Genomic DNA, 113,137 nt, shown 5'->3' with positions numbered 1-113,137 from the left:
ATGGCCACCTCTGCTCTGTGACATTTCAATAGCTTTTGGGTCCTACCCTCCAGGTGACCCCCGCCTCTCTCAGTTCCACAAGGGGCACCCACCTCTCTCCCTACCTCCCACCCCTGACTGTCCCTCTCCTTAAGAGTCTTGCCCAAAGCTAGGGTTCCAGGTCCACGTAGGGGCCTGTGTGGAGGGAGAGGTGCTGGAAGGGGTCTTCAGGCTTCCCTACATCTCGGGCTTCTGCACTGCATGCTACGGTTATCCCAGGCTCATGGGCAAATGGTCACAAGCTGACCATATACAGAGACCATGTGCTTTGTCCCCAGATATTCTGCAGAGGGAGAGAGAAAGTAAGAGGGAGGGAGGATGGAGGTCTGCAGGGCAATGACGTGACGTAGTTATTCCACCGGCCCCTTGACAACAACTCCAGGCCGACCCCCTTTACCCCTGCACCACCCCTGCCCCTCCAGCACCGGCAGCTGTGTCTGCCCAGGCCATGGAACAGCAGAGTGGGGAGAGGCCTTTGGAAATGTGTGACTGGCAGATGAGGCAGCAGAAGCCAAGAAGGGTGGGGATGGGGGCTAATTTAAAGAATCGAGTCTGTCTGGGGACCATTTCCCTGACCCCGGCACCCAAAGCATTTGGTCCAGCGGTGCCGGGGCACACTCGCCAGGTGACAGCCCTCTGAGCGACGGTTGGGCTCCCCAAAGGCTGAGAGCCTGCAGGGTGGGGCTGCAGTGGTTCCCCAGCATCGTGACTTGGCTGGGACTCAGGGAGCCAGTCTGGGCGCTGGGTGAATGCATGGCTATGTGGATCATGGTGTGGTCGTGGTGTAGGGGGAAGAAAGTGGAGGTTGGCTTTCCAGAGCCTCTCAGAAAACTCCCAGGGGCAATGGGCAAAGCCCCCAGGGAAAACCCTGACTCTTTCCAACCTCAAGGAGGGGAGACTGCTTCACCTCAACCACCCTGGCCGGGCCTCAGTTCCAGAAATGGCCTCTGACTTGACTCAACCGAGCCAACAGGCAGCAGCAGGGCTGCTGGATTCTGGGGCCAAGCTGCTCCTTGGATCAGACGGAGCACAGCAGCCCCATACACGGGCAGGCACTCCCCAACCCAGGACCTGGCGTGGAGGCGAGCCTGGCCACTTTCCATGGGAGTGGGCGTGGGGCTACCCGCTCCTAATAGCCACCTTCTCTGGGTGAGTTACCTGCCTGCAATTAATTATGCAATTATCTAGGCTGGGCTGAGAAGAGCAACCATCAAGTTGTCAAGCTAGGCCGTGGGGTAAGAGCATTTCCCTCCGCAGAGCGGAAAACATTCCTTTCTGATTTCTGAGTCCCACAAGGCCGGCTGCACTTAAAGCAACACCCAGCACTTTGGGGTTAGCCCAGCTTACACATGTATTTATCATTTTTAAAACCTAAACTGTAGCTACGGAGGTATCGGTCATGCAAGCACTGCTGTGCTGCTCCGCCCAGAGCTGGCAGTATTCACACGATATGGCAGCGTGGAATCTGAAGGGGACGTGGTGGTCCTTGGGTCAGGTTGGAGTTCGGAGATCAGGAAGCGGGGCAGGTGGAGGAAGCTGCCATGGTTCCTGGTCTTTTCCAACCCTGCCTGCTGAACAGACTTTACCTGGAGAGGACAACCGTTAAGGGCACAAGGATCCTGGGGAGGGGAGACCAGTGCTTCAGGCCTGGTTTGGGGCAGATTTGAGGTTGAGTCTTGGGCCTTTTCAATGGACTCTTTTCTGGAAAGGCTAAAGTTCTATTTGGGGAGAGAAGAGGAGGATGAGGAGGGGTGGATTTAGATTAGATCTCAGAAAGAACTTCTCATGCCATGAGACCCTATTATACCTGAATTCTGGAGAAATGGAGAAGGCCCCTAGAACCCTTTGCCCTTCTTCAGCTCCCTTCACTGCCACCTGCTCACATGGGCTCCACACTGATATTACCAGTCATCAAATGGCTTGATGGTCCTGTGTCAGTGAGCATTACATCCATTCCTGTCTGTTTGCCACATTCGTCAGCTTGGGCCACCGTCACAAAATACCAAAGACTCGGGGGCTTAAATAACAGACATCTATTTCTCACAGTTCTGGAGTCTGGTCAGTCCAAGGTCAAGATGCAGGAAAATTCAGGTCATGGGGAGGGCCCTCTTCCTGGCTTGTGAACAGCTACCTTCTCTCTGTGTCCTCACATGTTGGAGAGAGACAAACCTTTGGGGTCTCTTCCTATTCCTACAAGGATGCTGACCCTATTGGATCAGGGCCCCACCCGTATGACCTCCTTTAACCTTAATTACTTCTGTAAATGACCCGTCTCCAAATACAGTCACATTGGAGGTTAAGGCTTCAACATATGAATCTGGGGGGAATACAATTCAGTCCAGAACACAGTGTTTTTATATTTTCCACCTAATAAACATTTCCTGAGAGCCTATTCTGTGACCTGCCCTCTAAGTGCTCCACATCTGGCAGGGGACAGACACATAAATGGACACCCCTTCCCATTTAAAGTACAGTTCAGGGACTTCCCTGGAGGTCCACAGGGGGTTAGGTCCGCAGTGGTTACGACTCCGCACTTCCACTGCAGGGGGGCACGAGTTTCATCCCTGGTCAGGGAACTAAGATCCTGCAAGCTGCGTGGTGCAGCCAAAATATTAAAAATAAAAAAATAAATAAAGTACAGTTCAGCAAGCAAGTACCATAGAAAGATTCTGAAAGTACAGCAGAGAAGGGAAGAACTGATCATAGCTGGGAAATTAAAGATGTCTCAGAGCAATTGGCATTTCTTTTTTAGAGTTAAAAAAAATATGGTAAAATATTCATAGCATAATATTTATCATTTTAACCATTGGTAAGTGTACAATTCAGTGACACTAAACATACTCACAGTGTGTTGTATCTATACTATCTTTACCCAAAATTTTTCATCCTCTCCAGCAAAAACCCTGTGCCCATTAAACACTGACTCTCCTCCCCCAGCCCCTGGAAACCTCTATTTTACTTTCTGTCTCTATGAATTTGCCTATTCTAGGTACCTCTTATAAGTAGAATCATATAATATTTGTCCCATGTCTGGCTTATTTCATTAAGCATACTGTTTATGAGGTCCATCCATGTTGTAGCATATATCAAAATTTCACTCTTTGTCATGGATAAATAATATTCCACTGTATGGATAGAACACATTTTGTTTACCCATTCAGCTGTTAATAGACACTTGGGTTGTTTCCACCTTTTGGCGACTATGAGCAATGCTGCTCTGAACATGTGTGTACAAGTATCTGTTTGTGTCCCTGCTTTCGATTCTTCTGGATACATACCTAGGGCAGCTGGCATCTTATGCTGGGTCATGTAGGGTCAGGAGAAATTCACCAGGCAGAGAAGGTGGAAGCTGTATCATTCCAGGATCCCTGTGTGCAAAGGCTCAGAGGCCTGCATGTCCAAGGCTAATGAGTTCTGCATGTCTGAACCCTGTGTAGAGTGGATGGTGGAAGTGATGGGCAGTAAGGTTCTGGCCCAAACGTGGAGGGTCCTGTAGCCACACCATCTGTTTGGTGTGGAGGTCCCGAAGGATCTGAAACCAGGAGGAGCTCCATCCAATCTGTGTTTTGGAAAGATGACTTGGCAGCTGTGGGGAGGCTTGAATATAGACGGGAGTAGACTCAGGTGAAATAATTCACCAGTGGGACGGGGTGAAAGGAGGTAATGGAATGAATGAATAAGTAAACTAAAGAGAGTAGATGCAAGGAATGGGACCAGATGATCCAGGGTCTTGCAAAGGAGGTGGAGGAGTTGGGGCCAAGTGTGTCTTATTCTAAAGGAGCAAATTACCAGGAAGAAGCAGGACCTGGAGGTCAGGAAAGTTGGAGTGAGAGCAGTTAGGATGGCCCGTGACCAGCTCCAACTAGGAAGAGACCTGTGTTCATTTCATGTGGCACCAAATACACCACCCAGAAGGCAGCTCATAGAATCGTAGCACTGGACTCCTGAGTGTCTGCAGAAAATCAACAGGGAACAAGCCAGAGTGACATTTATCTGCAGGGAGACCAAGTCCAGGAGGTTTTAAGGATTCAAAGTAATTACTCCAGTCTGACTTGTACCGTTGACTGCTTCCCTTGCATAATTTCATGCGTAACTACATAATACCATTGCTTAGTTACATGACACTGATTCATGCAGGAGCTGCCACAAATATTAATAAACCAGCTGTGTTAAAGATGGATCACTCATCACTGTGTGCCAAAGCCTCTGAAAGCCCCATAATGTTAGTAATTGAAAGGTGACACCTCGAACTTGCAGTGGACACAATTCACAGTGAATCACAGTTGAATTGTCCAAATGGAACGCAGCTGCACTTCAGTCTTCTGCGCCACTTGCTGTCTCTTAGGATGCTTGATTTCACCGGACCAGTCGTGTCGAGGTGGGTGACTCCCTGTGCTCTGTGTCTCCCTCCTGGCAGCAATTCCCAGGGAAGCAGGTGCCCTGGACGGAACTGCTCTGCTCAAGACTGAGACCAAGGGGACACATAAGGCACACGCATCCACACTCAAGCGGGCCGTATTTTTGAAAAACTTGAGAAAAGCTGTACACCTGAAACTAATACAGCATTGTAAATAAACTGTACTCCAATAAAATTTTTTTTAAAAAGTGAGAAAATAACAGCATTCATTCACTATCTATGCTCTCCAAGAAATCGATAAACCAAGAGATATATTATTGAGTGGGAATTTAAAAAATATATATACATATATGTATACACACACACACGATATCAGTTTCCTAGGGCTGCTGTAACAAATTACCATAAACAGTGGCTAAAAACAACAAATATCTATCGTCTCACAGCCTGGAGGCCAACGGTCAGAAATCAAGGTGTGGGCAGGGCTGGGTTCTTCTGGAGGCTGAGGGACACTTCTTCCCCGGCTTTGGTGGTCGTCGACAGTTTCTGGTCTGGGGACCCCTAGCTCCAATCTCCTCCCCCGTTTGCACATGGCCTTCCCCTGTGGGTCTCACTTTCCTTTCCTTATAACATCACCAGTTGTTGGATTTAAAGCCCTCCCCAAATGCAAGATGATCTTATCCCAAGAGCCTCAACTTGATCACACCTGCAAAGACTCTATTTCCAAATAAGTTCACATTCACAGGGACCTGGGGTTAGGACTTGGACATATCTCTGTGGGGGACACTATTCAATTGCCTACCCGTAGATAAATGGTACCTTCTAACTTGAAATTTCATTCACCAGAGGCGGGGTGGAGGCGGGGAGTTGTCCTTCCTACCAGCTCGCATTTGCTCAGCCTCCTCACTGCCCCACTACAACCAGCCTTGGGGCTGGTGCACAGGGCCTCCCGCTCATGCCATTTCCCTTCCCTCGTCCTGCCTGGCCTCTCATTCCCAGCTCTGACCACCTGGCCTAGGAGTGGCCTAGAGCCCTGCCTGGGACTGGCTCACCACACCCGCAGCCCCAGGTCAGGCGGCCCTGGGATCATTTAGGGTGTGCACTTGAAACACCTGTTGTAGGAGAGAGGTCCGCGCCCTGGGCGGTAGGCGTCCAGGAGAAGCCTCAACTCTGGGAGGCATGTTAGGGCTGAGACTTGAAGGATGAAGACGGACAAGTCCATTCTGGATAAGCCATGAACACAACCTGGAGGCCGGTCTTGTAAAACAGTCCCAAGGTGAACCCTTTGGTAAGGAAAAGTTTCTTTTGTTAGGGGAATCACTGCCTTCTATTTTGCCCCCCATCCCAGGGAGCAGGGACTGCTTCTTCTTTATCTTTGTATCTCTCCTGGGATCCTTATACCCATCTTACTAAATGCTTGTTGAGCTGGATTGGAAATATAAGCCACTTATTAGAAAATATGAAGGAACCATTGTTAATATGGTTAGGTGTAACAGGTGTGGTGGTTGTGTTTTAAGACACCTTTATCATTAGAAATGCATATTTAAAAAGTATTTAAGGTTTTGAAATAGGAAGTGACAAGATGTCTGGGATTTGCTTTAAAATATTCCTGCCCTCTGCCCTCAAGATTCTGGAGAGTAACTGCTTAAGGATGGGCTGGCACAGTGACTTCCTCCCAGAGAGTCCAGAATTGATGGAGGTGAGGTGCTGGGGCAGGGAGAGTGACCTTACAGTGGGGAAGTGCGACAAACGCAGGTCAGCCAGGTGACCAAGGTCAATACCACAGTGATCAGTCACGTTGACGGCACATGCTCTGGTGTGATGGGATGAGGGCACTTCACCTCTGTGGTCTCCCTCCTCAAACCCATAACCCCAGTCCAATCACGAGAAAAACATCATGCAAAACCTAATAGAGGGGCATCCGACAAAACACCTTCCCACTCCCCCTCAAAACTGCCAAGGTCATCAGAAACAAGGAAAGTCAGAAACCATCACAGCCCAGAGGAGCTGGGATCCTGGGTGGGGTCCCGGGACAGCAAAAGGGCGTTAGGTACAAACTAAGGAAACCATAATAATGTATGTATTTTAGTTAATAATAATGCATCAGTATAGGTTCATTAATTGTAACAAATGTACCAGACTAATGTAAAATATTAAAATGGAGAAACTGGTGGCTGGGTGTACAGTAACTCTGTACTATCTTCACAGTTTTTTCTGTCAATCTAAAACTGCTCTAAAAAATAAAGTTTATTTAAAAAAAAATACTCCTGCAAAATAAAAGGAGTTGGCGGGGGGATGGGCGGCGGAGATGAAAAAAGATGGGCAGAGAGTTGATAATTGTTGAGGCTGAGTAACGGAGATGAGAGGTTTTATATACTCTTTTCTATACTCTAATGCATTTTTAAAAATTATATAATGACAAGTTTTTTAAAAACTGAAAGTCACAGATCTAGTATGTTGAGGGAAGAACGCTTTTCATGCAGAGTTGTGGATACATGCTGTGGATATAGAAGGATCACAGGACAGGAGATCACACTGTAAGTTCTGCAGGGATGGGAGCAGAGGGCCAGCCCAGGGGGTAAGACAGGCAGGAGGCCTCTTGGGAGAAGATGGCCCTGAGCTGGCCCGGCAGAGGGGCTGAGAGTGAAGTGTGTGTGTGTGTGTGTGTGTGTGTGTGTGTGCGCGTGCGCGTGTATTGGGGAACCATTACAGAGGTGTTCCTGGTCCATAATGGATCTTCAACAAAGTGTAATGTGATTATTAGGAGTCACAATGACTGTAGCCATACTTCCCTAGGCCATATTATAAAAGTTCTGCAGTGGCTCTATTTCTCCCTGGAGACTTCAAAAATCATCCAAGAGTCAGTTTCCAGGGCTTCCCTGGTGGCGCAGTGGTTGAGAGTCCGCCTGCCGATGCAGGGGACACGGGTTCGGGCCCCGGTCCGGGAGGATCCCACATGCTGCGGAGCGGCTGGGCCCGTGAGCCATGGCTGCTGAGCCTGCGCGTCTGGAGCCTGTGCTCCGCAATGGGAGAGGCCACAACAGGGAGAGGCCCGCGTACGGCAAAAAAAAAAAAAAAAAAAAAAAAGAGTCAGTTTCCATCTCGTTCCACTTCCAGGATGAAGAGGATCAACCTTAACCCTGGTCACTCCAGGATGCCAGGTGACCCAGGCCCTCCCGCCACAATGCTACGGCGCTGCTCTGAACATTAGAGTAGGTTCCCTTCATTTAAAGCAGACATGGCTTTCTGGTAGAATATTACAGCACAAGACCTTCTGGAACCTAATGCAGCTGACACTGAGCACTGACAGTAATTACTTTGCAAAAATAATGGGATATGCACTGTCTATCAGGTGCCCAACCCGGAGTGTGACGTGAAATATGAAAAATGAGGCTCGTGTGTAATATACACGACTGTCTGTCCCGAATCTCTCACAGATGATTAAGAAAAGGAAATGCAGAATTAAAAAGATGCCTGACTTCCGGAGGACATTCGTGTGGCTTGACAGTGGCAACCGTTATCATCGTCACCATTGTTACCTTTAACAATGAATAATGATAAGATCTCAGGCAAGTACGCAGTACTTTACAGCTGCAAAGCCTTTTGCTCTCATCACCTCCAGGGCTGCTCACTGCCATCGGGAAGCAAGGCAGCTGGGCAGGGATTCCTTGCTCCATTTTGCAGATGCAGAAACTGAGGCTTGGCGGATGGCAGTGACTCACGTGGCTAGCTCCTGCCAAAGTGAGGTTCGGACCCGGCCCCTCTGGCTCTCTGAATCAGGCAGGAACAGGCCTCCATTCCCTTTTCCTCTCTGCTTTTCTACCCCGCAGCTCCCTGACCTCACCACCTCCCCTCTGCCCTCTCCCATGTCCCGCCACCCTTCGTCAGGAAGGTCTGATTGGCCAGCTTGGGTCATGTGCTCATCTGTGAGCCAATCAATGGCGGGAGGCTTGGCCCTGTCCACCAATGGCACCTCTCACCTTAACTTGTTAAGAGTGTGGGGAAGGCCGTTTCCCAGGAGGAACCAGCGCCTATGTCTTCCCACCCGACTCCACCCAGGACTCAGGAAGGAAGAGGCTCCCAGAAACCTTCCTCTCCAAGGGCCTGCGCTCAAAACTGCCTGGCTTCTGCAGACTTGCCCCACAGGCTGCAGGTGGAAAACCAGAACCCTATGTGGCCTCCGCACTTCCTGCCCCTATACTGAGGCTTCAATTTCTGTGATCAGACCTCAGGCACCCTCCCCTTCCCGGCCAAGACCCCAATTCACTGGCGCTGAGAGCTGCTCAGATGTCCCCTGCACTCGCCTCATCCCTGGACCTGACTCTCAGGACAGTCCAGGCCCACATTGACTCTTACCCTCCCCACCAGCTCCAGATGTGACAGGCTGGCCCAGGTCTGGCTTTGATGGACAAGTACCCCAAATGAGTGACCTCAGAAATGCTGGGCGTTCCCAAAGGTTCTACAGAGTTGGAGCAGGACAGGCTTGAATGACCAGAACACCGGCCAGGCTGAAATCCCATGTGTGGGGCTGAGAGCTCAGCTAGTGCCAGGGACCAGGCTGCTGAGATGAGCTGGGCACGAATGGGATGCCTAAAAAGATGGGATAAACCCAGGGCAGGATTCGGAGAGCACACGTGTGTGGAAACGAAGGGTGTGGACACTGAATTCCTGCGGGTCCCAGCGGGCCTCTGGGCGTAGGCTGCTCCTGGCTCCACCATCCATGCTGAAGGTGGTGTCAGGATACCCCATAAATCCAGTCTGTCCACGTCTCTTCTGACCTAGGGTTTTAGAGGAATGGAGTTTGGAGTCTGATAGACTGAATTTGAATCCCTTCTTTGTTTCTAAAAAGTTGTGTGACTTTGGGCAGTTGAGTTCCTCTCTCTGAGCCCAGTTTGCGTGTCTCTAAATAGGGCAAGACCACAACCCCCGGCTGGGTTCCCAGGAGGAATAAACAAAGCACCAGCTTCAGAATGCATGGGGCGTCAGTGCATCTGGTGGTCTCTCCCTCCCAATGAAGAGAATCCTTATGTCTCCCCAGCAACTTCTAGAGGGAATCAGAATGCCCACGAGGGACACCATCAGCAGAGCTCCGTGACGTGCCCGCTGGGCTGAGCGTGGGGCGTGGGGTGTGGAGCATGGGGGGTGCTTGAGCCCCGCTTCCTAGGGGGCGGGCAAGCTGTCAGAAATGATGTGAGTTGGAAGCTTTTCCAACACACGTGCTGGACCCCACCCCAGAACCTTGGGAGGCAGGAGGGTTTTGAGAAGGCCTGGGGGACTATTTGCAGGCTCTTTGCTAGTCAGGATCCCCCCTCTTGAAAGACTCCCCCGCACAGGCCATCAGGAGGATCACAAAGCTGTTTATTTTCCCACCTATGATGGATGCAGGGTGCAGAAAACTCAGAGGTTCCTTTGGTGAACATACTGGAGCCACACACAAACCTAACTGGCTCTGTCTTTACTGAGGGATTTTTCTGTTTCCACAGAACTGTAATTCACCTTAGAAGTGCTCCCCAAGGCATTGTGGCATGCTGCTTCTGGACAGAATTTATCATACCTGCTATTCTTTGGCAGCTGCGTCCTTAGAATTGGACATACAAAATCTGATTGGCAAAAAAAGTACCAAATGTCAAATTTCATAAAATCAGGGCAAGAACTGGTCTTCTCTTAGCATTTGGACTAGCTGCCCCCTGAAAAATGTCTTGTTTTCCCTTGGCCCTTAGCAACGCCCAGCCCAGAGGCAGAAAAAGGGAGCAAAATCTAACTTTCACATTAAAACATAAGCAAGGTTTTCAACCAAACAGTTAGGTAATTGGACTCATTATTCAAACACCAAAATATAACAGATGGACTTATTCATCTGGCCCAGCTTAATACATGTCGGCCTAACACTACAAACAAATACATAAAATCAAGATATGTCTGGGTGGCACAAACAGGGACAGGGCATTGTCATTGTCAGCAATGACTTGGCCTGGAGGCACAGGCTTGGCTGTGCTGTGAGCGGGCCCTCAGAACCAGTACTCAGAGACGAAGATGTGGACATTGACGACATTTCGGTGGGACACCACGCCCCCGACCACGTAGTTCATCTCTAGCTTCAGGACAGCATGAAATGGGCCCACAATGGGCCGCACCTGACGCACAACACCTGGGGAGAGAGCAGAAGATGTTCTGGGAGTTAGCAGGGACTGAAGGAACATGGAGATTTGGGAAATGACTTCCCTCCAGGAATTTCATAGCTAGAGGAGGTCTTAGGCCTCATCAAGTCCCACCTGAACCAGATGCTTAGCATCTCCCTCCAAGCGGTCACTCTTGGGGTCTGCTGCCACCTCTAGGGATGAGTGACAGTGAGCTCGCCACAACCTTTCCACTGTGTGCGGCTCAGAGTGTGAGGGAATCTGTGCGTGTGGGCTTTGGAGTCAGATGCCTTAGGGTCAACACCAGCTCCTGTTCTCTCTGAGCCCAGGTTCCCTCCTCTACCACCATCTATGTGACTGAGGATTTAAGAGTCTAAATAAAGGGCCTGGTATGGAGTAGATGTCGAGTAGACACCTGTCCCACTCCCTTCTACCCACTGTGCCCAGTTGTGACCCTTGGAAGAAATAAAGCAGGTATGATCCTCTTCCCTCAGTCCCTCCCATTGAGGACTGTAGTGGGGTCCCAGAAATGCTTTATTTGAGCAGAGAAGTCCCGATTCCCCATGGGACATACTCCTGGCTCCCTCGCTCTCCACACTTCTTTTCTGGAGGGTGACACCTAAGTTCATTGTTCCGTGTTCATGGTAACAGGTAAGCAAGAGGCGGCTCAGGTCCAGCCCAAGCAGGGCAAGCAGAAATGGGACAGGTGGCAGAGTGGAGACAGGTGTCCATTCCGGGGAAGCAGAAACCTGTGTGAAGCTGCTGGAGGTGGCAAGGAGTTCTGCCTGGACCAGATAGGGACCAGGCAAAAGTCATGATCCGAGGCCTCCCCTGCCAAGGCTCAGAGTACACGGCAGACAAGCTCAGCTCAGTCACAGTGGAAGAAGGAACAACCCCAGGCGTTCTGCAGACTTGCAGGGGAGCGGGGTTGGGTGGTAAGAGTGGATTCCATAAGTCTCCCCAGACCTGTGCCTGGAAGCTCCATGTCTCCAGGCCGGACCCTGCTGCCACTGCCTGTCCATGCAGGGCAACCCCAAGGCTCATGGAGAGAATGCTCCTGCGCTCTGGGACCAGACAGATGGGACTAAGGTGAGTGTTATCCACCTGCATGGACTTGGAGAGACCACCGTTCTCTCTGGGCCTCAGATTCCTGTGAGCATATGATGCCACCTGACCCTGTGCTTCTGCACGGTGTGATCCAGACACCCCAGCACAGCGTCTGCCAAGGTGTGAACTCCAGGTGTGCAGGGCTACCTCCCCACAAGACCAGCGGGCTCAGTGCTTCATTTCCACTTGAATTCATGCATTTCTTCAACTGGTACCAGACACTGTTCTCGGTGACACCGAGAAAACGAATAGAATCCTGGCTTCAAAGCTGGTGGCAGATGTAGATGAGTGCCGTGCTCTGATAGAAGTCAGCACGTTGTCCAGCAGGGGCAAGGATGGAGGTGAGGAAGGCTAGGGGATCAGGAAAGGCTTCCTGGAGAAGGTGGCCCTCCCTGCAGATCCTCAGTGCCTGGCACAGAGTAGGTGCCACCCATAGCTGTTGACATTTAGGAAAGGTCACTCCTCCATCATACCCGCTCTGATATTAGGACTTCCCCAAAGTCATGTGGTGCAGGGGTGTGCCAGAGCGGCCGGCTCTCTGCTTGTGCCACATGACAATCTCCATGGCTGATCTCAAGCTACCAACATGACGTCACAGAAGGCAGGGTGGGAAAGAGCGCTCAGTGCCCGTACACCACTGCAGGGATGCCTGCAAAGAACACTCTGGAGCCTGCAGCTCCTCAACCACGTACTGAGAAAGAGTCACTGATTGTTTGCTGCATCCAACCGCTGATTCCAAGCTGGTCTCTACAAACAGCCCTGCCACAGACTTGGGAAATGTGCACACGGGGCAGAGCAGTCAGGCCCCTGACACCCGTCCCGCGAGGAGCGAAGGCTCCAGGGAGACCGAAGGGTCCCGAAGGCCTTTTGCACCAGCGGTCAGTTCCCAGTCAGGACCACCAAGTTCATGCTCAGAAGGGGAATTTGGGCACGCCATCCCCCGTTTCACTCCCTGAGCTTGAGTTTCAAAAGTGAAATGCCCAGCAGCAGGGCGGAATTCCAGGCTATTCTAAGCAAACAAGGGCTTTAGCTCTGATGGAGAGATAAGCACAGGCTTCTGCGGGCTGTCAGCACCCTTTCTCTGCCCCTGCTTGGCGATGACATGGCAGCTCTGTCCTGTTTGAACGCCCACGAACATCTTCAGCTCCCGGCTAGAGATGCGGGCTTGTCACCACCCTCAGTATGACCGGGCCACTCCCACTTGCCCCTCCCTGGGCACTGTCTGGGCCCGGGTCAGCGTGGCCCCTGTGGAGGGCACGGCCCCAAGCTCTCCTGCCTCCTCAGTACCCCCATCAGCATCACCTTCTTCTCTCCCCAGGCCTGAGACCACCACGGGCGCCCACCAGCCTCAGTGGCCTGGGTTACCTGCCAACGGCACCCATCCCAGGGGCGGTGCTCAGAGGGGCTCGGGGGGGCTTGAAGGAGAGGGGTGAGAGGCTACGCGAGCCTGACAACTATTTTAGGACAGAGAGCAATGGAGGTGGAGGGAACGCTTCTGCAAGCTACGATCAAATATGTATTTATTTCTATATATTATTATTACATTAAATATCATATAATTAATATGATATAGAAATATAGTTTGATTATTATAAATACAAAATATATATTATAACCATATATAAAAATATAAGTGAGGTTATTTAAAATAGATCAAAATCTAATTTATATATAAATACTATTACAATGTATAGTATTTATTTTATATTTATATAAACTTTTGCACATATCCATACATTTTATATAGATGTTTATATAATTTATATTACTATTATATAAAATACAATTTATATATTAATATATAAATATGTATATAAAATGTAAATATTACAAAATAATGATATCACACACATGCACATTTAAATGAAGATTCCTGGCTGCATGTGGGAGCTTTGGTAGCATCAACAGTTCAGACCCACAGAAGTTTCTGGGCCCACCTGTGTGTGCCAGGCACCGGGCTAAGGAACTAGTGTAGAGAAAATGAGGGGCTGTCCTTGGTGGGCTCAGCCTGGGGACAGAGAGGAAAGAGAAGGTGCTGATGCAGGGAGCTGGGCTCGAGGACAGGGTCATTCTAGCTGGACTATGAGACTGCAGTTCTTCAGGACAAAGGGTTGGAGTCCAACCGACCTCGGTCAGTAGCATGACCCCAGGTTAGTTATCCAACCTTTCTGAGTCCTCATTTCCTCTTCTGTGAAACAAGGATTAAACACAGCAACCTTCAGGGACTTCCCCGGCAGTCCAGTGGTTAGGACTCCAGCTTCCACTGCCAAGGGCGCGGGTTTGATCCCTGGTTGGGGAACTAAGATCCCGCGTGCCGCACAGCACGGCCAAAAAATGAAAAAGAATAGCAAACTTCAGAATCAGAAACAAAACCATCCCAAGGCCATCCTGCCCCTTCTCCCTCAGAAGTGACTGCTGGATGTCACAGAGCTTCCCAATGTTCAAATGTGATCTGATTTTCAGTTAAAATAGAGCTGAACTCTTACGTGACTGAACAATACGGCAAGAGTTGAATATTTTTATTGGATTGACTTAAAACTTAATGAGAAAGGAAAGCTCTGAACGTGTAGAAAATGTACCTAACTATGTCGTGTTAGGGCGCTTCACGAGGTTTAGTTTTTACGATGGCCGAAGCCCAGAACTGCATGCTGTTGGCTGACTGTTCCGACTGTAAACAGCTAAGAGACAAATCAAACACTGAAGGAAGCAAAAGGCTGCTTTAATGAAAAGGGTGTTGAGAAGGGGCTGAATTTCAGATACAGGTCACATTCAGGGCCTGGATTTTCTCAGGATCTTTGCATTTAACAAAAAAAGTGATTAAGGTGGAAGAAATAGGTGTTCCGCAAGGGTTAAAGAAATCATCGTAGGAGTGTACACAGCAGGTGCTGAGGAATGTGCCTCCCTTCCCAGCCCTCCAGAATCAGCTTCTCTGTCCCTCTCCTCTGACCTGAGGTCCACATTGAATCTCCAACTCTATCTATAACCCTAGTCAGCCCAGGGTTCCTTTCCCAGGCTACCCACGCCCACTCAGTAGACCTGACCACTTCTTCAGCCTAGCCACACTTCCTGGGGGCTCTGATTGGGTGAACATGCTCCCTTCATTCCCAGGTTACTTCAAGCCTGAGTTCCACCTCCTGGTCCTCACCTTCACTGAACCTAGACTTTCTCCTAATATCACTTCTTTCTTCACAGCTTTCCTACCCATCCATCCATCCGCCCATCCATCCATCCATCCATCCACCCATCCATCTATCCATCCATCCATCCATCCATCCACGCATCCATTCAATAGGGGCCATTCTGCACAGGGGAGGTTTAAGGAAGATTCTACAGAGGAGCTGACTTCAAATCAGATTTTGAAGAGTAAGTAGGAGCTAAGGAGGCAAGTGTGACATGTGCAAAGGCCAAAAGTATGAAGGTTCGGATCAGCTCTGGGAACAGTGTTAATCTTGGGGAAGATAGATGGATGAGGCTGAGAAGGTGGTAAAGGGCTTCTCCAGGGACTGCACACCTCGTCAGGCTCACAGAACCCGGAACCCAAGTCAGCAGTTTCCTGGCTTCCTCCCCAACGCCGATTCTAGACCAGTGTTCTTTCAGAACTACCGACAACATTCCCAGTGCAGGGAAACAAGAGAGGGAAGAAGAGAAACACTTGCTGCCCATATGTGGCATCACAAATATTAGAAACTGGACCTCCACCAGGGGTCCGATTCCATCATCCACTTGATTCTACAGAGGTATAGTTGGCATCTGCTATGTGCCAGGCACTGGGGACCAGCTAGACTGCCTGTGTCCTCTTTCATGAAGCCTCCGCAGCCCCACTCTGTGTCTCTCTTGGCTGTACCACTGCATCTGCCCAGTGCAGGGAATATTTACAGTTGGCTCCCCCTTCACGGGCAGGGTCTGCATCATGCTCATCTCTGTCTCACTGTCCCCAGCCCAGGGCCTGGGGCAGGACACAGCAGAAGCACCATTAAGATTATTGAGTGAGATGAAGGCAGGGAAGAAAGAAGGAGAGAGAAAAGAGAAGGAGAGAGGAAAGAAGGGACACCAGTCGTTGAGGGCCCCTCAAAACTCTGTCCTGAAGGAAAGGGGGCCACTGAAGGCTCCGAGTGAGAGCGGCTTTATGTGGAATGACCATTCCAGCAGCAAAATGCAGGACAAAGGGAGAGGTGCATTTCCATCACGCCTGCCTTGTCCATCTTACCTGCTGGAGTATTTACCTCCCTACCTTTCAAGAGCCCCAGGAAAAAAAAAAAGGCCATGATGCTGAGTTCAACTGTGTTAATCTTCCAAATCCTCATCCTTGGCATTTCTGCTTCGGGTCTCAGACACTGCTGGTATTCCTCGGCGTGTCTGTGCCTCTTAAAGATATAATTAAGCCTTTTTTTCCCTTTGAAAAATGTAGGTCCCCTCAGGCACTTCATCTTCATGTCTCGTCTCTGCTTTGTAAATTGCAGCTGATGTGCCGGGGATGCAGAAGCCTGAACACGGAGCACAAGAGTCCAATGGGAGACCTCCGTCACCTCTTGGGGACTGTGGTCTGGATTCCAGGCCCCTGAAGCCACCTCCAAGCTTCTGCTGCTTGACCGAGGTTGCAACTGATTGTCTCCCGGTAGTTTATAAGGAGGAAGACCAGCCACGGGGCCGACTGCATGAGACAGTGATCTATAAAGAGACCTGGAGTCACAGTTTAGGTTCCTATGCTGGTTCCTTAGAGACCAGTCGTGTGACCTTGTATGAGTCACCGGCTTTCTGAAGTCCAGCCTCCAACTCACAAGTCCTGTGATTCCAACCGACCAAGTGAAATGGCGTGAACAGAGTTGTTAAGAGTATCTTAACAAAAATGATGATCAATCTAGAGACTGCATGATATCTCATGCCAGTGGAAATTGTGCTTTTCAAAAGACAGAGATTCAAGTTAGAAAAGGAAGAGGTAAGAAAGCCACATGTCGGGACTTCCCTGGTGACGCAGTGGTTAAGAATCCACCTGCCAAGGCAGGGGACACGGGTTGGAGCCCTGGTCCGGGAAGATCCCACATGCCTCGAAGCAACTAAGCCTGTGTGCCACAAGTACTGAGCCTGCACTCTAGAGCCCGTGAGCCACAGCTACTGGAGCCCGCGTGCCACGACTACTGAAGCCCCCGTGCCTACAGCCCGTGCTCCGCAACAAGAGAAGCCACCACAATGAGAAGCCCGCGCATCGCAACAAAGAGTAGCCCCTGCTCACCACAACTAGAGAAAGCCCGCGTGCAGCAACGAAGACCCAAAGCAGCCAATAAATAAATAAATTTATTAAAAAGAAAAAAAAGAAAGCCACATGTCCACATCATAAAAGAATAAGAAGTGGTCACTACCTGAAATCAGGTTATAGAGTCATTTGTCTCCCCACTGCAATGTGAGGCCAGAGGCCAATGGCACTGTCTTTCCTGGTCACTCTTGTATCTCTCGTTCTTGAACATAGTAGGTCCTTGGTCCTACTATGGACCGGACACACAGGAGGCACTCAGTACATGAATTGCTAAATGAATGAATGAACTAAAGATCAAAGTGCTAAGCACAATTTATAAAGTTGAAAGTTACTACCCAGAAATGAAAGTGTCGGGAAGGAATGAACAATCGCCAAAAGTCACTGGCTTTTCAGGCATTGACCGCATGGCAGGAGAAAGGCGACGCATGAGAGCCAGGTCTCACTGTCTGGCCCCGGTGGCCATCACACAGAGCCACGAGCAGGGGGAAGGTGACGAGTGGGCCTGTGTGACAAGCTGCTGGAACCCAGGAGCTCGGGAGGCCCACGTGGTCTCGCCAAACACAAGCACAATGGGCGACTGGAAAGGAGCAAACCATCACCCAGATCTCGGGAAATCTGCCTTGATAGGAATAACGATCTCTGCAGGCTAGCATTAACAGCACAGACCAAAGGCAAAGAGGAAACATCAGGAACACAAAGAAATGCGGTCCATACTTCTAAAGCAAACAACTTGGAGTACTGATGGGCTTGGAAAGAGGTCCACAGCAGGGGAGGGAAATAGAAATGGAGGGGCCCCACGTGTCCACTGCTCCATCCTGTTCTCCCCACACTGCTGGGGGGGAAGGATCATCGCCTTCCTTCCACTGGGGACGAGAATGAGGTTCCGGGGGCTGTATGTCCCGGATCGCACAGCCCTCAGGGCACGGCGTCCATCCAGCCAGGACTGACCCCCGAGCCCAGCTCTCTCCACCCCACGGCATCTGCACTCTCCTCACGGTGTGACGTGGAGTGGAGGAAACTTTACTGCTCTTGGCTGAGTCATCGCTATAGGGCAAAAATGGCAGAAAGAAACTAGAGGGTAATCATATCATTCATTGGCAGGGAAGGAATGGAGCTCCTGACACCCTGTCTTCTCTTCTTTCCCTGAAAAACGCCCAGGTGGGAGCTTAGAAGGAGGGGGACAGGTGTCTGGGCCACATATCCAAATACCAAATGGCACCCAACGTGCCTCAGCAGAACTTATCCTCCCGATTTCTTGATTATTACAAATGCGCTTTCTCCATGGGTCTCCTGTGAGCTAAACGGGACAGTTTGGACAGCTGCAAGCAACTAAGAGTCAACCCCCAGGGTCCACCTTTCCCTAGGGGAGAAATAGCAGAAGAAATGTCAGCTCTGCACTAAACTTTTCAGACTCCTTCCAGGACGCGGGTCCAAACATTTCCAGGGCGCGTGGTCGGTATGGTCCCCACCCCCATCCACTATCTCCTCCCCCTCATCTCAGCCACACTCGCTGGGGCCTCATGGTCCGAGGTTCCAGCAACAGCAAAGCAGGTCCCAAACCCAGACCCCTGCCTGCTGCCCTTTCCGCCAAGCCACATGCCCTCACCAGAGGAAGAGAAGGCCTGGGCAGTTTTCCAGAAGGGATTTACCGTCTGATGCACCTGCTTTTACCAACTTGGCCAAAACTGTGACTGTGATGGGAAGGCTGAGAAACCCTTTCCTCTTCCTCTGTGTGTCCTCCCGCCTGGATCAGCCTCTACCCACGTGCCCGCTGGAGTCCCTCCCTGGCCCAGACCCAAGCTCATCAGCTCACTCACATCTCTCCAGATGCCCCCAGATGGGCAACTGGAACTCCCCCACCTCCCCCAAACCCGATGCCCTTCCCCCAGGCCCCTGGGCCGGGCACTTGGAGTCCACAGGCTTCTTGCTCCAAGGCCAGAACTCTTCTCGACCTGCCGCCCAGCCCCCGGCCCACAGCAGCTGAAGGCGCCCCTTGATTAGGCCCCGCCTCCCTGTCCAGCCTGATTTCTCAGCACTGGCCGTACTCCGGCCACGCCAGACCCCTCACAGACCCCCAAGATGAGCAAAAGCCACGAGAGGGCAGGATGAGCAGGGGTCTGGCCAGCTCGGCCTGACTTAGACTCAAAGACGGGAAACTGCAGAGAGACGGGTCCTCCCTCTGCTTTGCAGGCATTGAGGCTGTGCTACCTCCTTCTCCAGAGGCGATTAGGCCCCGAGGGATTAAGAGGCCCGCCTGGCTGGTGAGTGCAGCCTGGGCGCCCCGAGCCCCCCCTGCTGCTGAGCTGCGCGGGCGCTGGGGTTACAGACAGTGAGAACAGCGCTGGTCTGCGTCCTCACGGAGCTCTGGGCCCCCAGGGAGGCAGACACAGATGATGGGGCGTAGAGGCCGGTAAAGGTCAGCACAGGTGCTTTGGTAGCGCTAAAGGGAGCACTCCGCCGGGACCCGGTACGGCGCCCATGCACACATCACCAAGGACTTGACCTGGAGCTGGATTCTCACGGACAGGGTGGCCTGGCCAGAAACAGGCCTCGGGGAGGGGCTCAGGTGGAGAATTTCTGCTCTCAGTTTCCCAAGTGGGTGAGAATTAGGGGGGAGGGGCGAGCAAGGAGGCCAGCAGGTGGGCAGCGGCTTGATGGCCCCAAGGAGCTGAGACCCTTTCCTGGGGTGATGGCATCACTGCCAGATCTCAGAAGGAGGGGACATGCTGAGGTTTGGTGAGAACCATCACTTTTTCTCCTTTCCTTCCCAAGAGGCACTAAGAATGAGCCCATTCAGGACAGAGAGGGCTTCCTGCTGGCAGGGCAGCAGCCTGAAACACCCAAGCCTTCAATTCCCTTTATCCCTGGCCAAGGCTCCACAGAGGCTCTTCCGGCACTGGATCCTCAGAAAGAGAATCATTTGACTGGCCAGTGACTGAACATTTGTTATGCACCGACTCTAGGTACTGTGTTCATGGCTACCAGGGAGGCAGAGAAGTTTCAGGACTGGAGTAGAAACTCAAAGAGGAGGACTCTGCCTGCTGGTTCAAGGTCACAGAAGATGGTCATGGCAGCAGGAACCCCATACCGAGTCCCAACATGCTGTGTGCATGCCTCAGTCAGGCCCCCTGAGCCTGGAACTCCCTCCGTGCCTCAGTTTCCTCACCTGGAGAATGGGACCATCACCCACAGGCTTAAGTGACACAATACGTGTGTACAACATGCTGGAAGAGTGCCTGGCGCACAGTAGGGGCCCAGGAGGGCTCGCTGTTAAGACAAAACTGTGATAATTGGGACCCAATACTTGGGGTTCTCAAGCCGCAGGCACGGATTGGACGTTCCATCTGGAAACACCCAACTCCGAGGCCACAGGAAGCGCTCTCCATGACAGTGGTTGACGGTGGGTGTCTGGGTCCTCCGTGTATATACGGTTGTCAGGTGAGGCCGTCGGAAGATTCATATCATCGTCAGGCTCTTTTTTTCTAACTTTGCACAACATGCCTCTACTGCTGTTTGGCTAAAAACACTTCATTTTCTTAAAAAAAAGAATAATTTATGAATGTGCCGGTGATATCAAAGGCTTTTCAAAAGTGCATAACAGCAGCAGTAAGAGGGTCACAAATCATTCTGGACACAGCCGATCCCAGGAGAACCTTGGGAAACGCGAAGAGGCTGCTCTGGACTCACTTCAACCCCTTGGTTACTCTGGAAGTGAGCAGGCGAGTGTGACCCTGCAGCCTGCTGGGCGCCGGGCCCGGGTTACCTCCTAGTGGGTGTGTTGTGTGTGTGTATGTATGTGTGTGCAAGAAAGAAAGACAAACGGTGACGGGGGTATGGCACAAATGATCCCCTCGTAGGCTCTTGCCTCTAGGAATTCACAATCGGTGGAAGAGAAGAGTCAAGCAGAAACTCACAATGTCGTGCCCACCACACCCTTCCCGCTGGCATCAGCGTTTCTCTGCTCCCACGCACAGCAGATCTTCTAGAAGGAGTCCCCAGCACCACCTTCAGCACTCCCACTCCGGTGTGTCTCCCCTTGACCCCGCTGCACTGAGGTAGCCTTGTCAAGGTCACCATCAGCTGGGGCAATACTGAATCCGATGGTGAATCCTTGGTCCTCATCTGACCAGACTCACCATCGTTGACACGGCTCCTGGAAAGGCCTCCTCCTCCAGGCTGGCCTCCTCTCCTGATCTCCCCGGCCTCTGAGCACAGGAGGCTGCAGCGTCTGGTCTCTGGCCTCCTCTCTCCTCTGTCTACACTCAATTCCTTGGCAAGCTTGTCTGGCCTCGGGGCTCCAACTACCATCCACCCGCTAACGCCTCCCAGACTCACTTATTCTACCCCGCATGGCCACGGGTGTCCAATAAGCCCCTCAGTCTTAATGTCAAAGGGAACTTCTGGCCTCCCCAAAGCTGCCGTGTCACAGCTTCCCTGGCTCACCTGATGACAACCCTCGTCTCCTTGTTCTTTAGGTGAAATCCATGGAGTCATCCCTGCCTCGGCACCTAATCTGTCTGCAAAACCTGGCACCACCTCCCAACACATCTGGTATCTGTCTACTGTTCACCCCTCCTGCCGGGGCCACATGGTCAAAACTACCGTCATCTCCAGCCTGGATCACTGAGCTAGCTGCAGTGTCTTCCTGAGCCCAGCCTCACCCCGGAGCCCAGAGGGAGCCTTTATAATATTAGGTCATCTCCCTCCTCATCCCAAAACCCTCATGTGGCTCCCATCTCTCTCAGCAGAAAAGCCAGAGCCGTTACGACAGCCTCAAGACCATGCCTCTGCTCTAGCTGCAGCCTCCTTGCCGTGATTCAAACACGCCAGGCTCGCCGCTGCCTCAGGGACTTTGCACCTGCTGTTCCTGCTGACTGGAGCTCTTCCTCCAGATCTCCGCATGGTTCGTTTCCTCAGCTCCTCGAGACTTAGGCGAATGTCTCCACCACCAGAGGTACAGTTGCTCCTCCCCACACCCTGCCCCCCCACCCGCCCTCTGCATAACACTCGCCACCGCCTGACAGTGTGGATACTATATTTGTTTCTTGTCTGCTGCTACCCTCTGGAATAAAACATGTATGAGGTAAGGATTCATGTCTGTCTGTCTGTCTCGGTCGTTGCTACATCCCCTAGAGCAGGGTCTGCGCCCGTTGGACACACACGTTATTTGCTAGAAGAATGAGTATGACAGGAGTCCTATAAGAAGCTCATCCAGGGTGCCCTGGGAGCACAAAGGAAGGAGCTGCACACTCTGCCTGTGGGGGGCATGGAGGGCATGTGAGAGGAGGTGATGGCTGACTTGGGCTTTGAGGGATGAATAGGAGCTTACCAAGAGGAGAAGCAGGTGAATGCTATGGCTAAAGTTCAGGAGAAGAGAGAGGCCATAAAATGTCCGGGGTCTGGGGCGCAGGCTGGGGTGGCTGGAGCAGAGTGGAGGGGAGAGGAAGGGATGAGAGTGCTGGACGCTGGGGAGGAGAAAAGCAGGCTGAGGCTGAGGACGTCTCTCCAGCCGGGCAGCAGGTTTGGACGTGAAAGCTGGGGTTTAAAACCTGACAGAACCAGCAGCTACTGGCTGTGGGGGGTGGGAGGAGGAGAGCAGAGGGTCCCCGGCTTCCAGCTTCAGGAACCGAGTAGCTGCAGCACCTTTCACCGTGACACGGAAGTGCACTGCTAAGAGAGGAGGATGCTCTGGCCAGGCTCGTGGGGCCTCACAGCCAGGTGAAGACATCGGAGGCAGGTGTGAGAAGCAGCCCACGTGACGCATGGGTCCAGGAGCAGGAGCACGGAGGTGTCCAGCAAGGATCCCTGTGGCCCCTGTGCGCCCCCTCGGGGTGGGGGGCTCAAAAGCAGGGCTGTGCTCCAGTGGACCCCTCTGAGCCCTGAGAGTCCTGCCCGGGCCAGGGGGCTGCCTGGGGGGTGGCCTCTGAGAGTTTCTGCACCTGTGAAACTGGGTGTCGGGAGCCCTCCTCACAGGGCTTTGCAGAGGGAATAGCTGCATTTCTACGAGTCAGGACGGCGCTGGGCCTGACGCCTACGAGCCCATCTCTGCTCCGTGGGGTCCCAGCGCAGGAAGCACAAAAAGTGTCAAAGTTTGTCCCCCTCTCGCGCCCCATCTCACCCCTCTGAGAGACCCCCGCCTGCCCTCCCCGCACGGCCAGCCTCCAGGTGAAGTCGGGCCGAGGCCGTTCCTGCGCGTCACCTGGGAAACGACTTGGCTGTTGGCCAGGGTGTGGCCCCCCGGTGACGGGGCTGTGCCTCCCAGAGAAGAGAAAGCGCCTAATCCCTGGGATTTGCCGTGAAAGCCGGGACAGGGCGGATCACTCATCACTGGCAGGGATGGCTGCGCTGTTGTTTTTAGGTGGAATTTCTGCATCTCATTCGTAATGTGTACTGATCCCGGGCCAAGCTTTCCAAATCAGGCTGCCGGATGGGGTCAGCAGCGCGTGTTTAACCCCTTAGGAGGTAATGATTTTGCAGAGGCGACCTGGGCCCTGGTAGCTGGGACCACTGAGGGTGACTTGAAGCCAGATGGCCGGGCGAGCAAGCTCTTTGCTTTGCATGAGGCCTCGCCTGGCCAGGGGCAGAGGCACGGCTGGGTTGGTATCTTCACTCACAAGCTCTTGTACCGGGGCTGCTGTGTACAGCTGACTAGGTTGTGCACTGCACATACGTAGAAGCAGCTGCGAATGGTACCCCCTAGGGTTTCACAGTCACAACACATTCAACTGTACATGGCAGCCCTGCCACACACCACTTGTCTCTCCCACTGAGACATTCACAGGCACAGAACCTATTGCTGAAAAACAAGCACTTTCCTCTATAGGAATTCAGATGGCAGGATGCTAGGGAAGCCAGGAGGCAGCTTCTTGAAAGCAGGACCTGTGGCTTGGGTGTAAACTTGTTCCTCAGCACCCAGCCCAGGGCTCGGCATGGAGCAGAAACCCAGGATGCTCCTGTTGAATGAGTGAGATAATTCAAGGATGACAGAACGTGGGAGGCACAGCCTCCACCATTCTGCTTCAGGGTGGGCCCGACTGGTCAGCTGAGGCCACCAGATGTGCCTGTTACATAGCTCCCAGGTAGCTGGAGCCACTTTGGGACGAACAGTCCTGGCACCGTCCCACGTGCCTCCCTCTGGCCTGCTGTCCTGTCCTCTCAGGGAGCTCCGAGCTCTCACCAGCTCACCCGCTCCAGACGGCTTCCTCACAGTGGCTCGTTTATCACCCTAACAACCTACCCAGTTATGTTAAAATACACACAACTCCTTCCAGTCCTCATAACCCGGCAAGACAAATATTATTATGGCAAGCTTGCTGAGAAGAAAACTGAGGCTCAGAGAGGTTATGAGACCTGCCTGAGGTCACACAGCTAGAAACAGAGAATCAAGCAAGAATTATGCCCAGAACATCTCACCCCAAGTTCAGTGCTCCCTCTGTGGCAGCAGAGACTCCACTGTGTTTTGCCTGAAAAGGGCCACCCCAGCCACTGATATTTTCAAACTTAACTTGAAATAGGGTAATAATCCTTATATGCTCACAGAGGAAACTTAGAGCGCTATTTCAAAATGCAAAAGTTTTTGGTTCCCTTTAGGAGCGGGAGTGAAGATATTGTTACGAGGGTGGTACATAGCGGGCAAACTTAGAGGCCCCACATCTTGCTTCAGTACAGACAGCATCGGCATTGGGAAAAGGTTTGGATTCCATTAATATTGATTTCCTGCACACCTACTGTGTGCCGGGCACTGCTAGGATCTGTCACGTAATCATTTCATCTAATGACAATAATGGTGTCTGTGATTAGGGAATATCACTCCTCAACCTAATACAGGTAAGCATCTCTGAGGTGAGCCAGTCAATCTCCATTCATTCAGACTTTACTGGGAGCAGGATTGGCTGCCAGGGTGCCTCGCCAGGAGCTGAGGACAGGAGCGCTTCTGTTTCTCAGGGGACCCAGCGGAGGAAGAGGAGCTCAGGGAACAACCCAGAACAGACACAACATGCAGCACACCTGCTTGTCAGCTGCAGCCCGTGGGACCCCGGGCCAGCACATCAGTCTTTTCTTTTAGAAACAGTGATGCCAGCCAAGGATCAGGAGGGCTGTTCACAAAATCAACCAGTGGGTCTAAAAAGCAGCTTCTGCTGAGTGCTGTCTAGTTCCTATTGGCTTTGGGGAGGTTTTAGCAGAAATTTTGGCCAAGGTGACCCTCAATATAGACAGACCTTTTCTTCCCCTCCTTAGAAAAATAGTTAAAAAGAAGTAGTGAGGAGGGAGGGGTTGGGGAAGGCAGAGGCTCAGACACCAGCTGCCACCCAGAGGCCTGGGGAGTCCAGGGGTGGCCCCCAGTTGCTGGCGGCTGATGCCACACTGCCTGCGCCCATCTCGCCAGGGTCCCCATGAGTCACCTCTCAGGAGCTATTACCTGAAAGACCCCTTCTGGAGCAGCTCCCTATTACAGCCAGTACTCTGCTGAGCGAAGAATGAAACCGGGGCTGGATAAGGAAGGCTTTGTAGTGGCCCGAGAATACCTCAGGCATTAATAGAGCATTTTCGCACAGGTCGAAAATGCATTCTTCATTTTTCATTGACAGCTGGTGAAAGAGGAATGCAACAGGGTGGCTGCAAGGGGCTTTACAGAGACAGCAGCTCAGCTCTGCTTCAGAGCCACCTTTATCCCTGCGAAGAACTGGTTTTTAAAGGATACATTAGGGGAAAGTCTGGCCTTTTTTGGTTCTTAATCGACTTGGGGTACTTTCTTCTTCTTCTGTTATTTGGGGGAGGAATGAACTCAACGGCGGCTTGTACGCTGGGTAATTTTCTGGGACACGAACTCTCGGTAACTTTGCCCAAGTCAACAGCAGCTGTCCACAGGCTCCAGCTCTGGGTGTCTGGGGAAGACTGGGCTCTAGGCCTGCTCTGCCCCCAGCACCAGGGGGCCTCGGACAAGCCTCCTGCCCTTTCTGGCCATCGCTCCCTCATCTGTTAACAAGTCTGCAAACAACCCGGGCCCCGTGGTTTTTCCATCGCTCAGTCTCAGGCAGTCATTTACTCTGCTCCCTCCTTTGCCCAAGGGAGATGATCACATCCCCCGAGGCATCTGTAAGGACCGAGCAGGGATGCGGGGGTGAGCGTGCCCAGCGGTGGTTCCCAGGGCTGCTCAGACTGGTCTCAAGTCCATCGCAGGTGGACAGGCCTGTGTCCAGGGCCAGCGTGTGCCAGGGTGGCTATCCCCAGAGCCCAGAAGCTCCCGGGGGGCACAGAAGCTATTTGGTGCATTAGAGGAGCAGGAAGGAGGTGGGGATAAGGAAGCCCAGGGAAGAGACCCCAAGCAGAGAAACAAGGCAGCAACCGGTGGGTATAGAGACCAGAGCCCAGCACAGCCTGGGTCCCACCTCAGTGAGACCCTGTCCCCTCTGGTTTTGGTCCTCCACCTGGGAGAGGGCATCGGTAGACTCCAGGGGCCCAACCGGACGGGACATCCTGCAAATGTCCTGAGAAGTTGAAGAGGCCGGGCCTACCCAGGAGGCCGGACCACAGGCAGGATGAATTCCCAAGGGCCAGCCTGGGCACCCCCCCAACACACACCCAGCACCAGAATCCAAACACCGGGGCCCATGTGATGAAGCTCAGTGAGGAGAGGCTGCTCTGTCTCTGCGGCCTGGGCCTCGCCTCTCACACGAGGGGTCTGTCCTGTTCCCCACCCTACCCCGAGTCACCCTGGGAAGACCAGCCAGCCCCCTCGCTGCTCTGGTGTCCCCCTCTGCAAAAGAAGAAGTTGGAAGAGGTGGCCTCCAGGAGCCTCCAGGCTCTGAGATGCCAGGATTTTCTGCCCCAGCAGATGGGAAGCCAAGAAATCGAGACTCCCAGGTTGGTTCTGTTTGGAGTATAGATGCAGCTAGAAAAATGTGCTGCTGAGCACCGGCTCCGGGCCCGGCCACTGCCCAGCCCCTGGCTTGGGTCACTCCAGGAAGGCTTTAGCTGGGAACTGAAGGCACAGACACGGTACAGAGCCCGCCCCCAGAGAGGCCTCAGCCGGAGAGGCTTGTCACTGTCTCTCCACCACCACGTTCTGATGATCTGTTTATGCGCCGCACACCTCCTCCCACCCCGGTGGAATGCAAAGCCCTTAGGGGCAGGGGCTGCGTGGTATTGACCCATCTCTGTACCCACAAGGCCGGGCCCAGGGCCTGGTACAGGGCAGGCTTGGGAAGAATGCAGAAATGCAAAGAATGAATGAGTGCGTCGGAAGGTTCTGATTCCAACTCCTGTGGTTCCAAGAGCTGTGAACTGCCCAGGGGTGGGCTGCCCCAGGGTGGGCTGTGTTGCAGCCACACCTGCAGGCCCAGCGTCAAGCACAGGGCTGGCCCAAGGTGGGCTTCTGTGGGCAAGTTGACCCTACTTCCTGCTGTCTGCCCTCATCCCCAGGCGCCTGAAGGTCCCTTAAGTGTCTCTTCACCTAACGATGGGGGAAACTGAGGCCCAGGGTGGGCAGTGACTGAAGCGCAAGCGGCAAGTTTTAAGCCTGCTGACAACCAAACTGCACGCCCTCCCCTCGGAATCCCAGTGAGCTAATGTACCATTAATTGTAATTAACTAATTATTCCTGCTGCCAACTAGTGGAGGAGGAGCCAGGGGTGGGGGCCCCCCAGATGACTCAGTCATGTTTACAACATGCAAACCCATTTAAGAGCTTGTAAAGTCGCTATAGATGGTTCTTTGGCAACAGGGGAATGACCATTCCCTATCTTCAGCTACAGCTCGACAACGGTCGTGGCTGGGAGCCTAGGGGACCGGGGTTCTGAGATCCAACAGCGCCACCTACAGACCATGTTCCAAAATGCTCGGCTCCGGGACCAGCCGAGTGGGCGCTCAAGACCTCACAAAATCCAGGGCCTAAGAGACCACGAGGCCCACTCCTGCCCACCCCATTCACGACGAGGAAACGGAGGCCTAGGCGAGGATAGGCCTGGCCCTCAGTTGCTCAGTTGCTTTGAAAATGCGAGTCTAAATTTAAGTCCAAAGTGGCAGATGTGATGGTTTTCATTCTCCATGAATTTGAAGTCTTTAAAGCGTGACAGTTCAGGAGAGGCACCGTGAACAGCTTCCCAGACGCACCCGCTTCTGCTTCGTCCCCTCCCGGCCAGCCCTCCTTCAGCGCTGAATCTCAGGGTGTGTGTATGTGGGGGGGGCTGTACGTGCGCCTTGATGTGACCTCGGTCCTCCTACCCAATGACACGCAGGAGGGCACAAGACTGGATACCCTGCAAGGCGAGCCCGGCCCTGACGCCCGTTAGCTATTCCTCTGTTGCACCATAAGAATAAAGATCATATCAGCTCCCACGATGGGGCAGCTGTGCCGAGCCCCCGGACTAGCACTTTACCTGTGTCACCTTGTCTGAAATCCACGTTTGTGAGACGCAGAGACCTAGTTAATCCACCCTTTGTAGGTCGGGAGACAGCCCCCAGGGGTCTCCCCGAGAGCTGGTGGCTCCACCACCCTGGATGCTCCTCACACTGTGATTGGCTGGGGGGGGGTGTGTTCCAGCTGGGCCCTGAAGGACCAGGGGACTCAGATGGGAGCCGGGCTGGTTCCCAACAGGCCTCGGCTAAGCCACTGGCTGGGAGGACGAGGGGGCGTCTAGGTGGACCTGCCGTCTCCGGCCACTCACCCACGGTCATGCCGTCCATGTAGCGCTTGATGATATCGAAGGAGTCGCGGAGGTTCCCGTCTGTTATGTCGAAGATGATGTCAGCGTGGTTGGCAGGATACGCGGGTGTGATGGCCCGGAGGAAGATGATCTCTGCAGAGAGAAGCACGGCATGGAGAGCGTGCAGCGCTGGGCCCCGTGACCCCAGAAATGCCCCCCCCAGGCAATGAGGACCCAACATGAGGGACCCCCTGCATGGAGAAGGTGGAGGGCCCCTCAGGGGCCCTAGATCATAGCCTGTCCCCCCTTCTCATCAACAGGGAAGCTGAGGCCTGGAGAGCCTGCGAGTCTTCCCTGAAGTCATGGAGCTGATGAGCAGTAGGGCCGGTGCTAGGAAGGAACTGGTGATGATTCAGGAGTCCCCCTGACGCTGGGAAGACGGGGAAGTGGGGTGGATGACGGGATATGGGCGAGAGGTCAGAAAGGGCAAGGGAGCAGGCTGGTGCCCTGCCCCACAGTGATGTGGGTCAGAAGCCACTTCTCAGGCCGGGCCGGGCAGTTTGGTGGCTGTATCTGTCTCCCGGGCCACCTGACATGAAGCCGGCAGCCTGCCCTGGGCGGAGAGCGCGAGGCCGCGATTTACCCCCACTCTGTGTTATCTCGGGTCGGGGGGCGGGAATGTCCTCTCTCTCTGGGCCTCAGTTTCCTCATCTGTAAAGTGAATGAGGCAGCCCTCCAGGGCCTATCAAGGGTCCTCTCAACGCTAACGGTCAAGGTCTGGACTGCCTGGGCCCAAGACGCTGACAGGTATCTCTAACCACACCCAGCTCCCGCTAGAACAAAATTATGGATCAGCACTGGCCAGGAGGCCACAAAACCGGCCATTAGGGATTTGGGAAGGATTTGTGGTTTGGTGGAACCCGTCATTCTGCACAAGGCAAACAGCAGTCAGTGATTTTCTCCGACCCAAGTCTGCGCACCCTGCGAAGATTCTGTGCCTCCCCTTTTCTAGAGGGATGAGTGGGCAGGTGGGGCAACGGCCACCGGCTCCCGCAGGCAAGCACGTCCCTGGGTTGCCTCTGGTGCCCTCCCACCCCCGTGGCCAGGCTCTACGCTCCGGCATGTGCACCTGCATTACCCCCCAGGACCCCACTGCCGTGTGTAAACACAAGGCAAACTGTCCGTCATCCCTGAGATGGTCAGAGGGCTCTTTCTCATCACTGTGTCCCAGAGCCTGGCCCGAGCCTGACACATAGGACGCTCAGTCGACGTTTACGGAGTGAATCCTCATGGCGAGCTCCTCTGAAGGCCTCCACAGAGGGAGGCGGTGTCTGGAGACCACACCAGCCCTGGCACGTGGGCTGCACACCCCGAAGCAAGGCATACGGAGCAGCACCCCGTCCACAGCCCTCTGCCAGGTGCAAGGAGCCCGCTGCCTTGGGCCTACCTGTGTGAGAAGGGGGCTGTGATGGCAGGTCTACACTGCAGGCCAGGAGCTGCCTGGGGGCAGGGCACACTGACTGCTTTACTGCTGGGCTCCCTGGAGCTGGTCTGGCCGCACCAGCCCATCTGCCCCTCGGTCTCCAGGATGATGCTTCTGTACGCAAACAGCATCAGTCCCAACCCTCTACTGGCTCCCAAAGCCTAGGAGTTGAAGCCCCAACTCCAAGTGCAGCCTCCTGCTCTCACCCTTTCAGCCCCTCTCTTGCTAAGCCGTCCACCACTCCAGCCAGAAAAACTTGGCTTTGTTCCTCAAAGGTCTACACTCCTCACTCACCTCCAGACGTTTCCAGAGGTCCTGCTCTGCCCTCCTCTCTCCGTGTTCCCCACTTTCACTAAGTTGCCTCCTACTGACCCCTCAGGACCCAGAGTGGAGTCACTGCCTCCTGGAGGCCCCCACAGCCCAGCGCTTGGCACAGAATCAACACTTGATAGCTATTTGTTGAACAACTGTAACCCCTAAGAAGAGGCCCCCGAACTGAGAGCTGGGAATGGGCTGGAACGGTACTGCCATGTAGTCTGGGGACACGGAGGAGATGCAGAGGCAGGGAGGGGTCTGCATTCCAAACCCCAAACCCACATCCCACCAAGGAGTGGCTCCTGCAGGCCAGGCTCTCAACTCCAGCAAGGGGGCTGCCTGGCAAGGAAGCTCCTCCAGACGATGGCCTCCCCCGGGACCCCTACGCCGGTTCCAAGCCGTGGGAGCGCCCGGCCACTCACCTTCGGGGCGGGTGAACTCGCGGAAGGTGGGCAGCGACACGACAGTGTGGGAGACGGTGTGCACTGGGTCCAGCACGCAGGTGACGTCATTGGGGCGGCAGGACTTGATGCAGCGGACGGTGTCTGTCTTCTCTTGGCGGAGCCTGAGGGGAACCACAGCACAAGAAGCGATGGGAAAGGTGGAACCAGCACTCCCACAGAGACCGGGGTCCGGGGAGGAGAAGCAGGTGGCCGGGCGGGACCACCTGTCCCAGAGATGGCTCCGCCGGAGACCCGCACTGGCCTCCGCAGCCCGGCTGCTCCGAGGGGATGCTTCTCTGCCCTTGCTGCAAACTGGACCAGAACCCAAACCCCCCGAGTCACGCCCCAGTTTCCATCTGTCCCGGCTGGGATAAGCAAAGCTTTGCTATTTGCCAACTATACGAACTGAGCTTCGGTTTCTACAACTGCAAATCACATTCATTCATTCACTTGCTCAACAAGTGTGTTTTGAGCATCTGCTGGGTGTCAGGCACCAGGGACACCAAAGCAAACAAGGGAGACAGGGTCCGGCTTTCCCGGGGCCCCGGGTCGGGGGGTTGCAGGGGTAATAAATGAGGGAGCATAGGTAAAGCACCCAGCTTGGTGCCCAGCACAAAGCGGTCAAATCTCCAGTGTCACACGATGGACGGAGAGGAAGGAAAAGGGGCCCAAGTTTGTTACAGGTCTAACCATATTTTTAAAACCTCTTTATCATAAAATAAAACACAAATGCAAGAGCTACACAAAACAAAGGCACCATTGAATGAGTATTATAAGGCAAACCACTTTATAATCAGCACCCATATCAAGAAAGAGAGCTTCACCTGCCACCTGAGGCGCCTTCGTGGGCCCCAGACCCATCTCAACCCCCTCGTGTGTCCCCAAAGTAACTCCTGTCCTGACTATCCTAGCAATCACTTACCTGGGTTCCTTTACATCTGTGTCATATAAGTGTGCATCTCAAGACACTATCATTTAAACTTGTCCATTAAAAAATTTTTGTTATATCTTTCTTTTTTTATTTATTTGGCTGCGCCGGGTCTTAGTTGCAGCACATGGGATCTTTGTTGCAGCATGCGGGCTCTTAGTCATGGCATGAGGGACCTAGTTCCCTGACCAGGGGTCGAACCCAGGCCCCCTGCATTGGGAGCGTGGAGCCTTACCCACTGGACCACCAGGGAAGTCCCTGTTATATTTTTCTAAAGTCCTTTTTAACCTTCAGGTTTCCTCTCCATTCCTTCACTCTCCATACAGTTTACCTGTTAGGAAAGCAAAGCATCTGAGCTATGGAGTTTCCATAGCTTCTGGACTTGCTGACTGCATCCTCACGGTGCAGCCCAGCGTGTTCCCCTGTCCTCTGCATTCCCTGCCCATTGGCAGCCGGATCCAGACGCCTGATCAGATGCAGACCCAGGTCCTTTAGCGAAATGACAGGTGGTGGTGTGTCTTCCATCGGAGGCATGTGGTGTCTGGTCATCTCCTTTCTGTGACGTTAGCAGCTGCTGATGCTCAGGGTCCAGATCCACTGATTCATCGGGGATGGCACAATGCTGTGGTCCGAGTCTATAATTTCTTTTTCACTTGTTAGTTTGAATACTTCTGTAAAGAGATGCTTCCCCTCATACACTATCTTGTTACCAGGGGGTATAGTTCATGGAGGAAAAGCAAGATTAATGCTTGATTCTTTCTTCGTGTTGACCTGTTTTCAGGATAATGAACTAGCAATCATCATCCAGAGGTTATCAGTTGATTTTTAAAAAATATCAGTATGAACTCATAGATATAAACTATTTGATGGATTTCAACCTATTGCAATTATTATCCTTACTGGAGCTCAAGTTTTCCCATCTTTGGCCAGGGGGTAAATCGGGTTGGCTCCCAAGTCCTTTTGACCTGGCCCCAGGAATCTCTGATGGTTCTCTTGCTGTCTGGCTTGACAAGGCAGTCCAGCCTCATCTTACACTTTTACTGCCCCAGCTATTTCTCCAAGAAGTGTTGGGTTTGTTTTTGTTTTGTTTTGTTTTTTAGTAGAAAATGGTATTTCAAGACCACAATCTGGATACCAGGAATGGTCAGTCCTACTGAGTTGGCCATTGTTTCTAGGCTTCTTCAGTGGACATTTTTAAAGATAAACTACATCATGAGTTCATACTGATATTTACAATTCAAACAAGAACCACATAGTTTTTTACTTAATCTCTTCTATGTACCAAAGGAATCTCCTTTTTTCCATATCAAAATCCTCGTTCTTAAGAACACAGAAGATGATAGAATATTCCATACTTATTTATTTAGTATATTTCATATTTAACCCAGTACTCTCAGAATAACAATACTAAAATTACTACCACTAACATAATTAATTAGAATAATTTTTTTGGACATGTTCTCCCTATTCTACCTACAATTTTTAAATAGATGTGCTATTTCTACATTGTCTGAGCCATTTCTTTCCTTTTTTTTTTCTTTTTTTGCCACACTGCGTGGCATGCCAGATCTTAGTTCCCTGACCAAGGATCGAACCCACGCCACCTGCGGTGGAAGCGCGGAGTCTTAACTAGACCACCAGGGAAGTCCCCATACTTCCCTTTTTTCTTACTGCACTCATTTAGTTGTAGTTCTATGAGTAACTATGTTTAGTGCTTGCATGTCGACAATTTCGCATGTTGATAATAGTTTGTGCCCTTTGTACAGGAAAGTCCGTTTTGTTGGGTATAAAATCCTTGGCTTACATTTTCTTGAATATCCTAAGTATTCATTTCCTTCTGGCATAAGTGTTGCTGTGAAGAAATCTGATGATAATATAATTTTTTTCCCATATAAGTCACTTGCTGTTTTTGCCCAAATGCACAGGGATTTTTTTGTTTTCTCTGTCTTGGTGATGGTTGCTCTGAGTCAATATCTTCAGGTAGGTTGGGTGTTCTTTCAATATGGAATTTCAAATCTTTTTCTTAAAATTTCTGTAAAGTTTCTTGAGTTATCATTTTTAGTATTTATTGCTCCCCTCCCTTGTTTTGGGTTAGTTCTTTGGAGATTTCTATTATCTGTATGTTGGATCTTCTTTGCCTGTCTTTAACATCTGTCACTTTCTCTTCAAGCCTTTTCATCTCTTTTGTTATTCATTTTTCAATTTATAAAATTTTTCTTCAACTTCTCCTTAAGTATTTATTTCTAAAATTGCTTTCTGCTTTAATTTTAAATTATTTCTTGAGTTCCATCACTTCATTTCTTGTTTTTTCCTAATTCTGGCTTACATTTTTCCTTCATTTTTGGTAATTTTCTCAATCCTTTTAGTTTGTTTTGATATAGGCTACAGTTTTGATCTAGTCTGTGAGCATATCTTCCTGGTGTACTTTCATTACCCAGAAGGATATCATTCTGTTCTTAATTCTCTTTTTTCCTGCAATATCTTTTATGAGATTTAACCTGGATACTTCTGAGTTGATCATTTTTATGTGAAATTAGTTTTCCTGAAATTTGAGAAAGAGGCGTGGTTCACAGTGGTTTTTCAGACCTCATTGATGTCTCTGCTGGACAGTTGCACACATCACTTCATTTAACCTTCACAGCTTTTTCCTCTACACCACACTGCCTCCTTCCTTAGCTAATAAAATGCTTTGTTTTTCACTTGGGAATTTTAGAATGGGGCTGGTATGCAGGGCTTTCTGGGAAAAGGCTAGGGTAGCAAGCTGAGGAGCACTGACTCATCCCGGTATCCTGCCCCCTTCACAGCATGGGGCTGCACTTCTGAGAGCAGACTCCAGAGCCAGGCTGCCTGGGTTTGAACCCCAGGCCCACCTTACATCAGCATTGGGACTATGGGCAAGTTACTTAACCTCTCTCTCCCCGATGTCTTCATTGTGAAATGAGGGTCATAACAGCACTTTCCTCACAAGGCTCCGTGAGGGTTAGTTAAGTGCTTGGCACAGTGCCTGGCTCACAGAAAGCAGTGTCTAGGTGTTAGCTGTCATAGTTGTTATTATTTTCATCAGTATAATAATGATAATCATAGTTATTATCCTCCACCCTTGGGAGCCTGGTTTAGTACAGTGAGTCAGAAGGATGGGAGTTCCCATGGGAATTCCCTGGCGGTCCAGTGGTTAGGACTCTGCACTTTCACTGCCAAGGGTGCAGGTTCAATCCCTGGTCGGGGAACTAAGATCCCACAAGCCACAAAGCACACTGTGCTTTTTGGCACAGCCCCCCCAAAAAAAAGTGCACACGCAGGTCCAGGAGTCGGAAGTGATGGCAGCTCTACAAACGCTCTGAACTTTTATTCCCCGTTTAAATCAAGATCCAAATGAACACTCAAGTACCTTCCAATGAGGGGAGAAACCAACACTTATTAACTGCCTACCACATGCCAGACACTGCCTCGTGTGTAAGTAACTTCACGTAATGTTCAAAATAATCCAGGAAGTGGGCCTTGAAGCTCTGAAAGGCAAATGACTTATCCGAGGTCACAGAACTAGTAAATGGCAAGGAGGACATTAAAACTCTTGTGTTTTTGTTTGTTTGTTTGGTTGGCTGGCTTGGTTTGTTTTTTCTGCACTCTGTGATCTCAGCAGGATGATCCAGGAATACTGCTAAGTGGCCTCAAGGAACTGCAGGGAGGTGAGCAGGCAGGTAATTCAGATATCATCCCCACATGTGCACTCAGGTACACACAGAGAAACATCAGAGGTGTCCTAAAATGGAACAGGCCACCTTAAGAGGCAGGGAGTTCCACAAACAAGGGCGAGTGCAAACAAAGCTGGATAGTCAGTTGGTGGGAATGTTGTAGAAGGGATTCTGGCTTCTAAAGCCCCCAAGAATTTTCCCTCCATCTTAACACTCCTTTGCGAAAAGTGCTTCTCTGGCCTGAATAATCTGGACCATGATAACAGAACAACTGAATACATGATGAATCCCTGCTGTGTCTTGCTGATTTCACAGAAGAGGTGATATTTGAACTAAACCTTGATAATACTATCCACCCAACCATCATCCATCCATCCATCCATCCATCCATCCATCCATCCATCCATCCATGTTTATTCGGATGTTTACTGAGCTCCTTCCACAGGCCAGACATTCTGAAAGTGTAGAGAACACAGATACAATCCCTGCCTTCAAAAAGGCCCAGAGAAGTGGGGACAGTAAAAAGTAACGATAGGGTAACTGCTCTGATGGAGTACGCCCGGTGCTAGAAGAGCTCAGATTCAGGAGAGGTTTCACTGAGGACATGACTTCAGGGAGAATGGCAGTTTGCAGGAGGATGGCATGGCACATGCTAAAGCCTGGAGAAAGTGCACGCAGAGAAGGACAAGAGCCCTGCGTGAGTGGAACACAAGCAAGGGGGTGAGCTAGAGCAGGGAGCGAGAGGGAGATATAGCTGAAAAGATGGGCAGAGGCTGGAGTAGGCAGGGCCTCGAATGCCATTCCAAGGGAGTTGGGCTTCATCTGCTAGTGAAAGAATCATAGAAGTTTCTAAAGAGGGGAGGGACATAACCAGACTGGTCCTTCAGAGAGGTCCTCTGGCTTCAGCTTGGAAGATAGGAGACTGGGAGCCAGTCCAGACCAGAGATGCTCAGAGAGGGGTCTGGGAGACAGTGGGGGCTTGGAGATGAATGGCTAGGAGCATGTGTGTGCTCCCATGGCGAGTTAACCGCGGCCTCTGTCATAGGGCACTGGGCATAGTGTTAACTGTATACCTGTCCTCTCCACTAGACAGCAAGGTGGGCCCCTTCCCCACTTTCCTTCCATGTACTTGTAGGAAGGACCTTAGGATCCTCCAGTAACCTTTACTTGATTCCTCTTGACATTCTGCCTTCCCTTCACATTTCTGCTTGAAAACGTCGCCAGCAGCCACAGAAATGCTAGACGTGTAAAGCAATGTTGGCAGGAAGTCATCCATTCCCTCAACAGACAGGGGTAGAGCACCTACTGTGTGCTAGGCCCTGCCAGGAGCTAGCGACACGGCACTGAATGAGACAGACTTGGTCCCTGCCTTCACGGAGCCTTCTGGATGGTGGGGAAGACAAAAGTAAAACAGATAAATAGGAACTGCAAACTGTGATGAGCATCACAAAGGCAGTGTTATGAGAAAGACTGACAGAAGAACATAACCAAGGGATGTCAAGGGAGGCCCAGCTGAGATAGGAACATATAGGCTGAGGTTTAACCAACATTCAGGCCAAGGGTGCAAAAGCATGTGCAAAGGGCCTGAGGCAGCAAAGAGCTGGGCAGTGTGGCTCCAGGGAGGTGAGCGAAGGGAGAACAATTTGAGGTCAGGGTGGAGATGGACATTAGCACTAAATGACGCAGGGCCTTTAGAGGCAGGTTGGGGACTTGGCTGGGATCATGGTGGAAGAGTCAAAGCTGTGTAGTCAGCAAACCGAGGTTCCCATACCCACTGTGTGATCTTGGGCAAATCACTCGCCCCCTCTGAGTCTCTCTTGGGATGAAACACCTGCCCACAGAATGGGAAGTAACGCATATGAAGGACCTGACGCTGGCTTAGGGGTTCCCACGAGCGGCACATTCATCGTGCTGTCCTTTGCCTCTTCCTGGTACGAAGCTGAGAACCTTCTTGGAGGGAACCGACCTCACCTAGGTAAGGGCTGCATCCAAGATGCTGCGATTGCATTCAGTGTTTTTGCACAAGTTTGGGCTTCCCATCAAGACAAACAGAAAGGGAGGTTTGAGTCTCATGATAGAGCTTTTTTTGCCTCAGTTAAAGGCTCAGCTCCTGGTGACACAGTAAGGAAACGAAGCTGGGGCCAATAGACCTGGCTCCTGGGCCCGGCTCTACCACAAATGGCCCACGTTGCCTTGGCCAAGTCCCTCCCTTTCTCTGGGCCTCAGTTTCCACATCTGTGAAGTGAGAGGGGACGGAGGTTAATCAACCCTGGGGGACTTCGTCACCTCGTCCTCTGGGCTAAACACAAGCGGAGAGAGAATCATGTCAAATGAAACACCCGAGCCTCGTTCTCTCCGGGCCTGGGCTCCCTGGCGGTGTGGACTGTGAGTCCCACTAACGGGGGCTCCTGGGCACACACTCCTCACGGAAAGCACTCCGCGGTCACCCTTGGGGGCGCCAGGCGTTGCTCGGCTCCACCCTCCCCACCAGGGACAAGCAGCACAGAGACACCCGACCACGCCAAATAAAACCAAGGCACGCCAGCCATGCTGTGTGGGATCGCCCGCTGAACCTTTATTCGGATCCCGGAGGGGAGGGTGAGGAAAGCAACAAGAGGGGGCCCCCCCACGGCCCAAAGCGCGTGCTCAGAGCTCTGCGGACACAAAGATGTAAAGCTTGGCCACAAAGGAGCTGACGGTGCCGTGGCGAGAGAGCTCCATCCGGACGGTCAGGAGCAAGTCCCTGGGCTCGGGGACGGGCTTGGTGAGGGCCACCACCCCACTGTGGTGGCTCACCTTCCGGGTGGTGAAAAAGCCCTCCTCGTTGCCGCCGGTGATGGCCAGCTGCATGCTGTCCCCGGGGACGGCACTGGAGGGGCCCATGCGGAAAACCACGGCGGGCACTTGGATGTTGGTGGGGAAAGAGAGGTGGTAGTAGGTTATTCGCAGAGGCAGCTTGGGGCACTCCTGATTCTCATGGCAAGGCAAGCGCTCGCAGCGGCTGCAAGAAAAGTGGACAGAGAGAAAGAAGAGGGTTAGGGCCCATTCGGCAAGCGGAGAAACAACAGAGCGTGGGGGCGGGGAAGCGGGGGCTCGCTGGGCGGGGCCTCCCGCCGCCCCTCTGGCCAATCAGCCAACGGGAAGAGCACCCCTCACTCACCTGTGGGAGGTGCCGGGGACCTCCTGGCCGCGGGCTCAGGCACTAGCCTCTTCCAACACCCTCAGGGGGCGCTGGGTGGCTGGGGTCAAGGGTCGTGCCTGGAGCGAGGCGTGTCCCCTTCTCACTGGCAGAGCCCCACCCCGGGCTGTCCTCACCAGGCACACCCTGCCCTCCGAGTGTCGTCCAGGCTCCTGGATCCTCACCCAGATAGTGGTCAGGGCGACACAGGGCTCCTGAGCGGGTCTCGGAGACGACCCCGAAGTGAGCGTCTGCACGCCGGCAAGCATGGCTGCTGCCGTTTACAGAGCGCACGGCTACTCGCCGTCACGCCTCCGCTACTGTGATCCCACCGCACGGGGATGGGGGGTTGAGGGCCATTTTTCAGATGAGGAAACTGAGGCTGAAAGAGTCAGTGGCCTTCCTGAGGTCACAGAGTGTGTGAGGAAGCTAGATTTGTGCTCAGGCAGTGAGGGCTGTTCCCTGTCTTCCCTCACTAAGCCCTGTGCTCTAGGCCCAGTTCCCTGTCTGTGTCCACAGGGCCAACCAGGGCTTGAGACGGAGATGGAGAGATGTTCTAACTTCCGGTGACAGGATGCAGACAGGATCTAACTTCCTGTACAAGGATGGAGACAGGTTCTAACCTACTGTCACAGGACGGGGACACGTTCTAACATCCTGTGACAGGACAGGGACAGGTTCTAACGTCCTGTGACAAGACGGGGACAGGTTCTAATGTCCTGTGACAGGACGCGGACAGGTTCTAAAGCCCTATGACAGGACGGGGACAGGTTCTAACGTCCTGTGACAGGACGGGGACAGGTTCTAACGTCCTGTGACAGGATGGGGACAGGTTCTAACTTCCTGTGAGATGATAAGAACAGGGCCTATCTTCTGCCTCCTGAACTCCAGGCCCATCACACCCTGAAGGCAACTGCCTTAGAAGCAGAGCCAAGGTGCAGAGCCCTGCGGGACTTGACAGAGCACGTCCCAGGAAGTTCTGCCATCTGGACTGTGTTTGGATTCTCCAACCACGAGCACCTACTGTCCTAGTCTTCTATCATGCCTCCATTTCAACTTTTTTAGTTTCCATGCCTCTTGTTAGGTGACTAGGACTTATTTACACTTGGCATTTATTGTGAGCGCTGTCTCTTTTTACATCCTATGTCCAGGATGTAAAATCCTTTCTTGTAGTTGGATATTTACCATTCTGAGCTCTTAGAAAGGGCAGCCCTGGGAATGAGCTCCATGCTAGTAAAGGTGTGTGAGGATCAGGAACACTGAAGAGGAGGGGTCTGCATGGGAGGGGGCCCAGAGGCAGGGGGGAGGAGGAAGGAAGGCGGGCATGGGTGCTGCTCAGGGGCAGCCCCTCCCCCAGAGACACCCAGGTCCAGGCCAAATGGGAGTGTGCCAGGTGACTGTGGAGAAACCGAGGGACGGGGCCTGGCCTCGTGCTGGGTACATCGGGGTTTCTCCTTCCCCAAGCTCATCTCACTGTCCCACCCGGTTCTCCTTATTCTACTGACAAAGCTCGGTGAGGACATGTAATTTGTCCATGACTCCACAGTCTGTACTAAATGCCAGAAGCAAAGTGCGCCTGTCTCACTTCAAAGCCTGTGTGTACACACACACACACACACAGAAACACACACACACACACACACACACACACACACACGGCCCAGCTGCTTCAGGAAGGGCCTGGTGGATCTGGCCAGCAGGTGGCGCCAGGGTCCCCTTCATGTGCGTTACGTTTTCCCACGTTTCCCATATCCAAGGCCAGGATTTTGATTCGCCAGAGGATTAACCCGGCATGGGTGGAAGGCAGGGCGTGAAGTCCTGGTATCACACACCAGAGAGCTGGATACTCCTTCCTCCTCAATGGTCTCCACCCACCCCCAACCCCACAGGGTCACCAAGCAGAGCCCCCAAGTCCTTCCTCACTCTGGGCCTTTCTGGGCCTGGCTCCTTTCAGACTGCTTGCTTCCCAAGGGTGGGGCTGTGACTCTCTGGCTTCATCTCCAGTACCAGCTCGACACCTACATGCTTTCTACCTGCACACGAGTAAATACGGGCCTGATTTTCCTGGTCAGTTCCAACATCAATTATCCTATCCCGCTCTCCCCCATACTTGCTGAAACATCTCAGAAACCATAACCACTGCCTCTGGCAAACTGCCTGTCAGCCTGGGGACGGCAGCGAAGTCTTTGTTAGCCGGTATGTCTAGACAGAGGAGGGGTCGTCGCCACTGCATCTGTTACAGAGCAGAGGAGGCCCGGACCCCCGGGACCACACACCTTGGTTTCCATCTTGACCCGCATGAGAGAACAATGTGCCCCGATTTTTCAGTTCAACGAATTTGATCGGGACCCCCCAAGTTCCATAAAAATGCAATTATTGAAGGCCACCACACGCCAGAGAAAAAAGGTCCTCAAGGCCAGTCCCTTCTCTCGGGAGGCATGGCCATTCTGGCCGCCCCCCAGGCTGTCTGATGCTCGCAGCCGTCCCTGCTGGCAGTTCCCTGACTTTCAGGCTCCTGTCATTCTGGACACAAGCCCCAGGAACCGGCTGGGGCAGGGCCTCACCCGCTCTGTCCACCCGCATTACCGCCTGGGACCGAACAGCTGTGCCAGCCAAGGCTGCCCAGCCTCGCTCTGGCTTCCGAGACCCCGGGTCTCAGGGGGCTGCCCCGCTGAGGGGGTAAAGAGGATGTTTTCGGTCCCACCCCAGGCTCTGGGACACTGAACATTCCTCCTGTGGGGAGGAGGAAATTGTGTGTTCAGGATCTTAACAGCCTGGTCAGTCCGTGAGGCCCAGCCCTGTGGTTTGCGTGCTGGGTCATGTTCCAGTTACCACTGGCCAGAAGGAGGCTGTGTGGAGAGAGGGAAGGCTGAGGCCCAGAGACAGAAAGACAAAGAGACACAGAGAGAGAGACTCAAACCTTGCCTGTAAAGGCCCCCTTAATGTTAACCACAGAAGTGCCAGTTACTGGGTCCTTCCTAAAGCAGCCTTTTTAAATTTTACCAATTGCTTTCTGAAGGTCAGATAGTAAATTCTATAAGAGGATTTTTGTGGAGAAGGAAAAGTGCTGTAAAGTAGAAAACTCCAGTCTGAGGGGTCTGCAGTGCTGAGAGAGGGTTGGCCCCTCCTCACCTGGAGCTCCGGCCTGTGTCCTGCCCACGTCAGTCTACATCCTGTCAGTCACTGTGCTCACCCTAAGCTAGCGGTGCTCCTGTGGTCCCAGAGTAACCCCCCCAACTGGGAAGAGGCAACCAGGATGAGACCCCCTGTGGCCCCTCAACTTGGGATTCCAGGCCCAGCCCTCACTGCCTGTGCCTGACACTGGGCTCCTGGCTGGTCCATGATTCCTCAACAGGGTTAACAAAGGAGAAATTGTAACTAGACAGATTCCCATGGGCAGCAGGCACGGCCCCAAGACCACACAGCCCTTCAGGAACCCATGTCTTGTCTTCCTATCTAAGGGCTGAGCGACCCTAGACCTGCCAGTCACACAGTCAGCCCACAGGCACACAGTCAGCAGCAGAGCAAGGGCTGAAGAGTTGCTCTGAGGAACCTCTGGATTCTGAGGACGAGAACAGGGTGGCCAGTTGTCATCCTCCTCACCACCACTGTTGTCTGGGTACCAATGCTGGCCGCGGGCTGGGCACGTGGAGCGTTACTGCCAATCCTCATTAATCCTCCAGGCACTGACAAGCAGGTATTACAGAGGCAAAAGGGCCCTTGGGTGACCAAGACCCAAGGTCATGGCACTGAGGAACAGGAGAGCCAGGCCCGGAAGCCAGGATGGGACCCAGCCCTGGTTCCTTCTTCCTCCGGGCAGCCTCCCAGGCCATGCCCCAACCTGGACACCAGGGCCCACCTTCCCTCCATCCATAAATACTGGCAGTAAAACATGCCTTGGGATGCCTATCCACACCCCCCAGGGCTGAACTCAGAGCAAGCGGTATGGAGGTGGCTCAGCCCCACAGTCGCAGGTCACCCTACAGGAACCCAGGAGGTCGATGTCACCACCCCCTTTACAGCAAGAAGCTCACGGGACCTGGTCACGGTCAAGGTCAAGGGGCCTGGAACGGACTGAGCTTAGGAGGCAAACCTAAGTGAGCCGGACACCAAAGCCAGATCGTTCATCTCAGTGCCAGACGGCATCTCCAAGAGGCCCGAGAACAGCCACAGGGGCTCAGTCAGGACCCTCAGGGCGGGGACCACACCTTTTCCCAGCTCCACTCGCCTCCCAGCCTCTGCTCCGGCCGCTGGGTGGCGCTGGTGAGCGGCATGTTGGTCAACGGGGCCACTGTCTTCCCTGGAGGGGCTGCTTGGAGCCTCATCCTCCCCCTCTCACCTTGACTGTGGGGAGGGGCTCACTTCCTGCCCTTTTAATACAGAGAATGATGGAGCCCCCTCTTTATCATCCCCTGGGGGGCAGGCTGAGGAACCCATGGGATGGAGACAGACCAGGCCCTGGAGCATCCATCCCTCCGTGAGCAGAGTGTGGTTCCTCGCTGAATACCCCATATTCACGGCCAGGACTCCAGGCCCCCCTGCCTACCGTGCTCCCCGCCGGAGCCGGGGGGGCCCTCCTTGGTCTCAGTACCCCTGCACTCTGCCCACTGCCATTCTGCACGTGCTCCTGTGGGGCTCAGAGCAGGGGATGGGTGGCCTCTGTGGGCCCACTGTCTGCCCAGGTGCCTGCACACAGTAGGCTCGGTGAACATTCCCCAAACAAGTAAATGACTTTTGCTGGCACTGCGGGGCGGTGAAGGATTCCACCACAAGCATCAGCGCGGCGGGGGGCAGGGGGCAACTTCAGCCACAACCTCAGGACACGACGCTAGCCTGCTGGCCTGCCCACCCCCAGCTTAGGAGGCGTGAAGTCCCTGCACAGGGCAGCCTCCTCCCCTTTTGCTTCCGTGATTGTGTGTGAGTTATACATGGAGAGCCATCAGCCAGTCTTCCAGAATCCCCAGACCCAGACCCAGACAAGGGTCCTGGGAGCGAGGGAACGCAGACAGACAGCAGCACAGCCTCAAATTAAGGACACGGATCTTTCTTCGCGGCTCAGGGGAGCACCAACACTGCCCACTTAGCTGCATAACCCACAGGCTCTTTGGAATGCTGGCAAACCCAGTTCTGGAGTGGCTTCTCCCTACCTGGCAAGCACGCCCGCTGGGGAAACTGAGAGGACCTGCAGGGGGGCAGGAGCCGCAAGGCCGGGGGATGAACACCCCTCATGCTGGGAAGAACGCTGGGGCCGTCTGAGCGTCTCCTGCTCTGGCATTCGGCCAGCAGGAGGCGGTACCAGAACAGCAAGTGGATGCTGGGGCCTGGGACCCCGCCCAAGATGGCACTGACCAGGGCCAAGGACAAGAGGCCGAGTCTCCCAGGCAGCCTGGCTGTGTGCTGGCTTTGAGCACTCCCCGGGGCTGGAGGGAAGGGGTCATGTGTCCTCGTTCCTGAGATTGGCTCCCACTGTGGAGCTTTTCCTAAAACAACTGCCGGGGGCACGAAAGGAGATCCATCTGATAAAATAAGGGATGGGGTCGTGTGTGGCGAGACCAGAGGGTCCTCACTGCTCCCTGAGGAACGGGGCTCCTGGACACCCCAGCAGGATATATCCCGGTGGCCTGAGAGTGAGTGAGCTTACAGTGACATATGGACACACAGCTTCAAGTTGAGGACACAGAACCTTTCGTCCTGTTTCCACGCCGTCACTGGGTTGAAGAGAATCTGGCTTTCAGGTGGGGTCATCTAACAATGACACCCCAACAAGTCACGTCGGCTCACCCAGAGCCATCGCTACCTTTATCTGAGTCAGAGCAGGTTCTGCCATCTGCATGTCACAGATGAGGAAACCGAGGCCCAGAGAGCTGTCCCTTGCCCAAGGCTTCACCCCAGGGAGCGAGAGGGCTGGGGTTTCTGCCTGGCTCCATGCACAGGCGGGTCTGGGAGCAGGCCTGCCGACCTTGAGCCCATATGAGGTCACTACCTTCCCTTTCTGCAACCAGTCTCATTGGCATTTAGGTGCCTGAGAACCAGGGATCCTTGAGTTTCCCAAGACCCACGTGGGAGGGCACGGCTCATTAACTACCCGCCCAGGCCGGGAGCCGGGCCCCCCAGGAAGGCCAACACAGACAGACAATCGCGGGGACCGAGGGACTTACGTGTCTGCGGAGCGGCGGTAGTTCTCGGGACACTCGAAGGCCAGGCAGCGGAAGCCGCCCTGGATGTTGAAGCAGGTCTCGTTGATGGAGCAGTTGTGGATGCCGGTCACACACTCATCAATGTCTGCAGGAGATCCCAAGGCAGCACGGTGAAGGCCAAGGCCCCCCAGCCGTCCCCATCCACAGACAGGGGTGCCCAGGCCTCCCATCAACCAGGGTCAGGGGGGATCAGGCCATCCTTGCCCTCCACTGGCTGCTCTCTGGAGCAGAGCCCTGTGCCAGCATTTTTACTTATAGGAGAATATATTTAATATACCTATTATTCACAGTCCCAGGAGTAAGCATAATAATGATAACGGCAAACACTATATGACAGCCCTTAAAGTGTTTTGCAGGAAACACCTGCTTCTCATTATAATTAAATGAGGCAAGTACTGTTATTATCCTCATTTTAGGGAAGTGTCATAGGGGTTAAGTGACTGGCCTAAGGTCACACATTCTGTAAGTGGTGGAGTCAAGCTTTGAACCCAGGCAGCCAGTGCCTCTCTGAGGCTCCTGAGTTGCATCAGCCTTACCTCACATGCCACTTGTAACATCCTAGGAGGGAATGAGCAGAAGCCACTAGCCCCATATTACAGACGAGGAAACTGAGGCTTAAAGGGATTCTATGTTGGGCCCAGCGTCCAAAGTCAGTGACTATCTGGGCTGGACCGGAACCCGGCCTGGAGCATGTCACGAGGTCACCCTGGACATGGGGAGCCGTCCCGTTCCCTCAACTGTCCGGAGCAGCCAAATGGTGGGCCCAGGGGATGTCACCGTGCCAGAGGCATCTGTTAAGAGATGCCAAATCCTGACCATTGGTGGCAAAAACAGACCTCCCCAATCTCAAAGGCTGAGGCTCAGGAATGTGTTTTCACTGTGTCTGGCAGGACCCCAGGCTGTGGTGAGGGCGCCTGGCCAGGTCATCTGCTTCGTCAGAAATGTGAAAACAGAGCAACTTCCATCCGGAGCTCTGGACGAGCTGAGCGGGTCCCTCCCAGGAAATGCCACAGCTCCTGCCCGCCTTTGATCGAAGTCTTCAAACCTTCTTCATGACCAGAAAGGACAACTGCAGGACCCGGGCCCTCCAGAGCCTCTGGGCCACCAGCCCCATGTGGGGACTCATCCGGAGGGGCTGGACAGAGCCAACTTCTGACTCAGCTTCTGCGGCCATTCCCGGAGGCGAGTCCCACGCGCCCATTCCAGGGTCGTCCCTTCACAAATATCTACTTAGTACCTGCCTCAGGAACCAAATGGACGGTTACAGGAAGCTGATGACCCCTGAAATGGGAGCCTAGTACAACAGGATGGATGTCGCTCGCCCCTCGTTTAGCCGATCCCTGGGCCCCCGCGGCACCCTCCGGCCATAGTGTCCCTAAATACAGAGACCTCTGGGTTGTCACACACCCTGACCAGGCCCATCCCCTCGCCCAGTGGGGATCAGCACCCCGGGACAGAGGCTTGTGCCGTCTGCTCACTGCTTTGCCCTTAACACCCAGTAGGGCCTGCGTTTGTCGAGTGACTGAACAAAAGACTAAACAGCAGTGCTATGCTATGGGGTCTTCCAGGCACTGACATCCTGTTTCCTCCACGGTGGGCATCTTCCTAAGGGCTGTCAGCCCCACTTCGGGCCCTCTTGGGGCTGCCCAGGGCAGGGTGGGAGGCTCAGAACCCCCGGCAGACAAGTGTGCCTGGGTATGGGAGACCAGGGTGCCCGCGGAGCCCAGGACACACCCAGGATGCAGAGTTGTCCCCTCTCCGAACACACCCCGTCTGTGGTGTGGCTGCCAGGCCTCAGTCCCCCAACACCGCAGTCCCAAGCCGGCCTGAGACACCCCAGGAGTCCCACCCCGCTCACCTTGGCAGTTGCGGCCATTGGGAGCCAGCCTGTATCCGGTTGAGGGGCAGCTGCACTGGAAGCTTCCAGGGATGTTGAGACAGCGGTAGGAGCAGATGTGGCCCCCGGTGGGCAGGGCACACTCGTCGATGTCTGTGACGGCAAAGCCCACCCTCAGCATGTGTGGACCCCGGCTGGGCTACACCCCCTGTGGTGGGCTGAGCTGTGGCCTGGAGAGCAGCCACACAGGACAAGATGGACACGGCGCGGGGGGCCTCAAAGTGCTGCGGCTGGGGCGGCCTCAGAGACCATCACGCCATAAGGGGAAACTGAAGCCCAGAGAGGGTAAGAGCCTAGCCTAGGGCCACACAGCAAGTTCATGGTGTGAAGTGTGCACGTGGAAGGGGAGGAGGGAGACTGGGGAACCGGTGGCAGGGGGCAGTGCCCAGGGCTTCAGAATGACACACATAGAGGTGCCCTGGCTGGCTACGTCCTAATGCTGATTATTATAAATGTGCTAATAACAAACACACCTTATATAGAAACAGTAATAATCTTAACAAGAGTCATCCTTTGAGCACCTACATTGTGCCAGGCACCTATGAAGTGCTTTTGAGTCATCATTTGGATTCATCCTTTGACAACCTGGTGTGTGTGGGCTTAACCTCCATGTTACAGAGAGGATGGTCCAGGCCCAGGGAGGGGCTTTGAAAAGGCCAGAGGCAGAGCTGTGAGTCAGAGACGTGGGCAGCCCCTGGGCCCCCTCCTCATCCGTTCCTCATCCACCACTGCCCCTGCTCGAGGTCCCGGCACACATGGCGATCTCCACCGTCATGTTTCATTTTACTAAAGAAAAATCTGTGGGTGGCTTTGCACCTTTACAAACTTCACTCTCAACGATGGGTAAAGTGCATCCAAATAAACCTCAGTTAGAGGGAAAAATAAACAAACCAGCCGGCAGCCAGAAGGAGATGGGGGATGGGGATCAAGGGAGGGGTGCTTTCACCCTCAGCCGAGCGGGGAGCCCTCACCTTCGCAGGTGACCCCGTCCACGTCACTGAGCTGGTAGCCTCGCCGGCAGTAACACTGGTAGGAACCGTAGACGTTAGCGCACTCCTGGCTGCAAGGGCTGCTGCTACACTCATTCACATCTGAAAGAGAGGGTCCCGGGGTCACCGCTCAGTGCTGGCGGGGCCGTGACCTCCCTCAAGTTAACACACACACAGAGGCAGAGGTTACCACGCGTAGGGCCAGGGACCTGCCTGGAGTTGCCCCGAGGGAGCGGCCCCACTCCAGCCCCCCACGGCTGGAGGACCTGGCATCTCCCCACACCCACCGCCTGATCAAGCCAGACCGACTCTGAGCTCTTGCTCCTCTGTTCCCTTTGGCTAGAGCAGAGATCAGTAAACTTCTGGCCCACCACCTGTGCTTGCAAATAAAGTTTTATTGGTACGTGGCCCCGCTTATTCATGTACTATGGTCCATGGCTGCTTGTGCATTACAAAGGCAGAGTTGAATAGTCGCAAAAGAGATGGAGCTGGCAAAGCCTAAAATATTTACTACGTGCCTTTTAGAGAAAAAGTTTGCCAACCTCTGACCTAGAAGTCCCTCTCCATTTTTGTTTACTGCTAATTCTTAGCAGAACAGGAGGGGTGAGCAGCCGAGAATGTCCATTAGCCTCTCACCCCGAGTCTCATCCCTGCAGCCCCACACGCCTGGCCTGGCTGCCACCCGTTCACTTGCTCACCTCTGCTCAGTGTGGTTTCTTACATCCTAGAGACACTCCCTGAAGGCAGGAACCATGTTATTGCTACACATCTGGGGCGGCAGGTGCTTTATAAGTGCTTCGTGGAATAATACTGCAAGGCTGGCCAGGCCCTGGTTTTGTGTCCACAATATTGTCCACTAACATAGATATGAATACCTACTAGTCAGCCATTTAGGAGTGACCAGGGACAGCACTAGCCACGAATGATAATAACAATGATACCAGCAGTCTCCATATCACAAGTGTGTCATCTCACACTGGGCACCGTGACAAACCCTTGACAGGCTTCATCTTGATTCACCCTCACGACCCCCTACAAAGTGGGTCCTACTATCCCCCTTTTACAGATGAGGACACTGAGGCCCAGAAATGCTGAGTTACTCCTTCAAGGCCGTAAATGTGACAGAGCTGGGATGTGAACCCAGGCCTGAGGGGCCACCATGCATGAATCTTGCTCCTTGCCATTACATGTGTGTGTTGGGTCTGGTTTTGGGGGACAAATCCCAGAATCTCAGGAGAAGCCTCGGACCCAGGAGTCCATCACACTGTTCATGCTCCAGGTTGAGAATTACACACTGGGGTGCATCCTGGCATATCTGACTTTTGTGATCATCCTTCTTAATCCAGAAACTTAAGACCTGCCATGTCTTGAGTGTGGCTCTACAGGTTGCCCCTGGGCACCGTGCTGCAAAGAAGGGAGCTCGATGGGCAATGTGAGGGATTGCCGGGGTGGGGGGAGAAGCTCTCAATTTCTGCTGACCTTATCACCTAATTCCCGTAGAAGATGTGACATCCACTGAGCACCTACTATGTGCCAGGCCCTCCTCTCATTTCAGTCCATCCCATCAGAGGGGGTCAGTGTTATCTGTATCTGACAACCCCAAGACTCTTGACACTAATGACTCGGTCCAACCCGCCCCCCAACCCAGACCAAACTTTAGCATCAGCCCAAGACCATGACCCTTGAAATGCCTGCCTGGGAAAGCTTGATGCTGCCAGAGAATTTCCTGTGTATTCCAGCCAACACTGGAATACAGGCCCTGACCTCCCTTTTTCTTAGGAGCATTTACTTTAGAAAACCTGCAGATGTAAATCCTTTCTGTCCCTTTGAGATGTATCTTCTGCAACCCAGGTCCTTTTAAGGTGGGAACCAGGCCTTTGAAATGCAGTCATCAAGGGGAGGTCCCACCCCCACCCCATCTCCCAGACTCTGCAGGAGGGTCAGAGCCAGTGAGAAGACACAGCTGGCCTAATCCCACTGACCAGCGTCCTTAACATCCTCCAGAACTATTCCTTAGCAGACCCCAGCATTTAAAAAACCCGCACCTTCTTTTTTGGTGGAGTTGAGACCAATTTATGCTGAAGTCTCTTTCCCCTACTGCAGTAGTCTAAATAAAATCTGTCTTACCACTTTTAACAAGTGTCTAGCTTTTGTTTCTCTTTGGCATAAACAGCCCCATTTTCCCCTGTGAGGACAATGAGGCAGGTGAGGTCAGCCACTCCCCAGGGTCAGGTGAGTAAGCAGTGGGTCAGACGCCCCCAAACCCCACACTCTCAGCCACCTCCCACATGGCTTCTGCAGCCAACTTATCCATCCGTACGTGTGCACAGGTGTTATCACCCCCTCCAGGGCCCAGGAGAAACTGGGGAGGGCAGTCATCTCTGACAAGCAAGCTTTTAGAGGTCGTTCCCCTGCTAATACGTTGTTTGATATGCTCTAGGGCACAAATGTGAGTCGGTCCCATGCAGAGCTGCAGGGAGAGTGGTGGTTTCCCCAGGAGGTGGGCAGCTTGGGGGAAGGGGCGCGGATGCAGTCACAGAGCTCCTGACCCTGCCCCGCCCTGCCCTCACCTTCACAGGACCGGCCATCAGAGGAGAGCCGGAAGCCCATGGTGCAGCTGCAGTAGTAGGAGCCAGGCGTGTTCTCGCACTTGTGGCCACACAGGCGCCCGGGGTAGCGCCGGCACTCGTTAATGTCTGCAACAGAGCAGGAGGCGGCTCAGGCAGCATCCTCCCTGGGCAGTGCTGACCGTGGTGGCAGCTCACGACCTGTGTCCCCCACTTCCCCTGGCCTCCTCTCCAAGAGAAAGAACAGTGACTTGTCCCAAACACACGGCAAGTCAGCAGGGGAGCTGGGACGGCCCCGGCCTGTCTGCCCGCTGGGCGAGCTTCGTGCTCCTTCCACGACGGCGTGCCTGGGCACATTCCCACCCGCCAGCCCTCCACCCCAGAGCCCGAGAGAGTGCCCTCCAGGATCTGACAAAGGTGCCGTGGGGCTGGGCGGGGCAGGTGCCAGGCTCCCCTGAGCACCCGGGTTTGGGGATGGCTGGCGTCCACCAGCAGGACCTGTCCTGGCCCCTGGTGTTCGGGCCACCATGCCGTCTTGGGTTCTCACCGCCCTGGGCGAGCACACAGCTCTGGGCCCTGCAGCCCTGCAGGTCAGCAGGAATCTCTGGGAAATCATTAAGACTTTGGGGCATTTGTAGAGCTGGCTGGAGCCTCATAAACACTCAGAGGTCCTGGGGCAAGCAGAGCACCTGTTCTACAGGTAAGGACCCTGGCTCACGCCCAGGAGGGCCTCCCCAGGAGCCAGACTGGCAGCAGCTGAGCTGAAACTAGAACGGGGGTCTCCCGATCGGGGTCTCTTCTCTGGGACTGCCTGCACTTGGGATTTTCAGAGGCGAGGAGAACACGGTCACTCCAGGGTGCCCCAGGCTGGGTTCTCCCTGATGTCATCTGGCCGGGCCCCCTGCAGGGACACCCACGTACCCACACACGTTCTGCTGATGCCGTCGAAGTAGTAGCCGGCCTTGCACTCGCAGCGGAAACTTCCAGGGGAGTTCACACAGAGATGCCCCGGCCCACAGGGCTCAGCGGGAGGCGAGCACTCGTCCACATCTTGCAAAAGAGAAAGACGGTGTGAAAACCCTTAGTGTGTCGGGGGGCCTGTGCCCTAAGATGACCAGGAAGGAGGGCGAGGAAGGAGTCAACGAAAACGCAATGGGCAAAGAGGCATCGGTTAATTCCTAACCCGATTTCATAGAGCACCTACTATGTGCCAACTCCACACTGGCGCGATAGCTGACCCAGACGCAGCCTCTACCCTCGGGGGCCCCCTGCTCCTCTGGGCCAGCAGTGACCCTAGTTAAGGCAGGAAGTGCCCAGTGACTGGGGAGAGGCTGAGGAAGTGCCCTGGGCACTACAGGGAGGAGAGACTCCTCTGTGTGGCAGGGATCTGGGCAGGCTGGGCGCACAATACCTTTGCCTGAATCCAGAGGAATGTAGGTGAAGAGGGAAGCATGTGAGAGCAAACACCACACAGAGAGGAAAGGGCAGGGCTTGTTGCAGGAGCAGTAAGACCTATTTCACCTGGATCATAAAGTGTGTGAGGTTGGGGCCGACTCAGGAGGACTGACTTGTAAGCAGAGGGCATCTGTCCTCTGTCTGCCGCCAATGGGGAGCCATCACCGACGGGGGCTGTGAGCAGGGAGGCGCGAGAGAGCTTTCAGCTCAGGATGAACCGGACAGACTGAAGGGGCAAAGCTGGCGGCAGTGGGTGGGTTGGCATTCTACTGAAATGGTCCAGGCAATAGCCAGCAAAGACCTATGCTTGGAGATCAGCAATGGGATGGACGGACAGGTGCAAACAGCTTCCTTTGGGGATTTGCTCTCTCCTTCCAGGGAAGGGAGACTTGTGCTGGGAGCAGACCAAAAGTCCATTTCAAATAGGTTTTCTTTTTTTAATACCAACCAACACAGCGGGTCCCCTCCTCATTGAGATGGTAGCCACGGCCACAGTTGGGCACGTTCTTCTGGCATGTGTAGGAGCCCTCCGTGTTGATGCATGTCTGCCCGACAGGGCATGGGGCACTGATACTCAAACACTCATTGATATCTACAGGGGGAAAGACGGAGACAACGGGGTTAAACCCGGAGGGCTTCCCAAAACCCAACCCTTGGATCTCCAAAGAAAACCCATTTCCCTCCTCTTTATAAAACGACGAATGCAGTTACGATGATGCCCTCGCCCTGGACCACACAGCAGCCTCCCAACCGGCTCCCAGGTTTCAGCAGCATACCAGACCGTAACGACCCCTCCCCGGTCCATCTTCCTGCCCCTAAACCCACAACACTTCCATCTTCCACTGCACCGAATCCGAAGCTGCCTGCCCGTGAGTCCCACACGGTGAACTTGGCAATTCAGGTGCCGTGCTGTGTTCACATACTCCACACGGTTAATGAGGGTCTTCCCTGAGCTGAGCAGCGGCTGAGGGGCAGAGGTGGCCACCCCCTCGGTGCCGGCACGCGTGCTCTGCGCTCCTCCAGTGACCGGCTGGCCCCCGCGCCCCACTCCCCAGCCTCACTCGGGTCCATCTCTCCTGCAGCCCAGGCTCCAGCCCTAGCCTCCAGCGGCCGCTCAGATCCCACCTCTGTGCCTTTATTCACAGTTCCTCCCTGGGAAGCCAGCGCCCCTGTCTGCCTGGTGAACGTGCCTTTCTTACAGCTTGAGCACGACCTTCTCCCACATCCCCAGCCCCATTCCGGGCTCCACGGGGCCTGTGTGGACTCGCGGCCCCGGGGAAGGGCTGCTCTAAGCTCTCCGCACGGTGGCTCTCTCCCCGACTGGACACGCCTGTGATGGGGGACCGTGGGGCGTGCATTCCCCTTTGATGAACACACGCCCGGCGGGTGTGAACCAGTAAACCAAGAAGGAGAACTGGGTTACACATGTGTTCACTGCTCGCACTCAGATTCAGTGCCAAACCACACAGATCGAACTTCCTACCAGGAGTATTCTCCCCGAAGGACCTAAGGTTTCAAGAATCACTTATAAACATCTACAGGGGCCCAGAGAAGGGGGTGATGGTAGAGGACCAGCTGTACTTCTCCCCTGGCAGCCAAGCCCCACCCTCTTCGGACAAATGGGCAGCCCGACTCCCTCCCCATCCTGGTGTCGGCCTTTGTCCTGCTGGTCTTGCAGTGCAGCACTTTACAGTTTACAAAAGCTTTCACCTCCAGTACTGCCCTGCAAGTTAGGCAGGACGGGATTATCTGCATTTTATAAACAGGAAACGCCCCAAGCCCAAGGCTGGGACCCACTCAGGTCCAGAATCAGGGTCTCCTGCCTTCCGGCCAGGACGAGAGCCCCTAAACCTGGCGTGGGCGAACCACAACCCGCCGGCCAAATCCCACCCACTGCCTGTTTTTGTAAATTCAGTTCTACCGGAGCACAGCCAGGCCCATTCCTTTGTGTAGTGTCCACGGCTGCTTCCACGTGGCTGTGACAGAGGCCCTACGGTCAACGAGGTTGATAGTTACTCTCTAGCCCTTCTCAGAAAAAGCTTGGCCCTGTGTCAAGAATTAATGCCGCGTTTAGAACTTTCACCGCTGCCAAGCTTTCCCTTTCTGCACTTGGCTTTTGCTTTCTTTTTTGCAAATAAAGATGGACATAACTTTTGAAATAAAAAAGATAATTTTTAAAAAGAAAGACTCCTGAACTTGGTTGTGGCGCTTGATTTGTGAACTAGGCTGTGAACTTGATTGTGGGCACACAAAAGGCGGGACTGCCCCACCCTCCCAGAGTGCTGAGACGAGGGGGCGCCTCTAGGACCTCTGAAGACCCAAGTTCGGGGTGGGGTGCTGGGCTGCGGCCAGTCCTGGGCCCCCGGGGCTCCTGCTCTGGAGCCTCCCCCTGTAGAGCTGCACCCCCGCAATCGGGGGTGGGGGGCGGGTGGGAACCGAGGCTAAGTCGAGACTTGCAAAGGTCCCTTCTTTGTGGAAATCGGGCTGATTTTGCCATGAGTCAGGGTTTCCATCCCCAGCAGATGCCATCCTCCGCGGAGCCCCCTGCAAGTGCGCTGCAAGTCTAGGCAGGCCCCTCCTCTCTCCTGGCCCTGGGAGAGCTGTCAGCCTCCGGCTCATCGGCCTCCTTCTGGGAGCGAGGACAGCCCCCCTGCTGGCAGGAGGCTGGCGAGGGGCCAATGCAGCCAAGCTGAGGCCCCCGCGGCTCAGACGCCTCGCCTCCTCCCCTTGAAAGGGGAGCTTTAGGAACAAAGACTGGGGTTGGCTTCAGACGAGGCCCCTGTCCTAAGGGGTTGATGTTCTATTTGTCTTTAGATATCCTGGGATGGTAATAAAAGCGGGGAAGGACTTTGAGTCCAAACTGCCATTTCAAATCAAAGATCAATACAGATTTATCTGCAAGAGGGTGAGACAGAAGAAATTCTCGGCCCCTTGCTCGTGGCGTACCAGCCTTTCCAGGGGGGTGACGGGGCAGCTCCAGGAAGGGTGAGTTCTGACTAGTGGCGCCTGCAGTGCAGAACAAGGGGGACGACTCTCTGACCTCAAAGGGAGGACCCGGAAGCTTCTGCTGAGCAGAGGGCAAGGGCAGCCCGGCAGATCTGGACTCAAACGCCAACAGCATACAGTGACCTGGCCAGATGGCTAGTCTTGGGCGACTGCAGGAGAAAGCAGGGGCCACCTCCTGTCTGCAGAACAGGTCACTATGGCCACTACGCCCGCGCTCGCCCCTGCCCCACGCTGCCTCTGCAACTTAAGCAGTCTCACCCAGACCTCCTCTTTTTACTAAATTCCATGGGATTTGCTTTCATTTCACATTGATCTTCCTCTGATATCAACACAGTATTTTGCCATTTTAACCTTTTTTTTTTTTTGCTGTATGCGGGCCTCTCACTGTTGTGGCCTCTCCCGTTGCGGAGCACAGGCTCTGGACGCACAGGCTCAGCGGCCATGGCTCACAGGCCCAGCCGCTCTGCGGCATGTGGGATCTTCCTGGACCAGGGCACAAACCCGCGTCCCCTGCATCGGCAGGTGGACTCTCAACCACTGCGCCACCAGGGAAGCCCTTAACCATTTTTAAGTGTACAGGTGAGTGGCATCAAGCACATTCACAATGTCCTGCGACCCTCAGCTCTGTCCAGCCACAGACCTCCTTCATCATCCCAAGCAGAGTTCCACCTGTTAAGCCATAACTCCCACCCCTCTCTCCCAGCCCCTGGCAACCACCATTCTACTCTCTGTCTCTGCGAACTTGACTCCTAACATAGAGTATCTTCTAAAACCATTTTTTAATACACAGGGCACTTCACAACCACCTTGTTTAATCCTTGCCTCAGGTCTACAAGCCAGATATGATGATTATTCCCATTTTATAGAGGAGGAAGTTGAGGCTCCGAGGAAGTAAATGACCTTAGGTCACTTGGTTCAACACCAGGTGTCTCTGACCTCAAAACACAAGCACTTTCATCTAAACCAGAGATTGCTAAACTATAGCCCTGGGGCCAAACCCAGCTGCCGCCTGTGTTTGTAAATAAAGTTTTATTGGGACACAGACCCACCCACTTGTTCACACAGCCATGGCTGCTTTCCAGCTCCAACCGGAGCTAAGTAGTTGCAGCGGAGACCACACAACCCACAATGAATAACTTATTATCCAGTCCTTTATAGAAAAAGCTTGCTGACCTCTGTTCTATACACTATGTAGTGCCCCATCACTGGACGGTTCCCCCACCTGGTGGACCCATTAGCCCTGGCGGCAGCATCTTACCAATACAGTTGCCTAGAGCATCTTGTATAAAGCCGCTCTTGCACTGTAGCTTGGGTCTGCAGCGAAAGGATCCCAGAGTATTCTGACAGATAAAATCGGGGAGGCAGTTATGAATACCACTCTCACACTCGTCAATATCTGGTACATCATAAAAAAAGGAAATTGTTAGCAAGAGTCCTGCCAGAAGCATCTTTCAACACTTCAAAATCACAAGAATTTTCTTTTTTTAATGCTCATTACTCAGACTATAACCCAAAACGTTCCAATAGAGAGGTCACATTCAAAAAGGGCCTTAGCCAAATGGTGCTCATGTTTCTAAAGATTCAAAACTCTGACTTTTTCCCCAAGGTTCTTATGATGCAAATTTTCTGTTATGTAATAAATAACCCAGGCATTTTCCTGGCAATACGTGGTTTGGTTTGATTTGGTTTTCATTTCAGGCATGTTTAGTTTAGATTATAAAGCGATGATGAGCTTAAGTGGCAATAAACACCGTCCCTATAAACTGATTCACTCTGCAGTCCTCGCACTATTCCAAACACTAACAATGGTGATTGTCGTGACTGGACGTGTTGGCTGCCCTTCCCTTGAAGTTCATGGCGTCAAATGTTCAAGAGTGTATGCTCAGCTGGCTGGGCCCCTGGGTTCTCGAGGTCCACACCGCCCAGGGAGTCTGCAGGGGTGGGGAGGACTGAGCTCATCCAAAGGCCCTCATAATTCAAACGACGTTTTTACACAAGTGGTCTTGTCGTTCTGAAGGGCTGGAAACCCTCAGCAGAAAACTATGTTCTAACAGATCCTCATCAAAGGCTTATCTGCCAAATAACATCTATGGTTTGGCGGGGGAAAGCCAGCAGCCAGAAATGTCATGTTTTTTTATGCAGCGGAAGGGAATATGCTTTGAACTTCAAGGAAGCCTGGAATCAGATGGAAGGCAGCTGTTGTGCAAAAAAACAGCTTGGGTGTGGGGGGGACTAGAAAGCACATGTGGGCACCTGAAATTCATCTCTGGTCTTGTTTTTAAATGAGCGTGTTCTAAGCCTTTGCAGAAACCCAAATTCTCCACAAATCTTCACTAATATCAGGATTGGCCAGTGCCCCAGGCAGCCAAGGGGGGGACACAGCACCACGGAGCCCAGACCCCAGGGAGCCCAGTGCCACTTCCCCATCGCATCATATGTACTTCTGGGGGATGAGGTTTTGAGACGCGGAGCTTATCCTACCTTTGCAGTCATTGTCCTCTGTGAGCTCATAGCCAGTCCCACAGCTGCTGTCACGCTGGCAGCGGAAAGAGCCCACTGTATTGATGCAGGATTCTCCAAGCCGGCAGTTTTGGCCGCCCATGATACATTCATTGATATCTAGGAGAGACACAGGTGACGCAGGAGTAACCAGCAAGAACCACCGATCCTCACGCTTTATCAGAAGGAACGTACTAGAAGGCACGATGGGATCGATCCCCCGCATCCACCAAGTTCCCCGGGAGTGTGCGTATTCAGGCCGTGCACCGGAATGGAGCCCTGGGCACTCACCATCAGAGCAAAAGCAAAAGCAACGGGTTCTCTGCCCTGCTGATCTATTTCAGATCTACCGCTCTTTCTGAGCATCTGCTAAGCAAGCACCAGGCCCTGCACTGGAGTCGTGTGATCCTAGAGAACCCCCTATTTGGGGCTAGCACCTCCCTCCATCTCCCCCATCTCACAGATGAGAGGCCAAGAGAGGCTGAGGGATGTGCCCAGGGCCACTCAGCAGATGCTGGATTCAGAGCCCGGTCAGACCCCAAACCCAACCCCTTTTCACAGCATGGTGTTTACATCCTCCTGGAGGACAGCCGTGGCTGGAAGCCAGGCGCTGCAAACTCCAGGAAATGCTGGAAAGCCGGTCCTGGACTGTTCTTCACCTATGAATGGGGCCCCAAGTTGTGCAAAGCGGGCCCTGCCTGGCTGTCAAGCAGAGGCAGAGGCTCCCAGGGCAGGACGACGTTTACCTTCACAGGAGACGCCGTCTGGGAGCAGCTGGTAGCCCACAAAGCAGGAGCAGACGACCTCCTCCCCCGTGTCTCGGCACTGCTGTTTGCAGGGCCCGCCGCCTGGAGTCAGAGCAAATGTGAGCGGAGGCCAGGTGCACCCCGGAGACCTCCTGGGTTTTTCCAGGTGTTTGGATGGGGTCAGAGAAAGCGCCCTCAGGGTAGGCTGATACAGAAGGGCAGGCTCCCCAGGCTGGAGCCCACTGCAGCCTTCACAGCGCCCTCCCTTCCCATGGGAGGCCCCCCCGGGGCTGCAGCTTCAGGTCCCAGCCCTGATCTGACAGATCGGGGGGTGTGCGGGGCCCCGACACCCCATTTCCACCGCCACTGCCTCAGCTCCGGCTGCCCGCTCACCTGGCTCTCTGAGCATCCCTGGTACCACCCTCCAACCAGGCTTCCTGCGGGGCAGCCTGCGGGGCAGCCAGCGTGACGCCCAAAGAGCAAATCCCAGGGACAAAACCTCTACCGGGCAAAGATTCCAGGAGATAAAATTCTGACTGCTGCCCAGGGCCTGCAGGGCCCTGCCCACTTCTCCAGCCTCTTCCTTTCTGCCCGTACCCCACCCCATGGCCCACCAGTGCCCAGCTGCTGCGGGTCTGCAAGTCCCCGCTCCCACTGCCACAAACCCCCTGCCAATGTCATCTCCCTGGCTAACCCATCCTCAACCATTGCAAACCAGCTATCCCCTCCCCCAGGGAGAGCCTTGCACGCCCCCCAGAGAGGATTACGAGTCTTTCTGGGGTTCTCTGCCCTCCCTTCCGCCTACCCCCAGGCCTCTGTGCCAAGCGTCACTGTACACCAACCACATCATTTTGTGATTAAACTGGCTCCCTAATGAAGGCCCAACCACAAGGCAAGCCACTGAATGTACTCGGGGAGCAGACATGCGGGAATGTTCCATAAAGAGAAATAAAGTCTTAGCATATGGAAAACAAAGGTGCAAGGCCCTAGTGACTTTTTTTTTTTTTGATGTGGACCATTTTTAAAGTCTTTTTAAAATATATATATATGTGTGTGTGTTAGCCCCGTCCCCTAAGGGGCTCCCAGCCTTGGGGGTCACCATTCACAGAGTCTGTGGGCTGTGGTGGGAGAGCTTTGCACAGCAGCTCCTCAAGCGGCCCCTTCTCTACAAGCCCACCCTCTCCCTCACTCGCCCATCAGGCCCCAGCTAGGAGGAGAGGAAGGGAAGGAGCCCGGGAGTGCAGACGACAGGGACTTATAGCTGACGCCCAGCCAAAGGGCTGCGGTCAAGCTCCCAACGAGATTAGCACTGATTTTCCCTCGGGCTTCATTAACCACCAGCTAGCCCTGGGGAGGGCCAGTCTCACCTCGGCAGCGGTCATTCAGGTAGGGGTCCTCTTGTCCCTCCTCGATCTCAGAGGCCTTAGCTGAGGGGGAAGAGGTAAACACAGGTTTGTCCACACGCAGTGCCCAGGTTAACACAGAGGCGACGCCGAGCATCTTCTCTTCTTGTAAATATCAGGCAGTAATGCCTGTCGGTACATCTTATAAAAAGCTCAGTGTTCATTTTATCCTTTTTAAAAACAGAGTCATACTTATAAATGTAGCTAAATCTCTAAAAGATCTATTATAACAGAAACAGCACTGGCACAAGGGTCTGTCTGTAGTCATCAACTTAATGCTGAGTGTGGTTACATTGTCCACTTTACTCAAATATTTCTGCAAATGCAGTCACGGCCCTACTATAAACTAAGTCACATCTTCCAAACTGAAATTCTTGGGTTTTTCAAGTACTTGAAAAACCAAGTGCTCTGCTGATGAGGACCTTCCAAAAGATGGAATGACAGTGATCACAATTCAATCACAATCCAACAGCCATTACATTACAATGCTGGGTGGGAAAGCATAAATCAAAGGTATCCCCAGCACAGCCACACCTACACAAGAGAAGCCAAGAGAGACAGAAAAAAGACTGGAAGGAAACGTGACCTAATGGAAACCATATTTATCTCCGTGTTGACTTCCTCTTCCTTCTACCTTCCCGTGTCTTTTAAAATGCCTACAGTGAGCACATGATACACACACACTGGAAAAGCAGACATCAGTAGAAAGACACATATTAGTAATTCTGCTGTAAGTTTCAGCATAACATAATTTATAGACACTAACTATGCATAAGGCATTATTTTTTAGGGGTTATTAAGATATGGTAAGGGTTCCTAAATAATCCAAAGAACTTTTCAGCTAGGGAGGAACTAAGCCAGAGACCCTTAGGGTGTGAGTCATCTCTAGGTTAGGAGGCTGGGAGTACCTTTGCTCAGAATGTTTAATGTGGGTGCAACTAGAGATGATCATACTAAGTGAAGTAGGTCAGACACAGAAAGACAAATACCATATGATATCACTTATATGTGAAATCTAAAATATGACACAAATGAACCTATCTATGAAACAGACACAGACTCTCGGACATAGAGAACAGACTTGTGGCTGCCAAGGGGGAGGGGGGTGGGGGAGGGATGGAGTGGGAGGTTGGGGTTAGCAGATGTAAGCTATTATATAGAGAATGAATAAACAACAGGGTCCTACTGTAGAGCACAGGGAACTGTATTCAATATCCTGGGATAAACCACAATGGAAAAGAATATGAAAAAGAATGTGTGTGTGTGTGTGTGTGTGTGTGTATGTATGTATAACTGAATCACTTTTCTGTGCAGCAGAAATTAACACAACATTGTAAATCAACTATACTTCAATTTTTGAAAAAGAAAGAAAAAAAGAATGTTTAATTTGGGGACTCTTCATTCACTTGGTGCATTCCATCCCAGCAAAGCCCAAGTCCCTGCCATGAGCCAGGCACAAGTCAGGGTGTCCAGACCCCATCCTCCAAAGGACTCATGGTAACAAGGCCAGGAGGACTCATGAGAAACTATTTATCACTCAGGTGATGAGGTCATCAAGATTTCCACAGCATTTTTCAGGAGGCAGCAAGCCTGGCAAAGAATGCTAGAAAAGGAATCTTGAACTGTGGCTTCCACAGCCTCAGTCTCCCAATCTGTAGAATGGACATAACCAAGATACACCCTAGCACAGTTCGTCCCAAAGGAACAGAGTTCTTTCCCCCATCTTAGACCAATATTTTGATCACTTGTAATATAGATTATTAGAAAAACTAAGATAAGAAAACAGACATGTAAGTCCCAATTTTATATTTAAACAGACATGTTACTCTATCAAATGCTTATAGAAGTTTCTAAAAGCTTACTCCCAATTTCTGTGCTTATTTTGTTGCAGGCCAGCACTGGTCTGTGGGCCCGCTACGGTAGCACACAGTAGGCCCACAGTAAATGTCAGTGGAAGAGGAAGGCAGGTCTGTGTCTGGGTGAGGAGGAAACACAGGGAAGTCCTCATAGAGACATTGAGGAAAGTCTGAGGCAAGAAATGAAGCAGATAAAAGACAAGGGAGAAATAAGACATCTGGAGCAACAGAAACGCTCAGAGATCATTAATGAAACAAGACATAAATCAACAAAAGTCCTCCCTGGAGACACAGGAGAAATTCTCCACCAGTATGAAGAATTTGAGTTTGTTTAAAGTGAAAATGTCATCCATGATTTCAAAAGTCAAGGAACGAGCCAGAATGTGGTTCCAAACCCCCTTTATGACTAAAATATCTGAAATCAGTCCCACGGTGGCCATGGGGCCCTGGACTTGAGAAATCAAAACAAAGAATGAAAGACTGGTCGTTTGACCGAGGACCCCAAAGCCACATGAATGGATGGCCTGACTTAGGGACCACTGGTCTGTGAGCTCGCCCTTCCGAGCCCCTTCCTGCCTGTTTCCCATTTTTAACAGAGGGCAGACGGGGCTCAGAGTGAGAAGGCAAAGGTCCCAGTCACGCAGCAAGCTTGGGGCAGAGCAGATGCTTGAAATTTTCCAGGGCTCTTTCCATTATGGCACAGGAAACCATTGCATAAGTGGAAGAGATGATTAGACAACCAAGAAGTTTCCTGAACTATGTAACTGAATCATGAAGCCCCAAGGTTTCAGGATTTATGTGGCTTCAGACAAATGGAGGGTGGAGACTGAACTGGTGGACACACAGCTGGGAGCCCTCTTGAAGCTGCTCTTGGGGTCATTCGCCCCTTTGCTGAATAAATATCTAGTGTTTGAATGCTCACAGCCTGCTATTAATGAGTGTTGCCCCTGCTATTAATGAGTGGAGCCCCCTGCCTCAGCTCCAGATGGAGAGATGGCACTGGCCAGGCATCAGAAGGCCGGCGCTCTCCCTCCTCTGTATGTCAGCCATGTGATCGTTTTTTTTTAATAATTGTGATTTTTTTTTAAGATTTTTTTTTTGATGTGGACCATTTTTAAAGTCTCCATCGAATTTGTTACACTACTGCTTCTGTTTTATGTTTTGGTTTTTTGGCCCCGAGGCATGTGGGATCTTAGCTCCCCGACCAGGGATCAAACCTGCACCCCCTGCATTGGAAGGCGAAGTCTTAACCATTGGACCACCAGGGAAGTCCCTTGGCCACGTGATCTTGAGTGCCAGGTCCTCATCTGTGAAACAAGAGCACGGCCAGCCACCCACGCTGCCCAAGGCAGTTGGAGGGATGGGATGAACTGTGATGGCAAACACTTTATACCCCTTCTCCCATTTAATCCCAGCAACCTGAGGAAGTAGGACTCTAATTATCCCCTTTTCACAGATGAGGGAACTGAGGCCTGGATACACCAGTTTGCCCCCCAAATACATGTCAGGACAGGGACATGAACACAGATTTGTCAGATCCCAGATCCCAAGCCCTCAGTTTCACTCCAGGACAGTGACAAATGTGAAACTGCTCTGACAACTAGAACCAGTCTGTGCTGAGTTAAGGCAATGGTAAATGTGCGCGCCCAGACCGCCTGTGATGGTGAATTTTATGTGTCAACTTGGTTGGGCCACGGTACCCAGATATTTGGTCCAGCACTAGTCTGGATTTGGCTGTGACGGTATTTTTTAGATGAGTTTGACATTGAAATCAGCAGACTTTGAGTAAAGCAGATTGCCCTCCATCGTGTGGGTGGGCCTCGTCCAATCAGGTGAAAGCCTTAAGAGAAAAACTGACCTCCCCCAAGTAAGAAGGAACCCTGCTAGCAGATGGCCTTTGGACTCGAGCTGCAACATCAGCTCTCCCCTGGGTCCCTGGCCAGTGGGCCCACCCTGCAGATTTCAGACCTGGCAGCCCTCACAACTGTGTGAACCAGTTTCTTAAAATGTCTCTCTCTCTCTCCAAGTCCTATTGGTTCTGTTTCTCTGGATGACCTTAACTAATTGCACTGCCCAAGAGGGAAGAAAGGGGGGAATTACCTGCTTCTTGAAGGTCCCCAACGTCCCCCGGGGCAAAGTCTGCTGTCTCCTGGCCCTTGACACAGCATGCCCGGAAGACCAGCCCACACTGGTAGCCGACCATGAGGCTGTACTCGCAGCTCTGGCCCTGGGCCTGGGCTGCCCTTCCCAGCAGGCAGCAATGGCAGCACCTCTGCAAACACAGGAGGAGACTCCCGTTGGGGAAGCCAGACACAGGACACAGCGGATCCCCACAGACCTCTCAGCCCCACCGCATTAATGCTCCCTGGACGATGATGACATATGTCTGACTTGGGCTGCATCTTCTACATGTTGGCAGGAAACAGCAAAGCAATCCGAGCCCAAAGCCTGCTGCCCCCAAATCTCGCAGGTCCTAATTTTGAAAGGAACCGTAAAGGGCCTTATCCCAGCACACGCTCCATGATACCTGACTGTCCCCCAATATCTCTGCCGGCCCAGCTTCCACCTCCAGGAAGAGGGGGTTAGGAGAGGGCCTTCTGGGGCTCACACAAGAGCTCCCTAAGGGTCCATGACTTCTGCGTGGTCTGAGATTTCTCTACCACGCCTGGAAGGACGAATATGCGCCTTGTCTCTTCCCGCAGCGAGTGAGGGTGGTTCAAGCAGCAGGAAGGGAACCTCGAGCCTAGTCATCAAGTGAGGAACAGAGTTGCTGCCTGTCACCTGGACCCCAGTGTTTCCAAAAGTCACAGCTGAATCCCAGGGACAACATTAACCCTGGCACATGAAAAGTCCCATTTCAGTCCTTATCATTCTAAGAAAAGCATAAGAGCTTTCCAGAAAGTCCATAGCAGGAGCAGAGGAGGGGTGGCTTTGCTTGAGTTTCGTAGAGGTTGATGGGTCTCCCCCATCCTGCTCATTCTACAGCCTCTGCTGCCAGAAAGAGCAGGAGCCTCAGTTACCTCCTCCACCTTTTAGGTCATGAGTCCCCCTTCCCGGAAACACAGACCATGCACCTGCCAAAGCGATGTTTCCACTCCCCTTAGAAAGTTCCATGCCTTTCTCTCAAGTCGGGGGACACTGGCGGAAGTGTCTGCGGGGCAGACAGCGTCTGCAGAGCCCCATCCCTTCCTGGGAGGCAGTCACTGAACACATAAGGTCCTGGCTCCCAGGCCCCCTTGACCAGATCACCCCACCCTCGCCCCCCACCCAGCTCTCTCACACCAGAAGCCTCCTCCCATGAAAGCCCACAAAGGCTGAGGGTGGGCAGAGGGGCTCTGGACCCCCAGTTCCTCTACGTGGAATCTCCCTACACATTCCGACCCGCGTGGAAAGAGAATCCCCAGAAAGGAACCCACACACCCCCTCTCGGGATCCAGACTTCATTCCAATGCTTGCTCCTTGAAATTACTTCATGGCCTTCCTAACTGGGAACGGGGGCATCTTTCTTCCAGGGAATTCATTTTTGTCCCCTGGCACCTCCAACAGAAACCCAGATGACCAGGTTAATTAACTTTCGAAACTTGAGCGCTTTCTGGTCGGGCTGTTTTTCTCCCTCAGTAGGTGGCAAGAGAGGGACAGCCTAGTTTATTTGCAGGCTTCAGACCTGGAAACGCTCTCAGTAACCTTTCCACATCTGTGCAAAGATGCAGGCCTTCCACAGTGACAGAGGTCCTGAGTCACCTGGGCTGGACTTGGAGTCCCAGGATGGATTATGTCCTTCATTCATAGCTGACCTCTGGGCAGGGCTCCCTCTGGGCCAGATGGACCACAGTCCCAGCTCTGCCTCACCAGATCCCTCCCTTGCTGGTCCTGAAAGGACCCCTGCTGAGAGGCCACTTTGGAGTGTGGGCCTCTCTGAACCTCAGTTTTCTCTTCTAGGGCAGTTATGGAGGTCATGTGTTATCAGAGGCGTTGGTGGGGGCCCATCCCGAACTCTGACCAGTTTGGGAGAGCAGAGAAGCTGGAGGGCCTCCGGAGTGGGGTGGGGAATGCCCATCTGAATTGAGAAGAGGTTTCAGAAGGCCCTGAGCCCAGATAACCCCTGCTCTGACCTCTGCATTCCTGTTTGAAGCCCCGGGACTGACAGTCTTCAGGGCAAGGCTGGGTCACTCCATCCCTGTTTCCCCGGTGTTGGACAGGGCCCAGGGTGTTGTCCAGGGTTTACTGAATAAACTGGAGGAGGTGGGGAGACTTAAGTGTCCCTCCTCCCGCCCTGAGTTGAGCAGAATGAGCTGCTCATAAGGAAAGGCATCTGAGGTCGGGGGCGCAGAGGGCAGGGCGCCCCAGGCCTCCTACTGAAGAAGTGGCTGCTGAGCTGGGAGGGGCCCAGGTCCTCACCTTCACGAACATGGCCTCGAGGCTGGTGTTGTCACCATGTGGCACGGTGCAGCCGTCCTGCTCGTTGGCCAGGTTGATGCCCGTGGCACAGTGCAGCTCCTCTAGCTGGCTATGGCAGCACTGCTCCTGGACCATCCTGTGGGCAGAGGGGGGCAGGCTGGCCCAAGGGCTCTGTGGGGCAGGGGGCCCCACCGACTGGTACTCAGGGCCTGGAAGCAGCAGCCCCTCGGGGGTGGGAGCTCTGTCATCTTTGGGTGTCCCGCCCTTTCCCCATCCCCTCCACTCATCCACAGACACACACACAACGCCTGCATACAGAAGGTGCTCAACAGTGTTTAATTAGAAAGACTGGATGCAGGGTGGTGTCTGGGAGTGGCATCGAGAGACCCAGTTGTGTGGCCAGAGCCCCAGTTCACCTCTCTGACCTCTGAGCCTCAGCCACAGAAAGTTCCCACCTATTTTAAAAAATGAAAACAGCTGATTGCTGACTCTGGGCCAGACCTTCTGATCCTTTATCAAGTTGAATTCTTCCCAACACTCATCTCCAGTTTCCGGAATCAGAGGAAACAGCTCGAGAGAGGTGGAGTGGCCTGCCCAAGGCCACAGAGTGAGGGATGGTGGCAACGGTGATACCGGGCCATGGCATCCACGTCTCCCAGCCCCGTTGGGGGCTCCGGGAGGAAGGTCCTCGGAAACCCGAGGACACACGTGCACAAAAGTTTATGTCGACAGAAGGACCATCACCTCCCAGACTTGGCCCCTCAGACACAGCTCCAGGTGGTGAGGGCAGGCAGGTGACGGAGCACGAGGTGTGTGATCACAGGTGTGGCTCCCACCAGACCCCAAATAACTATAGCTCTGGCCAGAGCCAACAAGGGCAGGAGAAGCCACCAGACCTGCATCAGGCGGGAGAAGGAGGGGCCCCGCTGGGCTCCGTGGGCTGCCAGCCAGGCTGCCTCGGCCCCCAGCCAGCCCTCCCCAGCCTCCACCCTGTGGTGCCGGAGCTCTGCACCCGGCTTCCCGTGCACCTCTAGAACTGCCCTCAGCCCGGATCCGGGACGGATTTGTCTGCAGAGAGACCTCCCAGATACTGCAGGTTTGGTTCCAGGCAACCACAATAAAGTTAGTCACATGAATATTTTGGTTTCTTGGTGCATATAAAAATTATGTTCACACTGTACTGTAGTCCAGTAAGTGTACAATAGCATTATGTCTAAAAAAGCAATACAGGGCTTCCCTGGTGGTGCAGTGGTTGAGAGTCCGCCTGCCGATGCAGGGGACACGGGTTCGTGCCCCAGTCCGGGAAGATCCCACATGCCGCGGAGCGGCTGGGCCCGTGAGCCATGGCTGCTGAGCCTGCGCGTCCGGAGCCTGTGCTCCGCAACGGGAGAGGCCACGACAGTGAGAGGCCCGCGTACCGCAAAATAAATAAATAAATAAATATAAAATAAAATAAAAAAGCAATACATACCTTAATAAAAAAAAAAAACTTCCTTGCTAAAAAATGCTAACCATCATCTGACAACGCGGAGTTGCCACAAACCTTCAATTCATAAAAAAAACAAAACAAAACAAACACGCAACCTTTAAAGCACAATAAAATGAGATATGCCTGTACTCTGCTACCACACATCCACTCATGCTCTCAGTGGATTTGCAAATGACAGGCATTTCACTGCATTATCAGGGAGAGCAGGCAGACATGCATCCATGGATCCATTCACTCAAAGATATTTATTGGCTGAACAGAAAACAAGGGGTGTGGAAAAATGGGACCCCTCATGCACCGTGGGTGGGAAGGTAAAATGGTGTAGGATGGCAGGTCTTCCAAAAATTTTAAATAGAATGACCATAGGATCCAGCCATCCCACTTCTGTGCATAAACCCAAAAGAATCGAAAGCAGTGACTCAAACAGATATTTGCACACCCACATTCCCAGCAGCGTGATTCATAATCGCCAGAAGACGGGAGCAACCCAAGTGTCCATCAAGGAATAGATGAGCTAATTGTGGTCTGTACATATGATGGACTTGGATTCGGCCTTAACAAGGAAGGAAGCCTTGACACATGTTACAACATGGATAAACCTTGAGGACAGTAAGCTAAGTGAAATAAGCCAGACACAAAAGGATGATCACTGTGATTCCCCTTATATGAGGGACCCAGCGGAGTCAAATTCATAGAGACTGAAAATAGAAGGGGTGGGCTGGGGGAGTGGGGGTAACCAGGAGGTTTTGTTTCATGGGTACGAGTTTCACCAGGAAGATGAAGAAGTTCTGGAGATGGATGGTGGTGACGGCGATAAGAGTGATGTGAATATACTGAACTATACACCTAAACATGGTTACGCTGGTACAATTTGTGTTATGCATATTTTAACGCAATTTTTTTAAAAATGTGGCTGTGGCCCTACTGTGTGCCAGGCCTGTACAGAGGCTTCAGGAACGGGGAGATGGATGGCCTGGTGGGGAACCTCAGCGTCCCACACCCAGGGGGCTTCTGGGGCAGCAGTTACTAAGCTCTACCCTGGTGGGGCTGGGCGTCCAGAGAGCTGCGCTCCCCTTGCTGCCTTTCAACTTGGACAAGCATTCACCTGGCTGCCTTGCTCGCCTCCTTCAGGTCCTGGCTCAGACGTCTGTCCCCAGACGGCTCTATTTAAAATTGTAAACCTGCCCTGATCAGGAGACCCTGCCTCCTGTCCCTGGGTTTTCCTTTCCCACGACACCTCATGCCTTCTTACAAACCATAGACTTTACCATCTGTATCTTCCGTAGAAGAGATTTTGCCTATTTTGTTCACTGATTTATCTCCATCTTGTCCAGAATGCCCTCAATACGATTTGTGAAATAAATAAACGAAGGGGTTCAGAGAGTGACTGGTAGACTGAAAAACATCATCTGAGGATCTGCTTTAGGTTTTGGCTCCGTGTGTATCCAGATTCCTCCGAGAGACTCGTGGGCTTAATTCAACCCAAGGTTTGAGGCAAATTTATATTTGGGTCCTAAGGCATATTGGCCCTCGGTCGAAGCCAGAATGCACGGCAACGCATGAGTTGAGGAAACGACCGCCCCCAGACGTGCCATGTGTTAGAGGCTCAGGCAGAGGCCGAACGTGCCCAGCTGGAGTCCATGTGTGCAGAGAGGGGCTGGCCCTCTGCGGTCCTTGCCAATCCCCTCGTCTGCCAGTGGCACCAAGCCCAGGCCTCTTGGGCCCCACAGAATCCTCACTGCCTTCCTTCCTCAACTCTACCCTGGAGGCTCGGCCTGGGGCTCGCCCACCTGTGTGACCCCATTCTCCTCATCCTGAGCTTAGAAGAGCACTGAGGATCAATAAAGATTTGCCGAATGAATGAGAGCTTAAAACTGGAGATCCCGACAGAATACCACTTCAAGAGAAGAAAAATGACACCAGAACTACTAAGTTACCAAGTGGCCGGTGGTCTCTGTTTCTTGTATCTTTTAACTATTACTAGTAAGAGGACCCTCTTAAAGCAGATTGGATTTCTGACCTGCTCTCTCCCTTCTCTGCCTTCATTAAAAACGATAACCCAGGGCTGCCCTGGTGGCGCAGTGGGTGAGAGTCCGCCTGCCAATGCAGGGGACACGGGTCCGTGCCCCGGTCCGGGAAGATCCCACATGCCGTGGAGCGGCTGGGCCCGTGAGCCATGGCCGCTGAGCCTGCGCGTCCGGAGCCTGTGCTCCGCAACGGGAGAGGCCACAACAGTGAGAGGCCTGCGTACCGCAAAAAAAAAAAAAAAAAAAAAAAAAAAAAAAACCATCTCTCAAAAACAAAAAATGTAGATCATAACACAAATGCCTGCTGCATAGCCAAGAAGGTAGTTTCTCTAGAGTCTGGAGCCCACTGGGGATTCAAGATACCTCCAAAACTCAGTCAATACATTGGTGAGTAGAAGTCAGTAACAAATTCAGTTGTGACTAAAATGCAAATTCACAAGTAGGGCCCAGAGGCCACTGAGTCGCTGACCTCAGTTCCTCCTTCTGTCCGTTGAGGGGTCAGCTGGCTGATGCCTCACTTTGTAAGCCTTTGATTTACAAACAGGGCTCCCCGTTTTGGGTTGAATTGTATCCCTGCCTCTCACAATTCTACGTTGAAGTTCTAACCCCAGGACTTCCGAATGTGACTTATTTGGAGATTGGGTCTTTCATTAAAGAGGTAATTAAGGTTAGGGTGGCCCTAGTGCAATCTGCCTGGCATCCTTATAGGATAAGAGATTAGGACACAGACACACAGAGAGGGGAGACCACGTGAGGACATAGGGAGAAGGTGGCATCCCCAGGCCAGGAGAGACGCCTCAGGAGGAACCAGCCCTGTTGAGACCTCGATCTCAGACTTCTGTCTGCCAGGCTGTGAGACAGTAAATGTCTGTGGTTTAAGCCGCCCGGGCAGAGGTATCTGTGCCAGCGGCCCGAGCAGACACATACAGCCGCACAGCCTGGCCTGGTGGTCCCAGCTGCTTCCCTTGCCTCGGTGATTATCACAACCCTGAAAGGAAGCTATCGCTGTCCTCCTTTTACATTTGGGGAAACTGAGGTTCCAAGTCGGCTCAAGTCACACAGCCTGAAAGCCAGCCCAGGTTGGGTCCCCGGGGCCTGGCTGCCTCTCAGAGCCCAGTCTGCAAACAGAACGCTTGGCGCTCACCACCCAGCTTTGCTCCGCAACTGCCAGCCACCCTCTGACGTTTCTAGCTCGAAGCCACGCTCGGGAGCCAAGATCCCCACTCTCACTCGTCAGACGCGCCATAAATCCTAACGGCGTGGTAAATCCGAATGGTGTGGTCTCCCAGTCAATTCAAACAATCCGAGCGCCCTGTCTTCTCTTCCTTTGTTTGGTCTATAATGCTTTCGACTTTTCAAGAATTTCCTAAATCGAGATTTACATCCTCCGTCACTGCTGGCAGGCAGCAGTCTCTGCTCGATGCCAACACAAATGCAAAACTCCAGAGTGAGGCAGACAAGCCTCCCCTGCACATTCCTTCCATGGCAGCTCTCCACCTAGCATCCCACAGCTCCAAGCGTCAAAGCAGCTTAGACTCGGATTAGAGGCAGAGAAAATGAACGGATGTCAAGTGATGGAATGCGTTCCTACCCTCGCCTCCCCCCCCCAACTTCTGCTCCCTAGGCAAGCAGATCTGGGTTCAAGTCCTAACGCCATCACCTACCAGCTGTGCGTACTGGGGAAAGCTCAGTTTCCTCATCTGTAAAATGGGATCAGTAACAGGGTGAAATGAGACGAAGGGCATCAAACGCCCAGCACAAAGTTGGTGCTTCATGAAGGCTTGCTATTATTTTTACGGTGATGATCAACATTACATATCTTTATCATTTATTCTAAGCTTACATTCTCCCAAAACTTTGAGGGAGCTTGAGTCAATTTAGGAAGAGAGGAATAAAAATAGTTGATCCAGATGCTGGCTACTGTATAAAGTAGACAATGGTCTGGCAGAACTTTTGCTCTGGGATTTGCTCGTTTGTGTTTTCGGGGTCTGAAGGCGGCCCATGCTTTTGTCTGCAAAGCACTTCCAGTCACACGATCTCATCTGCCGCCCCCAACAACCACCCCCTTTCTGGCGACTTGGCCACACTGCCCAGGTGCGGCAGTGAGGGCTACAAACCCACATCCTCTTGCTTGCAGCCTGGTGAAATGACGGGAGGCCCCGGCAATGCCAGGGTGGCACGGGAAGGGTAAGCGGAGTCCCGTACAAGGCCCGTGGGAGCACAGAGGGATGTGGGGGTCACCAGCCCCGAACACCTCCCACAGCCTGGCCCTGGGGGCCCAGCCTCTCCCGGGGGCCTGGCACCCACTGTCCCTTCCTCCCCTGCTTTTGTCTAGAAGAACACTATTCCGGTAGCACAGCGGCACTGGCAAACATACCTGCATTCCGTGGATTCCGAGGCGTACGGCAGTGAGCAGTCCCTGTGCTGAGTGGCCATTCGATGTCCGTCTGCACAGCAAGCCTCCATGGGGACGTCTGCGCCTGCCGTGCAGGGAAGAGAATGGGGTGACTGGCGATAGGTGACTCACCTCGGACCCCGCCCAAGGTCCCCTTAGATGGTCGGCCTCCCTCAGGTGGCCGAGAGCGCCCCCTCCCGGCCACACCATCTGGACACCCCTTCCTTAGGTCTCCTCTACAGCATCAGGACAGGGCCGAAAGGGCCACGGCACATCCGGTCCTTCAGTCACTCGACAAACGTGTACTGAAAACTCCGCTGAGTCATGGGCTGGGAGCACACACTCTGCTCCTCCTAGAAAGGCCTGAAACCTTAACTACTACCTTCCAAATCCAATTCTGACAGGGCTGCAGCTCAGCACCGGGATCCCTGCTCCAGCCAGATGCCGGAAACTGGGACAGGGACCTGCCCAGACGGGGTCCCTGCCTTCACAGTCCAGAGGGAAGAAAGACAGGTGTTACTGACCAAGGCACGGCCGAGCTGCCGTCCAGCCCGGCGGGTGGGTATCCAGGACGTGGCTGACCCCACTCCTATGGGGTCACAGATGGTTTGTATCACTAACAATGAACAGTGCAGAACTGGGGAGGCCTAGAGGTGTCCCCCAAACTGGGACAACCAAGGAAGGCGTCTCTCAAGAGTGGGGAGCGAACACCAGGGAAGAAGTACAGCATGAGCGGAGCACAGAGGAGGGAACAGTGATGCGGGGCCTCAAATGCGACCAGCCAGCTCTGCGGAGAAGCAAAGCGCCAGCGTTTCCGAGACCCACTCTGTGTTCTCACTTCATCGTTGTAGCCACTTGCCAGGAGAGCATCAGTCCTCACTGTACGGGTCGGGAAACTGAGGCCGGTGATGGTCTCTGCCCTTGATTTGTTACAAGGTTGCCTCTTTGCTCACAAAAAGTAAAGATGGAAGGCTCAGGTGGTTCCAGCAGCTGGGGCACCCACGCCCTCCAGCGCCCAGTCCGGCGCTCAGCCCCACCCAGGCTGCTGCCCCGCTGGGCCCCTCGGCTCACAGGAAGGAGGGGACCCCACCGTTCCCAAAGGGAGGAGCAGCCGGGTACCGAGGCGCCCCCAGCGTCAGTTCCACCCGCAGCCAGGAGGGGGCTGTTGTTAGTGGCAACAGCCTCTGCTGCCGGGCAGGTCACCTCTCGGCAGGACATTTCAAAATTGGGCTCTAAGAAACGTCACAATTTCTCACGGCTGGCCTTCCCGCGCCCCACGGGGTAAATCCCGCCAGGCTTGGCAGCGTTTCCTGGCACCAAGGGCCTTGGGTGTTCTGTTTGAGCTCATTATTCTTCCAAGGCCTGGCCCTTGGGGTGGCCCCAAAAGAGAGGGTCACTCCAGGGCTCAGCAAGAGGCCAATGCGTCCAGAAGCACCGGCTGTGACGACTTGCCCGCTGCCACCTCGAGCGCCTCTGCCGACAAACTGCACCTGGAACACGGTGCCCTTGAGCTCTGGGTTCACCTCCAGGGAGACCCTGATGGGCGTGGTCCGAGGAAGGGCCGGGCATTTCTTTTTCTTTTTCTTTTTTTAAGCAGAGGTCTTCTTAGAATCCCATATGATTTAAATTTATTTATTTATTTATTTATTTATTTATTTATTTATTTATGGCTGTGCTGGGTCTTCGTTTCTGTGCGAGGGCTTTCTCTAGTTGCGGCAAGCGGGGGCCACTCTTCATCGCGGTGCGCGGGCCTCTCACTATCGCGGCCTCTCTTGTTGCGGAGCACAGGCTCCAGACGCGCAGGCTCAGTAGTTGTGGCTCACGGGCCTAGTTGCTCCGCGGCATGTGGGATTTCCCAGACCAGGGCTCGAACCCGTGTCCCTTGCATCGGCACGCAGATTCTCAACCACTGCGCCACCAGGGAAGCCCCAGGCATTTCTTGAACCAGGAGGAGGAAGGGCCTTGCCAGGTCCCCCGACGATGACAGCCTCAGCCCCACCCGCAGCCGGGGGAGCTCGGAGCGGAAGATGCGCTGCTGCATCCTCGCTCTCTTGGGTTCCCCCAGGCTGGCAATAAGTGTGACAGTCCACCCTAGAGCAACGTCTGCCGGTCCACTGCCCACCGGCCGCTCGGCCCATCCTGACCTCAGCTGTCCCCCTCCACACTTTCCAATGATGCCATCTGGTGAACGTGGGGGGCACCGTGGGCTGGGGCTCAGATGTAATTGGCATCACCGGCTTCCCAGCACCAAACAGCGAGGTCCCTCATGAGGGAGAGCCTCTTGGCTACTGGGGTGACCTCCAGGGGTCCCACTCATTCATTCGTTCCTTCCTTCATTCTTGCTCCAATTGATTCTAAGGGAAGCATTCACAAAATGCAGGACCTGACCTGTCACAGATAAAACATGGCCTGTGGTTCACCCCCAAGACGACTGTGACCCAGCCACATGGCCTGGCAGAGGCCGATGTCCCCTGTGCTGTACCCCTTCACCCCAATCCCAGCCGGGCCCGCCTAGCTCTCCCGCCCACAGTCTCACCCCTCATGGCTCTCACAGCCCCTCCGGCCCCGGCCCAACCCCCATCCAGTCTCCGCCCTGCCCCTGCAGCCCGCCTGCCCCCCAGCCCGGCCTGGAGCAAACTCACAATTGACAACATCTGTCTGCCTCGCCCTCCCTCCCTCCCTCCCACCCATGCAGAGCTAGGCCTCCGTCTCCTGCTCAGCCCTCAGCCCACAGCCAGCCCTCAGCAGCTACAGGGGTGAGTAGGAGTGTCAGCTTCGGAGCCGAACAGGCGTGGGCTCCAATCCCAGCTCTGGCGCCTTCTTGCTCTGTGACCCTCGGCAGGACACTTCACGCCTCTAAGCCACAGCTTCCTGGATGGCAAAAGGGGCCTCACAGTACCTTCTGAAGGTGGCTGAGGAGATGGAAAAAGCTTATAAAGTTCCGAGCACACAGGGAGCCCCAGTAAACAGCGGCTGGATCACATGTGGAAGGAACAAAGGGAATTTGCTTGCTGTTGCCCATGAAGAATGGGGGAACCGGGCTTCCCTGGTGACGCAGTGGTTGAGAGTCCGCCTGCCAATGCAGGGGACACGGGTTCGTGCCCCGGTCCGGGAAGATCCCACATGCTGTGGAGCGGCTGGGCCCGTGAGCCATGGCCGCTGAGCCTGCGCGTCTGGAGCCTGTGCTCCGCAACGAGAGAGAGAGACCACAGCAGTGAGAGGCCCGCGTACCGCAAAAAAAAAAAAAAAAAAAAAAAAAAAGAATGGGGGAACCAAGGCCCCATCTCGGGGTGCAGAATGGCTCAGGGATGAGTGGCGGCCCCTCGGCCTCCCTCAACTCTGAGAAAGGCAAGCACAGGTGAAGCTCAGACTCCTGGAGCTGGCTCAGCGGCACGAGAACTTTGTGCCCAAGCTGTAGAAACGTTTGGAAATGATTCCCACTGGGGAGCCTTGAGCACTTGGAACCTGATTCTCAGAAGGACAGTGAAATGTGACATCTTTCGCTCAATCCAGAAACATGGAACATCCCCGGAATGCCCCAAGCAGCCATAGAGCTGGAACTCCCAGCGGCCGGGGTCAGTGCACCCTCCTTGGGCAGGATGCGCCCCCTCTCCTGCCAGGGGGAAGTTCCTGCACTCCCAATCCGAGGGGCCACGGGGCACCCACGGCCAGGCTGGATGGTGACGCAGCAGAGGTCAGAGCAGACAGGACATCACCGTCCTCATCGTAACAGCCGGACACATGAGGATCCTCGCAGAGACAGCCCGTCCATTCACCACCTCTCACCCCCTTAAATTCCTTTTTTATGCCACTGTGCCAGGCACAAGGTGTCACACTGTTGTACAGAAGTAGCATCGTCTCCAACCCACTCCCCCCTCTCTGGGCATCTGCGTTACTTCTGATATTTCACTATGGGAACAAACAGCTCTGGCTTGAGCATCTTCATCTGTCAACCTTGTCTTCAGATTCTAATGATCCCAACTTGGCTATTCTATTGAAACCATGTTGAGTATGACGGTCTGGTTCTATGGGCCATTATTTATCTTTCCTTATGTCCTGTAGAACAACGGTTATATATGCAGCCTCGGGTTAAAATTACTTTGGGGAACTAACTTCCCCATGATTGTTGTTTTTGAAAGCTGAATACCCAACATTGAAAGGAATCCTTCTTTTAATTTTTTTATTGTTGATAACATTATACTAAGTGAAACCAGTCACAAAAGGGCAAACAAAAGGACTGTATGATGCCACTTATATGAGGTCCTGAGAACAGTCAAATCCATGGAGACAGAAAGTAGAATGGTGGGTGCCAGGGGCTGGGGGAAGGGGAGGGGAGTTAGTGTTTAATGCAGACGGAGTTTCCATTTGGGGAGATGAAAAGTTCTGGAGATGGATGGTGGTGATGGTGGCACAACAATGTGAATGTGCCTAATGCCACTGAGCTGAACACTTAAAAAGAAATGAAATGGTCAACTGTATGTTATGCGTATTTTTAAATTTTTTAATGGAAGTATAGTTGATTTACAATGTTGTGTTAATTTCTGCTGTACAGCAAAGTGATTCAGTTATACATATATATACACTGTTTTAATATGTTCTTTTCCATTATGGCTTATCATAGGATATTGAATAGTTCTCTGTGCTATACAGTAGGACCTTGTTGTGTATCCATTCTATATATAATAGCTCACATTGTTATGCGTATTTTTAAAATGCATTTTAAAAATTGAGCTTTTGTGTACCATTTTGTAGCACCCTTCATTAGGAAAGGAATTGTACGTTCTGCCGATTAAGTCACTTGCCATTTTCAATCGATGTTGTTTTCATGCACTAATCTGAATACTGGCAAAGAGGATTAATTTGGGCAACTGTATTTTACAACATCTATGTATAGCAGTTTGGTAGAGAATGCAATGTTTTCCAAGGCAATGAGACCTCAAATGGGAATGGTGAAAATATTAATTAAAAAGTAAATTGTGGGACTTTCCTGGTGGCGCAGTGGTTAAGAATCCGCCTGGGCTTCCCTGATGGCACAGTGGTTAAGAATCTGCCTGCCGGTGCAGGGGACACGGGTTCGATCCCTGGCCCAGGAAGATCCCACATGCCACAGAACAACTAAGCCCGTGCACCACAACTACTGAGCCTGAGCTCTAGAGCCCGTGCTCCACAACAAGAGAAGCCACAACAATGAGAAGCCCACGTGACACAACAAAGAGTAGCCCCTGCTCACCGCAACTAGAGAAAGCCTGCGTGCAGCAACGAAGACCCAACACAGCCAATAAATAAATATATTTTTTTAAAAAGTAAATTGTAACTTTGCAACCAAAATAAAGATGATTTAAAAGTTTAAAAACAAAACAAAAATCCCCAGGGATCGTCTCTCCCCCATGCATCTGGGGCAGTGGCCAGCAGAGGGTGGGACAGGTGGAGGACAGGCAGAAAGACCTAAAGTTCAGACTTGCCCTGGCTTTGACCTCCTGCATCACTGCGGACACCGTGGCTTGTTCACTGTACCTGGGGGGTCAGGTTGCCTCTCAGTTCTGCCCCATCACCAAACCGGGGGTGACCTGCAGCCCAGAGAGGTGCCTCTCTCCTGTCCCCACTTGTGGACATGTCCGTCGATGCCCACCCTCAGCCTGTGCATCCTGTCACACCCCAATGCAGCACCTTCTCAGTGCCGGTCCGCCACTCCCAGACTAGGCGGGGGAGCGGCTGGGTCAAGTGATTGTCACCTGGGAGTGTGACAAGTCCTTTGGCAGATGGGGCCACAGAGCAGAGGAGGCCGCTCACTACCCGAGCCCAGGGGAGAAGGGAGGGAAGGCTTTCTGGAGGTGATGGGGAGGCCCCTCTTCCAGCATCACTTCCCCCAACCACTCACGGCAGGAACTCTGCAACATCAGTGGAAGGGGAAAGAGGGACGGGGGTTCCAGGCTGTGGCCCCAATCTCTGACACAGGGCACATGGCTGGGCTGGGCACGGGGGGCAAGACAACCAAGGTGTCACCCCACCTGATGCCACACCTCACTGGTACCAAGGGTTTCACAGCAGCTGACGGCATCAGACCAACCAGGCCCACTAGCAGACCCCCCTGGCAGCACCTCCCAAAGGGCATAAAATTGAGGAAACCTCAGGCACAGACCCCGCCATGTCTGAGTGGCCCTCCTAAATCATGTCACAAAAGCAACCTGGAGCGACAAGGCCATCACTGTTTCTTCTGTCCCCAGCCCCGGGGAGCACTGTCACCTACCCACACCCACCACGCGCTTACTGGTCACTCAACGCCCGTCCTTAAGAGCCCGTAGGTGCTCTTAAGAGAGAAGTGGGGCTTCGGGCAAGTCTGGAATCTTCTCCCTCAGATCCTTTCCCTCTCTGAGACGAAACTTCAGCAGGGCACAGTTTTCATCTCTGGTCCCTGTTAATCTGACTAGATGAGATCCACAAAGACAAAATTCCTTGTCCTTCCAAAATCTGGGGCATTAAAATGTCCTCCATGTATATGAAATGCTGAGATATGAGATGGTGGTTGGTTAGCTCTCTATTTGGTTTTATTTTAATACCGTCATTTGGAAAAATAAAGAGTTGACGCAAGGCTCATGCCCCATCTGCTCCATGGCACTGCCTAAAGCTGCAGCAAAAAGTTGGAGGGGGTCCCTGTGGTGTCCAGGACCCGCATGACTGGGAAGCCTGAGATGCAATGAGATGCCAACAGGAAATTCCAACCCAACAGAACCACGCAAGACTCAGCCCACACAGCCAGCCCCTGTGGGGCCCCCCACCTCATGAGCCTGGGGAGCCAGCAGATGCCCCTCTTAGGACCCTTCCATGTGCCAGGCTCTGAGCTTGGGGCGAGGGATCCAGAGTCATGACCCCGTTCTCAGGGAGATGACAACCCAGGGAGATGACAAGTAACTGTCACCTGGTGTGTCCCAGTGCTTCTGCACCATGCTGTATGACTGGGATGAGGACAGACCCATCTCCCCTCCTCAAGGCCCCAAGACCTCCCCAGGAGGAAGCAAGGCGTGCTGAGTCTGCTCTTATGGCTCCAGGCCCTGTCCTCAGCACAAGAACGGCTGGTGCCTTCACACCCCCCGACACTAGCACCCGGCACAGAGAGACGGGGTCTCGGATAGGGCACCAGCTAAAAGGAGGCAGCAGGAGACAAGGACCAGAAGACACATCTCTGGGAAGGTAAGAAGAAGCAGCTTCTACACTGCTCCCTCCAGGCAGCTCACAGTGACCTCCTGGATCAAGCTCAGTGGACATGTGGGCTGTCCTCCCCCTGCCCGCATCTCTACAGCATCCCCCCCTGCAGGACCCAACTCCCCTGGTTCTCCTCTCACCTCTCAGACCATGTATGCACACCTGTCAAGTGTCCTCTGCACCCGGCTTTTGGAAACTGAAGCTCTGCCAGGCTGGGTGGTCCCGGGTCCCTCCTCTCCTCCGGCTAGCTCGTTCACACCCACACCAGTACAAAGGTCCTTTTCTCCGGGAAGTCCTCCCTAACTGCACCCCCCAACACACACACGTGCACACACGCGAACATGGGGCAGACATGTTTCCTTTCTTTCGTGGTTTCTTTGCTCCCTGAACTTCCCAGCAATTAGCACAAGTAATTAACCGAGGGTGTACTTGTGCCACGAGGGCTGGACAGGAGTCTCATTCTGCACCCTGCCCCTCAGCCGGTCCAGAGCCAGCACACAGTAAATGTCCGTGAAGGAATGAATGGACGAATGATCTCATGTGATCCTAGCAACTCTATGACACAGGGGACGGGAAGAGATGAAGCAAGTTGCCCGAGGCCATGGGAAAAACACAGAGGCGGCACTAGAATTTGGCTGTGACTCTAAAGCTCACACCCACCCACCGTAAAACCCAAGGAGACAGTGGCTTCCCCCTGAAGCTGGACTTAAAAAACTGGAGACTTTTCAGTTAGAAAAGTGAGGCGGTTAGTTCAGTGTCCTGCTTAAGAACACGATGTGAGAGCCAAGCTGCCTGTGTTCGAACCCTGATGCTGCCACTTAGCAGCTGTGTGTCCACAGGCATGCTGCCTGGCCTCTCTGTGCCTGGGTGGGGTGGGTCTCACACCAATAATGGAAAATGGGGATAATGAAAGGCATGGCGCGATGGGTTTCAGAGAGCCGTCTTATGTCAAAGTGAGTGGCGCTGCACGTAGGTAACAAAACTTCCAGTACATTTCACTCCAGCAGGGAACACAATCCAAAAGGAAAAATAGGTTCAAGAAAAATACTGGCTCAAAAAAAAAAAAAAGAAAGAAAGAAAAATACTAGCTCAGTCCATTAGCATAAAAACACTGATAGCTAGCATCTAAAAACCAGTCCTGGCAGTGTCCCAGCTACCACCCATGGCTCTGGGGACTCCCCTGAGGGGGTGCCACTTTGCGGCTCTTCTTCCTCAAACTGCCTGGGAGGGCTCAGTGCCGTGGCCCCTTGTCCTCTCCCCCCACTGCCCCCACCTCCCTGGGTGGCCTCATCCAGCCTCCCCTATCGGCCGAGACTCCCACACTTCTGTCTGCAGCCTGGTCTCGCCCATGAGCCCACCCAGACGTCTAATAGGAAACTTAAGGTTTCCACACAGGACTCTGATCCTCACCCCTGTCCAGCTTCTCCACCTCAGTAATTAGCAGTCACCATGCATCCAGAGGCTGGAGCCAAAATAACTGGGCCAGCTTGAATTATTCCATCTCCCTCCCCCTCCACATCCAAGCCCTCAGCGAGTCCTGTCCACTCTACCTCCCAAACGCCCTAGATCTGTCCACTTCCCTCTGGCCCGCAGATCCCGCCCCCCACCCGCCCTCCCTGACCAGGGCATCTTTGGCCCTGGACCCTGCAGGAGCCTCCCCCCAGCTTATTCCACCTCCATTCTGGTCTCCCTATAATCCATTCACCATGCAGCACAGAGGGACTTCTAGAAGTGTGAGTCAAGGAATGTCACTCCCCTGCTGAAGATCCTCCAGCGCCTTCCCCGAGCATCTAGGATAAAATCCACAGTCCACACCCTGATTTTTAAGGCCCTGCGCGACTGCCTTGCCCCTCCCGCCTTTGCCACCCTCTTGGGCACCCCCCCTCCCCTCCCTTCACACCACCTCTCCGGTCCCTCTGGTACACCTGGTCCCACCTGGGGGCCTTTGTGCCGGCTGTCCCCTTTGCCCAGACGCTTCCCCAGGTCTTTTCACAGACGGCTCCTTGCCACTCACATCTGAGCTCAGGTATCACTTGCTCTGACTCGCCACCCCCGCCCCCGACACCCATTTGAGAGCCACCTGTGTCCCACTGTCACAGTGTGTTACAGTCACTATGGCACGGATGCCCCCGATGTTTTTGTTAGTGCATCTGTTTCTGTCTTTACTCTTAGTGTGTGTAGTGGGTTCAACGGTGGACCCCAGAAAGATGTGTCCATGTCCTGACCCCTGGAACCTGTGCATGTGACCTTATTTGGAATAAGAATCTTTGTAGATGGAATGAAGTATCTCAAGATGAGATCATCCTGGATTATCCAGGTGAGCCCTAAGTCTCATGCAAGTGTCCTTAGAGATGCACAGAGGAGATGCAGGAGGAAGCCACGTGAAGATGGAGGCAGAGACTGGAGGGATGCAGCCTCAAGCCAAGGAGTTCTGGGCGCCCCAGAGCCGTGGAGGAAGGGAAGCCCTCAGACACCCTGATATCTGACTGAGATATCCCTGATATCTCACCTCCAGGACAGTGAGAGGGTTAAACGTCTGCTGTTTTAAGCCACTAGGTTGCAGCAATTCAGCCCAGAGCCACAGGAAGCTGACGCAGTACACAAGCTCCAGGATGCAAGGACCTTATCTGGCTTGTGTCCCTGGGGCCTCTTCCACGACCTGACTCCTCAATGAGCGTTTGTTGAATAAATGGATGCACAAGCAGACACACGATGGCTGCGTGACAAACAGCCCCTCAGGGGCCACACCAGGCTCAAAGGAGACACTTGGGAAATGTCTGCTGAGTAAAACTGAAAACCAGCCTACAAATGACACCACTTTGCAGCTAAGTGACCTTAGACAAGCCACTTCCCCCTTCTGGGCCTCAGTTTCCTCACCTATGTTAAAGGGAGTGGGTCGGCCAATCTTCGATTTCCATATCCCGATAGACAAACAATTCCTCCCCAAATTCTGCTCGAGTGTCCATCACAAAACCCGCCCTGGGCCCCACCGGACCCACAGCTGGTTCTTTGGTTCTTACATCTTTTTTTTTTTTTTTTTTTTTTTTTGCTGTACGCGGGCCTCTCACTGCTGTGGCCTCTCCCCCGTCACCCCCCATGGAAAATGCCTGTTCTTTCAAAGGAGCCCCTCGTACACACAGCACTCATTTCTGGCACTGAAGTGCCCGTCCAGCCGAGTGGTTAGGACCACGGGATCCTGAGTCCTCTATTTACTACCACATCGCCCTGAGCAAGAGCTGGTTGCCAGGACTGGATTTTTCTTTTCTTTTTTTTTTTTTTGCGGTACGCAGGCCTCTCACCGTTGCGGCCTCTCCCGTTGCGGAGCACAGGCTCTGGACGCACAGGCTCAGCAGCCACGGCTCACGGGCCCAGCCGCTCCGCGGCATGTGGGATCTTCCCAGACCGGGGCACAAACCCGCGTCCCCTGCATCGGCAGGCAGACTCTCAACCACTGCGCCACCAGGGAAGCCCCAGGACTGGATTTTAAACGCCCAAGATCACAGTGTTTTTACGCTAATGGGCTGAGCCAGCATTTTTCTTGAATCTATTCTTCCTTTTGGAGCCTGTCGCCCGCTAGAGTATACGCTCTGGGTCTTAGTTTACATACCTGTAAAGTGGAAATAACAGTAGTACCTACTTCATGGGCTGTGGAGAAGGACTAAGTTAGTGACTAAATGTAAAAGACTTCAATTATCATAAATTCCTAGGGCAGAGAGTTTTCATTCTGTTTTTAAGGAAACAGAGCAGAGAGCCTGTGGGAGTCCATCAAGCTCTCTCGAACCACTTTCAGGGCTGGGACCAGTCTCCTAACCCTGGTCAAGTGCTGACCCCCAGCAATGGGTGGGTCGGTGTAGGACCCTCCTGTCCCAGCCTCTTGTTACGACCAGCCTGGGGCTTAAAGGCAGTGACCAGTGGAAAGAGTGCTGGCCACAAAGCTCAGCCTCCGGTCCAGCCATGTCTGCTACGAGCTGGATGACTTGGGACAGATGACTTGGCCTCAGCGTCACACCCTCAGCTCTGAGCTCCCCTCCAGGCTGAAGGGTCTCTGACCCCAGGAAAGTTGACATAATGGGTGCCCCCCCAGCGCCCGTTTCGTTATCTGGCCACATTTGAGAGCATTACAGGGAAACTGGAACCATATGAAGCCTGCAAAAGGATTATTAATGGAATTGTTATAATTTGATGTTTTGCAAAAGAAAAACCTCTTATTATGTAAAACATACTGGCAAAATACTCCCTATTAGAACTGTTTTCCTGCAAAGCTGCTCCACTCGCTGTGCCCACTGCTCAGAGCTCCACCTTCAGAGGAAAGGGGGGGAGGTGTGTGCAGGCTGCTGGGGAAGGGGCTGCTGGGGAAGGGGCTGCTGGAAAAGGTGCTAGGCACGGCGGTCTTCCCCAAGCATGAGGAGGGGGCAGAACTCCTAGAAGTCCCACGTTCTCTCTCACCTTCCGGACCTTTGTCTATGCTGTTCTCTCTGCCTGGGACACCCTCCCCACCCTCCTCCCAGCCCTCCTCTGTTCCTTCACATCCCAGTTTGCATGCTGCTTCCTCCGGGAAGTCTTCCCTGACTCACTCCCAGTTGGAGTTGGTTTGTAATGGTTCGCTTTTCTGGATCTCCCGGGAGATGTGCCCCATGGGCAGAAGGGCCAGGTCTCTCTTCCTCCTTGCCGTATCCCCAAGACCTAGAACAGTGTCTGGCACAGAGCTGGTCCTCAGCAGATATTTCGCGTACAGATGATTGAACGCCTAAGGAGGCCAGCTGAGGCCACTTTGCATGACCTTTACCAACACGCCTTGGCACTGGACAGCTGCCGCAGGTTTTGTGGCCCTGTTGGGCCTCCTTCCCAGCTCCTGGCTGGGGAAATGCAGTTTTAGTAGTGCAATCTTGGGGAAAAGGATACTGTCCTATCCTACTCTAGGAAGGGGACATCACAAATAACAGATAATAATAATACAGCTACCATGACAGGCGTCGTCCTATGTTCTCTCCCTCAATCCTCCAGCCAAACTAAAAAGTTGGTCTCTGTTATCTCCATTTTACAAATGAGAAAACCACCAGATAAGTCCGTGGTTCTTTTCTGAGGGATGACAGGCAAAGATGTTTGCAGTCCCACAATTGCTCCTGGCAGCCTGCTGGGTCCCAACGGTGAGTCACGCTCCCCTGCCACCATCAGAGGCGGCAAATGAGCCCAAGTTGGGAGTGGCCTTGGGCAGTGCCAGGAGGGGTCATGACCCAGAGCTGTGGCTCCGCAGGAGAAGCCCTGGCACTGCACCCCTAGGGCACACTGTCTCACGCTCCAGCAGCCCCATCAGCCTGTCCAGCCCCTGCCACCCAACTGGGAAACTTCTAGGAGCGGCAACGGTGCCGCCACGTGTTTCCAAGCCAAGTCCTCTCTCCCCTTTGTTCTCCTCCCAGCGATGTTCTCTGTAATCAGTCAGGAAGGCTGCCAGGCTGGAGCCAGAGGCCAAGAAGTCTTGGAGAAAACACAACCGTCTTTCCCAACACCATCCTTCCCTCTACTCCCGCCTACCCTGGCTCTCAGGAAAACCCAACTGGACAGATGGATACAGGACAGACCGGTGGTTCCAACTCTGCCCCCTGGCATGAAAGTCCAGCCCCCTTCTGCGTTCCCGTGGCCAGGTCACCAAATGGGTTTCAGCAGATTAGCTAAAAGGCTCACCATCGAGGCCTTTCCCATGATCGCTTTTAAACTGCATGTTTCCTCTTGGACCCCACAGCTCTACGGAGGGTGGGGACAGTGTCACCCTCGGCCTTACAAGGCTTCAGGGAACCTTACAGCTTCTGAGTTTGCAGGCACAGAAAGGAACCAGGCAATTTTCTAACTCTCTCTCCCCAAACCATACTAAACTTGTTGAAACTCAAAAGAGGGACCTCCCAAAAGAAACAAAGGACCACAGCGTTCTCATCAGTGTGCAATTAAGGTTTCCTTCATACACTTCAAGTTAGGACCTTCTCTATGAAGAAGATGGTTGTAAACCATCAGTCAAGCTTCAGCCTAGCAAGTCTCGGTGCTCCTTCAAAGCTGGACACCGTCAGGCTGCAGGGGACCCTTCTCAAACAGTAGGCAGAAAAGAACAGTGATGGAGTATCTGGGGACTCGGGCTCAGGAAAGTTCAACTAAGCTTTCTCTCTGAGCCTCAGTTTCCTTGGGTGTAAAATACAGGAGGTTCCGGGGCCCCTTCCATTTCCAACAGGAGTCTTGTGTGGCCCCCAGTCTAAGGCCCCTCTGGCCTTTCACTCCAGCCAGGGGTCACCAGAATTCCCTTCTTTCCCTGCCTGCCTGACCAGCTCCTGCCCAAACACCATCTCCTCCAGGAAGCCTCCCGTAAGCCCCAGGGCCTGGGATGGCCTTGCTACCAATGCTGAGCCCTGCACCTCCCCCGACGCCATGAGATGTCCGCCCCCAGACATGCCCAGGATGGAGCCGATGCCTGGAACAGCCAGAGCTCCGTGAAGGTCTGCTGCAGGGAGTCACTGAGCCAAGAAACCTCTGCACAGCTCTCCCCCCTCGCCCCCTGTCAGCCTCTCCGGGAATTCCTGAATCCTGGCAAAGCATTAGCTGCGACCAGTGACCTTTGACAGAGGAGGAGGGTGGTCCCCAGAGAGTTTAAAAGAAACTCAACTAAGCCAGAGATAAAGAATCTGGGATGCCAAGGGTGGTCGGGGCTCTTATCTGGGCCTGGCCCCAGGAAGGCTGGCCTGGCTAATGACTGATGAGCCACGGGTCAGCAGAGAGGTCAGAGGTCATGGCTGTGATCGGCGGGGCCTTGTGGTCACCCCTGAGTAGCTAGGCCTTGAAGATTAAGGAGGAAAGGATGAGCCGGGTGCTTGCCATCCCAGTGCTGTCAGTCCCAGGGCTGGGAGCTCTGGGCCACGGGTCTGCTGGTGGAGACCCCCTGGCAACCCTCTGCCACCAGGTGGCTGGGTTTGGAGGTGGCCTGTCCCCAGCCACAGCTGAGTCTGGAGCTTGGCAGAACCCCGTGTCTTGGGGTCCTCGGTGTCTCAGGTGGAGAGGCAGGCGTCTCCGCACACACAGCCATGGCCCTGAACACCTTCAGCCCACTCCCTTTCTCTCTGCTTTCTTCATGTCCACCTCTTACCCCATGATTGCTTTTGTCTCTTGGGTAAATTACTGTCTCCACTGCCCAGCAAGCTGGGTACCACAGCGCCTGCGCAGGGGCGGAGGTGGGGGCAGTGGGAACAGGTACGCCAGGGGCGCTCCAGGTGCAAGGAGCAGGCACGGGGTGGTGCAAGGTGGGGGGGGGGGGGTCCTTGGCAACCACCAGCCAGCCTTCCTCTCCCCCAGCCCGCACCCTGGCCCCAGGGGGTGGGTGGGAGCTAGGGTGGGCAGGGTGGATGCGAGAGGGCCGGCAGGAGGATGTGTCTGCAGGGATCCGTCTTTAAAACAAATCCCCACGTCAGCGAGGTGATCAGGACCGAAGCCAGAAGACGGGTCGCGGGGGTGGGGAGCGTCGCCGGGGCCTGGCGGCAGCGCAGCACAAACACCCCGAGGACCGCGGAGGGGCGCAGCGCCGGTTGACGCTCCCGGGCGCCGGCAGCTCCAAAAGTCGCACGGGGCACGGGTCCGGGCGGTCGGGGTGTCGGAGAGTCACTAACGCGGGGACCGTGGGCTCGGGGCGCTCCCTACCCCCCCGGCGCGCCCCCGCGCCCCTACCTTGGGCCGCCAGCAGCGAGAGGCCGCCGAGCAGCAGCAGCGGCAGCGGGGCCCGGCGCGACGGGGCGGCGCGCTCCATGGGCGGCGGGCGGCGGGCGGCAGGCGGCGGGCGGACAAAGGCGCGGGGCGCGGGGCGCGGCTCTCGGCTCCGGGCGCGGCACGCGGGCAGCGCGGGCTCCAAACTCCAGCCGAGCCTCCGCAGCCAACGCAGGGCCCCGGCCGCGCGGTTCAATTATCCCGCCCCGGAGGAGGGCGCGGGGGAGGGCGCGGGGGAGGCGGGGCCGCGGGGCGCCCGCTCCCCTCCCCCCTCGACCGCTCCCCGCCCGGGACCTCCGGGGCCCTCCCTCCTGGCACCCCAGGCCCGAGGGGCGCGCAGGCCCACGGCCGGGCTGGGAGCAGGGACCCCAGACTTCTCCCTGGTGGGGGCCGGGGAAGGGGGGCGCAGTCGGGCGGGAGGCATCCCCCCTCACTCCTCACCCCCCCTGCGCCAGTGAAACCCGATCCCCTCCCCACCCATCGGCCGGAGGGGCGGGCTGGGTAGCAAAGGTTAGCTCCGCCCGACTCCGCCAAAAGGGAAGTCAGGCTGCGGGGGGGGTCCCCAGGGTCGGAGGCGCCTTCTGAGGGGGAATAAGGGTGGTGACCATTCGGGGGGCTCCCTGTGGGACCCGGCCCCCGAGTAATGCCCCGAACCCGCGGTTTGCGGGTTTCGCGCCTTCTCCAGCCCCGCGCGGGTCGCCCGGGGCTCTGCAGGTCGGCGGCTAACTCTAGGTGTGTACCGGGCTGCGACGTGGCTCTGCCCTCAGGGGACCGCCAGTGGGGCGGGCAGCGGACAGACTCCACCAACATCCCAGCATCCGTGGAGGGTGATGAACCCGGGACACCCAACCGCGGGGAGAAAGAGATTCTTTTTGCCGGAGAGGAAGCAGCCTTTGCACTGGGCCTGTGTAGGAATTCATGGCTGCAACCGGTTGGTGGTTACTGAGGATGAATTAGTCCGTTGGGACCATAAATAGATTTATTTAAAAGAAAAAGAAAAACAAAAACAAAACGTGTACGGGTGAAGATGGGGAGCAACAGGATGAGACCCACAGGAACACCATTAGCCAAGTGTAGGGGTCCCCTGACCCAGCAGTCCCACTCTGGGTTTACACCCAGCAGAAAGGCATATACGTGTCGTGCAGTGTGCACCAAGAGACAGAAAGTCCTGTATCAGAGTGTTCACTGCAGTGTAGTTCATGACGGCTTCCAGCAGGGAAGGCCCCAACCTCACCAGCAGCGTAATGAAAGCACTGGGCAGTCAGGTTGGAGAACTACACAGCCCTGAAAAGTGAGAGCTCTACAACCCAGGCAGCTACAGGGAGGCTCTCAGACACGTGCCAGAAACTGGAGAACACTTCCTGCAGGATTCTGTTGTAATGAAGGACAGAAACAAGTCAGAAGTCAGGAGAGTGATGACCCTGGGGGTGGGTTAGGGACTGCAGGGGGCATGAGGCAGCTTTCTCCGGGGCCAGTTAGGATGTTTTTTTAAATCTGTGTATTGGTTTCAAGGTTGGGTTCAGTGTGTGAAATTTTATGAAGCTGCTCACTTACATGTGCCCTTTTCTGAATGAATGATATAGATTTAAAAATCAAAAACAACCCTGCCCAACTGCCAGACCGGAAGCGCCATGCTCTAGCCCGATCCTCCTCGTCGGGGTTGAAACCCGGGCGCCTCCAAGATGACGGCTTACCACTCTTCCCTCATGGACCCTGACACGAAACTCACTGGAAACATGGCACTGTTGCCTATCAGAAGTCAGTTCAAAGGACCCGCCCCTAGAGAGACAAAAGATACAGATATTTTGGATGAAGCTATCTATTACTTCAAGGCCAATGTCTTCTTCAAAAACTATGAAATTAAGAATGAAGCTGATAGGACCTTGATATATATAACTCTCTACATTTCTGAGTGTCTAAAGAAACTCCAAAAGTGCAATTCTAAAAGCCAAGGCGAGAAAGAAATGTATACAGTGAATGTATACACTAATTCTCCCATTCCTGGAGAGCCTGGTTTTCCACTTAATGCAATTTACACCAAACCTGCAAACAAACAGGAAGATGAAGTGATGAGGGCCTACTTACAACAGCTGAGGCAAGTCTCAGTCCAGTCTCTTGCCTGGACTGAGACTTTGTGAAAAAGTTTTTCACCCTCAGAATGATAAACCCAGCAAGTGGTGGATTTGCTTTGTGAAGAGACAATTCATGAACAAGAGTCTTTCAGGACCTGGACAGTAAAGGAAGCCTTGGGCAGACATTGTCTCCCCAGCTGTGGGCAGCATTTACAGCAAGATGTACACAGTTCTTTGCCTTTATTTCGTAAAGTTTTATACAGAGGAGAGAAGAGAGTGTGTCTTTACTTGAAGAGCTCTTTATCAAGAATTTGGGGCTGTGGGGTGGGGAAGAATGAGTTGTTGATGGGTGATTTGAAATTTCTGCAGTATTAAGCTGGTGCTTAATGAGTAATAATAAAGAAATTTCCTAACCAAAAAAAAAAATCAAAAACAGAAAGACAGGACTTCCCTGGTAGCGCAGTGGTTAAGAATCTACCTGCCAATGCAGGGGACACAGGTTCGAGCCCTGGTCCAGGAAGATCCCACATGCCGCGGAGCAACTAAGCCCGTGCACCACAACTACTGAGCCCGCGAGCCACAACTACTGAGCCTGCGCTCTAGAGCCTGCGAGCTACAACTACTGAGCCCGTGTGCCTAGAGCCTGTGAGCCACAACTACTGAGCCCGCGATCCACAACTACAAGAGCTCACGTGCCTAGAGCCCGTGCTCCGCAACAAGAGAAGCCACCGCAATGAGAAGCCCGCGCACCGCAGGGAAGAGCAGCCCCTGCTTGCCACAACTAGAGAAAGCCTGCGCGCAGCGACCAAGACCCAATGCAGCCAGAAAAAAAACACAACAACAACAGAAAGACACAACACTCATCTCCCCACAGGTTAGCTCCTAAGTCTGAGGTTTGCGAAGAGCCCAGAAGAGCTCATGAAAGGGGCCCGCTGGCTAATGGCCTCCCGGGTTAAGGAGGCTTCCCAGAAAAGGGACGTGGGACCAGCCCGTGAAAGACGAGCAGTAGAGGGAGAAGGGTTTCCTGGGCAGAGGGAGTAGCATCTGCAAAGTGTGGAGGCATCAGAGACCCTGAGCAGTTCAGGAAGATTATCCGGTCCATTCTGACTGGATGATGTGGGTCCCTGAAGCCCACAGATGTGCTATGGTAAGGTCCTGAAGGCAGTTGGATAAAGGGTGAGTGGGGAGCTCTAAGCTGGAGGCAGATTGGAGACTCATTAGTACTTTAATACTAATTTGATGTTTTTAAGCCACGGGAGAATCAGGGTGCTGTGGAAGGAGGTTAGAGAACCAGGGAAAGTGTAGTGTGTGTAATAGATTATATGCTCTTACGCTATCTCATTAATACAACAGCCCCAGGAGGCTTTAGTACCCCTATTCTGCAGATGAGGAAACCAAGGCTCAGAAAGGTGAGGTCATTGGTCAAATTCTCATGACCAGTGATTGGCAGCCCTGGGATCTGAATCCAGGCCATCTGACTCCCAATCCCGGGCTCATCTGTATCCAGGGTTCTGTTTCTCACCGAACACTATAGCATAAACATTCCCCCTCTTATTAGAAATCTACATTACACATCCAGTGAGTGAATAGTATAAAAGTTGTACACACGTTTAATTAACCACTCTCCTATTATTGGACATTCAGATCATTTCAACGTTGGGGGTTATAAATCATGCTGCAGTGAAACCTGTGTGCTCTGGGCTCAGCTCCCCGCATGGATACACTATAAGAGCAGATGCTACACCCAGGAATGGACTCATTCACATCCCCAGAGAGAGACAGGAGCTGAGCCGTGGGTGTCTCCACCTCCTCTCCAGCACGAATATCTTTGTTTAATCTGGGCTATTTCCACAGTCAAAAGGACGGGTGTCTCGATGTTTCGATGTATGTCTTTAATCATCACAGAGGTTGAACATTTTTCATATTTGTATTTCTCTTTCATAACTTTTATTCATTTATTTTTATAATAGCAGAATTGTTTATTCCAGTGAAAAGCTAGAAAAAATGCAATGTCCGACAATAGCTTATTTATAGTATGTACGATTGAATTCAACAATGTCAATAGTCAGTGATTCAACAGAATATTGTGCCATAGTTGAAAGGGCTAAATACAATGCTTTAGTAGAAATATGATCTTTGCGAACTAATATTATGTAAAAAGAAAAAGGAAAACAAGATTGAGTGTGAACGTATAGATTCACACTGCAGTTATGACCCTGTAAAAGCTATAGTCACGCAGCTAAAGATCAAAAGGGAGCTAAATGAAAGTGGAAGTTGTGTTTGACTAGTGAAAATGTTGTTATTTTTAATTTTTATTTTTTAGGATACAATTGAGACAGGGAGGAATAATTGTACCAGAAACCTGGAGTGATATAACTCCTGCACATAAACTTGACTCTGAGTTTCTTGGCAACCAAAGCAAAAATCATCTTTCTGGGTCTTGAGGTAAGAGTCAGGAAACTTGATGAGCTGCACATTTGCTTGTAGTTTGTGGAAGATGGGATGGTCTTCAGAGAGGTTCCATGGGGGGAATTAGGGACAAAGGGGGCCCCCCGCCACCTGGCCCCCAGTCCAGGACAAGATGACACACACCCTTCGGATTCTGCTCCAAGCAGGAAGTCATTCGTTATGTCCCATTGTGACAGTCCAGCTTTCTCCCATCTCTGAGGAGCAGAACAAATGCCTGCCCTCCTCCACATAACAAATAATTTTCCATTTTGTTTGAAAGATCATTGTTGGCACACGTGGACTGTTTTCCCCCAAGTCAGAAAGCAAATGTCTTTGACGCTGCCCAGCCTCTGGAGGACAGGACCGCTATGGTTTCTCGCATGAGGTGCTGCTACCCACCCGGTGGTTTTCTCAGGGCAGTGGCTGCCCCGGCCCCTGCCCACCACTCCAGGCTCATCTTGGCCCTGCACCCCTCACGCCCTGGCAGCAGACCCCTGGCCTTTGCACGGCTCCTAGAACACCCAAGCTCCTCCCCTCGCTTCCTGCCTCTCTGCTCGGCCAGCCCCCCCCTCCTCCTTTCTTTCTTTGTTAAAGTGTTGATTTTCTCTCTACCCACAAACCCACTAGCTCCCTGAGGGCAAGGACTGTGTCTGCACACCTTGGGTGCTCAATAAATCCTGTCAAGGGACTTCCCTGGTGGTCCGGTGGTTAAGACCCCGCGCTTCCACTGCAGGGGGCGAGGGTTCGATCCCTGGCTGGGGAACTAAGATCCTGCGTGCCGCAGGGCACAGCCAAAAAACAAATCCTGTCTAGTGTGTGAATGGAGAAGCGGCCTTTCCAGCAGCTGGCAGTGCAGCATGGAGAGCAAGCACGGCTTTGAGTCAGGGCCACGTCCAGCATCAAAACCTCCACTGAGATGGGCATCATCCCCCCCACGTGACGGCTGGGGAGACTGTGGCTCAGGGGCGTGGCAGAGCTGGCGCCCAGTGTGGCCCCAGACGCTGCCCTCTGCCAGCCTGGGAACTGGCCCAGGGCTGCCATCCAAGCACCTCTGCTCCTGAGCCCATTCACCGCCCCCTCTGGGTCCCTTCTCCACTCCACTGGCGTCTTTCCTCCTGCGGAAGGTACTCCTCAGAGGCGCAATCGTGTGACTAGGGGGACGAGTGCAAAAAGTCCCAACCCTTCAAGTGGGCTCCCAAAATGAGAGCTTCCAAATTGTGCCAAGTACACAAGCTGTGGGGAAGCCCTGGGCTCTCCCGGGCCTCCCACAGACACCTCTCTCTCCTGACTCTTACACCTTGAACCCGTGCCCCCCCACGCAGCACGGCAGCCCCCATCATCAGGGCCGCCAGTGACCGGGAAGTGACCGGAAGTCCCTGCCTGGGCCCGTCTCATTCGTCCACCTCCCCGCTGACGGGGAAGGACGTTGTTCCCATCTGTCCCGCACCTTTGCACGTCTCCGCCTTTGATCCCATTTCCCTCTGCACGAACCCTCTTTCACAGCAGGGAGGGGCAGGACCATAGAGGAAGCTGCCAGCCTCACATGGACCAGCAGCAGGGCCAGGATGCACCCAGGCATGTCTGGGTCCTGAGCCCACGCATTCATCGCCAGCCCACAGTGCCCACCCAGCACGGTGGCAGGTGGTTGGTGAGTGAGAGTTCTGGGCTGAATTGAGTCCCCCGCAAAAGTCACAAGTCCTAACCCCCAGTACTTCAGAATGTGACTGTATTTGGAGACCAGGCCACTGAAGAGGGGATCACATTAAATGAGGTCATTAGAGTGGTCCCCCATCCAGTAGGACTGGGGTCCTTAGAAGAAGAGGAGGTGAGGACACAGACACACATGGAGGAAAGACCATGTGAGGACACGGGGTGAGGAGAGCCGTCTACACGCCAAAGAGAGAAACCTCAGAGGGGACCAGCTCTACCAACACCTGGATCTCGAACTTCTAGCTTCCAGAACTGCGAGGAAATACCTTTCTATCGTTTGAGCCCCCCCGGTCTGTGGTACTTTGTTATGCAGCACTGCAGGCTGATACAATTAGAGAGGGGTTCGGAAGAGGTGTTCCGTGTCTGTGGTCAGGGACTCTGTAAATAGGCGTTGGGACCAGGGAAGGAAGCAGGTGGGCGAGCAACAGGGTCCGAGGGACTTTTATGATGTCAGCTGTCCTGGAACTCTCCGTGGATCAGAAGAAGAATTATCAGGGCAAATTCAAATAAAAACCACCATCGTTTAATTTTCTGTGAAAAGATAGTTCTCGAGGAGCTGTACTCTGCTTTGGAGACTATATAAAGCTGCTGCCTCGCACAAAGGAAAGCCCAGAAAACAGAAAAGCCCGTGATGAGAGCCTGACGTTGGGGGTAGGGGCATGATACGCGGCTGTCCTGAGAGCAGGGAAGTGGAAATGGGAAAGGTGATGGTTATAAAGATTAAAACCATTGGAGCTCCTGTGGTCAAAGAAGAAAAGAAGGAGGAGGAGAAGCCATTCCATGGCTGAAGCACATGTAATTTTGTTCTGACAAAATGAAACTCTAACTGCTGAGGTTCTGGGAAAACTCTCTCCGGATGCCCTGGGGGCAGCAGTGGAGGCTGGGAAGACTTGAGTTTGGGTTTTTGCTTGTTTCAGGGCAGATGTGCATTTCTTTTGTTGTTGGCAGCAGACAAAAGAATGACGATCTTTAAATTTCCTGCTAGTCCAGAAAAGTGAATGGGATTAAAATAGGCATCTATCCGTTTTCCATGTTTGTTTGAGAAATTCCCCACTTTAGAGCCTCACGGGGAGGCACTGCTTTCTTCCCACTGCAGAAACTAAACCCTCACGTCCCCACACCGGCCTCCCTTTATGCTAGGGTGCTGGCCTGTGACCAAGGCAAGCCAATCTCATGGAACTGCCCCAGATTTTGTACAGGCAGCTGGTGATGGAGGGAAGCAAGGTTGGTGGCGAATCCATTTTGTTAACAGTTAAAAGCAGCAGCAGCAAGAACATGGAATTTCTGGGGTCAGTGCTGGAAGCAGAGCAAGCCGTGGCATCCGGTGCTGAGTGGCACGGTGGTAGCTGGCAGTGACATCACCTGACTGCTTTTGTGCCCTGAATCTGGCTGTAGCCCTGGCTTTACTCCAAGTGTCCCTGGTCTAGCCCAGGTTTAGGCTTGGTCTGCAGTATTTCTGATAATTCTACAAGCTACCCCATACCATTTCGATAAATTTCTTTCTATTTACTTCAACCAGAGTTGGTTTCCAGAGCTTGCAGCTAACAGTCCTGATTGATACAGGGATTGTTACAGAATTAGTGGAGGACAGTCCCCTAAGGATGGTGGACGCTGAACAGGGGCCTTAATTTGATGCATCTGGATGTAACATCTGGACATGATGTTGTTTGCCTCTGGGTGGGGGAAAGTTAATAACTTTGTAGTGGAATGTGAGACAGTTGGGTTGAGTTAAGCAAAAACAAGTTTGTGTGTAGAGAGCAAGGGGTATGGGTGTATTGAGTAGCCAAGGGGTGGAATGAGGTAGGCACCTTTGAGAAATGAAGCCCAGCCCATGACCCCCTCTTCTTTGAGAGCTGCAACTTTTTTTTTAATATAGACTTTACTATTTTAACCTTTTTTTTTTTTTTTACTTTTTTTTGGCCACACTGCACAACTTGTGGTATCTCAGTTCCCTGCCCAGAGATTGAACCCAGGCCGCAGCAGTGAAAGCACTGAATCCTAACCACTAGACCACCAAGGAACTCCATGAGAGCTGCAGCTTTTATTAAAATTTTGCAGTGTTTTTTTTTAAGTGCAGATCTTACATCTTAATTCTTTAGTTCTGAGCACTTTATATTTTTTATTGTCATTCTGAATGGAATATTTTTCCCATCACGTTTTCTAATTTGTTACTGCTGATGGAAAGGAAAGCTATAAGTTTTTACATATTCATTATGGACAACCATGTGTACATTATGTACAATTATATTTATTGCCATGAGATTTATAATAGAAACATAAACACAAATGGAAACATAATAACTAGTATGTAATATAGAGGAATAGTTAAGTCAATACATGACAGATCCCCACTATGGAAGATCATGTAATTGTTTTGTTTTTTTTAAATTTTTATTGGAGTGTAGTTGATTTATCAGGGAACTATTAAATTTAAACTATGAAGACTATTGCAACAGAGGTGCTTGTTTTTTAAATAAAATAAAAAAGCAGAACTTAAAATTGGATATACACCAGGCTTTGTTTTTCTGTTGTTTTTTTTTAATTAATTAATTAATTTTATTTATTTATTTTTGGCTGCATTGTGTCTTCGTTGCTGCTCGCAGGCTTTCTCTAGTTGTGGCGAGCGGGGGCTACTCTTCGTCGCGGTGAGCGGGATTCTCATTGCAGTGGCTTCTCTTGTTGCAGAGCACAGGCTCTAGGTGCACAGGCTTTAGTAGCTGTGGCACGTGGGCTCAGTAGTTGTGGCACGCGGGCTCTAGAGCGCAGGCTCAGTAGTTGTGGTGCACGGGTTTAGTTGCTCCGTGGCATGTGGGATCTTCCTGGTCAGGGCTCAAACTCATGTCCCCTGCATTGGCAGGTGGATTCTTAACCACTGCGCCACCAGGGAAGCCCCAGGCTTTGTTCAATTGTATATAAATATGAAGACTACTGGAAGAAAAAGGCAGTGTCATTAGGACAGTGGCATTTGCTGGTCTTTCTGCCCTGCGTACTTGTTCCTCTGTACATGTATTACTTTTACATTAAAGAAAAAATATCTAAGACAGGCCACAGGAGTGGTTCTGTAGAACCTGTTTTTACAAAGTTGGAAGTTCTACCTCTACCCTAAGAAAACCAGCCATTGTTTCTTTGTTTTGAGTTTTTTAGGTTTATAATATACTTTTAACTGTAACCACATCGCAGAAGATTGGGAAGACGGAGAAAAAATTTACCCATAATCTCATTCTCTTGACACAAGTAGAATGGTGGTACATTTAGTTCCAGTGCTTTATATGCATAGTTTACGTAGCTCGTCTTGGGGCACATAGTTTGCAACCTGATTTCCTTAATTAAGGAAATTAATTCTTCTCATAACCATGCTCCATGTTGCTGCAGAGCCTCCACAGCCATCCTTGCCAGTGGGGGATAAAATGCCATCAAGTTGGGGAAACATCATCAGCTCATCCCTTGTTGGATAGTCAGGTTGATTCCAGTTTCTTTGCTGTTATAAGAAATACTGCAAGGACTGTTTATTTGTTCTTGAGCCTTTCCATATTTGGGGTTATTTCTTTAGGACAGATTCCCAGAAGTCAGATGAACAGGTCAAAGGGCACATGCTGCTCTAATGAGCATCTCTTTCTAAGTTGGCCCAGACACCTGCCGTTCGCTGGAAGGACAAATGGTTCTAATTAAATAAAGGCCTGAACTTTCTTCATAGGTTCCAGCTGTGTGTACGCGGGAGTTGCTGGGGTCTTTGTGACCAGAGCAAAGTTGTTAAACTAAATGGTGGGGGCAGGGTGTCTCTGTAGGTAGTGTTTTTCTAAAGGAACACGGCAATCTTTTGATTGTATGGATTCATATTTTAGGACAATCTGTATAGCTGTGAGCCTTACCAAGTGTCTGCTTTGCTTAACAAGGAGCAGACCCACCAGGCCTTCCCTGAGGCCACCAACATCCCTCCTTACAACTCAAAGTTTATGAAGCGCTTCCATCTCTCTTTGCCACAAATTGCCCCCTTTCTATGGATGAGAAAACTGAGGCTGAAATAGGTGAAGGGACTTGCTGGGAGCACACGGCAATTAAGTAGCAAAACCAAAGCTCAATCTTGTCCCTCCAGCTCCAGGGCCACTTCAGAATCAATCCATGTGAGATTGGATTTGTTCATTCACAAAGACTCAGCACAGATCTGTGCCAGGCCTGGAGGTGTCCGGCCCGGCTCCCGGGAGCTCACAGTCTCGGAGAGGCCACAGGTGCCCTGAGAAGACGCAGGATGCAGGGAGCAGGGGGCCTCTCAGGCATGCCCAGAAGTTTGCCAGGTGGGCAAGAAAAGGAAGAGAGTGGGTGGTGCATTTGGGCAAGTGGGCCCTGGGCCTGGCTTTCAAGGTACTCAGCTCCAGGTCTCCCGGATGGAGACAGTGTGTGAAGCAAACCCTAAAGGAAGATGGTCAGGATTCCCCTGCACACATAGAGCACCAAGGGACAAGGTTAGAGGACCCCACAGCTCCGTCTCACTCCTGGCAGTGTCTCCTGATGGCTAAGAGCAAGCTTTGACCTCACAGACCTCTGTTAACACACTGCCTCCACCCCTCACTGGCTGGATGCCCTTAGGCAAGTCACTTACCTGCCCTGAGCTGCAGAGGCTTCTTTATAAAAAAAGGATATTGGGGGCTTCCCTGGTGGCGCAGTGGTTGAGAGTCCGCCTGCTGATGCAGGGGACACAGGTTCGTGCCCCGGTCCGGGAAGATCCCACATGCCGCACAGCGGCTGGGCCTGTGAGCCATGGCCACTGAGCCTGCGCGTCCGGAGCCTGTGCTCCACAACGGGAGAGGCCACAACAGTGAGAGGCCCGCGTACCTCAAAAAAAAAGGATATTGACATCACCCTCATACCGGTGCTGGGAGGATTAACTTGGATACCATTTGTGAAGCTTCTAGACCTGTGCTTCGCACATGGAACCATCTGATAAGTGTTAGCTCTGATGGAGGAGGAGACGGAGGGGGCGGGGGAGGAGGATGTAGCAGGGAGAGCTGGTCTTGGAAGGCTTCATGGAAACTTGAGCTGGGGAGAGGATGAAGAATTCCATGGACAGAGATGGGAGGGGAGAGACGCCCAAGGCAGAAAGAACAACAAAGGTTGGGAGAGTGGCCTTGGCCTTTGCAGGTGGGCCTGGCGTCTCTGTACGTCTACATCCTGGTATGTCTTTATGGAGCCCTGACCAAGGGCCAGGTCCTGTGCCACGTGTTGGCACATCATCAGCTGAGGTCTTCCTAGAAGCTGGTGCGCTTGGGAGCTGCCGTTTTACAGAGGGAGGCCCTGGGGGTTGGATGACCGCCAGCATCCAGGTGCACACCGTGCTCAGGGCGCAAGGTGGCGTCCTCCGATGTCTCTACCTTGGCTGCTGGGCCTGGCCCCTCACCTTCCTTCGGGCAGCTTGGCTTTGCTCAGGATGGCTTCCCGCTTCCTCTTGCCGTGTGGCCATGTGGTAGGGGTGGCCAGGAGAAGCCTTGCACGTACCACAAGCTTTACAGCAAGAAACCAGGCCAGACCCCTGGGCTGTCCTGGAGGGCTGCGATGTTTGCGGCTGTGGCCACGACACTGCCCAGGGTCCAGTCAGCCCCACGCCCGCTGCTCCCTCCCACAGTGTCGGGACAGTGAGCGATAGTGAAGAGATCTTGCTGCATCTCTGCTACCTCCTCTCTGTCTGCAGGACCGTTTCCAGGACCTCAGACTGCCACATGAGGCCCCTGGACAAACTGTCCTGTTTCCTTCAGCTTCCTCTCCAGCCTCTTCTCTCTGCACACCCAGCTCACTCATCCATTCACTCGCCAAGTATTTTATTGAGTACCTACTACGTGCCAGGCACTGTCCTACATGCAGACATGAACCAGACAGACAAAATCCTGCCTTCGTGGAGCAGCTGCTATGGGGGAGGGAGTTTCCATTCAGTCATGAAACATCCCTCCTTTGCCTGAGCTGCCATTCCCTCCCCTGCAGGCCCTCCTCCTCCTGGCAAGCCCATTCTCACGCTTCAAAAGCTACCCCAGGTGTCCCGACTGTCTCAGGAACGGTGTAATGAGGGGGTGGGCCACCTCTGCACCGCCCCTCCTGGCCCCCCTGCCACGGCCACAGACAGAAGCTTTGGGATCTGAGAGACACATCTGACAAGGCACCAAGAGACCGCTGCAGGGGGCTCCGACTCTATCTTCGGTTTTAGTTTCAGTCTTAACACGAAAAGTGCAGTGTTTACCCCAACATGGGAAAAAGTCAGCCTGTGTCTTGGATTTCACAATTTACGAGGCTGACTTCATTTATGAACACACTTTACATGTTCTCGTGTTTCAGACAACCAAACACCTTTCACTCCCTCTGGGATTTTGGGGTTTGACATTGGTCGAGGTTGGGTGGTCTGTGGGCCTGGTGGGATGCAGGCCTCCTCTCCCCGGCCCTCCTCGGGATGTCCCCGGGTCCTCTGCCCTGGATCTCTCACTGGCCAGCCTGTCCTGGCGCCGACCCTTTGCCCATCTCTCTCACCACTGGGCAGGGCCCCCCTCTGCTCCTCCCAGGGACCCCTGCTCAGGAGAAAGTGCACGTTTGTCCTGCGATCACCCATATGTAGTGTCCCGTGCAAGTATGGGGCATGAACAGACAGGCCTGACTTGTGAATGTATCTGAACAGATCAGCCCAGCACGGCCCGGACCACCTATGCGTCCCCCCACCAGCGACCTGAGCCTCCACAGCTGCCATCTGCTCACGTCTGTGGATCCCAGGGCTCAAATGCAGACTCAGCCAAGCTCTGGCCAGCCGCACACAGCGTGGCCCTGAGTCCTCACCGACACTGTGAGATAGGGATACCGTGCCCACTTTACAGATGGAGAAACTGGGGCTCAGGAAGGCCAGGGGCTCACCAGGCGTCGTGCAGCCCCTGAGAGCCGAGCCTTGTGCTCCCTTCTCCCCAGCTCTCCTGGCTCCAAGCCCAGAGCTCTGTCTACTAAAGCATCAGGGAATGGGCAGGAGACCCGCTGGGTCAACGAGGTGACTTCTCCCCAACTTCTTTAAGAGTCTCAGTGAGGAGGAAGAAGGGGCCAGACAGGTGTCCAAAAGAGCAGGGAACGGATGGGAGGTGAGGGAAGGGACCCATTTACAAGAACCTGGGACACCATCTTGGAAGCAGACCTCAGGCGGAGCTACACAGCCAAGCATGGGTTTCCAAAATAATATTTTTGAAAATTCTATAAACCACGTTTTAATCATATTAACAGAAACCAGAAGGCCAAGAAAAATGGACAACCCCACTGCCCCATCCCATTAGTTTCATTTTTCCGCATTCCCCTCTAGTTCTTGTTCATTTGCACGAAGGAGTTTTACAGCTGTAATCACAGCGTCTATACAATTGCGTATTTAGTTTTTTCACTTAAGCATGACTTGTATTTTTTTAAAAAAGCAAGTATGTGGATAAACTATGTAGGAGACATTCTTTTTCTGCTTTTTAAACTGGAGTAACAGGCCAATGTTCCCATCGCCTCAATTCGAAAAGCTGGATAAATTACAAAAATCATATTTTTAAAGGCACCAAAAAGTCGTGGAAGCAATGAGGCTTAGATTAGATTAAATTCTAGAGCTGGGAGACCCTGAGAGAAGCTGACAATCTCTAACCCTTGTTCTTTCTGAGGACTGAGGATGGGGCTGCTCTTGGCTGGGAGACTTGGCCAGAGGAAGGGGAAGCCCATTAGTATCCGGTGGTCACACGGGAGAGCGGGGCAAGGAAAATTGAGGGGGTTTGGATGCACAGCGCATCCTGGGGGGCGCATTTGCTGAGTTCTGGAGCTGTGCAGGGGTCCAGGGAACCAGAAGGAAATTGGAAAGGCAGAGTGAGGCTTAGGACACAAAAGCCCAGCCTGGGAGGGGACCTACGTCCAAATGCAGCCAGCCTCCATGTACCATGTAGTAGTGGATGTTGAAGCTACTTGGGCAGGATGTAGGAGAGCTGACTGTCCTGTAGTCTCTCGGGGCTGGCAGACAAAGCCCAGCAGGTGTCCAGTCGAAAGCTCAGGAGGGCATGACCTGGGAACAGGGACGCCCCAGAGACACACTGAGTATGACTCAAACTGCAACTCAGCCCCTTCCCTGCTCAGTTTCTGGTTGGACTGAGGTGAAAAGGCTCTCATACCATTTATCCAATAGGGAGAGTTTTTTGGTTTTTTCTTTTCTTAATACATTTATTTATTTTTGGCTGCGTTGGGTCATTGTTGCTGCGTGCGGGCTTTCTTTTAGTTGTGTCGAGCTGGGGCTACTCTTCGTTGCGGTGCACGGGCTTCTCATTGTGGTGGCTTCTCTTGTTGCAGAGCACGGGCTCTAGGCACACGGGCTCAGTAGTTGTGGCTCGCGGGCTCTAGAGTGCAGGCTCAGTAGTTGTGGTGCACGGGCTTAGTTGCTCCGAGGCATGTAGGATCTTCCTGGACCAGGGCTCGAACCTGTGTCTCCTGCATTGGCAGGCAGATTCTTAAGCACTGCACCACCAGGGAAGCCCAGGGACAGTTTTGTATTTAGCTTTTTTTCACATAAGCAGGAATTTTTTTCTTTATTTTTTGCGGTACGCGGGCCTCTCACTGTTGTGGCCTCTCCCATTGCGGAGCACAGGCTCCGGACGCACCGGACCAGTGGCCATGGCTCACGGGCCCAGCCGCTCCGCGGCATGTGGGATCGTCCCAGACCGGGGCACGAACCCGTGTCCCCTGCATCAGCAGGCGGACTCTCAACCACTTCTCCACCAGGGAAGCCCAAGCAGGAATATTTTTAAGAGCTGAGAAGAAACCATCCCTAGAGGAGAATAAAGTCACCTGGAGCCTCCTTGCTTTCCCTACACAATGTTCAGCTTTCAATTAAAATTACTATACCTGAAAAGAGTGAAGAAAATATGGTAAGGAATGAAGAGAAAAGACTAGCAAAGGATACATAACCACCGTTGATCCAGATATGGAAGTTAGCTGACAAGATCTTTAAAATAATAATTATGCATATGTCAAGGAAACCAAAGGAAAACATAGGCAAAATAATGAAAGGTAGATTTTCAATAGGAAATTGGACTCTTTAGAGAAAAAAGAACCAAATAACCAAACTGACATTCCAGAACTGGAAAATTAAGAACTCAAGGGAGAGACTTCCCTGGTGGCGCAGTGGTTAAGAATCTGCCTGCCAATGCAGGGGACACGGGTTCAATCCCTGGTCCGGGGCGATCCCACATGCCAAGGAGCAACTAAGTCCACGCACCACAACTACTGAAGCCTGCGTGCCTAGAGACTGTGCTCCGCTACAAGAGAAGCCACCGCAATGAGAAGACAGTCCACCGCAACAAAGAGTAGCCCCCGCTTGCCGCAACTAGAGAAAAGCCTGTGCACAGCAACAAAGACCCAACACAGCCAAAGAAAAAAAAAAGAACTGAAGGGAAAGGTTCAACAACAGATTAGACATAGTAGAACACAAGAAAAATGAAATCAAAGATAAATCAATAAAAATATGTAAATTGAAACATAGAAAAAAATAGAAGAATGGGTTTTAAAAGAGGATAGAAGACCTATGGGACATAGTCAAAAGGTCCAACATACATGTAATTGTAGCCCCAGAAAAACGGGTGGGTGTGGGCAGCAAAAACAATACTCAGATTATGGTCAAGAATTTCCCCAAAGCAATGAAAGATGCCAACCCACAGATTCAGGAAGCTCAATTTATCCAAAACACGGTAAACACAAAGAAAACCACATTCTAAATACCGAATAATCAAACTGTTGAAAAACAAACACAAAGAAAAATATTTAAAGCAGCTGGGGGTATGAGTGGGGATGGGGAAAATACATAATCTTCAACAGAAACTTGATAAATTGGAGTGGGTAGAGGGAGGGGCAGTGGGGGCCCAGGAACACCCTGTTCTGATCACAGAGACACAGTGATGCCTGGAGACATGGTCCCTCCCAAAGGAGCTCACAGGCTATGAATGCAACACGATTGCAATATCATGTGATTTGTTTATGGTAGATGGACACATGGGGAACCAGGAGACCCAGAGGAGAGGAGACAGATAACCCACACTGGGGGGTAGGGTAGCCTTCCCAGAGAGGGAGCATCTGACTGGAGTCCTGAAGAACAGGTGAGAACCACCTGGGGAAGAGAGAAGACTGTTCTAGACGGAAGCCACCAGTAACTCCTCTCTGCACCAACCTCCAGGCAGTAACCTCCACTCCACCGCGAAGGGCCTCCAAGAGGGTAAGGTCCCTCCACTTCAGGATTCCCCAGAACTTCTCTTGGGATTCCACTGCCCCCAGTGCATTCTGAGGGAGGAACAGGGAGTAGCGCCCAGGCCCCACCCAGGAACTCAGCAGCATCAGACTCTCTTCTTGCTCTTCTGGAGTGCCTTCCTCCAGACAGGGCAGCTTCTTGGATTTCAAGGCACTACCTCTGCTGAGAGTTCCAAAAGTCCACCTTGGAAGTGAAAGACAGCGCAGCATCCTTTGCCCTGGAGTATGGATCCTACTCTTGGGGACCCATCATCCTTTTAACACGCCTCTTAACGTCACATGTTTTCAAATAATCCATTCAGCTGATATCTACTGAGCATCTAACGTTGTCTGACACTGAGCTAGGGACTGGAAATTAAGAAATGAATGAGTCCTAGTCTTGCCCTTGGGGGAGGTACTTAATGAGAAACATTTGGAGGCCAGTCATTGGGCAGATTGCTTTCAAGCCAATGTGGAGCTTTAATACTATTTCTTTTTTTTTTTTCTTTTCCCCTTAATGGGGTTAAGCTTTAGAAGTATGTTTGGCAAGTACTTTTAACAACCTACACTGCTCCCAGCCCATGTTCATTACTGGCATTAAAGAGCACTGGAACTGAGACTTTCCAAAAGGCATGAAAATCTTTGGAGGTATGTGATCTCATAATTTTATGCCTAATTTTATGCCTAATCTCTAATACCGGTTTTCCATGTTTAAGTTTTGGCAATTTAGGATCACAGTGGGGACATAGGTCAAACACACAAAAAACAAGCCCAAACCAAAAAAAAAAAAAAAAAGTTTATAAATGAAAAACTATCATTATCTATGCAATAGTGAACCCTGAAATCAAATCTGAGACATTCCCCGGAGTATGTGTGTACTTTTTACGGCAGGTTTTATACATGTCTAATCTTTTTCTGCAAACAAAAATCACTTTAATAAAACTTCCCTGCACACCCACGTTCTAGAAAGAGAGCATCTGTTGGCAATTCTGAGGTCTTATGACTTCATTCTGAAGCCAGAGAAAATTCAAAATATATTTTTTAAACTGCGATGGAGAAATGAAACAACCCATAAAGATAGGAGATGTACTTTAGAAAGACAGGTAAGGATTTGTTCAGAGTTATACAGAATTAGTAAGACTTTAGATCTGATCTGCCCCACCAAAAAAAAATTTTTGTTTGAAACACTGAAGTCATCACCAAGACTTAAAACTAGGGACCATGGTGCCCTATGACCCTCTGTGCTCTAGTAGGACAACATTTTAACTCCCTTTAAAAACACCACGCAGTAACCACTCATTGATCAAGTGTGTTTGGAACAAAGCCAGTCCCACATGAGCTATTTTTCCCCAGTTTTGAAGCTAATCCCTTCCAGCAACAAGCCTTTGCTTCTTTATTTTGACGGTGTTGAATGGAAAGATTTCCAAAATGTAGAACACATTTCCTTGCCTTTAGAAACAGAGCATGAGTTTATTTCATCATATTTTTCTTTGATGGTCTCTAGCCTTTATGCTGATGATGCCCAGTCCTGAGTCGTCCTGGGCAGGGCTGTGTCTGGCTCCATTCTGAGCACCCAGCACATGGCCCCGCCTGGGACAGACATGCAGCCAAAATTTGTGGATTGACCCTTTCTATGAGTGAGACTCAGAAGGTGAAGAGGCGGGGGAGAGTGGCTCCAGCAGCCTAGGAATGAATGACTACAAGTACTGTGACCTCTTCTCAATGAATCTGTCCCCCAAACCCTGGGGGGGTGTGAGCAAAGGCACCAAGAGAGAGAATTCCAGCTCATGCGCAGTTGTGGCTGGCTGGCCCGGAAATGCTGCCCCAACACTTCACACTGCCAGCAAGAATCCTAGCTGGGCCTGGATTGATAAGAACACCACCAGGCATTTCTTATCTCTCTATCCCTTTAGATAAATCCCTAACACTTTGCTGGGTAATGGCTGCATGGTGTCATAACTCTCCCCTCCCCCACTTTCTTTCTAAACATGCTCATGCTTTATTGGAAGCCTGCAATCCCAGGGTAGTAAGAGTGAGAGAGAAGAGAAATGAGGCAAGGTAGGAGGGTGAATCAATGTGAGGAGAGCACCAAACAGAGCCACATCTATACATTTTAAATTTCTCAGTATGATTCAGCTCATACTGTCCTCTACCGTTGCCTCCATGTCTTAAGAAAATATGGAATTAGAAGTGTTTATAGGGGTTGCAAACCAAAGGTCTACAGGCAAGATCCACAGATAAGTTTTTTAAAGTTTGAATTTGTTCTCTAAAAAATTTATATTTTTGGGGCTTCCCTGGTGGCGCAGTGGTTGAGAGTCCGCCTGCCGATGCAGGGGACACGGGTTCGTGCCCCGGTCTGGGAGGATCCCACATGCCGCGGAGCGGCTGGGCCCGTGAGCCATGGCCGCTGGGCCTGTGCGTCCGGAGCCTGTGCTCCGCGACGGGAGAGGCCACAACAGTGAGAGGCCCACATAACGCAAAAAAAAAAAAAAAAAAAAAAAAAAAAAAAAAAAAAAAAAAAAAAATTTATATTTTTGAAGTACAGTTGATTTACAATGTTGTGTTCATTTCTGCTGTACAGCAAAGTGATTGTTATACATATATATATTCTTTTTCATATTCTCTTCCATGATGGTTTATCCCAGGATATTGAATAGAGTTCCCTGTGCTATACAGGAGGACCTTGTTGTTTATCCATCCTATATATAATAGTTTTCATCTGCTAATCTAAAACTCCCAGTCTGTCCCTCTCCCAACCCCCTCCCCCTTGGCAACCACAAGTCTGTTCTCTATGTCTGTGAGTCTCTTTCTGTTTCGTAGATAAGTTCATTTGTGTCATATTTAGATTCCACATATAAGTGATATCATATGATACTTATCTTTGTCTAATTTACTTCACTTAGTATGATAATCTCTAAGTCCATCCATGTTACTGCAAATGGCATTATTTCATTCTTTTTTATGGCTGAGTAGTATTCCATTGTATGTATGTACCACATCTTTATTCATTCATCTGTCGATGCACATTGAGGTTGTTTCCATGTCCTGGCTATTGTAAATAGTGCTGCAGTGAACATTGGGGTGCATGTATCTTTTCTAATTATGGTTTTCTCCAGATATATGCCCAGGAGTGGGATTGCAGGATCATATGGCAACTTTATTTTTAGTTTTTTGAGGAACCTCCATACTGTTTTCCATAGTGGCTGCACCAATTTACATTCCCACCAACAGTGTAGGAGGCTTCCCTTTTCTCCACACACTTTTCCAGCATTTGTTATTTGTGGATAAAGTTTGAATTTGAATGCTTTGCTTTTTAGCCACAGACCCCACCACTCCCTATAGTACTCAGCTGTTTCACCTATTTCTGTTACTGGTCCAGTCTTGAAGTCAACTGAACTTGCAACCCTTGGTCTAGAAGCACAAATTTATTCATTCCACATGTACTAAGTACCTACCATATTGACAGAGGGATTGAGGGTTAGAGGGAAGATTCAAATATTAATAAGTGAATTATATCAAACATTTAAGGAAACAATAATATCAATTTTATACAAACTCTTTCAGGAGATAGAAAAGGAATGAATACTTCTCAACCCATTTGATAAGGTCAGCATTACTCTATTACCAAACCAGACAAGGATACTACAAGAAAAGGAAATTGCAGTTCAATATCCCTCATGTATATAGACACAAAAATTCTTAACAATATACTATCAAATCAAATCCAGTAATATATAAAAAGTATAATGCATCATGACCAAGTTGGAATTATCACAGAAATACAAGATACGTTTAACATTTTAAAAATTAATCAGTATAGGGCTTCCCTGGTGGCACAGTGGTTGAGAGTCCGCCTGCCGATGCAGGCGACACGGGTTCGTGCCCCGGTCCGGGAAGATCCCACATGCCGCGGAGTGGCTGGGCCCGTGAGCCATGGCCACTGAGCCTGCGCATCCATAGCCTGTGCTCCACAATGGGAGAGGCCACAACAGTGAGAGGCCCGCGTACCACAAAAAAAAAAAAAAAAAAAATTAATCAATATAATTCACTACATTGACATAAGCCATATAATCATTTTTATATATATGTATATATATATACACATGTATATATATAAAAGCATTTGACAAATTCAACATCCACTTATGATAAAAATCTTAGCAATCTAAACAGGAAGGAAAAGGAACTTCTCAACCTGATAAAGGTCATCCACATAGACTGACAGTAAACATGCTCAGAGAAGGTTGAAGAACATCTGGGCTGTTTCTGGGTTCTGGCCATTAAGAATAAAGGTGTTATAAACATTGGTGTACAGGTTTTTCTGTGAACAGAAATCTTCATTTCTCTGGAATAAATATCCAGGAAGACAACTGTTGGGGCATATGGTATTTGAATATTTAATTTTTTAGAAAACTGCCTAATTGTTTTCCAAAGTGGCTGTACCATTTTACATTCCCATCAGCAATATGTGAGTGATCCAGTTTCTCCTCATCCTCACCAACATTTGGTGTTGTCGCTCTTTTTTATTTTAGCCATTTTTATAGGTATGTAGTGAACCATCCCACTATGGTTTTTTTAAAAATTTATTTATTTTTAATTAATTTATTTTTGGCTGCTTTGGGTCTTTGTTGCTGTGCAAGGGCATCCTCTGGTTGCGGCGAGCAGGGGCTACTCTTCGTTGCGATGCGTGGGCTTCTCATTGCGGTGGCTTCCCTTGTTGCAGAGCATGGGCTCTAGGTGAACAGGCTTCAGTAGTTGCAGCACATGGGCTCAGTAGTTGTGGCTCACGGGCTGTAGAGCGCAGGCTCAGTAGTTGTGGTGCATGGGCTTAGTTGCTCCGTGGCATGTGGGATTTTCCTGGACCAGGGATTGAACCCATGTCCCCTGCACTGGCAGGCAGATTCTTAACCACTGCGCCACCACGGAAGTCACCCCTCTTTTCTAATGTACATATTTAGTGCTATAAACTTTCCTCTCAGCACTGCTTTAGCTGTTCTCACAAATTTTGATACATTGTATTTTCATTTTAATTCAGCTCAATATAATTTTTTAACTTCCCTTGTGACTTCCTCTTTGACCCATGGGTTATTTAGAAGTGTGTTGTTTAGTCTTCAAGTGTTTGGACATTTTCCTGTTATCTTTTTGTTATGAATTTCTGGTTGGCTTCCATTGTGATTAGAGAACACACTGTATAATTTCAGTGCTTTTAATTTTTTTTGAGGTTTGTATTATGACCCAGGATATGGTCTATCTTGGTATATGTTCTCTGACAGTTAAAAAAAATGTGTGTTATGCTATTGCTGTCTGGGGTGTTCTCTAAATGTTGTTTAGATCGTTTTAGTTGATAGTATTGTTGAGTTCTATATCTTTGCTGACATTCTGTCTAGTTGTCCTATCAATTGTTGAGAGAGGAATGTTGAAGTCTCCAGATGTAACTGTAGAGTTATCTATTTTTCCTCTCAATTCTATCAGTTTTTTTTTTTTTTTTTGTGGTACGCGGGCCTCTCACTGTTGTGGCCTCTCCCGTTGCGGAGCACAGGCTCCGGATGCGCAGGCTCAGCAGCCATGGCTCACGGGCCCAGCCGCTCCGCGGCATATGGGATCCTCCCAGACCGGGGCACGAACCCGTATCCCCTGCATCGGCAGGCGGACTCTCAACCACTGCGCCACCAGGGAGGCCCTCTATCAGTTTTTGTTTCACATATTTTGCAACTCTGTTCTTTGGTGCATACACATTTAGGATTGGTATGTCTGTCTTGTTAGTGGATTTGCCCTTTTATCATTACATAGTCTCTATCTCTAGCAATTTGCCTTGCTCTGAAGTCTACTTCATCTGATATTCATATAACCATGTGATTTTTTAAATTAATATTTGCATGATATATCTTTCCTACCCTTTTGCTTTTAAGCTGCCTGTACTATTGTACATTGGTTTCTTGTAGATGGCACATAGTTGGGTCATCTTTAAAATTCACTCTGTCTATTTCCCTTTTTTAATCGCCAATTTCTGTCTTTTAATTGTCCTTAAATGGTAAAGGACCATTTACATTTAATGTAATTATCGATACGTTAGGGCTTAAGTCTGCCAATTTGTTTTTTGTTTTATATTTGTTCTATTTTTTTGGTTTTCTGTTTTCTTTTTCCTGTCATTTTGTGGGTTAACTGAACTTTTTCAGGATTCCATTTTTACTTATGTATAGTGTTTCTTTATATAACTATTTTAGTAGTTGTTCCAGGTATTGCATTATGTATACATAACTTATCTGTCTATTGGTGTTATTTTACCAGTTAGAGTGAAGTATAGAAATCTCATCTCCCTTTAGGTTCCTTTACTCTTTCCGTTTACGGTTGTCTTAAATATTTCCTCTTCATATATTTAGAACCACATCAGACAGTGTTATAATTTTTCTTCAATGTCAAACATAATTTAGAAAACTCAAGAGGAGAATGAAAACCTGTTGTATTTTCCTAAACTTTTGCTCACTTTCCTGATGTTCCCAGGTCCCTCATTTTATTGTTTCTTTTCTGTTTACAAAAATTTCTTTAGCAATTCCTTTAAGATAGGTCTACTGACAAAAAGTTCTCTTAGTTTTCCTTCAACTGACAATGTCTTGGTTTTCCTTTAATTTCTAAAGAATATTTTCTCTGAGTATAGAATTTTGAATTTTGTCTTCCAGCCCTTGTTAAAGTCGTGCTACTTCCTAATGACCTCCATGATTTCTGATGAGAAATCTGCTCTCATTTGAATTGTTTCTCCTATTGGTAAAGTGTCATTTCTCTCTTGTTGCTTTCAAGATTTTTTTCTTTGTCTTTAGTTTTGACTACGATGCATCTTGGTGTGGATTTCTTTGGGTTTATCATGTTTGGAATTTGCTCAGCTTCCTGAATGTATAAGTTTACATCTCTTGCCAAACTAAGGAAGTTTTCAGTTATTATTTCAGCTCCGCCCTCTCTCTCTTCTCTTCCCAGGACTTGATGTAATGAATATTAGATCTTCTGTTATAGTCCCATGGGTCCCCAAGGCTCTGTTCATTGTTTTCCTGTCTGTTGTATCTCAGTTATTCATACTGAGTACTTTTTATTGTCATCTTCCAGCTCACAGATGCTTTCCTTTTATCTTCTATATCTTTGCTGAGACTTTCTATTTTTTCATTTGTTTTCAGCATATTCATAATTGCTTGTTGAAGCATTTTTATCATGGGTGCTTTGAAATCTTTGTCGGATAATCTAACATCTCTGTAATCTCAGGGTTGGTCTCTATTATCTCTTTTCATTCAGGTTTAGATCTCTCTGGTTCTTGGTATGCTGAGTGATTTTCATTTGAAACCTGGACATTCTCATATTGCACATGAGATTCTGGATTTTATTTAAACCTTCTGTTTCAGCTGGTTTCCTCTCACTCTGTTCTCAGAGGGGTGGCATGGGCTGAGCCTCATTCTTGCCAGGTGGAGATAGAAGTCCTGGTTTCCCAGTTGGCCTTCACTGGCACCCATGGTGGAGGTGCTCCTATTACCGCTGCATGGAAGTGAGAGCTCTGGCTCCCCACGAAGCCTGCCCGGAAAACTCCCTGGCTGGGAGGGACAGAAGGGCTGTTTCTTCTCCTCACCTGTAGACATGGGGTTGGGGGAGGGGTGACCTTGTTATGGGGCCAAAGTGAAATACCTGACTCTCTACCAGTCCTCCTCTGATAAAACCCTGTGGTGAGGAGGAGAGATGCCTTGTTACCACCACGCTGGGGTAGAGGTCTGGACTCCCCACGTGTCTCTACAGGCACCACGGGAGAGGGGCCTCGTTTCCAGCTGGCAGGGATGAAAGTCCTGGCTTCCCACTCAGCCTCCTCTGACACCAGTGGGGATGTTGGGACACCTCATTACAGTGCGGGTGTGGGTGTGGGCGGGGCCGTGTTTTCTTCTGTGTGTTTAGCTAAAGTAGGGCAGTTATTGTCTAAAAGCTTTCTGTCTTGCTGGGCTTCCCTTTCCTGGTCTTTTGGCCAGAGAGAGAAGGCTTTTGTTTGTGCCTGTTGGCATTTTTAAATGCCAGCTGCTCCTCCTCCAAGTCTAGGATGTACAAGGCAAAAGAAAACCCAGGGAACTTGCTACTGTGGAATTCCTTGGGTCCTGAGGTCCCTAGTCAGCCCAGCTGTTTCTCTCCACCTTTCAGAATCTTCTTCTATTTGTTTAATATAAAACATTCAGAGTTTTTAGTTGTACTTAGTGGGAGGAATAGGGAAAAGTACATCTACTCCAAAAGCAGAAATGTCTCTCTATGTTACTTTTGCAACTTCCTGTGAATCTATATTTATTTTGAAATTAAAAGTTTAAAAGAAATTCTAACATAGGCGTCTCACCAGCTTGTTCAAGTATTAGAATCCGAGACAAATAGTTACTCTAGGAGAAGAAGCCTGTTCATCGATTCATGTCAAAGTGTGATAAACTCCAAAGGACAGCAGCTCAGAGGCAGGGGCAGGCACGGGGCTGACATCACCGGGAGTGGGTTATCCAGGCAGCCGTGCCCAGAGCACTGGGGCTGGGCGGGCAGCTCGGGGCAGACATGTGGGGTGGCGTCTCAGAAGATCACGAAGCCCTTTGCAAATAAAGGGCCTCATTACCGCTCACCCTGCGGGGGTCCCCGAATGCCTGACTTTGATTCTGAGGCAGTTGCCGGCCCAGAAGGCACACAACTGTTGCCTGTAGAGCTGGAAGGGTCCTTGGGGACCATCTGCCCAGCCCCCCGTCCCCCGCAGCAGGAAGAGAGGCCACAGCCCCACAGCTCTAGCCAGGCGGGTGGAAGCCGGGCCTGAGGAAGGCTGTCTGGCTGCACGGGAGGCTGGGCTGAAGGAGAGGCCTGCAGCGGGGCCCAGCTGGCCAGCCGGACTCCTGGCTGGGGGAAACTGGAGCATCTGGAAAGCATCATTCACTTTGACCAATCAATGTTTAAAGGCCAAACAAAGCCACAGCGAGCACAGCCGGGGTTTTTTCCCCCCCTTCCAAGTCGAACAGCACATCTGGGTGTTTCATTTTAGCTCACGGTCATTTGCTGCCACGAGATTGTCTTGGTAGGGGGGGACACGAGCCTCTTGCCACTAGAGGACACGTTTATCCACCTTTAACTCCCAGGAGTAGACTGATTTCACGAAAACAGAAACTCACACCTGCCTAAGGAAAACTGGAAATGAATATTTCCATACTTCAAGTTTTATTCTATTCCTGAACCAGGCCCTGGGGTGAGTCGAGGGTGGGAGTGGGCTTGGATAAAAGCAAAACTAAGCCCCTGCCCCAAGCTGTCTGCCATCTTGTGGGAGACATGAAACAGAATGAGTGTCAGATAGAAAAAAGGGCACTTGCTGTTCAAAACGATGACCACACCCTCTTCCTTGAAGCAATCTCTTCCTTGGGGTCCCTTCTGTGACTCCACTCTCCCCTGGATCTTCTCCAGTCCCACCGGCCACGGCTTCACCCGCCCTTCCCATGTTGGGTTCCTGGATGGCTGGTCCTGAATCTCCTTTCATCTCCCGCCACTCTCTCTCCTGGACCAATTCCTCCTCTCCTGTGGCCTCAATTACCATCTCCTTGCCACCCACCCCCAAATTCACAGCTCCAGCCAAGCCCTTCCCTCTCAACCCAGAAGGACACATCCAACATGGCTTGGGTGTCTGCATGGTTCTCAGGACTCAACCTGTTTAAAACTACATGCATGCTGTTACGGGCTGAATTGTATCTTCCCAAGATTCATCTGTTGAAGTCCTAATCCATGGTACCTTAGAATGTGACCGCAGGGACTTCCCTGGTGGCACAGTGGTTAAGAATCCACCTGCCAATTCAGGGACACAGGTTCAATCCCTGGTCCAGGAAGATCCCACATGCCGCGGAGCAACTAAGCCTGTGCATCACAACTACTGAGCCCGCGCTCTAGAGCCCACGAGCCACAACTACTGAGCCCGTGTGCCACAACTACTGAAGCCTGAGTGCCTAGAGCCCGTGCTCTGCAACAAGAGAAGGTATCATAATGAGAAGCCTGCACGCTGCAACAAAGAGTAGCCCGTGCTCGCAGCAACTAGAGAAAGCCTGCACGCAGCAACGAAGACCCAATGCAGCCAAAAATAAATAAAAATTTTTAAAAAAGAAAAAAAATGCATTTACCTTTAAAAAAGAAAAGAATGTGACTGCACTTGGAGAGGTGATTCAGTTAATAGGAGGTCATTAAGGTGGACCCTAACCCAATGTGACAGG

At 52.1% G+C, this 113,137-nt stretch overlaps 1 protein-coding gene and 1 pseudogene across 3 annotated transcripts; one reads left to right on the top strand and one right to left on the bottom strand.

The window, feature by feature from the left end:
* Positions 1-9,737: 9,737 nt before the first annotated feature.
* On the bottom strand, positions 9,738-86,476 carry FBLN1 (fibulin 1; the record flags this gene model as incomplete). Of its 2 annotated transcripts, XM_079714431.1 has the most annotated exons (17): positions 9,738-10,544; positions 28,558-28,689; positions 30,757-30,899; positions 44,734-44,857; positions 46,631-46,762; positions 47,641-47,760; positions 50,229-50,354; positions 51,147-51,275; positions 52,129-52,272; positions 55,945-56,082; positions 57,168-57,305; positions 57,932-58,033; positions 59,299-59,358; positions 63,291-63,462; positions 65,589-65,724; positions 71,482-71,584; positions 86,398-86,476. In XM_079714431.1, the coding sequence occupies 17 exons, from the start codon at positions 86,474-86,476 to the stop codon at positions 10,405-10,407; spliced, it is 2,118 nt and encodes a 705-aa protein (XP_079570557.1). In that variant the 3' UTR covers positions 9,738-10,404. The 2 variants fall into 2 exon arrangements, with proteins under 2 accessions (XP_079570557.1, XP_079570558.1); XM_079714432.1 differs by lacking the exons at positions 9,738-10,544; positions 28,558-28,689; positions 30,757-30,899 and adding an exon at positions 37,946-38,398.
* A 1,639-nt stretch (positions 86,477-88,115) lies between these two features.
* Positions 88,116-88,671, top strand: LOC307060897 (actin-related protein 2/3 complex subunit 3-like; annotated as a pseudogene). The gene has a single exon. The product of its transcript is annotated as an actin-related protein 2/3 complex subunit 3-like (transcript).
* Positions 88,672-113,137: the final 24,466 nt, after the last annotated feature.

This window comes from Hyperoodon ampullatus, assembly GCF_949752795.1.
Source record: "Hyperoodon ampullatus genome assembly, chromosome: 11".
In the NCBI taxonomy this organism is placed as follows: Eukaryota; Metazoa; Chordata; class Mammalia; order Artiodactyla; family Ziphiidae; genus Hyperoodon; species Hyperoodon ampullatus.
The sequence above is the reverse complement of the archived record's forward strand: the minus strand, read 5'-3'. Positions and strand labels throughout refer to the sequence as shown.